The sequence below is a fragment of the Chamaea fasciata genome, unplaced genomic scaffold, assembly GCF_029207755.1.
Source record: "Chamaea fasciata isolate MVZ Bird 193981 ecotype frontalis unplaced genomic scaffold, bChaFas1.0.hap1 SCAF_3, whole genome shotgun sequence".
NCBI lineage: Eukaryota > Metazoa > Chordata > Aves > Passeriformes > Sylviidae > Chamaea > Chamaea fasciata.
This window is the reverse complement of record NW_027094088.1, coordinates 19558310-19702488: the sequence shown is the minus strand read 5'-3', so window position 1 is coordinate 19702488 and position 144179 is coordinate 19558310. Positions and strand designations below refer to the sequence as shown.

The window sequence follows — 144179 nt, the reverse complement described above, 5'->3', positions numbered from 1 at the left end:
TTTATAGAAAACAATTGATTTGCTTCATTTCATTGAAATGGCTAATGCTTTGATGGTTCATATTTACAATAGCTTGTCCTGTTCTTCAATGGAGTTGATATGTTGGAGTCTTTAACACCATAAACTTGATCAAAACTTCCTGGGTAATAAACAGAGCGGATTTAAGATGTGAGTCTTCCCCCCCCCCCCCCCCCCATCATACTACTGCAGCCCATCTGTGTGCCAATTTGTAACTAAAGACATCAAGAAATGTGCTCTTCATGCTCAGATGCCCTTGGTAGTTGAAAATAGTTCTGAGAGCTCAATATGCAAACTGGGTTCAGAGTCTGAAAGACTTCAGAGTGAAAGATTTGACCTTCTGTAGTAAAAGGCTATATCTGGCTAAATCTGTCACTGAAAGTGGAGATTTTACACACCTCACAATGAAATCTGGGTTTTTAATTATACCTGCCCTCAGAAAAAACCCAAACCTGAAACAAAACCAATCCCCAAACTTCTCCCTATCCTTCAGCTAAGCATATCTGTCTTCCCAGGATCCCAAAATTTCCATCAACAGGGAAAGTTGCCGTGAGCATACATAGCCATATTTATAGGTGAGGGGTGGAGGGTGGTTGAAGGTTTTGGCAGCAGAAAATGGAAACTTTGGACTTGTCTCTGTCACACATGAGAAGTGTCACTCCTGCACATTGTCAGCTCTGTGTCATGACCACTGTGTGCCAGTGATGGGACATTTTGGCAGGACTTCTAGGAAGTTCATCTCGTCTCATCTCATCTCATCTCATCTCATCTCATCTCATCTCATCTCATTGGTCTCTCCACATCCTGTCTGTTCAGTTAATTATTTATTTCTCAACAAGAGTAAACAAAGGGATACATAATAATACATAATCCTTTGTCTTGCAATGCTGCAGTAAGAGTGTGCCAACTGGATTTGAGAGCTTGGCAGCCACACTATGAGCAAGGTTACTTATCACACACTTTTATGCTGCACATATAACTGATCATGTTTTTTGTCATGCTAAATTACAAGTAACTTCGAAATTTTAAGTGTGTATTAGCAACCTTTTTTATGTCTGACTCTTGAAGCTTCCTCCTTGCTTTCCATTCCAAGGGTATTTCAGAGACTTAGCAACTACAGACTATGAATACTAGAGAAATATATTTGTAGTACTTGCTGCTCCCACATTTCACTTTGTCACTTGTTTGCTTGCAAATCACTGGAGGCACATCTCAAAGCCTATTTTCAAGTATGGAGGTATGCAGACAGGTGTCCTGTGTGATTTTCATACAGGCTTGGTGTCTGAGTCCCATAAAACCAGTAACTTTATAAACCTGGCTCAGCATCAGAGCCTCCATCACAGACACTTCAACAACTACACTTCTTTACGTGACTACAGACTTATTAAATTCTTTGAGCAAAACTTGGACACATTCAATAGAATGCCATTAATACCTATAAACAAAGATTGCCCTTTATTCTTATCTACTATGGTTGCATTAAAAAAAAGAAATTTTAAAAAAGGGGGAAAGAAAAAATATTATTGCATGCAACTTGAAAAGCTTTGTCAACAACAGAGAGGCCTTCTTGCATTAAGTTCTGCCTGATATGCTGCTCTGAAGCAGCTATATGGACTAGTGTTCCTAAGTATGAATCATTTTTTTCCCTATTTGTGTGGGTCTATCTGTCCTTTTGACACTCTAATTCCATGAATTCTTTCAGAAATACGACTGATTGGATCAAAGGACAGCTTTATTGTGCTGCTCTTTTTCTTAAAGCAAGTTATCTCCATTGCTGGAGATGAAAACAGATTTGTTTTCTAGCAACAGTAAGTCTATATGCCTGGTCTTCAAAAAGACCATATCTCTATCTGTTATGTTGCTCAAGACAACTAAATACATTGATGTTTAGTAGAGATTTTCATAGAACAATAAAATCTAGTAAGAAAAGCATGTATAAATACCAGAAAAAAATTATAACAAATTACAAATTGCAAATTACAGAAAATATCTAATCCAGGTGAGTAGAAAAAAGGGTTAAAAAATTGCAAGAATTCAAGAAGCTCAGATGACTTTGGAAACACAGATCAAAAACAAAGAGACTGGAAGTATAATTAACTCCATTACTGCTCAGTCAAATGAAAACAGCTGTGACACCCTGTCTTATTTATGACAGCAGCAAATAGCTCTATTCCCTTGCTGGTTATTGCTGTAGGACAGCAGTGGTTCTACAGCAGGTGAAATAGAAACAAGATGCTAATATTTATGTCACTAGATCAGGTTATGGATACAAGATTTATGCAAAAGTTCTATAAAAGTATCCAAGTAGCTTTTATATCTTCTGCAGCAATCCTTTTCCAATAGCAAACTAAATATCTCTTTATTAAATATGATCCTACACTCTAAGTCGTGCTGAGGCAAAAAGGCAGCTCCCCCACTGCTGAAGATAGGAATGTGTTTTCACTGCAAATCCAGATTTGTTCACTCTAAAGCATAAATAAAAAGCTTTTTAGCTCTCAAAACCACTCAGGTATTTGCAAAGCCAAGCTAGACTATGTCAATGTGGAGTGGGGTCTGTGGTAGCTTGGTAAGAGAACTGTTTGCTGTACTTGGAAAAGCCTATGCTTTTAACAGTATGGAAAGCAAAGAAGAAAAACAGTTTTCAGATTAAAACCCTTACTTTACTAGAAAATGTTATTACCTCCTTCGATATTAAAAAAAAAAAAAATGTTAGTGGGCAGATTTCCTAAAGCAGTTTTTTACCTCACTGCTTTAATCACTGTGCTTACCACACTTAATCGATCTTCTTACTCCAACTAACTGCCCATTAAATAATGACTGAAAATAAGATTGTCAATAACAGGACAGAAAATAAAGCAACTAGGATGTTGCATACTTCACTGCTAACCTTTTTACCCTCTTCCCTGCTCATCACCCTCCCTCCTCCCATTCCCCTCCAGCTCTGATGTTGCCTGCACTCCCCAGCTCCATGGTGCATTGACACTTGCACACTATCAAAGCCCCTACCTGCACCCCCACAGATCCAGCCCTCTTTATTTCTCCAGCCCTCTTCCATTATGCAACAGGAATTTGTTCTCTAAGCACGTCACTTTGGTCCCATGGGGCCTGGTTTCCTCTCAACAGCCCCTGCCTTCCAGGGGTTTTTGGCAACACTGACATTCCTGTCAGGAGAGGTAATCTCCTCTACTTACCCCATGGATCCCACACCATGGACCCAAGTGGCAAAGTAGGTCCTCATCCCTCTCCTAATACAGGCAATATCATAGGCCCAAATGCTCCTTCCCATCCCTTCCAACACCACGTTTTTCCCTTGCTTTCTTGTTATTTGACATAAGGAGTTACCATCAGGAACCAGCTTCTGGGGTGTGGCTGTGCTGGAACACCTTGACAGTGCTGTGTATCCATCCCCAAGCAACACAGGAATAATGGAACAGATGAATTTGGGAAACAGACAGATGCCATGTGTCTTTCTGTCCCTTTGTGCCTTTGTGTCCCCCATCTGCGCTTTTTTTTTTTGCCTTTTTTTTTTTTTTTTTTTTTTTTTTTTTTTTTTTTTTTTTTTGGTAATGTTTCTCCAAAATCAACAGTGTTGATAATGTTCCCTGGGATTTTTTGGGCCCACCTACTGCATATCCAAACAAAACGCCATCAAGATGACCATTAGGGTTTCAGAGGTAGGTAGAAACAAATCTGCCCTTTTTCTACTACACAGATATGTGGTTTAAAGGGTTTAGGAGTTCCTCCTGTTTCACTTTCATTGAAATTAATGTGCAGAAATGGCCTGAATAACTATGTGTGTATTTAGGGATTTAGTTATGCATGAGCACAGCATAGAATGAGGAGTTTTCCATGTGGTCTGATCATTGCACCTTTACTCGGCCTTTCTGCACCTGTCCATAAGAAACCATAGGCATCACCTCTCTTTGTGGTAGCTTTTAGCCTCTTGACTAGCCTTGAAGACATTTTTTGATCCTTACTTTTCCAATGATTCAGGGTAGAGAATACAGGAGTGAACCCCTGGATCTGACAAAGCTGTGAGCAAAACTCCAGCTGGCCTCAGCTGTACTGAGGTCAAGCTGCTGGCAGTCCTGTGGGCATGTGCACAACAGACACATTAAGACTACTTGGCACTTTAAGACTAACACTGAGCTACTGTTTCCAGCTCTTCCACAACCCAGATGTTTTTGCCTCAACCTGGCAAAAAAATTAACCAAGTTTTGAGTAGCAGTGATAATAGCCGCAGTTTTTAACTCATGAAGGGATGAATTCCCCTGTGTTTACTTCCTGCAGTATGGAGAAGCAGCTCTAGATGCCTGTAGGCTATAGGAATATGGTAAACATATTTTTTAGCCATTTTCTTAGTCAATAAAATTACTTATTCCTGCCTAGTACAAAGGCTTGGACCCACAAGGTAATTTGTGCAAGCAATGCAAATCATGGAAGTGGTAAATGCGTACTTGGATTTGGACCACAAATCAAACTCTCCCAAACCTCATTGAGATCCCAAACGATTTCCCTGCTTCCAGGAGAGACCCTGCATTTCTTGGCTTTCAGCCTCCCTGCAGCTGCAGCACCATCACAGCTGTGAAGGCAACACACAGTGGCCAGCTGTGCTGGCAGGGCTGTGCTTTTCATGGAGCCATCCCTGTGAACACTGCTCGGAGAGCTCTCGGACAAACGAGCTGAACATCCCTGGCAACCACAGCCAGCCAGGGCCTCTTGCCACATGGCATCACTGAGAGGGCTCAAAAGCGGGTTTTTTTCATTTCAGCTTGGTGGAGATGGTCAGATTCTAAAACTTGTAATGAAATTCCATTTTTGCTTCCTCTGGGTGAGTTATTTTGTTGGTAGGAAGTTGCTGCCAGCTCTGTAGCAGCGCTCAAGCACGGCAAAGCACAGAAGCACAGTGAAAACCAGACCTCATCAAAAGAAGGGCAGGGTATAAGAGATGCTTCACAGTGGCAAGCTGAATCCCTTCGAATCTTGGCTCAGGAATGGGTTGTAAGGGAGCTGAGGCCCCTGCACAGAGAGTGTTGGTATCCCTCAGAATTTAAGGAGTCTTGCACCCTGTTAGAAAAACAGATGTAGGAGCGCAGGACAGCCAAGAAACTCAAAGGATGCCACGAACCTAGGTTTGGGTTGCTGGATCAAGCTCTGAGAACTGACAGTGAGTCCTGGACCCTCGTACAGGAAAACATCCTTCTCTTGCCTTCTGCAAAAGGTTGTGCCAAACCCAAGAATATGGCTGACATGGTAATGTGAGTGCTGATACTGGAGACTTCATCGTGCATCTCTCTTTTTTTTTAGCTTGCCAAGAGCATGACTAAAAGCTTTCCCCTATTATAACAGCAAAATCAGATGATCCTGACATTTGCTGGTGAGGAAGCAAATGAGGCTAAACACAATCAGCACCAGAATAAACAAAAAATAATTTTTCAGCCTTAATGACAGATTCACTTATTTTGGCATGTCTTCCCAAATTTGGTCTATAACCTGAAGACAGGCAATGTTTTAAAATTCAAAACAAGAAGTGCAGGCTATCTGGCACAATTCTGCTGATCTTTCAGCAACATAATCAAGAGAAGAATGTAGTCTATGAGGTATTTATATTTTTAGAATTAAATAGTTGTTGACTTAAAAAAATATGATGCCATTTGATACTATTTATCCAGAGTAGAAATATAGTAGTACTCCAAATCAAAACAGAGGAACTAAGAATAAAATTTTAAAAAACACATTTAAAACATACCGTACTTAGTTAAAATAACAGCTAAATGTCAGTTTATCCTTCTGTATAGGAATATCTTCAACCTGCAAAACACTACAAAAATGTTTTTTCTTTAGTATAGGGAACCATATTACCCCTATTTTGTGAAAGGAGAAAAAAAAAGATTTTTAATTAACAGCTGGAAATTGCTTATTAACCTCAAAATAAATTAATTTCTTTATCTGTCCCTAGACCACATCACTGAGATGGCAATAGTAATTAAAAAACAGATAAACTGTTAAAAAAGTCCATAACTTGATGCACACAGGCAACCCGAGTTCTCAAGTGTGCAGCGATAGAGATATTAAAAACCATCACACTGATAAGATTCTGCCTTAAAGATGAGACCTCATAAGCCAACTTTCAACAGAGAGTGATTTCTTAAAGTCAAGCCATAAACCCTAAAACTGGGATTTCATGGCGACACTATAATTTATAATACTTCTGCAGTTTTCAATTATTCAGATGCTCATGGCCCAACAAATTGAATAATGAATGGAGTAATGAATTGAACCCTGACAAGATGATAACAGAAAATATTATGAGAAGTCAATACACAGTGGAAAACACTTACAGAAAGATCCCTCAAAGAAACAACTTGTTTGAAGGACACATTTTCTCTTGAAATACAAAAGACTTGCGGGAAAATGTGTGCAGGAGTTGCCATTAACAAATAACCACTGAAGGCATAAACCTGCAGAACTGTAGTATATTTCTAGTGACCGAACTGTGAATCATAATCATAAATAGACCAGTTATATTTTCTGTGGATGTAGGTTATGCATTTCATTATTGCTTTTTTTTTTTCTTCCTCCCTCTAATGCCACAGAGAGAGAAAAAGAATGGCCATATAAATTCTTAAACACTTTAGCTGCAGGCTTAGCCTTGGAGGTGTGATGATATTCCACAGATGCTAAAGCACACAGGTCTTAAGAGCATTTAATACATTTGCATCCACACTGCAAGCCAGAAACATAAATAATAAAAATGATAAATATACTGTTCAGAAATGGCGAAGGTAATGCACATTTGTATCTCCCAGCTAGCATTTAAAGGAGAAGTGCAAGCAGCCAGCAAATGCCATGTTAAAAAAAAATAACATAGTTTAAAAAAAAATAAAATGAAAGAAAATCAACACAACAAAACCCCCCAACCTAAAACCAGATTCAAACAAAGCACTGTTCAGCATTAACAAAGAGATAGGTAGCTTATCCCACATATTGAAATTTTATGAGATATTGAAGGTTTCAAACAAAGGCAAACATCACTGCCTTCCAAAAAGTGCCCCCAAACTTCATGCCAAAAATCAAAATAAGCCTTTTATGGAAGACTGGAAAATACTGGGCTAACTATAAGAGAAAAAAATACTAACTCCACTTAGAGTAAGTCCAAACACAAGGCCAGTTATTTGTGGCATGTTTTGCTTGAATCCACACTTGGTCTTCAGTGCTGGGTCAGTGCTTTTACTGGGTTCACCCCAAAGACCCAAATAGCTGTAAACAGTGTAAAAGCTGGAAATAAACTTATCAGCTCCAGAACCTTTGTGACTGTACTTGTGTACTACCTAAGTTGATTCAGCAAAGAAAACTAGGAGGTTTCAGAACCCTCTGAGTTCAGTTGATTTGAAAGGAAATTCAGAACTCTGGATGTTTTGTATTCAATACTCAAATATTATAGTGGGGAAAGAAATGTCCTTATTTCTGTCAAGTAGTGAAAGTGCCTATTCCCAGCATTCTGAAGAAAATCCCCAAAGCCCAGGAACCAGTAGTCAGGTGGCCCAGCCCACCTTTCAGCAACACCTCCAGCTGCTCTGTTCCCAGATGGACACCTCTAATGTGCAATGACAGTTCATCAAAAAGCTGCATCAGTTGGGAAAAGTAGATCTAGGCCTTGATCTCCAGTATGGGCAGAGCTCCCACCAGGTGCAGTTGCCAGCTCACAGCCCTTTCAGGAGCTCCCACGCTCTCACATTTGTATGAGCTCACCTCGGACCACCTTGGTAGTGAGTTATGGCTGGGTTACAGTGTACACTCAGCCCAGACCACACATGCAAACCCATCCCTGCTTATTGACTTAAAAGCAGGATTTAGTCAGCTCTCAGCACCTAGAAGATCCTGTTCTTAGGTCATGGAGAAATTCAGGTCTTTGCTGTACTACTGTAAATCCATAATTAACTACATGGATGGAAGAAACAAGCACATATAAATATGTAAACTGTGCGCATATGATTTTTCTATATTGTTTTCCTCTCATAATAGAGGGGGAATCAGTTAAATCTGGAAGTTTGGACTAGTGTGAACACTGAAAACGCAAGCCTGTATTAAGAATGAATGGGCTTTGAAAACAAGATGCTATGACAAAATTACTGCAATTACACTTAAAAATCACTTACATTTTTAATTCAGCATTTTCAGCTCCCTGCTGATACTAACTGACCTCCAATCACATTATAAATATTAAATTACACTCTTTGCCTTTCCATTTCTCTTCAAAAATTTGGTTTTCAACGGGTCTGTCGCTGTTCTTTTTCCATGAGCATTTTTTTTTTCTAGTATTTAACTCATCAGCTGTGGCAGCTTGCATTACTTATCAAATCCAATATCCCATTATTGAAATCATTATCTAGCCATAAAAACACATTGATTTGTGTTTACTGTTAATATTTTACAGCTTAAAGCACATTTTCCTCACCAGAAGCATGATTTGGTGGTCAATTCTGTCATCCTAACTCATCCTGAGCTGCTGCAATGAAGTCAATGTAATGGCAAGACTTAGTGTAGCGCAGAGGTATGATTCTTAACCAAAGACAGAAACTTTTGAAGAACTTTATTTGAATTATTGCTGTCATTCTTAAGCTCAACTGCTCCTGAAGGCAGTGGGAACTGCTCTAGACAAAACCTAGTAACTAGTTTTATACAGGCTCAAATTTTGTTCACCTTCCTTCATTTCCTTTCCTCGCAAAGCAGCTGTGAACTGGAGTGCTACAGGGGAAGACATGCAGAGCTCTTGCAAAGGATATGGGAAAGCTCTTTGCGAAAAGCCTGACCTGGAAATAGTCTGTCTCACTTGAAAATGAGCCTCCTTGAACAGATATGCAGCTGTTCTCAAAGGGATGCCTCAGTAAAGACATGTAAATTTCAGCCCGGTACCACCAGTATAATTTTGGTATGGTGGAGCCCTGCCCCCACAAGGTGGGGACTTTAAGGAAAGATTTAAAGGCAGGGACATAACATTTGGAAAATGTCAGCCAGCTACTAATAGAGAAAAATCACCTAAAATACGTATTTCTGAAGCAATTGCACTGCTAGAACTTTTTTACAGTGGCATTTTCTTCAGCTGGGGCCTGTGATATTCTTTAGAAACTTTGGCCTTTTTTTTATAGATCGCTTTTCTCCCATAGGAAAAGGACCTCTATGTCTTCATTAGTGGTGAGTATTCCTCACCCTTTGTCTGGTGTCTTTAAGAAGTTAATTTCTTGCATGGAAAAAATATCAGTCCTATGTGGAGGGTGAAGAGCCCTGGGCAAGGCTCTTGTCTTTATTTACTCTGGGACGCTGGAGTACCTCCCCTACAGGGACAGGCTGAGAATGTTGGGGCTGTTCAGCCTGGAGAAGAGAAGGTTGTGTGGAAACCTCATAGCAGCCTTCCAGTATCTGAAAGTGTCACCAGAGGACACAAAAAGAACCACGCTCACCCGTCAGGATGTGAAATGAGAAAGAAGGAGCTTTATTTTTGGGTTCAGGGTTTAAATAGGGTTTGGACTTTGACCAGCAATTGGGCCATGAGGTGGACACCTCTCTGACCCCACCGGTCAAACCAGGAGTCCATCACAGAGAGGAATGCGAAAACAATCTACTTTGTTTATGTTACAATGTGTGAGAAACTCCAGTCCAAGAATGAAAACATCAGAAGGCTGAAAAAGCAGGGCGACACTAAAGGGCTACAGGAAAGCTGGCGAGGGAATCTTCAAGTGTAGAGGCAGGACAAGAGGGAATGGCTTCAAACTGAGAGATGGGAAATTTAGTTTAGATTTACAGAAGAAATTCTTCACTGTGAGTATTGGTAAGATATTGGAACAAGTTGCCCAGGGAGGTTGTGGATGCCCCATCCCTGGTAGTGTTCAAGGCCAGGTTGGATGGGGCTCAGAGCAGTCTGGTCTAGTGGAAGGTGCCCATGGCAGCAGGCTTGGAACTAGGTGTTGTTTAGTCCCTCCCAACCCAGACCATTCTGTGATTCTATCTGTATAGCCTGTGGTGTTTGGGTCTCCACTAAACAGTTTGGGTTAGAAATAACTCAGAATTTTAATATAAAGGTTTTTGGTTTCTATGCCTTAGCCCACACATTAGCAGTAATAGGAAAGGCACTAAAACAGGGGTAATATTTAAATTCAGCTAAGATTAGTGCTGCAATATTCCTCAAACATGTTGGACTCTCCAGACAAAAGACATCTTGTAATTGTAAAATTGCTATCTTATTATAGCTACAGTTAGTTCTGTACAATAAATCTTCATCACGAAACCTCAGCTCCTCTCAGGCCCAGCACTGCCCGCTGCTGGTGTTTCAGGATACACATCCTGGAGCAACATCAGAGTGGTTCAGTGATTCTCACCCCCCTGCACACCACAGAGCAATATTTATGCTAGTAGCTTATGCAGATGCTAATATAGAGGTTATCAGCATAAATCCACTGCTCAGTATGAAGGGGAAAAAACTCCTCTAATTTACTTATCAGGCTTCTAAAAGCTCATAACTGAAAATATTCCTGAAATTGCTACCCTATCCAGCAGCTCTGGCTTCCTCAAGACCTAAAATATTAGATGAGCCCAACAAACCAGACAGGGGCAGCACCACTGCCAAATCCTAGCTATGTGAATTCCATGTTTCCCACTTAAAAGTGTTGCCTGAGTGCCTAATCCGGCTAGTTTAGGCATGCAGTGCACCTCTCTTCTCAGCTGGCCCCAGGATGCTGTACCATGGAGCTGGGCATGGCTGTGCTGATGAAACAAATACCTGCTTTGCTTGTTTGCAAAGCATGTAGGTATCATCACAAAATGAAAAGGCTTGTTAAAATCAGATGTTATTTAACATTAATCCCTTTCAACATGTTGATTTTTAAATTTCTGTGAGGAGAGGTAACAACAGCTATGCTGAGAAAGGAGGAGTTTGCTGCAAGTACTGAAGAAGGATACGTGTCCTTGCTCAGTGCCAAGCACTGAGGCAACACCAGTGGTGACCCCAGAGATGTGCAGGGGGACTCTAAGGAGCTCCCTTTCTTTGGTTGAGCTCACCCTTGCTTTGGTCACTGTTTAATCATCCCTATTAACAATTTTTCTTCTACTTCAAGAGCTCCTGAATATAATCCAAAGGGGATAGGTCATGTTTTTATCACTGAAAACACACACACATTGATACTTACACAAGAGAACCAACAAAATCAGTAACAGCAATGAACTTCTGGTGCAAAACAAATGGAAATACAGGGTGACAATTTGACATGAAGTAAAGATTCACTCTTTCTTCTACAGATCCACTCTCAATCCTAGTATGCTGCTTATCCAATGCCTCTCTCTTCCAACAGTTATCCACACTTACCGTGAATGACAGTTCCTGTAGCCTTCAAAAAAACAGTGCTTGTATGGCAAGCCAAATTCACTTATGCAAAAATACTGAGATTTTGGGGGCTGTTTTGGTATGGTTTTGCAGGATAGATACAAAAAGACACTTTCTGTAAATACTGAAAATGACTCTAAGTAGATTTTTTTAGCTGCCTACAGACTTAACATGATTCAGCACACCAAGAGTCCACTTCTTGGACAGACCAGACCCTGGGGTCCTTGCCGTCCAGTGGTGAGAAGATATGTCACTGTCCCAAAATCAGTCTACTCCCCTGGAAGTTCCCTAAACATCATTCAAGCTTAAATGTCAAATAAACCTGGTACTTGTATTTTGCACAACTATTAATATCATCAGCATCTAACTACCTGATTTATGTAATTTATCACAAATTCTAAACATTTGTGTAGGAAGTTCTGCTTTATATTATTGACACATCACTGGTAGAACTTGTTGCTTAAATGGTAGAATTAAAAAATGAAAACTCCAGAAACAGAAAGGCAAGCATTATTTAAAACTACAAAAATTATTATAAATATTGTGTTAACGCCTTTCTAATTGTTAAAGAAAAATGAAACATTAAATCATGTTTTATTATACCATAGCTTCTATAACTTCTCTTCCATGAGATTGTCTCACATTTTGTTTTACTAACTCTGAAAACACTGCTGGACTTAAATATGAAATAGGAAGCAGTTTGGGTTTTTAAATCATGCTTCACAGTTAAATTTACTAATCCAGTTAAAACTGCATCACTTCAAAGCCTGATGTGTAAAACATTTTAATCTCACATGCTAAGAAAGACCAGGTTGAAGAACTTAAGACTTAAAGAGCACACTGACTTGATCTATTAAACACACAGCTCCACTCAGTGACAGCCTAGTTTGGAACAGATTCCTTTATTTTTGGAAAGCCATAGTGTCACTCAAAAAATACTTTAAAAATGTGTACATATCAAGTCAAATGTGTATATACAGTCCTGCTTGACTCAGTGGGATTCAATGTATTTAAACCACTGCACCTATGAAGCATTTTGCTGGATGAGAGCTGTACAAAAATATCAACACCTGTATTAAAGAATAAGCATCCATAAAACTCATATCTAAATCAAAATTTTAGCATGGTTCTTACTGCTTTAAGCACTTAGATAATATTATGTACTTGGACAATCATGCATGGGGAACACATTCCTGGCATTTAGTAGTAAATGTGGTTGGAATCTGCCTCACTGGGAGGGGGACATGGAAATCTGATGGACAACAAGCAATGTTAGTTTTGGAGGAAGATCAAATGTATCCTTTTGTGAGTGCCTCCAGCTTCATGCTTCATGCAACGCCACATGCAGAATCTGAACACCACCCGCAGAATTCTCTTCTCTCTCTGCAAACAGACTATCAAGACAAGGAAAATATCCTTACTGGAGTCTTAAAAGTGACTCTGCTATAGCTGAGAGCACTCTGTGTGGCAGAGCAAGTATTTTGCCTTTTGCTCTTTACCTGTCATTTCATACACCTGTGCCCATCAGGGCCTTCTTTTGTCACGGAGACAAAGCCCAGTGCTGAAGGGCTCCAAATTAAAGAGACAAGACCATCATGATTTCTGTGGGACTCACTCCTGAACACTCAGCACCCTCCCTTGCTGCTCTCCAGGAGGTCAGGCTTCAGGACAAGTCAACACAACACACAGAAGTATTTGCACATTTGAGAGGTATTTTTTTTAATAGTAAAATAAACAAGGAAGGTGGGGGAAAGCAGAGGAAAAGCTTCCTCTCTGATCATTAGTGTAAACCTAGTTCTTGGCACACTATGGGAAATTAGTAGCTTTTAAGAAAGGGCTTTTAATTGCTTAATCTAAGTAATGTGGACAATGGCATACGTGTTTTATTTTAGGGTCTATCTAGCCCACTCAGAAAATGTAATGGACCTAATTTTCATTTAATATAGGTCTGTGCAGTTCCTAAAACATCTAAATGGCTATTAATTTAATCAGGTAATTTAACTATAGCTCTAGAAAAGGCCACCAGCTAGTTGTCACGCAATGATTATGAGGATGACATTTCTATCCCATGATGCCAGAGGCAGACTTTGATACATCATTTTCTTTTTGAAGGTTAAACTCAGATAACCTGCCTTTGGCATTTAATTAGCTACATATTAAACACTCTTTTAATAATAAAATGATTAAAAATTTTATTGCTTCTCAAATGAGGCCCTTTTAGATAGATTTAATGACTTGGTTAGAGCACTGTAGTTTGTGAACCAAACCTTAGTTAGACCAGTATATAGTATAATGATATGCTTTACAGCTTGCAAAATCTGTATTTTATTCAAATGACTGCCATAATCATTTTGGGTAAAACTTATAATGCATTCTTCTGTATTTTTAAGTCTAACTGTTAAATGTCATTGAAAAGTAACTGAGAACCAACTGATTTCAGGATTTAAAGAAATTATCAAATTCAAGTAGTTACATTCAGCTGCAGCAGGATTAATGTACTGTATTTTATACAGAAATTGTTTATCCTTTTAAAAATCATTTTTTCACAGTTCAGTATCTGTAAAAAAAAAAAACAAACCCTCATGTTCACCTAGAAATTATAAAAAAGCATGAAGTGGATGACAGTCTCCACTCTTTATTTGGTATAAAAATGTTAGCAATTCAATGAAAACTGACAGAAAAAAAAGGTAATATTTTTCCCCTTCCTGCATGGTAATAACAGTGTCATGACTGCAAAATAGCTGTAAAGATAATAATTCCATGGGCTGTGCCCACAGAGCAAATAGTACTAAAAGGCAAAGCAAGTACATGGCATTTAAGAATATATATGTGTATGGTTTATGTCTCTGTGCATGTATATTTCTCTCTATACTTAAACCAAAGAAGCACCTTATCTACAGATTAAGGTAATTATTAAAGCTCAAAATTTTGTGGCCAAAAGTTTGGCCTGCCAAAATCTCATCACCTTCACAGCCAGAACTAGGTCATCTCCTCACAGGCAGTTAGTTACTGGCAGAGACGCATAATGTAGGAATCAACCTACCATCCAGTCCCCTTAAAAGTGGTCCCTCAGGGAAGAAGAACATTGTCAGGACAGCTGGATAAAGAGGGAAGTTCATCTCCAAGTCTGTCAACCTAGCACTTTTCATGGGCATAAAAATGAAGGAGGGAAAACAAGAGTGAACCCAATGAAGAACTGAAAAGTGATATCTTTTAAGTTGTACTGCCTTGTTTCCAAGTCTTTGAAAGATTTCTCCTGGCTAAGACTCTGCTGGAAAAAACAGTCTGTCCTTAACATCTATTCAACCCAGTCGTGACAAAGCTGGAGCCTTTTTAAACCTGCCCTTCAGAAGCAGGAAGGACAGATTATTTCCTTTGCCAAGATCTATTTGAAAAAGGAAAAGTGGGAGGCCATCAGGATTGTGGTTATGCCCTTTTAATTTTCAAACTGCCTTCATCCCTATCCAGATGTAAATTAGGAAGATCTACAAGTTACTCTGCTTACAGACTTATTTGAGATGCCACGGGGAGTAGAGATCTACTTCTCTTCCCACGTCTCCCGTGCCACAGCAGGCATGCGCCAGTGTCCTCACCACTGACATCCACACAATTTAACACCTTGGATTGACACAAGACACCACAAACCTATAGATCAGGGCAAGTGTTTGTGCCAGGGCCACGAGCACGTCACCAGTGCCCTGAGCAGCCTCTCAGGCGGAGGGTACCTGCCTTTCTGCCTTGGTGGTACACTGGCCTGGCGTGTCCCTGGAATTTGTAACCACCAGCCTGCCTGGGCTGTTGGTTGACCCTGGTTGCTGTTGTTGGACTCGATCTGCTCCTCTTGTTCAGGTGCTGTGGGGCTGAAAAAATTCTGCCTGAGCTTTTCTCTCTCTGTTACTGGTGTCATCAGCCCTTGGGAAGCAGCCTGTTGCCTCTGTGCGGGGTGCTGGTCAGTACTGAATGTTGGGCTTTCGTTGTGTGGCTTGTTGGGGTTTTTTGGTAGGTTTTGGTGGTGGGTTTTGTTTTGGTTTGTTTTCTTTATGCCTGGCCAGTCTGACTCTTGGTAACTGTTGAGAGTTCCTGTCGATGGTTTCATACTGATGTATGGACATTCATAGCATGCATCCTTACAGCTTTTGTAGGCCAAATCTCATTTCAATGTTCAAGATGCCTGAATGCCTAGAGCATATGAAATCTGTAAAAGTGTAAGAGGTGCTCTGCGCCTCACTTGATGCTTGCAGCACCTAACCTGTGAGATGAGATAAAACTTGAGAAGTGTTGTCCTGATAACCCAAAAGTGGTACCATATAGTGCATTCACATTTTATAATGTAGACAAGTGATGCCACAGAGGACCACCACAGAAATGTTTCTAGTAGAAATTGTAGTAGATCAAAGGAAAATGACCAGATTATCTGTTCTTGGGCATCCCTAAAAAGGCCAATGGAGAACATGTAAAATACCACCATCTCACTTCACCCACAAGTTAGTAAAATGCTGTTAACCCACTGGGATGCAGAGCCACGTACCAAGAGGCAAAGGTTTTGGAAGCTGTTTCTTCTCATACATAGCAGACATGTTGCTTCAAGAGACAGTTTATGACTGGGGAGGTGACACTCATATTGTTGCCTTTGCACCACCCTTTGTGAAGGGTGGGAGAAGATAATCTCTCAGTTTGTCTTCAAGCAGGTACAGATTCCCACTCCAGAAGAATGATGGTGGGGAAGAAGACAGGGCAAGGATTTTCTGAAATACTAGATCTACAAGCATGTCAGGATAAAAAAAAAAAAAAAAAAAAAAAAAAAAAAAAAAAAAAAAAAAAAAAGGAAGAAGTAGTCTTTCTAGACTTTTTTTCAGCATAATCTGTTTTAAGCTTGCCTTCCAACACTGCTACTTTTTCTGAGACGACTTTAGTTTTCTTTGGTTTTTGTTACAGAAGTTGAACCTTCCTTTTTAAACCACCTAACTCTGCAAGCTGTTGTTACTTGAAAGCAGAGCAATAAAAAAAGCAGCAAATCTGCCTTAAAATGCGAATTCCTTCTTCCAGTCATGCATGTGCCTGTTCTGGGATCATGCTCGCCTTCTGCAAAAATTCCTAGGCGCATCAGCTTCCACATTCTCATTTTTCTTTGTGAATAATGGCTATCCCTTTTCTTATGTTACACTTCCATGCCCAGCTATTCAGTTTCTGCTTTTTCACAGGGGAAAAATATATGATCTTAACACCATGGGATGGTACTCCAGTGTATTATTTTGCTATGCATCTATGCTGCAGGTGAACTAGCGAGTGAAGGTTTAGGCAACCTCCTGAACTCTGTTTTGAAACTGTGCAGAGTTTTCACTCTTTGTGTTTTAGGAAAGGACTTTCTAATGTGGTGGATTACATGGCCAAGGACTAAATCTATGCTGAAATAAAAATTTTAGCCCTTCTGTGCCTCTTGCAGTGCCCATCAGAACTAGTCAATGTGAAAACAGGTCAGAAGCTGTCCTCTAGCAATGCCAGTAAGCAGGTACTGGGGTAAAAGCCTGAGTGCAGGAAACTGCCTCCCTGCAGCGATGGTCGTGTTTCACCCAATTTACTTAAATACATCATTTATAGCTAAGCCAAAGGATTGTATAAGGGTGCCATATTAATGGTTAAGCCCAGGTAGCTATTTTTTTGCAATGAAATAAACTTTCCACTTTCTCCTGGGCATGTGATCCCACTCTCCCCCGTATCCTACATAATCAGTTCATAACACCAATAAACATCTAACCTGGCAAGGAGGAAGTTATCTGATTGCACAATCAGCAGAGCTGGCTCACTCAGGGATCTGACAAACCCCAGAGCTGGCCTAAGGGAACAAAAACGTGACTGGGACCAGGATGGTCTCCTTCAACAACAGTGAGCTTTTTGCTGTCATCAAATTATGTCCTAAATAGGAAATGAAACATTAAAAACCCTTCCCCAGCACTCCTTCAATAGAAAGATAAAACACAGGTAGTAATTTGTAGACAAAAAGCAGTGATCCAACTTTGTAAAAACTATAGGGTAATCACATAACAAGACTATAAGCATTCCAGCATCATCACATGATATTTGATGACACAAAGAGATTTGGACCTGCACCTTACATTTTAACTCTAAGCTACCTGCAAAGTTGTGGGAAAATCAAAGTGGATCTGAAAACAAAGTATACTGCTCTCAGAAACTGAAGAATTTCAAAATTCAAAACCACATTTCTAACTATTATTTAAAACTACCCACAAAAACAAAATCCAAAGCTGTGTGTGTGAAGTTATAAGCTCATCCCATGGTTAAGAACTGGCAAACTAACTATTTTTAAGGGAAAAGACACTAATAGCACTGTACCAGAAATGATCAGAAGTACAATGCTGAAAAAAAAGGATGATGAGATGCTTCCATGCAAAAGCTGGATGCAAAATATCATGGGTTAAATGAATTTTTCCTTTGACTTCAATGGCCCTTTTGTGAGGAGTGAAGTGTCTGAATTTAAGAAGTAGGGGTTTTTTGCTAAGATAATTAGAAACAGAAAATAAAGCTGTTACTATTCCAAGTTTACCTCCAAAAGCCATATGAATTAAAAAAAAAAAAGTAATCTTTGAAATCCCAGGATTGGTACCCCATCATTTGCAGAAAAGTATCTGGTTTACTATCTCATTTTCTATGAATAGAGAAATATCCCCTTCCTACTCTTACAACACCTACCAGATTTATATTTGCTTACATTTTTTCTTTAGGAATTAGGTGGTGAAAGCCACTGTGAACTTGATATACTTACTTATGAAGGAGAAGTCCAGTGAAACTATACATACAGTTTTATTCTTCATTTAGAAGCTAAATAAATAGAAAACACACAGCTATAAAGAAAAATAGACAATTAAGAAGATATATATCCATATCTATCAGAAAGATACATGGTTTGACCAATAAAAGTTTGACATAATTGTTTTAAAAATATTTACTGTTTAAAAAGTTAGTCACACTATTAGTTTAGCATCACTTTTTGTGATTTGAAATACAAGAAGTCAAGAAAAGATAGTACAAATAGGTAACATTTTTACATTTCAATATTCTTTTGCTCTGAAACTAACAGTGAAGTTTAATGGTGTTCAATCTCTGGGCTTTTTTAGGTACATTTTGGCAAGCTGTTATGAAATTTGTATTGCTTTTCTTTTAGAGAATGGTTTTGTGGCCAGAGTTAGAAAGCAGCTGACTGATAGTTCTGGGCTCAGAAGACAAATACTGGTTTGGAGATCCACACATTTATTTGTTTATATTCTGGCAGAATGGAAACAAACCCAAGGAAGCATAAAGTTGTTAAGTTTTTGTCGTGTTTTAACCCCAACCAGCACTCAAGTCCCACACACCTGCTCACTCACTCCCCCACCAGTGGGATCAGGGAGAAAATCAGAAGTGTAAAAGCTGGAAAATCCATGGGTTGAGATAAAAACAGTTTAAGAGGGAAAGCACACAAGCAAAGAAAAAGCAAGAAATGAATTCACTGCTTCCCATGGGCAGGCAGGTCTTCAGCCATGTCCAGGAAAGCAGGGCACACCCCACCATACTCCAGTCACTGAAAAAGAGAGCATCCCTTTTATATGAAGTTCTGGTTCAGCCCCTGGTGGCCATAAGAGCTTCTGTGAGCTAAAGAATCACCATGAAAATTGGAATCAGGATATGCTTTCTTGGCACAACTCTATTTAACCCCAAAATTACTTTTTCTCTTCAAACTGGGCGGATAAATTCTACGAATACTACTTTATTTCCAAATGAAAAATAGTTTATCCATAAGGATTCATATTGAAATTCGTATTACTTTTTGTACTATTCTGTGTATGAACTCAGAATTATGTGTAGAATTCGTTTCTGAACCCAAAGCCTCATGACTAGAGACAATGGAGCAACATGTTCTTCCACCATATGCTTTGGTCTGTGCCAGAAAACACCTGACCCTTTTATTTTATGCCTGACTTAGTATTCAAAATAGTAAAGAAGTGATCACTTGTAAGTATTTTGAATTATTAGGCATACTTTGACCAGACATTTGTCTCATACAGAATGATGAAAGATCAAAGTTGACTGCCTTTGTGGCAATAATGACTCAGGAGCATCAAGGAAGTGATTCACTTTCTGCTGATAACCCCTGTTGACCAGTCTTAATAGGTCTTTAACTCCAACAGTAACTCCAAGGAGGAAAGCTTTCCACAGAGGTTACATGTTCTCAGTAGGAGTCTACTGAGCTCAGCTCAGCCACACATACAGGATGCAACACTTCACTTTCATTACTGAAAATTCTTTGCCTGTGGGAGTCCCTGACGCAGAAGAAAAGTTCAATGTTCCCAGTGGAAAGGGAGCATTTGCTCCACTGAGGAATAAATTATTGGTGCAGAAGGCCAAAACAGAAATTGCTGCATTTTCATATATATATACATAAACTTCCCACAGACATGTGCAGCTCTTCCTGTGTAGGGTAACATCAAGGATTCTTGCTTTTACAAAACCAGGTAAAATCCAGCTCTGCCTGACAACTACTGCCTGCAAAAGCACAGGAGCTTTCCTTTCCTTATGTGAGGTACATGAAACGTTCCTCCCTGCCCACACAACCCCAAACTCCAAAGCTGTTGTTTCTCTGCACACTTGCTGCTTTGCTGTCTCCCCTCAAGGGCAGAATCTTGGGGGTTTCATGTAATTTGTATGAAAATGTAATGCTTTCTGGCTCTTTCATTTATGTTATGCAAAGTCAGTATTCTCCTCTCCAGAATTTAAAGCATACCCAGTGGAACTTGACAGGTAAGGGAGGGTAGGTGGAGGAAGGTCTTAGAGGTCTGAGAAAGCGAATATAATTTACAACGCCTAAACCCATAAAACCTCATTAAATATGTAAAGGCAGCATTCCTACCAGGAGAGGAAACTGGGTAGGGCTGGCCCCAAGCACAGAGGACGTGCTCCACAGAGACTCCCCAGTGACCTTCAGTGGGGAGAGGACTGTGTGTCAGGGAGCTTTCCTGCACTGTGGCTCAAGTCTGGTGGGATGTTCTCCAGCAAGAAGAGCTGCTGGGAAAGCTCTCCATTCACCCTCCCCCTGCATCAGTCGTGGATGAATGTGGGGTCTGTGTGTATATTTGTCCATTGTGCCACTCCTTTGCTGGCAGGGATTGCTGGGGTGAATGAGAAATCATTACCCTGTTGCACTACATTTAAAAACCATTTTATGAAGTATCCATGATTTTTTTGCAGTTTCTGCTATAGATCTGGTTATCTAGTGTTTTGAGCATAGAGGTAGGGTGTACGAAATGTAGCTGTCCTGTGAGCTATGATCCACTACAGCCCAGGAAAGCCCATCATTAGGCAGAACTTACCCTTGTCGCTCCCCAAGAGAGACATTAAATCCTTCCCCAAGTCCTCTCAAACCTATTATAAGAAGAGCATTATTAAAATGATAAGTCTAGGAAATGTTTGATATTAACAAATAAATTTTTCAGACAAATGCTGGTCTGGGACTTTCCCACTCATGTAACACTCAGCCTGCAGATGGGGCCCATTTCTATGGTCCCAGTAGACCAGAGTGCCCTTTAAGACACAGACAGGTACAGAGCCAGATCCTATACTTCATGTGTTAAACCATATGTCCATTGGTGAAAAAACAAGAACCATTTCTAAAGATTTTTAAAATGCCCAGTGTTCTCTAAAAGGAGGGTTAAACACATATATAATTTACTATGACACCAACTGAAATCCATCCTTCTCCTTCTAGTTCCTTGCCTTCTTTTTTCCCCTCTCTCTCCTTTCTGTTTCAGTGAAAAAAAGAAATATTCTATCTTAAGCATGCCACTCAGCCTCTCAGCTTTACGATAATATGAAAAACAAATGCTCAAAAGAAATGTACCTGGCTCTATGCAGGTCTCTAAAGCACAAGATGCAGTGAAAGAGCTGTCACAAATCTTACTGCAAGTATGAAAAAACTCCGGGGTTTTTCCTTTGCATGCTTCACATCTAATCAATTTACAGCCTGACAGTATTCCTAGAAAACCTTCTTTCTCACTGTATAAAGGCCTGGTATTCAAACATTTTTGAGTGATAATTCAATAGGATTAAATTACACTCATGTGACAGCTCAAACTCACTAATGAGGTACATTTCAGTAAACTGTTGACAGAACTGTCTGGAAGGCTTCTTTAATTTACCAACATGTAACAACATGGGAAAAGCATTAGTCAACTAGATGAAGATGAATAAGCACTGGGGTCTGGGGGCATTTTGCATTAACACATGACAACCTAAAAGTGTTTTTGTCATTTGCTCTTTTTAGCCCAAGGCAGTCACTGAATAACTGGTACCTGTTAGTGTGATTGACTTACCAAAGCAGCAGAAGGGATTATATTTACAAATGCCTGTATGGAAAACAAGCCAGAGAAATGTCTTTCTTTTTTCTTAAAAGATAACAGTTGTTCTGTGGGAAGATGTCTTACAGCTACAGCCAGGCTGAAAGAACATTTAAATCTCCTCAGCCTGCCAGCATGCCACATCCATTATTTCATTTCAGAGGTTCTTTTAAGACTAGAATTTTTTAAAGTTTGTTTAAAATATATAATTCCATAGGGCTGCTGACTAGTAATAGTATATACAACTTTTACTAAGTAAAAGGAAGAGTAAAGGATGCAGAGACAAACTCTATGGCTTCAAGTGACACAAAACTCTTCATGTGCATCAGTTTCTGCACACATACTGCTCTTAGCAGGCTTAAATAGAAGCTGGGGGGTACTTAAACTGATGACATCATTAAACTAAGTCACTAGGAGAGACTTAGGGAGACCAAAATGCATGAAAGTGAAGACAAAGCAATGCCAGTAATTTTAAATGTGCAGCTTCCTGTAGCTGTAAATCAGTGCAGGTGATTTTAAAGGTGTGATGGAAAGTCTCGTGCCTGATGCACTCAGCTAAAGTATCTGCTGCATTTTTAAAACTAGGAAGGTTAAATACTTGCAAATATCATAAGATTTAAGCAAAACAGGTTGCACCAGACTGATGGGAGGTGGTCCACTGAAGGAAAAGTCTGCCTTTCTATTTAATCATATTGCATATTCAGTGTGTGTGTGTGTGCGTGTATGTATTTTATTCTATTCTTCCTTGGCATCACCTGGTGCAATGCTCACAGTTCTGTGAATTTATGTCCTCAACAGGGACTGTCTGTTTCAGAAGAATTAAAACTTTTCTTGATGGAGGGGGAAAAAAGGACAACTGAACCAGAACACAAGTTTTCCAGGGTAGTGGAGACAAGATAAGCATCCTAAAATAAGACTGTGTTAGAGAACAGAGGGGAAGCAGGAGATTTTGTAGGCTTACCAAAAGAGAAAAATTCAAAGGCTGAATTCCCTTGAACAGGAATCAGACCCCAAAACCACATAGCTGTCTGATTATATTGAATTTGAACAATATGAGAAGAAGAGAAACAAAGGAGGCATAAATGAATCTTGCCATGAGTGAAGTTGATGAGGTTAAGTGATAGATAACCACTGAGCCTTTTAAAAGATTCATCTTTTCCCATTTGGATTTGTGCTAGTCTGCAGCAGAGGGCTCCAGTCGCCTTAATTTTTTCCATCTGCACTGGCTGTACTACCTGAAGTCACCACTTCTTTCATCTGTTCCTTATTAAAACTAGACTTTATCTCACAAAGGCAAGCCTATTGTCTGTGACTACAAAATGAAAAATCCCAAGTTTTAACACCAGTGAACAGCCCTCCCCAGTCTCTTCAGCATTTCATACTGGTAAATATGACTGATGAGAACAAAAAGGGCTCCATGGGTTACACCTGGAGAGTGGCATAAGAGCTGTGGCCTCATGCTGAGTGTCCCTGTCACCTCCCTGTCACTGACACACCGACACCCCTGGCTCTATACAGCAGCAGGTATGCAGAACAACTCAGGCACAATATAAAGGAGAACCCTAAACGTGTAGAGTAACTCACATTTTGGTCCCTTCACACAAGTTACTCCCTACAAGAATAAAAATACTGAAGGTCTGGTGCTGGCAGGTGCTTCTGTCTTCCTCTGCCAGTAATCCTCTGCACTCCTTCCCCTGTGACCCCTCTCTTTCCAGCTGTGGTGCTGGTGTTTTGTATGGGCTGTGCTCTCCTTCACAGCAAGTTCTGAAGGAGAGCCAAGAACTTTTGACTGCATTTGCAAAACTGTTTTGAAAATGTATGGAGAAATGTCTCAAATGACAAATACCCAGAAGAAGGAAGAGGAGAGGGGACAGATGATTCTCATACATATAAGAACTTGCTTAAAATTGTTTCTGAAGAATCTTGCACCTTGAAATCCCGGTGATAGCTGATTGAAAGCACTGATGCCACAAAAGTAGTCTAGAAAAACAGATGCATGCTGTGCCCATAATGTATCTTTTTTAACTGTCTGAGTCTCTGGGGCTAAAAAGGGCTGGTGCATGACTTTATCTCTTCCTTTTTTTTCCTCAACTCAGATGTAAGTGCATTTATTATGCAGCAAGCTGAAACCTTTTTGTCACAAAAAGTTAACTTTTCTCCATTGAGTTTTACTATTTACTGGAAAGGGGAAATACTTACACGGTTTTCATGACTGCAGTGCCAGAGTAGCTCACAGTCCTGGTGCATTCATCGTCATAGAATTACTTGAAGGACACTATTACTTACTCTTTGTGTATGGCAAAACTTGAGCTCAGAAGCTGATGCATTCAAACTCAGTGACTTGCCCAACATTACATAAACTTCTCTGCCACAAAGAGGCCCTGAACTTGGGCCACCCAAGGTTGTCTATATGGAAAACTCTGCAATTCAAAGAGCCTTCTTTTAAGACAAACCAGCTTCTGAAAACGCCTAATTCCCTTCTTAATTGCTTCTAAGGTCTACCAAATGTCTACAGCTACCACATGACACCTCAAAAAAAACCTCAGGATGATATAATCAGGCATATTAATGTCTACTGATGGCTTTAAGTGTTTTTTACTGTTCTGCTATTTTATTATTAATCATTTTTAACTATGGTGTAATCAGTAAGACTGAAAAGGCTGGTATGTATTGGTGAGCCAGGGAGAGGCTAAGAGCCCTAACATCCAAAATACCAAGAGAAGTAACTGTCTAGCTTGTTCAAAACAGAGGGATTCTTTTTCTTTCTTTTTTTTTTTTTTTTTTTAAGCACAAAACTTTCCTAGCTAGTCACCAGTATCCTTAGGAATATTTTCAACTGGTTTCTGGGGGAAACAGGCAGGAATCTTGCAAATTTGTTCCTGTCCATGAATACCTGCCCCCTTACAGAAAGAGAACTACAATTATAAGGAGAGGTACTCTTTCAGAGACCAAAGGTCATAGGTTTCCTCCCTTTTCCCTTCTGGCAAAAATACTAGGAATTAGTAGGACTTAAGAAACTAGTCTGATCCTCTGTAATGAAAAGTAGCTTTTTTCAAGTCCATCTCAAGCATTGCCAAAAACACATAAAAAGAAGGGGAAGTTAAAACACTCACTGCACTCTTATTTACTTTTGGATGAGGGAAGGCAGCTGCAGAACATACATGAACCTAAACCACTACCCCTTGATAAGGCAGTATTTAGGGACATCCATGGATTATGAACTATGTTGTTTTCTCTCACACCCTACAACTTTCTCAAGCACAACAGATGATGCTAGGGAAGTGAGTGTAGCTGAATGAGCACAAAGATCTAAATCCATGGAGGCAAAGAGTACTCTGAACTGGAAGGGATCCACAAGAAACATCAAGTCCAACTCGTAAGAGAATGGCCCATACTAGGATCAAACCCACAACCTTAGCATTATTAGCTCTAAGCAACCACACCACAGACATTCAGCAGAGGATTCACCAGTGGGTCAAATTGACACTCCTCTGCCACATGAACAGAATGACTAAGTTTGTAGTCAACACAGGGGAAGAAACCAGTCAGTGCAGAACTTGAAATAGGACACTGGGGTGCCAGAAAATCTATTTTTGAGTGCTTCTTCCCCAACAGCACCAACAGGCACACAGCCTGATCTTGCTGGCACTGCTCAGCCTATCCAGCACCCTCAGCAAACTCCACAGGGCACACAGAGCAGAGCTTGGCAGCCTCCCTTGCTCCATCCCATAAGGGAAGGACAGTGAGGCCATCACATCTTCCTGACAGTTTTATTGTGCAGTTCCAGAGCTGCATCTTGGGGCTATTTTCTCCCTGTGTTGAAACATCCATGAGTTATTAATTTACTACATGTCCATCACTGTCTTGATTCTTTTGTTCAGTCAAGAGTGCCATCAGTCAGTGTCCTTTTTTCAGGACTGTAACAGAACATTTACCGGTGCCAATGCCTTCGGGCAGCAATATCTGCAAATCCTGCACTTTCCAGTCCACAGGCAGTGCAGCCAACTGTCAGAAATGGAAGTCAGCTCCATCCTGTCCTCCTTGGCTCCCAGTTTCTGGAACAGGAGTCCCATTCCTACCTCTGCTGACCAAGGGTAGCCTCTGGGGCAGAGGTGATGGCCTGGGCTGGAGATGCAGCACCTGCACATGCATCAGTGGCCCAGGGTGGCTCCTGCCTGCAGGTGTGGGCCTGAACAGCAGGGGAGAAATGACCACAGGTAACCCACCTGGAGGCACCTCACAGCCAAAAAACAACTGAGCAAACAACTCAGGTCCCACCTTGTCCTTCAAAACATGTCCTTATTCATGTTTGTGCAGCACCACATAACACAAGAGAGAGAAGAGGCACTGTCCCCAAAATTTGTAATTGTTCTAACAAGTACAGTACCTGTCCCAAAAAATCCACATTGCTTGTTTGCAATCCATAGGCTTTCATTGCCCCAAGAGAGTAGCTGGGTGGACAGAATGTGGACATCCTGCTCCATCTTACAGCTCAGGGAGAAAAGCACACCCTAAGCTCCTACTGCTGCTATCACTCTGCTCCTGCAGCTTGGAGCACTGACAATTCCAGGTCTGCTGCCCTTATCTGCTACAAGATCTGCCAGCCAAAAGATGACACACACGTCTTCTTATGACAAATTGCTTAATTACAAGTTTGGCAATATGTAATACTCTGTATTTGCTGCTATCGCTAAAGCTGGAGAAAATGAAAAAAACATCCATTACCCTGAGAAAAAAGTCTACTCTTACCATAAATTTCTGATAAAGAAATGAAGTAGGTTCAAGTTTAATCACACCAGCAATAAATCAAATATCAAATTTAAAACAACGAATTACAAAGAGCCTCCTCACAGTCACTTAGCATTGATAAATTAGTAATGTAATATTAAATTATTCATATCTTTTTTTTTTTCCTTAGGACTATAATGATATACTGTACACAGCACTGATAATTTACTTAGGCTGAGTCCATTCATTTAATTATGCTGCTAAACTTGGTAGGCCAATTGGTCATCATGAGAGTTTCCAGGCAAGCTAATCACAAATATATAGAACATGTCCCTTATTGTCCCCAGCGGCTAAGTGCTAAAATGCTATTTAGTGCTCAGAAGGTTAATGTCCTGCTTATGTAAATTGTCCAATTTAACATTCAGCAGCAGTATCATAAATTCTGGCTCCAGGATTTCATTAAACGTATGTTCAAACTAGTTGACCTTAAAGGTTAACAAGCACAAGTTAAACAGGACAATTATTTAACTCGCTTCTTATCAAGAGACTGAAGCGCTCTAGCCATTTAATAGTCATGCATACTTCACAATTAGAATTCTTAAAAGGTCTCTGATAAAGCGGCAGGTCATGAATTTTCATAAGGATGTCAGATAATAACTATTTATCTGCACTTGTTTTTCTTTCTTATAAACTTAAACTTTGATCTTAACATTCAATTAGAAATTATTCCACAGAGAAAGACTAGGTGACTCAAGGAGCTTGTCTTCACATTAATTTGAACCTAAATTAAGCTTTCAAAACATTGCATCCATATTGTCTCCTACAGAAATTAATTCAGAAGTTAGAGACCTATTCTTCATGCAAAAACCACTTCAGCCTTTCAGCGTTAGGCGATCGAAAACCACTGAATGCCAAATTATTACATCAGGTTAACAACCGCATTTTAATGCAAATCATAGGAAGAAAACTCTCCCTATACATCATGAAATAATTTGTATCATACACAATCAACTTGCCTCGTGCTATGTTAACCAAAGATGAAGACAGATTAGCTGAGATCATTCCTTTTTTATGCTGCCCTATTTCTCACACAGCCTCTTTTCCGGAGGCTTTGGTGAAATATGAACAGCAGCAGCCCCTGGAAGTGGCTGCCACAGCCACTGCTACCTATGGCAGTGGTGATGCATTGAGAGCAACTCGTCTGCTGGCATTTCAAATCCCAAACACGACTTCTAAATGCAACAGGATCAAGTCATAGCTTCAGGGGTACATTAAAACAGTAAACATACATGAGAAATCTCTGGAGCTGACAGTAACTATATTCCAAGGAAGTCATAAGAAACCCTTTTTATTTTTTTCCAAGCTCAAAGGCACAAGGTGATTTCACTTTCAGATAAAATAGCAACTACAGTTTTATATTTATAAATCATGAAATTGCCACAGTATTTTAGAAAGAAAGGAAATGCAAGAGAAATTGAATGGTTATTTGAGACAGAGAAAGTCTTTTCCTTTTTCAATATGATTATGCTTTCACCCAGCTCATGAGGATTGTTTTAGAACAAAATTTTGCTCCTGAGGGTGTCTGCTGAAAATAGGACCACAGGACATTTTAGAGCTAGGGCCCAATTTTTTTCCAGTGATACATATAAAAAAATGCAGGTCAGTTGGAGTAAGTCCATGAAGATGGCATGTTGGCCACCCATTTTTCCACTATTCTATTTTAAAAGTCTTCTATCCTAAAAGAGATCAGAAAGCTACACACTTTGGCAATCAGGACAAATAGTCAGGAATAAAGTTACGTCATTTAAGCCTTGAGGGGAAGGGACTAACACTCTGAGAGAGCTGCTACCTGCAGTACATTTAAACAGCCCAAGGATGTGTGATATATTCTAATTTTGTGAAATTAGCAGATTACTTTGGCTTGCTTTGCCAGAGTTTTGTTTCCTAAAAGCACTGTAATTTAATGATGGCAAAGCAGTACATGATGAATACTCATTTGTCTTTCTAAAGGTTATTGAAAACCTTGCAGAAAGAAAAGAATTTTCTAGCATCCTGAAACTGACAGCTTTTTATGACCTCATGTGTGGCTCCTTTTCCAAACTCCATCTTTTGAATTCTGGCTTCAAATTCTTCCTGAAAGAGGACATAAATAAAACTGAATGGCTAATGGACTAAAAACACTTATGATCAGGTTTTCATAACGAACATTATTAATAGCTTCCTTTGCACATGCACTGACATATAGTGCAATACTCATTTCTAAAGTAAGATTTAGAGCCCTATTTGCAATAAAAAGCTAACAGATGCAAATAAAAAATGAGAGATTCCATTACATAGCTACACACAATGGATTTCTATTAAAGATAAACAGAAACATTTTCTTCTAAATGCAGAAAGAGCTTCATTAGAAACTCACACATGTATGTAGGATTCACATTTATCTTCCATGTTTCTTTTATTGCTATCAACAGTGCTAAAACCTTGGGTCTGGTTTTGAGTAGCAAAGGACACACACATCTTATTTTGGCTCTTCCTAGAGTTGTGAATCTTCATACCTGAAAAATCAGCTTGACAGAACCCATATTATCTCCAAATAATGCAAAAAACCCCACCAAACTCAACAAAAAAACCTCCCAAACCAACCCCCAAAAAACCCCACAAAAATAACCCCAAATAAATGTATATCCTTCTGCCAGACTTCTAGTCTTTCTCCCACCTCACACCACCACCACCACCTTTTTTCTCTTAAAGGTTAATAACAAGACAGAAATAAAATCCAGAAATGAAGACAGGCAACTTGAAGAGTTACTATTATAAAAAACGCTGCAGCCAGTCCAATTATTAGTTAAGATTACCACAAATCCTCTGCTCTGGCTCTTCAGAAATCCAACGTTTAGGTAAATATTTTTGTCCCTATTTGGAAAGGCAACTAGTTTTTCCTGCTGCCACCATGGGGCCCCAGGCAGCCCCATTCCTGCAGAACAAATGAAGATCCTGCCAGCATGGGGAAGTTCACTCAGGGAAGGAGGCTGAACAGCCCCATGAGCCTGATTTACTCCACACAGGACTTACTCTCACAACAAACCTAAGGACATTTACGGAACTAAATGTTTTAGAATTTAAAAGTAAAGATTATTTCTCTGACTGCAAGTTCTTTCAATACTTTCTGGAGATATATTCCAAACATCCAAACTCATTGCATCAAAAGAAATTCAGGGATTTCGCTTGCAATAATTCTTTCTGTTGGGGCTGCAGTAAAAAAAAAGTGATTTGAGTTTAGTTAATGTCAACATTCAGATGAAAGCTGAAAGGGTACTTCTATAGCAGGTTTGTCCATTAGCAATTCCATCCTTAAGGTACATCACTAGAAGTGTATAGGCAAGAAAATGAACTTAACAAACCATGAGTAGTAATTATGTTTTTGCACAGGCAACAAAAATATGGTAATTCTATTTTCCCTGAACACAGTGAGGGATCTGCTACTGTATTTGGGGGAACCAGGAATTTATTCACTTGTCTTTTACTAAAGATGAAAGATTCCTAAAACACTTTAAAAAGTAAGCCCAATGTCAATTGGGAGGGTGCCTGCTGTTAGAACACAGGAAAACTTGATGAAGGCATATTGGATGATGATTCTCTCCAGCAAGTTTCTTCACAGAATGGGCTTCTGGCTTGATAGAGCCACCTCTTCATTTAACTTTAATTCAACATGTCTAAACACAAATTGACTGAAGAGTTTAGGTTCCTCTAAATATGTCCCAGGCCTGGTAAGACTCTTGATAGATCTCACCTCATTTAAATGAGTCTTAACTACTATTGTTGGTCAAGTTCTCATTCAGCTGAAGGAGTATTAACTGAATTCACTGATCTGTAGATGATTTTCACTGTGAGGAGAAGGGAGTTGAGGAGGGGCAGGAATTGATGTTTAGGAGTAAATTACTTTACAACAATACATCTGTCTTGGGTTTTGTAACCAAAAAAATTTTTATTCTATTCCATCTATTGAAACCAGATGGAGCAATGTTGCTTATCTCTGCCCAGGTGGGTCAGTGTTGCTTATCAGTTGGAGCAGTTTGCTTATCTCTGTTCATTGTTCCACTACTCCCATGGGGATTTCTTCTGTTAATGGACCCTTAAAGCTCACCAATGACATGACACATTACATCATACCATTGTAAGATGCTCTACCCAGGGAGGAGGAGCCAAACCATCTTCACTTAGATAAAAAGAGCCACAAGTGCCACCAGTCATCCAGTTTTTCCACCAGATTCCTGGAAGAAGACCAGATCTATCTCACCATTACTGGACCCTTTTTTTGATGGGACGATCTCTGCTCCAACAAAACCACATCTGCCACTCCAGGAGGATTTACTTTGGACAGCTTCCAATACCCTGACCAACAGGGTGTCAGGTTGTATTTCTGACTCCGTCAAAGTTTTCTAAGATTTCTTGTTTGTTTGTTTGCTTGCTTATTCTTCTGTACTACAGCATTTGTATTTTTTTTTATCCCTAGAAAAGAACTGCTACACCTATTCCCAAAATCTTTGCCTGACAGCCTTTTAATTGCAAATTTATAATAATTTGGAAAGGAGAGGAGGGGTTTACATTCAAAGGGAGACTCCAATCTTCCCTGGCAGATACCTGTCTATCTAAACCGAGACAACATCTGAATGCAAAGTTTAGTTTTGTATGTTTAAAGTGTTCTTGTGACCTTACTTCTAGGAAAGTTCAGGTTCCTAGAAACATACCATTACTTGAAAATCTGAGAGTATGACAGGAGACCAGTTGTAAACCAATTCCCATCGTGCTTCAGTTGTCAAGAGGAAAAAAAATAAAATTTAATAATTTTATAGAATATTTGCTGATATGAGAATTACGGCTTTTCATCAGCAATTGGGTACAAGTAGCACACCTCAGTAACAGCTCTTGTGTCTTCAACCTCGTGTATTCAGGCTTCATCAAGGTGATTACACATAGGCTTAGTAAGCACATTCTAAGAACTCATGGAGAGATTTTATATGGTGAGAGGTCACAGGTATAGAAGTCTTGCTGAAGAGGGGTTTAGAAGTTTTTTGAGGCTGGATTTTGTTTGTTTGGGGTTTTTTTATTGATTGGTGTAGGATAACTTATCTGTCAGGTGGTATTGAAGGGAATTGTATCAAAATCTGGCATTAAATGAAGTGCAAGAATTCATGCACTTGCTGATCTTTTGCAAACAAGTTTGAAGTAAAGGTCAAGTCCAGCTAAAACCCAGAATTTTCCTATCTTAGGGTTTAAAAAAATATATCATTAAAATTTTGAGCTAGTTTAACATAATTTTTCTTTGGATCTTATACCATTGCACAAGGGTATTATCTCATCCTCCTCAATTATCCCATTACAGATTTTGCTTTGTAGTTACAATAGTGTTTTTGGCTAACCCTTCTGCATCTCTATTTTATAATGACTTTTATGGCCAATGTATCAAATCACTGCAGTGAGGCTTCAAGTAGTTTTGTGAAGACTGTTTTAACAATGAACAAAGTAGATCTGGAAAATTTTACTATTTGAGGTAATAATTAAGCATAATACAAAAATATTTAGGTGACAAATATATAAACCTTTCAACTAAAAAGATATATAAGCTTCCCTGAGATTATTCTGTAGTAGGAAATGATTTCTAATTAGTCATCTCAGAGAATTATCTTTCTCTGCATTTCATTGCTTTATAACTTGTGTCCCTGCACAACCCTCAGTGCATACAAGCTAAGTCACTATTCTGGCACCCTCGTCCCACTTGGATGTTTAATTACAACTTGTACAACTACAACTACACTTGTTTAATTACAACTTAATTACAACAGGCATTTGGATTTTCTTCTACTACAGACAGGCTCAAGCCACAATCTCTTCTGTGATTCTCAGGGAGCAGGAGACAACTTTCTGAGCTTACCTAAGCCCTTCTGATTTTTCATACATGCAAGTTTGTTCTTCTCTCTACTAATGATTACGGAGAAATCTTAAAAATTATCAGCCATGATGAACATAGCTGACAATAATTTAAGTGTTAAAATCTCCACCCCTAAAGCCTTAAATATTGGATACAATATTCATTGATCATCTTGTTCTCCCATCTGCCCTCCTTGCCAAGTCCTTAAACCTTAAACCTACTCAGGACATAACCCTCATTTTTGGGGACAAGCTCTTTTTCTCAATTGCTCATTGTAGCTCCCGCCAACTCCTGTGATGCAGGTATTGACAAAATGAAAAAAATCTGACATGAATTCCTAAAATTCTAGTTGGTTTGTGTTCTGAACTTGATTATGTCAGGTAATTCATCACTACCATAATTTATTCCTGTGAATTATAGGAATAAGAATGATTATTGAGTACGAATAAATGAATGAATGGAGTTAGGGAAGAAGAAACACAGAAAAATTTAAGATTTAGGTACATATTAGGTGAATTAAGTCTTTTTATCTCTTTTTTCATTTTCTCATATTGATGAGGGAGAAAATAATCATTGCTCCTCAACATGGCACATAAACTTACATATCTCTTAAACTAGGAAGCTGTTTTTCAAATGGCACCATGGTATTGGTTGAAAGCTGATACATAATAATCAACAACCCCAGGCAGAATAAATTGTGTCAAATAATAGGGATAGTTTCAAATTCAAGCACTCACAGACTTAAGATTATCCAGCATCAGCTCATGCATACACAGGGTGCAAACCTGTTGCATTCATTGGGAAAGATTTCACAATTTCTTTTTAGAATAATTTTTCAGCCCATGATTCTGAGCTTGGGGGTTTTTTTATGTACAAAAGAGGTCTTGTCTTTCCTATGTTTTTCATTGCTGAGGTAGCTAGCAGTTACACAAGCATTCTGGTAAGTCCAGGAACATGCTTATGTTTAAAATTACAGGCTTAAAGGTTTGCAAATTTTGTATTTACCACTCCGTGTCTCCCTCCTAAAAACATAAAGATTTACTGCACAGGTGTGTGTGAAGCTCAGGGATCAAACGAATTCACATGGAAAGAAATAGAAAGTTTCCACCTGACCTTGCTGGGAACTGGACTAGAACTTTCATTAGGTAAAACATTTGCAGAGGACCAGGTAGTACTTTATTATGATTTATTAAATGTCAGTTTATATGAGTTTTATTGAATATGAGATTAGAGCAGTAGTTATTATATGACAGCACAGTATTCTGTGATTTACTCATGAACTGCTCTTTTTTTTCTTCATCTGCAAATAGCCTGCTGAGCTAAGGGGAAAACATGGCATCAGCTAAACCAAAGAAATGGAAATGAGAATAAACATGTTTAAATCTTGGGGCACAGGAGAGCTTTATCATGCTCATCTCCTATCTGGTGTTATTGATCTCTCTAAGTGCAGGAATCAGGCTATGAATATGACCTACAAAAGTGGCAAAGATTTTAAACTTTATTATACTGGCTTGGAATTCAGTCTTCATTGGAACAGAAAGGGCAATTATTCAGGGCATATGCGCGAGTCAAGGAATTTGTTCAGAAAGGGAAAAGGAAGAGAGTGGTAGCAGCCATAGGAGAAAGCTGGAAAACAAAAAACAGCTGGAAAGATCCAAAACACAGCATTCAGCTGGGACAATATGGGAAGCTGAGGATAATGGCACATGAACATGTGAGGGTTGTTACAATTCTCCATTTTCACAGTCAGAATATCTAGCACAGAACAAAGGGCTACATTTGTAATTATCATATTATTTTTTCATTTCTATTTTATTGAAATTTAAGCATGAAGAATTTGATCCAAAGGCTACTAGAGGCAGCAGGTATCTACATTTACTTCCACACCCCCCCCAGTTAAGCCAAAACTGGAGTCCTATATTAAGGGCTTTTGGTGGCCTGCACCCAGGGTATCGAGAGGCTCCACTCTGGGATGAAAATCACAGCTGAGAACTACAGCATGGCTGAGCTTTTTAAGGAAGGGTAATCCTGTCTGCCTAGGCAAGAGCTCCTCTGCACAGAATGAGACAAGTCTGTGGAGACTTTCTCACAAGAACTAAGGGTAGTGCAAAACTTTTACTGCCTTGCTTAAGCACAAGGTATGTTACTCTGACCTTGTTCTCCTTTATATAAACCCACTGCACATTTCCCTGTGAGCGTGTGCCTTCGTGCTGAAGAACATCCTGCAAACTTCTTCCCTAGAGACAAACTAACAACAGACTTATGGAGATGTTGGTCACTTTGTTGCTGGGATCTACAAATTCATTGTAACTCTAGAACACACAGAAATTGTACAACTCCAAAGAGAAGCCAAAGGGAAGTCTTGTCTTTGTTCTTGCTGTAAGAGACAGACCAAGAGAGCTGGGGTTATTCAGTCTGGAAAAGAGAAGGCTCTAGGGAAACCTTATAGGATCTCTCAGTACCTGAAACGGCTTAGAAGAAAGCTGGAGAGGGACTTTTCACATGGGTGTGTAGTGATAGGACAAGGGATAGTGGCTTCAAACTAACACAGGGCAGGTTTAGATGAGATATTAGGAAGAAATTCTCTACTTTGAGGGTGGTGAGGCACTGGCACAGGTTGCCCAGAGAAGCTGTGGTTGCCCCAGCCCTGGAAATGTTCAAGGCCAGGTTGGATGGAGCTCTCAGCAGCCTGGTCAAGTGGAAGGTGCCCCTGCCCATGGCAGCGAGCTGGAATTGGATGACCTTTAAGGTCCCTTCTGAACCAAACCATTCTATGATTCTATGAATTTGCTGCTGCTATTTTTGTAATGAGGAATACACAGTAACTGCTTCAACTGAATACTGTTATCCCAGTATTGTTGATGTTCAAACTTTCAGCCAATTACGTGGCTGAAATTTAAATTTTCAGCCAATCAAAAAAAATTAATTACCATATTTAAAATCTTAGCAAAAAATGTTAGGATTGCAAATTCCTTCGCCATATTTTCTACACTTTTCAGTTGGATTTTTTCCGGATGTTGGCCTTGGTGCACCCACAGATCAAAGTTTTGTGCACTGTTTGATTAGCCAAGGTTTAACTACAAACCCGTGCACACAAAATGCCAGCTTGTGCCTCTGCTGCTCTTCAGGCACAGTTCATCATGATAAACTGGGATGTAACTGCTGTTTCGTCTGGTTTGGAAAGATTCTGTAGTCTGGTTATATCCCCGGCATTTCTCAGACCACAATTTCAACACAGAAAACACTCAGACCAGAATAATGGGAGACAATGACAGTCATTTGAAATGAGGTTTGGCAACAAATTTTCTGACAAATGCTCTGGGATAATGCTCGCGGAGAGAATTGTGCTCTTGGAGATGTGACTCGTTAATTCAGTCTGAGGGAAGAAGATTCAAAGCCGTCATTTATTGGAACCTATTACAGGACTTAATCTGAAGATTTTGACATACTTCCAAGACAGATAGGCTACCACGAGTGAGACATGTTCAATAAGGTGTGTACAGTAGGAAATGAGGGCTGTAATTGCCATGCTGAGAGAGCTTGTTGTCTATGCAATTTAATGACCTTCTCCTCGCAGTGTCCCTCCCGACACAATGTGATTCAGAGATGAATCATGCCAAGCACATGGAAAGGGTCTTTATCACCACACAGCAGACTTGACCAAATGGTTACTGCTTATTATTGGCGGGCACCGTAGGATTTGAGCCCCACAGAGTAAAACATTAGGAATTACATCTCCTGTAATGCTTGGGCCTACTCATTAAACATCATGGGGGTGTTTATAGTTTCCTTGTTACTCTGCAAATCACAGCAGTGGCCCAAGTTTTTCAGCACAAATTTTCTCTTTGCTTGTAACAGTGAGTTAGGCTGAAATTTGTACCAGATAGCACCACTCAGCAGCACAGATCATGATAGAAACAAGTCCAATCCTGTTTGCCCTTAGCACTTAACCAAGACATACTTACTTAGTCTTTTTAACCTTTCCTTGTGAAACAGTTTCCTCAGCCATGTCAGAATATCTGTCACCATTTTCTGACCTTTCTCCAGCTTCTAATTTTCCCACCTGATACTGAGGCAGGAAAAGAAATTTGCTATCTTGGCTGCAATCCACATCATTGAAGAAAAAATGTGGAATGACATAAGTGCAAAGACATAGGTCACTTATTGTGCAGGGTTGCAACAACAAAATAAATACTTACAAGAATATAGGATGTATAAATACAACAACCCTTTTAAGATTTTAAAACCTGAAAAATACTGAAGACTACACCACATGCAAAACTTTCCCCCTGTACTACCTATATTCATATATATACTTGGCACTGTCTTGGTTATTTCTACTACACCACTTTGGGGCTCCAAGGAATCCTGGAGCTTCTGCCCCCCAGCACATTTTATTGCTACAAGAACAGCAGTTCTTGATAATTAATTTTCGTTTGCGTATTTCACAGCGCTTTTATGTAAGAAGTTGCCTAAGATTTGCTTCTTTTACAGTTCTGGTGTTCTAGGTGGTGCTGTTCTCAGGATGTGCTTCTTACAGAATGGAGTAATTGGATAACTGGCAGCGTTACGATCTGGCCCTAAAATTTGAATGCCCGTTTAGTGGTTGTGAAGTGACAGAAAATTAGTGTTACTAAGATTTCTTTCACCTAACATAGAAGAAATGCTGTTTTCCTACACGTGGTGGATGGCCCGCTCTTCCGACCAGTGCGAACAACAAACACCACCGCTAAGAGAAAGCGATTTCTGTACATCAACTGGAGTTTGCCAGTTTTCCCAGCCCATCCTTTTGGGCCTTAAAGCAATGTTTGAAAGTCTGGCTATGTTTTCTGGGGAAACCAGCACTGTGGTGGAGCCTTCAAATTCCTCTTCGCACCGGGCACCCTACATATTTACAGCGTTAATTTATTTTTTATCGTTGCCATGTCCATTCACGGCGGCTCCCCGGGGTGAAAGCGAACAATCCGCCTGAGCTTTGCGGTGCTGGAGCGTTTCCCAGGGTACTTTCCATGCTCCAGGCGGGCGCAGCTTTCCCGGCACAGGGAAGCCACGGTCCGGGCTGGGTGGGGGCGACCCCACGACGGCGAAGGCTCTGCCCAGGGTTGGAGGGAGCGGCAGCCGGGGGCTGGGGGGCAGAGGGGCCCGGGCAGCTCTCTTTGCTTTATTCACGGGCCCCTGTCTGCCCGGCCCTATCGCCCCGGGCCCGGAAGCGCCGCTCGCCTGCCCGGAACCTCTGGAGCCGGAACGCAGGTTGGCGGCGCGGGGGCCGGGCCGGAGCGCGGCACTGGGTGGACCGTGGGGAAGATGGCGGCGGCCGTGTCGGGCCCACGTGGGCGCGGGGCCGCGGACACGGACACGGACAGCGGTAACGGGAGCGGGAACGGGGTGGGCCCCGCTCTTCTCCTGAAGCATCGCCGGGCGCCGCTGTGGGCCGTCTCTGACCTTGGAGGCCTTTCCACTCTGCCCCGCCCGAGCCCGCCTGTGGGTTCGTGGCCCCTCATGCCCCCGGCTCCGGGCCGAGGGCCGGCGGCGCTCGGCGTGGGGAACGGGAGCTCAGGCCCCGGCCCGGCCACCGGCGGAGGCCGCTCCCCAGCGGCGTGTCCCGTGGGCGGCATTCCCGCGGTGCCCGGCGCTGTGGCTGCCCCTGCCCGCCCGGCGCTGACCCTTTGGGCTTTTCCCCCTCAGGCCGGGGAGTACCGCCAGCAGCTCCTTAATTCCCTAAGCCCACCAAAATAGCTTTCGCTGCCGCCTTTCCTGGGAGAGGGGGGAGCGGCTGTGCAGAGCTGCACGAGTTCTGCGTGCGGGGCCTGGATCCGCTTCTCTCCGGAGGAAACTCGGCTCTCCTTCCAGTGATGTGCCCTTAGCGCGCCGCTCTCCACTCGGTCTCGCCTCCTGCGCGCTGCGAGGGTGTTCCTAGCTAGATGTGATCACTTCTTAATTCTGTCCTGTAATTGGATTTCTTTTTTTCTTTATTCTGGGAGGAGTCAGGATTGTGGCCGTTTGGAGCTGCGTTAGTTCTGCTTGGTTCGAGCGTCCAAACTGGACCCAAAGGGCAGCGCTGTGTGGGAGCTTCTCTCAGGGCTCATTGCTGAATGTTTGCTGTGCTGGATATTTTAACTGTCCCTGTGCCTTGATCACTGAGCGAGATTAAAAGACTTAAGTAGAGAGATGCGTATGTGTATTTCACAACACACAGAGAAACAATATAGGACTTTTTATATTAAATCTACGCCAGATATCAGCCTTCTCAATTCAGAATAGGGCCCCAGGTCCTGCTTCTGAGTGAGTTAATCTGGTTTAAATTTTGAAATACCTCTTCTTTATCTCATGCTGTTGACTGATACTCTGATGTATTAAAGAATAAACTACGGCTGGTAGTGGAAACCTTGTTGATTTTTCTGTAATTGTTGGGAGCAAAATGGTGGTATTATTCTCCTATTTTATCGGCAGAAGATGTTGTGTAAAGGAGATATACATGCTTTTGCAAATTTCCTTTTTATAAGTCTGATCTGTTTTTTAAATTGGTCTTTGCACCGTTTTGCTGCTATCTTGTTTGTTAGGTTTTAATCTGGTTTAAATAGGTGCATGGAGAAGGCAGAATAATGAATTAGTGTGACAACAGAGTGTGTGTTTATGTTTGCTTAGTAATTAAATAAACAGTTGATTAATGGGGAATATCATTAGTAGCTGCCTGCATGGTTTTATGGAGAACAGATCTTGTGAAGCACTCCTGGCTTCATTCTCTTAATAGTTTGGTTGATACAGGTACTTCATGGGATATAGGAGTGCTTACAAAGTAAAGCACTTGGCTCAGAGTACTGTGATTTAAAATTAAAATTTTCTTTTTTCAGGAGTTTGAGAGTGGTAGATGGATCAAAGTGAGTCAGGTGGGGAATTGGTCCCTTGCTGGTGAGACTGGGTGGGATCAGAAACCAGCCTCCTTCTGTTCAGCACTTGATTTTGCAGCCTTGAAAGTTGTATGTAAGATAATTAATTTAAAGTTTAACGTGGCACAAATATTAGTGGAATAGTAGTTAATGGAGGCAGGACCTTTTGTATGCTCTGCTCTTGATTACGTGGTGAAGTGAAATAACCAAGCATATTTTAGCACACCCTAAACCTGCAGCCCATTTCATTCTAGTTAATAATCTGCACTGTTAAAGGCTTCTATTTTTGCAGTTTGACCCACTGAACAGAGCAATGAGGACTAATTCTTTATGTATTTGTTGTGCCATCAATTTGGCTGTTTCCAGCCATTTTAATGTTGCTTAATTCCAAACTTTGGTATTGTAACTTCAGTTCCTTCTTTTATTTTGAGGGGGGTAAGGAAACTTGACTTTGGGGGTGTTTTATTTGTGAAACTTGAACAGTTATTTATCCCAGAAAAGCTCAGTGCCTCTGGTTTCTTTTGAGCTGCCTCACTGTCTTGATGCTGCATTTAACCAAGCAGCCCCCCCGGGCTCATTATGCTTAGGTAATTGTATTTTTGCTGGTGGTGTTCTCTCTGAGCAGGTTTTGCTGTCTCGTTAGAAATGCCCTCAGCTTCGGTTTCATTCCTGTGGCTGTTTGCACTCAAACACCAGATGTCACTGTTGCAGTTTCTCTGTGTGTGTGCGTATATACACACATATTTGTGTGAAAAGGCATCTATAAGTTACACTTTTTAAACTGGAAGACAGACAGGTTTTCCCCCCACAATTATCAGCCCTAAACATAAAAATATTCAAAAATCTAATAATAAATATCCAAGGCTGCCCTTTTGCTGGCCTCTTTCAATCACTTTAAATCATCACTGAGGTGAGCAAGCACTTGCACTGCATAATTTCTAATAAATTCAGTGTAATGGTGTGTGCCTGCTTGAGGAATTAATTGTAACAGCACATGCACATTAATACCTCGCTCTGAACTTGGATAACATTTACATGTGAAGCAAATGGCTCTTATTAGTGAATGATTTTTACTAGAAACAATTCCTGACACTTTTTTTTGCTTCTTTTCTTTCTTCTTTCTTTCTTGTCCCCCCTAGGTTCTGAGTTAAGCTCAGAACTTCCAGAAGACAGCTACTCTTCAGGAGGTGAAGCCATGGATGGTGATGATGAAGATGAAGCAGCAGCCCCTGGCAATGTGGCTGAAGAGGCAACAAGCTCCAAAGATGGCCCAAGTTCAGGATGGGCAGATGCCATGGCAAAAGTGCTCAACAAAAAAATTCCACAGAATAAGTCCACCATCTTGGCCAAGAATAAAAGCCTGGAGAAGGAGAGAGAGAGAAAGAAACAAGAGAGGCAAGAAAAGAAGATGAGGGTGAGAAAAAGATGCAGTATTCCATGTGCAGTGACTGTCAGATGGGCTACTTGCAAGATAGTCTCAGAGCACTGTCCCAAATCTCTGCTGAGGCTGTGTCAGTTTTGGAGTCTCTCCTTCACAGTGATCTTGAGTAGCTTAATTTTTTTACTTTCCAGTCATGCTGTGTAAGGTTTTTTTCCCTTAGTGCTTCTTCTGGGTCATCAGGCAGGCTGAACTTTGGCAGCAGGAGTGTTCCAGTCTGTCAGCTTAAGGTGTTTTCTTTTTTTGAGGGGGTGATTTTCTAATTGGCACTGTTAATTTGGGGTGAAATTCACTTTGTTGGCATTACAAATTCAAACAGTTTTCTACCACAGAAAGTCAGAGGGAGAAAGAGAAGAATACTTCTTCCATTTACATTGTGCTGTGACTTCCAAAATCAAGGCCTCCAGGTTGAGATTGCAGTAATCATTGATGTGGTTGTGCATCATTGTTTGCTCCCCTCAACCATTTTTCTGACTGGAGTTTTCTGTTACCATGTCAGTGCCCTAAATTGCTTCTGGTTCTGAAACTGGTATGAAGAAAACAAAACAGTATTGCCAAATAAGTGATTTGTTTGTGCCTTCAGTGGAACTTTTAATTCCAGGCTCTGATTGATTTACCTTCAGGCTAGAAATACATTAATAGTTCTAATGTCTCATCCTACCAGTTCTGTTTCATTGGGATAACCAGGTTATTCACCTGACAGTTTGGGACATGCCGCAGTTGGGCCATGGCTTGCCTTTTTAATACAGAGAGCTTCAGTACAGCATCTGCACAGCCATGGTTGTCCTAAATACCTGCTCTCATCCAGTAAATGTGTGAGAATACTGCAAAACAGAGATGGGCCACCAGTCTCCAAAGTGACTTGTTTACTTTAGAAAAACTTGAAGGCAATTTGCCTTTCATTGATTTCTTGCTGATGAAAGGTAGGCTAGGACAGTTCTTTTGATCAAAGGCCAAAACACGGTCATAAACTCAGAAATTCATAGTAGTTGGCCTGGAATTATAAAGATAAGGACTCTGAAATTCCATTAGAGTCTTCTTGCATAAAACAGATTTAATGGAACATCAGCAGGCCTAAAACACTGTTAAATTGTTCAGAAGGGAAGAAAAAATGTCACTACCTTACTCTTAAAGCAGAGGTCATGAAATACAGTGGTCTGCTGTTGCAGCAGGAACAAAGCTGGTGGCATTGTGTCTGCTGGTAATGGAAAAGTGGATCGATTTGGTTTTGAAACAGAGAGCTTCCCAAAAAATAGGCAAAAAGCAATATTGTACACGTGACTTCTTGTCTGGTGGACACTTGGTGGTCTTCTGTGTTAGGGTTCTGCCTGTTGCACTCTTTGCTGAGTGTCACTTTGGTCACAAAGCCATACTGGGATCAATTCCGAGAGGAGAAGTCAGATTCCCAAGGCTCAAAGTGTGACATGCCTGTCGTGATGGACCCAGGATTTTATTATGTCGAAAATTTTCTGTGATCAGCTTGTGAAGTCTGGGATTTGAAGGCTGTCTTTGAACAATTTCCTTGCTCATGGCAGTCGGTATGAAAGCATCTTGCTCCTAGGCTTTTGTCATTGCAAGGACATGGTTCTCTGAGATTTGAGTGTGGCCCCTGTTGTGTCAATGCAAGAGACTTGCTCAGACCTGTTGTCCAGCCCTATATTGGAGCTCCTTTTACTTTCAACCAAACTGAACTTTGCAGATTCTTTTTTTCCTCCTGCTCCATACTCTGTCAGGTCATGTTGCATTCTCAAATGTCCATGTTGTTTCACATAACAATATTTATAATGCAGCTTGATAAAAAGCGGGAATGGGAAATGATGTGTCGAGTGAAGCCAGATGTTGTCAAAGACCGAGAGAAGGAAAGAAATCTTCAGAGAATTGCCACAAGGTAAAAGTTTTTCTGAGTGCTTTCCTTAAATATATGTATATCAAAAAGAGGAGGAAAAGGCCTGTGCAGGTAATCTGTTTCCAATCAGATTGAACTCTTAAGAAGTGACTAGCAGGAGCCAAGAGATTTATAGACAGGTCTGCATTGTACAGTATCAAGTTCAACAAAAGATTTCAGAAGCTTTACAAAAGAGTAAAAATTTAGATGGGAATCTAATGTTTGCTTAACAGAAGTGCTTTGTTGGATCTTCTCATTTTGTTAATTTAATGCCTTAAAAATGCAGAACAATTGTTTCTAGTGTTCTGGTTTTTTGCTTCTCCATAGAGGATTCACCAGATCCATGGCTGTGAAGTTCAGCTGCCTGTTCACATTGTGGTAGTTTGGTCTCACAGAACTAGCTGAACATTTTGATATGCTGCCTGTATGTGTGTCCTTACTCATTCCTCTGCCTTATCCCTCAGCTTCATCTGCTATTAAGAAATCTGCCTGAGAGATTTAATACCTGATTTTAGGGTAAATAACATGTTCCCAAGGATGAAATGTGCTAGAGGATGAAACTGATCTCAGTGCGGTGTTACCAGGCTTACTTCAGAGTGTGATTAGTTATTTGTACATTTGTTTGTTGCTGGTTCCTAGCAATAGGTATAAGGGAGGAGTAAAAATTGAAAGTCTTCTATGTTGCAGTAAATGTTACTTCTTAACTGAATTGACGTTCCAGGTAACCATTTTGGGGAGCTAGAAGCCATCCAGCATCTGCTGGATAATTAGCTTTAGTAGGGGGTTCATTTCTGTAAAAGGAACTTGAGTTTTTGTCTTTTTTGTCTTTTTCCCTGTCCCAGAGGTGTAGTACAGTTATTCAACGCCGTCAGGACACACCAGAAGAAGATGGAGGAGGAGGTGAAGAAAGCCGGGAACTCTGAGAGGAAGCGCGCAAAATTGATGTCTTCTGTTTCAAAGAGAGATTTCATCGATGTTTTAAGAAACATGGAGGGGGCCAAAGGAGGCAAGAATTCTGCTGGAAAGGCCACAAAAAGTAAACAGGTAAGCCTCACCTGTGAGAAAAAAATGCTTACGGGGTACCTGCTCAATGTAATGACTCTCTGTTCATGTGCCAGCTCTTCATAAACCTGTGACCCAAATGGCTGGGATGTTTTGACACTTCTGGAAGGGAACAAGCTCTTAGCCTATTTTCCCTGTCTTTTGGCTGTCAAAGTACAAAACGCTGGAAGATCTTCTGATAAGACATCAAGGCTTTTATGCAAATAACTTGGTTTAGCCATGTGTTTGAAAAAAGATTATGAAACACTGGATTTTATCTTTGATTTTGCACTAGGTGTGGAACAAACTGCTAGATTATTGTGACATTTGGAATTTGGCTATAAATAGCTAGCTCCGTGAATTGTTGAAGACCTGGAGGCTGTTCATCTTACACGGTGTATTAGACTGTACTACTTGTGTGTCCCCACAGTTTAGTTATGTCAAACTCGCTTCCTTTGGTTGATGATGGTGTCTGAAACTGAAGGATTTGCCATTCAAAATGAATATCATAACAGAAAGAAACAGAAACGTATTAAACCTTGTATGTAGCCTTTTCTTTCCCTGATTCTCTGTGTGCATTGGGCTGGTGTGGCTTCCTTGCTCTTGTGATGTCTTGGAAAGAAATACATTCCACTTTTTCCAAATATGTTTGAGACACAGTGTAGTTGGATTCGTCCAACTCTTCATCAGTTCTTTCAGCTCACCAAGTAGCTGAGGGTTGAAAACAAGTTTCTCAGACTCACTCTTTCTCGTATTTCAGAAGCTGCACGTTTTTGAAGCATGTTTGTGTTCAGGTTTGAACTCTGTGCTTGGTTGTGGGTGGAATACTGCAGTTAACTAAGTGCTTTTCTGTGCCAGGAAGAAATACTTTAATCAGTTGGGAGACAACAGTTTGTCATATGTTTTTTGTTTCTGTGCACTTGGGGAACATGCTGAAACACTGCCTGGCATGGAGTGCTCATACAAGTTTCATGCAAGTGCAATATATTTTTTAAATTCTTTGGATAATGAGAACAATTTAGCTTGGTGCTGACACTTTATTTCTCCTTAAATAATTCCAGCTTGGTTGTTTGGGTGGGGGGGCATGTGCATGTGTGTGGTTCTGGTTTTTTTGGTTTGTTTGTTTTTCCTCCCTTGGAATAGCGGAATATTGGAACAATGGCAGTGCCAACTACTGTTGCAGTCAGCATTGAATCAACAGCTGAGCAAGAACTAGGACCATTTTTTTGTGACACATTGTAACAGGGCAATTTTTAAATGACTAGGTCAGAAAACACTGATTGCAAATGTTTCTATACTTCAAAAAAAAAAAAGTTTTACTTTGGCAGCATCAGTAACAGTATATTTCCATTCAAGACCTGTAGAGATGCTTGTGATGCTGGCTGGTTACTGTTGGGTTTGACTGTTAATGTAGGTGCTGCTTTCACAAATTGTTTGTGCACAAAAGCTGGGGTAGGGATCAGGGTTTTTGGTTGGGTTTTTTAATTGCATGTGTGCCTAGACAGACCAACCCCCTTTCCTCTCTCCCTTGTTGCCTTTGCTTCAGTGACTCTCCATTCAATTTAATACTGAACCAAACTCTTCAATAACTCCCTTTCAAGCTGTTCCTAATCTGCCTTATTTTCTCTTGAGAACATATCTTACTCATTTAGCAAGCTCCCCTCCTGGTAGTTGTTGAGGCTTGAGGTTGAGGCCAAAATCTGCTGTTCATTCTCTTTCTCAGAATTACACAAATATTTAGCCACTGAACAGTTCTGCTGGCCTCCACTGTCATATCTCTGCTTCTCGGTCTCTGAGGGTGTTTCAGAGGGTAGGACGCCTGGATGAGGGGTTTTGGTAGTAAATTCCTTGCAGCAGGATTTCAGCAGATTGTGCCATCTGAAAGCTTTCGTTTGTTTGTTTTGTGGGTTTGATTTTAGCAGTCGAGAGTATAAAGTGTATTCATTTTTACAAAAGGGGGGAGGGGGGAAATACATTTATTTATCTCAGCAAAAACAATGGAAGAGATGCCAATCCCAAAATCCAGGCACTTTGCCATCAATTAAAAGGCAGTCCAGAACAATAAAAACACTACCCCACCCACATAAAACAAGCAGTCAGCAGGAAAAATAGCAGAAAAAAAGTTTTACCAGTGAAAGCAAACCTATTTTGACTCAAGCCTTGTGCTGTCACATGAGACTTGACTGTATTTTGAGGATGGGTGAAAAGCATTTTCTTGCTCTGCAGGAGTTTTTGAATGCAAAATTAGCTTTGTATTTTTGAAAGTATCAGGGGTTGTTGAAGAAACCACTTAAAAAGCTCTGTTGATTGACTATTTAGTCAAGTATATTTATGTGTGAAAAAAAGAAACTAAATGCTCTGTGAAGGCCCATCTGCAGCAGTATGATTTCAAAGTAGCATGACCACTTTTTAAATTTTGTTCTCTATTTCCATCAGCTTCATGCATTCCTGGGAAGGACAGGTAACCTGTGCCCCACTAGAACATTGTTCATAGTCTTGTTTACTTTTAGCCATTGGCCTAAATGTTACTTGGCATATACCTACCAACATAACTATGAAGGAAAGACTGTAAGGCTTGTATGTTTTCCTGTGCCCTTCTTGTGAAACTTTAGCCCTCCTTGGAGTTCTGTGTGCCCAGCTGGGAGTAATTACTCTTCTGAGCTGGAGCCAAAAGCTTTGCCTTTCATATCATTTGCTGTTTATCAAGGTATTTCTTAATCCTTGCTGAGCCAGCTGACTTGTGTAATATTTTTTCCTGTTGTTTTCCCAAGTTACTGTGCATGATGCTTGCCTCTGGGTAAGATTATCTAATTTCTCTCCCCTCACCACCTTGTCTGAAGCTTTGCAATGTGGGAGAAAAATGTAGTGATTAAAAAAAATATTAAAATCCCACTCATTTGTGTTCAGATGGGCTTTTTTAAAAGTTTTGGGGTGGGTTTATCTGAGGATCTTCTACTGTCAGATCGGAGAGCTTTCAGTTTTGTTCAACACAATCCTTACACACCAGCTTTTCATTTCAGGATGTATTGGTCATATCTTCCTGTAAGACACTACAAGAAACATTATTAAACTATAGGTTTAGAAAGGCTACTTATCAGAAATGCTGTTTTTTCAGGCCTGGAGGCTGATGTAATTTTTATGTCTACAGAATGAATACAAAAGTAGATAGTGGCAGTAAAAGATTCCTTGCATGAACCTTTTGTTTTCTTTAGGCCCTTAATAAATTTCAGGGTCCTCTTAGGCAGTACCTTTGCTTCCAGGGTTGGGTGAAGTTTCTGTTCTCTTAGAGTTGCACAGATATGTTGGCTAACGTAGTGAACTATGTGAGGTCTCAAAATAAGAAAAGAAGGAAATTCAGAGTTCTTCTCATCACTTGCTGTGTGTCAATGACAATTTCATTTTGACTTTTCTCTTGTCATTTGTGCTGCTCCGTGTAAAGCATTTTGCTGTGTGGTTAAACATTTTTTAGTGACACATAAACAACTGGCATGAAAGTTACAGATACTCTTTATGACAAGCATAACCTGCACTCGTGAACCTTTCATTTTTAATTAGGACTCTGTAGCATGATTTTGCTTTGACTTGTAAGCTTTCTTACACCAGATCTGTCTCAGGGTGTTTCAGGATTTCCTGGTCTACTTCAGCAACCATGACCCAAATTCTGCAAGGTAATCTTTCTGTAAGCTAGGCTGACTACATGACCCAGAGGTACAATTTGCTTCCTGTGTTGTGATGGCATCTGGAAAAAATTGCTGTGTTGGTCTCAAAATAGTACCTATTCTAAAATAATTTATTGGTGGGGAGGAAGATGAGTGGAGAAGAATACTAGTGCCATTTCGTAGCAGCTATTGCTCATATGGGACTTAAAGTGCTTTTCCAGAAAAGTTCCTTCTACCTCAAGCATATTTTATAAATGCTCCAAGTACCTGGTAAGTAATTTGTAAGGACAGTGATTAGAGTCAGGCTTACTATAGATTTTTCTTCTGTTCATAAGACTTTATTTTACGCAGTAGTTTGAAGATTGTTCAAGGGCAGGAGGAATACTGCGCTTCTGACTTTGGCCGCTGTTCTTGCTGAGATACGAGGAGTGGTATGGGAGCTTTCATTTTTTAAGCTAAATGAGGGTATTATTTGTGCTTTCCAGCTTAAAAGTCACATCAGTGTAAAAACTGAGAGTGACTGTCATCTTATCCTTGCAGCTTCTTGAGTACTGGCCATCAGTATGGTCTGTTTCTTTCCGCTGCTTCCACAGTGTAGAAATGGGGAGGGTGAAAAAAAATTGTTTTGTTCATTTACCTGTTCGGAGTGACAGTAATCTGAACAGTTGCTTCAACCTGTGTTAGGAAATTGTTTCTGAAGTGTGGATAAAGGCAGAGATGACTTCTGGAAATTTGGTAAGGTGTATCAACATCTCTTTTAATTTTATCAGGAAACTTCCTTAGGTGATAATGGCGTTGCAGAGTAGCAGAAGTTTATTACTACAGCTGTTGTGTGCTGGTTTTACAGACCTAATTGAAGGAGTAACCAGGCATGCATGTATTCCAGCAGATTTGAGGGGGCAGCCAAGTATTAATTTACTTCAGCTGCAGCCAGAGTAGATGTATTCTCCCAGTTTTAATAAATGTCTTCCCATCACATGCACAAAAATTTTTCATTTGGATTCCTTTGGATCGTGCATTTGTATCTGTTTTTCCCAACTGTGTGTACATTCTTTTGAAGGTGGCCCCATATATGTTTGGAGCTGATGCTTTTAATGAAGTTTTTTTTTGTTTTGTACCAGAAAGTTGCTGACAACTAATTGTATGCTGTTTTCTTAGGAATATCTTTAGAGATAAATGCAGTGCAGCCTGCCACCAGTTTGCTATATCCTCTATTCCATATGTTCTTTAAGGTAAAGCGTTGCTGTGTGGTATTAGAGGCTGTTTGATGGTGACGTTTTTAGTTTAAATCTGTTTAGAAGTTATATTAACTTACAGAGTTTGGGCTATCAACAGGATTGGGTTTTTAAGATGTCCAAGCTCAGTTCCCTGATTGTTGTCTTAGCAGGTAATGCACATGTGTGTTAACACGGGAATGTAGGACTTTGTCAATATTTAAATGTCAATTTAAATTTGTAAATGTTTCACTATTTAAATTTGATTGATTAGATGTTGAGAACTTAACACTGTAAATTCAACTCCACATAAGACAATTAAGGGTCATGTGGAGGGCAGTATTTTACTAGGTTTACCCTTTTTCCTGTGGTTTTATACTCAGATATCCCTTTCTGTCCTCTTTTTCAGATATTTGATCAGAAATCAGGAAGGGAAAAGGCTGTGATTTTGCACTTTGTTCCCATCTACATCTTTTTTTATCCTCTTCCTGTTCTGTGTTCCTGACAGGTTCTTTCCCCCTGCACCTGAGGGCCAAGGAAGTATCCTGTGCCTAATGCAGGAGCAGCCCTGACAGCTGTTCCCACAGAAAGGCCAGTTGCCTGTGTGTCATCATGAGTCACTCACAGTTCTGCTAAGATGCAGATAGTGTGTGATCAGTGAGGACAGATAACTTCAGAGAATTTGGATGCTAAATGCCTATTGCATCTACTGAGGTGATGACCTGAGGTTTGGGGAGGGCGATCTTCCAGATGTTTAGAGCTTGTCCAGATCCAGGCAAATGTTCATGGAGATAACGAAAGATATGTTGCCAGCTCCAAAACACATCCTTAACTGATTTTAAAGTTTAAAAAGAATGAATGATTCAATTAATGGGTTCCTGTAGAAAATGTCTCTTTCTTCCTTAGAGCTGAAGACAAAATATTTTAAGTTTGTCTTTCTGTGAAAAGGAATGAAGTGGTTTTATTTGAAACATTGCAAAATCCTTCAGCGTGAAGCAGTTGAAGTTTGGGAAATTTTTAAGTGAATATAAACAGGGACTTGTGATTGAAATGTCAGGCAATGCTGAGACAGCTCCATCTGTCATGTTTGAAAGTAACTTGCCTTGCTATTTGTTTATTAGTGCGCAGGATACTATGATGGTGTTCTGTTTTCCCAGAAGATGTTGCAAGGCTTTTTTTCAGTAAAACTGTCTAAAACAACCACATTTGAAAAACTTGTGGCATACGTCTTCTTTTGATCTTCCCGTGAGTATACAAAGCACAAAGAGTCAAATACTATTAGACTTTTTTCTGGTAAATCAAGTTGGAAGCCTTATAAAAGCAGCTCTCCACTTTTGGCTTTGTTCATAACTCTTATAGGCAGGGCAATGCACTTAGAGAAAAACACATCTAAACCTTTCATAAAGTTTTATAGAAAAAAATTCTCTGGAAGTAAGAAGGTTTGGGTGGAGCTTGTCTATCTGAGTAAGTTTGTTTCCCCCATCGGAGCAATTGCTATTGGAAATTATCATGAAAAGTAATTCCTTTACTTTGAAGTTTTATTAAGGTATAAAATGTTGTGATTTCCAGAGTGTGTGTGTTACAAATGACCTCTGTGGGTACCTACTCATCTGTTTATCTTGGTAGATAGACTTCAGGAGTGGTGGGTCAAACTGCTTCCAGCTTGCAACGGTTAGAGGATTGCTGAGTTCAGTAAATTTTTTTTCAGTACTGTGGGAAATCCCAGCCAGTTTTTAATGAGTGTTTCTGAAATTTACGGAAAGATTAGAAAATGTACTTTTTTTAATCTGGTAGTATTACAAATTGTAGTAAAACTGCCTCTTGGAAGGGTCTGACCTCTTTTCGGTTTGCTGCTGAACTTTGGACAGTGTTCTGCAGGTGGTCTGTGTCATTTCTTCTCCACCTGCAGCTGTTGGGAAAGCCTGTGTAGAAACATAGAAGGAGATGGAAAGGTCAGAAATGAAGGGAGAGGGTAGCTAGATGTTAAAGATAAGGGATTGGGATCCTGGGCAGTTTACATCTTCCTTCATCGGGTTTAAACTGCTTTTAGGAAGCAGCCTGGGAGTATTGAGGGGTGTGGTCTGTTCCTTAATGAGCTTGCCACTCACACGTGGCACCATGAGGGGAAATGACAGGAATATAAAATCAGAGAAATTTGGATTTGGAGACTTCTGGGATATGTCACAAAAACCATTTAGGTAAAAGCAGGGTGATGACTGTAAGGAGGTGAAATCTGACAAGCTGCTTAGCAGACATGAAAATGTCGTAATTTCATATTTAGTAATAAAATTGCACAAAGGTTAGTTCCTTGTAGGCTCTGTTTTGGGTGGTTTTTTTTTCCCTCACCCTCCTACCTCAAAGTTTTTTGGATCCTCATACTTCTTCTGGGACTCAGAAGTGGAAATCCTGAATCAGGAGGAGGAGGAGACTTTTTACTCGCCTCACTTCTTTCTCATCAGCTGTTCTGTGAGATGATTTCTGAAGTGCTGGAAGGGATGGGCATGGTCATTACTGTAGCCTTTATTGTTTGACACAACCTTTTGGGACTCACTCCATTATGCCTCTTGCTGCATCACAATGAAAAATGGGATGATTTTAGCATCATTTGTTGGAAATAAATTTGAGTGATATTCATATTATTCAAAAATTTCCAAGCTTCTAATTTATTCTTAAAAAAAAAAAAATCAGAAATACTCCATACAGCTGCAGGTCTGCATGTTTCCTTACTGGGCCAACAGACAAGCTTTTATAACAACTTGCAGAAAATTTTAGGTACCCAGCTGAGATAGTGCATAAGTGTCTTTCATAAATGGGTGACATCTGAGAAAAATCTGTTGCGACTGGAAAATGTTTGTCTACTTTAGACTGTTGAAAGACGTGAGGATGTGATTTCTGAGGGGTAGCACAGCAAAGGCCTTAATCCTGACTGCATGGTTTTTTACTAGGCACTCTTGCCATATCTGTGTACAGCTTGGTGGTTTAGGGACTGTGAAGCTTGTAACAATCATGTTTTGGATGTGAGATGATGTTTAGGTTCATCTTTGAACTCTGTCATGTCCTCATTACTGTGGGAAATAGACATTAGGAAATGAAGGACCAGCTGGTGGAGAGTATTTTTATTACTTTTGAGAAGCTGTGTGGCATTTATTTCAGGGTTGAAATGCTACACCTCTAGAAAAGTTCTTTATTCCTTCATTTTGAATCCCATCCAAACAGAAGAATTCTCAGTTCACTGTCGTCCTTTTAGTAATAATGATGGAAATGGGTATGGAGTTGTCCATATAAGATTGTTCTTGGTAATTTACCAGTATGATTTTAAAATAAAATGAACAATATTTTGCCTCAGACCTGAAGCTCATGACTAGCTAGCAAAAGTTGTTTTTTTCTCATGGACAGCACTATGTTTTCCAAGTCAGAACTATGATTCAACTAGTTTGGCTACATTAAGTGGCCATACAGATTATTGTCTGATAAGCAATGAAAGTGTAACACATTGCTTCAAGTACAAAGGTCTTGATCATGTTTTGTTTTCAACCACAGTACTCAGGGAGTCTTTGTATCAAGTATTAATTGATGCTGATGCTGTGCAGTGCCAAGTACATGAAGCATGAAAGCTGTGTGGAGATTCACAGGTGAATAAAGGGTAGGAGTAACAGGTGAGTGAGACAAGCATAGGAATGGCCAGACTGGGAGGCAGAAATTTCACTGTCAGTAGGGTGACTGCTGATAAGCAGGCATTCAGATGTGAAGGTATACACATATAGATGAGGGTCATGAAGAGTTTTGTTGTTACACGAGACAAAAACCAGCCGGACTGAAAATGAGTAGCAATAGAAATATAGACATAGAAAGAGTTCATAAACTTTCTGCTTTGAAGTGTTGCATGACAATCTCACACAGGGAAGGTATGAATCTATTTCTATCTTTCCAGATACCTTTTCTAAAATAACACTCTACTGTAATTGCAATCTGCTCTGAACTAATCTTTACTTGGTACCTACTTAAAACCACTTATTCTTCTTTATGTCAGTGAAGTGTTTTGGCCTGGCAATTGGAAAAACTGTTGTTACTTCATATTTGCAACATTGTCATTTTGCCTTGTGTTTTAAAGAATGTGAGTTACAAATTATGGAGTGTATTCCACAAGGGCAACTACCAGTATGGGTAAAGGTAACAGTTCGTGTCTGTGTTGTAACTTAACTATAGGATTGTTTCATTGGTTGAGTTCTTGTTTTCAGGTGAGTTTTTATTGCCTGTGAGCAGCTCCTGGTGTAGCATGCCCATGCTATACATCATGCTCATTAAAACCTGGGAAGGGAGTCTTGATGCCAGTATGGCCAAACATGTCTTGCAGCAACATGTGGTGGAATTCCTTGTGCAGCACAGGGGTTTCTGAGATGGCTGCTGTTGATGGCTGAGGAGTCCCAGAGCGTCCTGTGTGCAGAAGGGCCCTGTGTAGGCTTGAATTCTTAAAATGTTTTTGCTTTTCCTGACAGAAGTAATAATTTGGGATTTCTGGTGAACCAAGCCTGAGGAAATCTGTTCTCTCATAAGCTTTTTCTAAGATTTTTCTTTGCAACTGAGCATTTAATAACGATGCTTGTGAATTTTCTTCTTTGCTTAGGCCCAGATTAATACTTGTTTTTAGAAATTCTGTAATTGAGTTCCGACCCTTCTAAAGTTGGGCCATGTTTAAGCCTCTGTGTGCCAACCCAAAGCATTCCTTCTCATTCACACATCCCCAGTTGTAGTAAACCCTAGAGGAGGATGTGAGGATGGGGAGATTCCTTGTGCAGGTCGTTAAGCTCTGGGTGGTCTTCTGGCTGTGCTCAAAAGGAAAATCACTACTTGTTGTGCTTGTAGTAATAATTCCAGTGTGTTACTTTCAGAGAAGTTTGAGCAGGAACAGCAGGTCTCAAAACACACTGTAAAAAAAATTTCATTCTTAGATTTATTTACTGGAATTGCCAGACCAGATTCTGGTGTGTATGAGAGTTTGTGATCTGAGTAAATCCCTGTGCCACAGTTGATACCCACAGTGTGGTGTCACTTCGAGTAAACCAGGGCAGTTTAGTTCAGCTGCTCTTAATTTCTCATTGAGAGAGAGAATGCAAATGGGTATTGAATAACTCTCACCCTAAGGAATAAATGATTGTGCAGAATTATACTGCAGCAGAATAGATTTCTGTTGTGCAGCTCACATATTATGCAAGCTTGAAAATGCTTCTCAGAGTGAGTTGCTGTGAGAATTCAGTTCAGAAGTTCAAGATAATAGCGGTGCAGGTTGTATTCTCAGCTTGCAGGTTTGTGGGATTTTGGCTGTTTGGGATCAGGCTTACATAGGAACCTTTCTTCGAGTCGAGATCTTGCTGCAATTCAAATCAGGTAAAGTTGCAGGCAGCACTAATGATCAAACCCAAGTATCGTTTTCTTGTTAAAAAGCATTACAGTTTGTTTTCTGCTTATATTTCTGCTTCAGATACTTTGGCTGCAGTTTTTTTTTCATTTCTGCTCAGCCTGAAGGGAATTTATTTTCTTAGCCTGTGAGCTCGCATATTGCTTAAAATGAACTTAGGAGAAATGATTATGCTGGTGTTCTTTGTTTTTCATTCCTTCCCTCTCTTCTGCCAAGTTGGGGTATTATTATTATTGCTATTATTTTTATTATTATTATTTTACACTGAGATTTCGCACACCTCAGTGTATGCCTGTGCTGTTCATTTGGGGGTTTTTGAGCTCAGTTTACACTGGGAATGAGGACCAGAATAGCAGCAGTCATTCAGAGCAAGATGCAGGCTGACAGGGAAGGTAATTGTCAGATGTATGTGAGAATGTGTTCTGGCAGTTACACTTTTTAACTTCTTCCCCATGACAAAAGCTTCGCTGTGTCTCAAGGTCTTAAATGTTTGTGTTGAGCAAAACAGAGGAACCTGGGGAGGCAGTTCAGATTAATTAGACAAGTTAGAATTGTTTTCTTAGTGCTTAAAGTTGTTGCTTGAGAGATATTTATGTTAGAAATTCCTTCCCTGACAGTTACAAATAAACATTTATTGTAGGTGATGGTAAAGAGAGATGCCCCTGCAAGCTCTGGCATTTCATCTTATACACAGAGCAAAGGCATGGGAGTCCAGTGTGCTGATTGTAATCCCTAGGTCTGAAAAATGTTCCTTTGTTAATACCCTGGAGTTCCTGTCTTCTGGACACAGCTCTCGGGGAATCTCCACGGTGCTGTAGGTGCGTTTGCTGCTTTTCAGAAGCTGGAGTGTGCCCAAATGACACAAGCTGGTGGACAGTGGAGTGAAATGCTGTCTTCTGTCTGTTTTCAAGGCGCATCACTTACAATAACCACTACGGACTTTGGTCTGCTTGAGCATAAGGTTCTGAAAAGCTCTGGCAGGTACCCTGCTTCAGGAGGGGCAGAGAGGATTTATCCCACACCTCGGTGTCAGTGCTTTCTGCCACAGCTCCAGTGTTGAGTTTGGCAGGTTTCAGTTGAAGATACTGTCTTGCCATTTACCAAGAGCAAATTTTGTAGCTCCAGTTTTTTGTGGTGGTAAAGAAATGAACAAAACCAGGGAGATTTCTAACTTGATCAAATAGCTGCTGCTGCTACCATGAGGGTTTCATAGACCAATTCCTTTAAAAGCATCCAGGAGGCAGTTCCAGCCTGGATCCCACAAGGGTCAGCTGCTTGTTCTAAGTGACCGAACTAAACTTTGTTGGAGCTTAGTTTGGAGCTTTGTTTGGTGGTTCTATTAGGACCTGGCCAAGAATTTCAGTTCCTCTTGTCCTGGTGCAGATTTTAGAGAATATGTCTTCAAAACAGAATTACAGGAAGTATGTCCCCACTACAGAGCCCTACTTGTGTGAGACTTCAGCTAATGCTGAGATAGCCTAGTAAGTAGGCAAAGTTTGGGGTTTTTCTTCTTTTTTTTTTATTATTTTATTTATATGAACACTTTTCAACTGGACTGTGAGTCCATCAGAGCAAGTATCAGCACTAGAGAAACCACAGTGCATGCTTTGGTCTGCCTTATTTCAGCTCATGATAGCAAGTTCATCACCAGCAATTAGTAACACACTAGTGACTCTTGAGGTATTTTACTAATTGCTGCCTCTCAGACCTTTTGAAATAGGTTGCCACACCCTTCTGGCGAAGGAACCCAATTCCAATGCATAAAAGAGAAGAGGAAAAAAAGCAACAGGAGAATTTTTCACTCCTTGCCTTACTGAGGGATTCACATTATGTAGCATTACACTCTGTTGTTTATATAGCCTGCTTTGTTTTCATTTGGGGATGTTCAAAGGGGACTTCAGTGTTGTAGTGAGATATGCATGAACAGCTGACTGGGAGTTCAAAAGCATTTGTGTAGATTGAAAGCTGGTTTATTTTCCACGTGCCAAGAATCAGTTTTGTTTTATTTAGATGAAACTAGATTATGGCATTGAAAACCCAATGGTATTAACATTCTTACATAAAGCAAGTTGGGGAGAGATGTTACAGTTCAACTAATTGTTAATTATACAAATACTCTTGCTGCATATTTTCTTAAGACTTTGGGAATGTTTTGTGCTGCAGTAGATTTGGAGAGTTCTTATTTTATTTTGGAGGGGAAAATAGAATAGTAAATGAGTTAGGAATGAAGATACTAAACAAGGCATTTTCTTCACTTGGAAGCATGCTTAAAATTGATTAAATATTTGCTTTCAAGCATTAAATCTCCATCTTTGAGGCATGAACATGCTACCTCTGTCTTTCTCCTTCGGGCTTGTTGTAAGACTCTATTCAGGCCTTTGTGGTGCCTTTCATAATGGGTAATGCTATGGAGGATCAGCATCCCTCTTTTGTTGAAGTCCCGCTTTTGTCCTGTTGTCCCCTTGACATAGCCAGAAAGAAGGGCTAATGGTTGCTGAATAGTAGCTTGTGATGAATTTGAGGATTGAGCTTTTCAAACCCTGAGCCTGCAACTGTCATTGCTGATAATAATCTACTCCTTCTGTGCTGTTTAAAAACCAAAACAAAATAAGAAAAAAAAATCCCTGTTCTGCACATCTGGGAAAAAATGGAATTCTGTTGGGTTTGTTATTGTAAACAAAAAATGTAGATTGTTTTGTAAAAAATATGGGATATTTCCATTTAAGTATTTCAGATTCAACTCTCTTAAATTTCCCTGTTCAGATAGTGATTTATCAAAGATCTGGGATTAAAAACGGAAAGAACTTGGAGATTTTTGTGATTTTTTTTTTTAAACTATTCTTTACTCTGCAAAGGCAAACATGTACAACTGCAAGCCGTTAAAAAGGAGGAAAACAATAGTTACCCTCTCCTTGCATCCCAGGACAGACTACCCGTGTTTGCACTATCATAAAAATACAGATGATTCCCCTGTGAAAATTTTAAGGTCTTCCTAGGGACCTACCTTATCTGTAGCTCTTTAATTCCAGATAATCGATTTCCCTTTCTGAGATGATTTTAGGTTTACTGGGTGTAGCACTTGAAGCAAATTGCTGCAAGAGTGGAAAGTGGTTAGGAGGCACTACCCTTTGGAAAAGGGGAATTGTTGGATTGGAGTAGCCATTAATGAGAGCATCTGTGAAGGCACAAAAGCAAACCCTAAACCCAAACCCAGTGCAAACATCTTGAGGAATAGCTGTAGAGTTTCTCTTTATTGAGCAGGGCCCTGGGAAATTCCTTTTGGGAAGAAAAGTGTTAAGACTTGTTATCCTATTCTTGTGAGGGCAGTGTTTCATAAAGAACTGCAGAAGTCACATGTAATCTGCTTTGATTACCTGTTAAAAACACATACCTTGTTTGGCAGATTTTTTGCACTCATATAACTTGTGATGGTGTGATAGGATGTGTTTTATTTACAGTAATGAACCCTCATTCTTAATTTCTCTTCTGCTGTCAAATTCTATATGCTGCTCTATCCCAAACATTGATTCCCACAGGCTTCAGCTTTGCTGTGCAGTGGTATCACATTCCTAGCTGTATGACAGAGAAGAGGCACGGACAGATGTCTACAGTGATCATACATTTACTGCAGGTTTTGCATCCAGCAGGCAAATCTTGTCCGCAGAGGACACTGAAGTCCCCTCCTTTGGAGCAGGCGAGTGGGGAAAGCCTGCCCTGGGGTGTCAGTGTGAACTTTATTTTCAAAGACCCTGCAGAACTAAATGAAGTGTTTTCAGTCCCCCCACTTCCACATTGGTAGGACAAGTTTTTGCTTGCCTGCTGGACCCTGAGCCGTGTCGTTCCTCAGAAATGTTTTGCTGCTAAGACGTAAACACTGAAATAAATTCTTCGTGCGTTGAGCAGCTCTCGGTGTTTTCCTCCGGTGGGGTTGGAAGCATAGCTTCCAGCTGTTGTTGGAAAGCGTTGCCACAGGATGGGGCTGTTGCACTGCCCAAACGTGATCTGTCACCTCCGGGAGCCGCGGCCAAGCGCTGTGTTCAGTGCTAACCTGAAACTACACTCCCGGCCCTCTTCTTTATTATTCCCCACTCCGTGCACTTGGCCTCGAGTTTATCCACTTCCAAGAGGTAGGAAATTTGGAGTAAGGTGTTGTTGGCTTGCTAAGAGTAGATCAACTTTGTTTCTTTTAGAGGCAGCTTTGTACCATATGACAAGCCCAGGTAGTGAGGTAATAATTCACATAAAGGGGATTTGGTTCACGTATCACCGAATATGTTAAATATTAAATTTGGGGGGGTTATGCCTTTATTAAATCCATATTTGTGTTTTAGAAATGTGCCAAGAAGTGTTCTAATGAAGCAGCATCTGGGGGTTAATAAATGATATCATGAATCCATTCTGATTGCCAAGAAAGATTTTAATAAAGGAAGCCATGCCCAGGGTTGACTGTTTCATCCATGAGGAATAATTTGTTTTGTTTCCATATTTCTTTTACTGGTTGGTTAAAACAAGTTTGCATTTTAGCATCAAGTCATTTTTGGTTGTTCTGCTTGTTTCTGTATCATTTGCACAAAGAGCTGGCCCTCGGTCTGCTGATTTTAGGAGATGTTATTTTGATTGCATAGAGACCTTGCATCTTTTACTGCTTTTCACATTTATCTCATATTCCTCTGTTCTTTCTTCTCTTCCCCTCAAATATTCAGGGTGAAGTGAAGTCTGAAGAGGGGCCAGAATGGAATATATTGCGTGATGACTTCATGATGGGAGCATCAATGAAGGACTGGGACAAGGAAAGCGATGGAGAGGGCAACGGTGAAGAAGGAGGTGGTCTGAAACAAGAAGATGACAGTGACTGAATGAAACTGAAAACCATTCAAGATCATATTTTATCTTCTTAAGTTTGGATAAAAAGTCAGCATTCTATGAATGTACAACACTTGGAGGATACCTCTTTTAAAAGAAAAAAAAAAAAAGGACTTACACAACCTTGGAGTGTTTTCTCCTCCATGTCAAACTTTTATTTAATATAGCTCCATTTGCTATACTGAAATCCTGAAATATTTTCCAAAACAAGTATAATTTTCAACATATTTCCAAAACATTTTGTACAGTCAAAATAGTGGCACTTGCCCAATGAAAGATGGATTTTGCCAAGGTCATTAAAAGTTTATACATTAGTCATGGCAATTGATGTATTAGTGTGCCTGCATTTCCAAATCACTGCTGCACTTTGAAAAGTTGTTGCAATTTGCAATAGAAATGGCTTACAATAAACACAGAAATGCCATCACCTTGTAAAGTTATCAGACTCCTATAGAGTCTTTACTACTTTGGCCAGAAAAGGTTCTGTAGATAATAAAGGAAAGTAACCATTAATGTGATAGTTCTGGTCTTAGAGCATTAATTTGACTGGAGACAACTGAAAACAGAATTGTAAAGAGAGAGACTTGACCCTACTGATAGGTTTTAGTGTTTATATATGTATGTATATATGTTTTTTTCATTGCAAGTCTGAGATTATATAAGCTAGGAGTCTGGTAGGAGAGGAAAGGACAGTCATTGGTTTCACTGGGGAGGGAGAGCTTTCCTAGCAATACCACAGAAAATTGTGTTCCCTGTTGCTTCATTGGCAGTTGTGGTGTTCTGGCCTTTTTCAGTGAGGAGCCGGAGCTCCAAGATTCATCCTGTGGGTTTAGTCAGCTCTAATGCTAAGTCAGATTTAATTCCTCCGGTCTGCAAAGGGTCAAACCAGAGCCCTTCCTCTTAGGTGTGGGCCATAACAGTAACAAATTTGGAAGCCATCTGTCAGGATAACATGATTGCCTTTGTTTAAGCTACAGCAATTTCTCCTCAGTAGTTGTTGGCTGGAGAGGTGCAGAAGCTAGCACACGTAATAAGAATATATTTTATGTAAGCGTGTGCATACAGAAGGAATTGTGTGGTGTAAGGGTGTTCTGAACGAGAAGCTGGGGTTGAATTCTGCTGCCTTTGCTGTTCCAGACTTACTGACTGATACTGTGTCATTTGTTTAACTTTGCTATCACATTTCCCCATTTGCTATGTGAAAAAAAAGCTGTGGGGCCTATTAATTGATAGTTAAAATACATGGTACTGTTCTGTCCTTTTCTACAGATGCTTTTCAGACAAACCTTTCTTTGTACCTGCTTATAGGCAAGATATGATTAGGAGCAATTTTGAAATTTTCAGTCTTCAGCATTGAAACGTGCAGTAGGATTTAGATTTTCGTAACAAAGGCATTGTTTGAACTTTGTGTGTACTGGAGGATAAAAAATAGGGGTACAAAATGGCAGAGAAATCCATCCCAATAACTGGCAATCATTGTCTTATCCCTAGCCTATTCATATGGTATATATTGTAGCGCAATTCTTTCAGGAGAACTCAAAGCTAACGGGAGAAATGTTTAGATTTTCAAGCTGTTTTGAGTGTTAAACATATTAGAAATCTGAGGAGACATTAGTTTGTGGCTTGATATTTATTATCACAAATGAAGGCACACACCCAAAATACCAAGTGGCAAAACCACAGAATTTTGACATATGGTTATCCCAGCTTCTGAAGGCTCAACATCTGTACAGCTGTGCAGTGAGTGTCACCATGTCATTAGTGCAGTGTAAAAATGTGCTGCGATGGGGTTTGAGACCATGAAGCAGCACAACATTCTAACCTGACACTGCTTTCTCTCTACAGAGTTCTGCTGCTTTCTGTGGAAAAATTACATCAACACCTTTAAATCTACAGTTGTTCCCTAGTTTCATATCAACAGTTTCTTTCCATAATCAAACTTCTGGAAAATAATCTTAAGTTTTCCTTAGGAACTGCGACATCCTGAGGTGATTATTAAAAATTTCAGAATGCTTTCCAAATACTTTTGGAATACTTGGGTGTTTATTTGTGCATTTTTGGAGTAATGTTTTGATTAAAGCCTTGAAGTGTCTCTTGTGTGTTTTAAGAAAAATGTAGAACCTATCAATATTGCTAAAGGTATTTTGAGCTTCTATTTCATTTAGAGTGCATAGTCTAAATGTGGAGAGCATTTCTTGCCTTTTAAGAAGCATAATACTTAGATTTTTATGTATATTGAGTAGTTATTGAAATTTTATACTGTGCCTTGTCTTTGCCTTGTCCTTTTTTTGTGCCATATGACTAGAAGCTCTGAGAATTGCTAAAATTGCTAACTACATATTTTGATTTTAGGCTGCTTTATTTCACAAGTTTTGTTTTTGTTGACTAGCAGTTCAAAAGATCCAGGCACCTTCCAGTCTCTTCTCTGGGCTGCCCTACCCCCTTTTTCAGTAATGTTCTTCCTCTTCAACAGCTACCAAGAACAATCTTCAGCAGCTTTTCCCAGCAGTCAGAGTGCTCGCTCTGTTATTCCTGCTCCCATGAATATCTCTGCTCAAGCAAAGCTGTGCTGCTGCCCTTCATTCCAGAGAGCATGAATCATCTCAACTTTGTATATTTCTGTACCTATCTATATAAAGCCAATAAGGATGGGGTGGTTCCAGTTTTGTTAGGCTTCAAGCCAATTCCAGAGTATGTAAAGTTTAATATTCTATGGATTGCACGCAAAGCAAGGGTTTTGTTTAATAAGAGAAGGCACAGGGTCAGCTCTTCCCCATGTCTCTTGTCCCCTGGTCTAATTTCTCTTCACATTAATTGTGCTAACTTTTTTTCAGCAAGGAAAGCATGAGTTGGCCTATGGAAAAAAATAACTGTCTTGTCCCTGCTTTTCTTCAGCCTCCTGTTAGGGAAACAATTTGGGAGTGGTGATGGAATATCCTTGTTGTGCCTGTTGCCACTGTACCACAGCATCTTCTCTGCTAAGACCTGGAGGGAAGAGCTCCTACTTGTGCAGCTGTGAAGCAGTTTCTCCTGGGTTTCACAAGATGAGCAGAACAAAAGAGCTGGAAGCTGCTTCCTGGTGAAGATAGGTCTTTTTGTCTGATTTGTTTTAAAGAGAGAAATTAATTGTTTGGAGGCCATAAAAGTTTCTTGCCTATCTGATGCTTCCAGAAGAAGGTGGTCTGTAGGGCTGCATCTGTTTGGAGCTGGCTCAGTAGCGATCTCCGGGGAGGAAGGCAGAAGTCATCTGGCACAAAACACTCTGCACAACTGAAAATGACAAACTTCTCATTCTTATGAAATGAGTCCTGGCACAGTTAATATACACACAGAGCAGTCATCAGTGTTGTTCACTTCCAATCCCTGCAAATTGCTCAATGATTTCAAGACTTGCTGAGGTAAGGAGTGAGAGGGCCAGGAGAAGGTTTGAGGTAGTGGAGACTCAGGATCATGTTACACAGATTGGGTCCTTGTGCTAAATAAGATGTTAAACTCGGGAGTCTAAGACCTCAGACACTGGAGACTGAGCAAGTTCTTGATTAACAGATGGTGGAAGACTGTACATTTCATTTACTGCTGTTCTAAAGCAGTGGCTTCTAACCTCTTGCAGCATGTAAACTAATGTTTCACCTCTGTAAGTGTTCCAGCATATGAGGGCTTTTTCTTTATTACTCTTCAGACTTTTAGCAATGGCTGATACTTCTTAGATAAAGAATTGTTTTGAAATGCATCTTTTCAATTGCTTTTCTGTCTTCAGGACCACGTTACAAATGAAACTCCAGTCAAACTGAATACCTTCAACACGAAAGTTCCTTCTGTTTGTGTAATGCTCCATCCCTTGAAAAGACCAATTTTTGTTTAAATCCATGTGTTTAACCTGTTGGATACAAAATTGTTAAATGAATTAGGGCACTTTGATCAATATGAACCCATAAGCACAAGCAGTTTCCAAGAGGCACTTTGGAAGGTTTTTTTAGGAATACTCATAAAAAGCATTATTTCTTCACAGTGGCACAGTTGGTTCAATAGCCTATTCTCTCATACCAGTGCATGAACTTTTGGAGCATCATTTTACAACATTTTCTTAGTGTTTTCTTCACTATGTTTTCAGTAAATGTGGTGGTGTTAATTGTGAACTGATAACCAGGATCAGACTTGCATTAAGGTTTTCATACCACTAGGATTTCTTACATAGTATTCTCAGAAGTAGCTGAATAATTAATAGAAAGTGTTCACTTGCAAGATAAACCGGTTACACTTCTTATCAGAAACTTCATGCTGTAATTACGAAAAGGTTAAATATAAAACCTGCTGATGTTATGTTAATGGTTCTGTAAGTCATATACTGTAGGCGTGTGTGATCATAAGTAGAAAGTAACATGGTTGTTTGCCGTAGTTCTAAAATCTAATGTACTTAAAGACTCCACCAGCCATTTATGAGGCCTTTATAAAGTGCATTATGAATATTATCGTGATTGTGACTTAAGGCCCGTGGCTGTTTAGTCACCCTCTTGTTTTGAACTTTGCTTTTCTATCCTGATAAAGGACATTCTCAGTTCAGAACAGAAAAGCTTAAAAGTGCTTCTTCATGCAAGCAGCAAGATAGTAAAAAGCTTTCCTGATTATGTGGATTTTGCATTGACTTTCATGTTGAGTACAGTTTATCTCAAGAGGATTTTCTTTGGTTTTTAAGTGATCCATAAATTGCAAGTTTTGTGGGCAGTGAAGCAGCCTTTTTCTTAGGATACCCTATGTCCAGGGACAAGAACTGGCCTGTGTCCATTTCAGGAAGGGTGCCTGAGGTCAGGCACTGAATGAAAACTGTCACTGGAGAGCTGAGTCGCTGAGCTGTTGGTAATTGAGCCTTTGACATACCTGCCCATAGCACCTTCCCAGTCACACGTCACGGGGCTGCTTGGAGGAGAAGGGCAATCAAACACACGTTGCCAGTCTTTCCACCACGGGGTACTCTGCATCCTCACTTATAACCCCAATGAGCTTCAGAAGAGGTTCACATTGCACAGTAGTGTAATATTGCTGCAGTAGTGGAGTTTTGAACGAAAGGTAACAACAGTGTGGTTTTGTATATGGGGGTTTTTTAGTGGAGTGAAATATTTGACACTACCTGCTGAAATGTGATACATCCTTATGAAAGAAATACTTATTAATTAAGAAAAGACTTCATAAAATTCTGAAGTGTCTCTTCATGATTAACAGAAAAAGACTGAAGATTTTTCAGAACCTTCAGACAAGATCCTCAATTTAAGGATGCATTAGTCAGCCAAAACAATGTATTAGACCCAAGTATAAATATACTTCCAGTGTGAACATTGCTAAAACTGGGAGGATGACATATTGATATTCTTTCTTGTAGATTGTGTTAGAAAGGGATTGGTCAGGCCTTGCAAGATGCTGGACATCTTTCTGATGTTGTAGCACTGCAACCAGCAGGTCAGACCAGGATTGCCAGTGCCACTGCTGTTCTCTCCATCTGCTACGTTTTGCCTTTTTAAATTTTTTTTTTAACTGCTGGAGTGTTCTTTCATTTTAAATTTTGGTGTCATTGCCTAGAATGAAAGAAGTGGAACACGTTTTATGTGAAGAAAATGGTTCAAGTAAGAAGGGAAATGTGTTACTTTCTATGTCAATATTTTGTCTCCCAGACACAGGCTGTTGTCTTCGATTCTCATTCACCTCAGTTCCTGCTGAAGCATATTTCTGGACTATCTGTCCCATGATGAATTAATTGTTTTTAATTTCATAGGACTGCAGTGATGAGCTTGTGGACTCCTATGTGAGACACTACTCATCTGATGCACATTTGCAGCCAATTTGTAGGCATTTTTATACTCTGATTTAATTGTTGACAAGGTGGGTATTCACATGACACTGGAATTTGTGAGAGGAGGCATTTCAGCTATCAGTCTGTATCCATGATGATACAGTACCCATGACCGGTTTAGAGACTAGTCCATAGACCCCAGCTAAAACCAGGGGAGAAGGTTACTTTAATTGCAATCCCATCTAAAAGATCATTGATTTAGGAGAAGCAAATATTGAATATCTTTGCCACTCTGCAGAGGTGGCCTGTTCAAGATCCAGCTCTAAAATAATCTGGATATGGATCAAAATTACTAATACAGAAATAGATCTTTCTGTTCTCATTCTAGATGGAGTCACCAAGCTCAAACGATCATCTGTCTAGGAGGAAGTCGTCTAATCAGCCATTCAGGAATACTGCATTCATTGATTTCAGTATCCAGGCATAGAAAATGGGTTTAAAAATGTGTAAGGCTGAGAGGCAAAGACCTGTGCACTTACCTGGTGAGTGCAGCACAAAAGCCTAGTACTGCAGGAGGTCTGGTTTGGTTGTAGGTTTAGTTTTGTTTCATGAGGTAACACGAAACAATGCATTGCTTTCTGTAAGCTTTCTAGGATGTTCTTGATCACGTCTTGCTTAAAAACCATTAAGAAAAAAACATTTCTGAAATTGTGTTAGCTTATTAGAGCTTTTCATCTGTGCAGACTGCATAGGCAGCTTGTGAAGGAGTCAGGATGCCAGACCCAGAGCTATTTGTTTTTTGTAGCTGCAGAATATGATTTAAATATGGCATTACTGGCTGGCCCATTTTTGAAGTTGCTGCCAATTAATCTTGCTATACACGTAATTTTCTTAAACCTTAACAGCGCAATCTGGGTGCACATTCTGACTTGAGTTACATGGTTTTAATTTGTTGAATAAACTCCAGTGGATGCTCTGTTAGGAATCCAATATTTACAGATATCATTTGTGCGTTACTTAACGAGGTATAACCCAAATCATCACCATGCAGTTCAGAAATAGAAGGCAACAGCTGCAATACTGAGAAGGAGATGCAGGTCACGAGTTCAAACCTTGAGATTAAAGGGATGACTTTTACCCTACTGTCTTTACTTTGTCATGCTTGCTATAAGTAGATGTCAAGGCCCTCTGGTTTATAAACCACTGAGCTTATATTTCTCTGTCTTATTTTAATTATTTTTATTTTTAGTTAGTGAATCTGATCATTTTCCTCTGCTGATATTTAAGTCTTACTGACTTAAGTGGAAACAGGATTTCCTGTGGTGATTAAAACCACAGGTGCTAGGATTAAGGAAGGCCTCTTTTTCAGTGGCATATAGACTAAAACTGGAATGATACATAGAAGATTAGTGTGGCATCCTCAAGGTTGACAAGCAGATTTGGGAAAGCACATGAGGGGATCAAACTCCTGGAGGTGTAACCATGGGGAAACTTTTCTGGCAAAGTTTTTATGAAGACTTGAATCTTAACTGATTCAAAGCTGGAAATCAGCTGTTGGAAGCAGAAACCTCTTTGGATGCAGCACTGATGTGTGCAGCCTTTATGGAAAATGTGTATGTTTTTAGGATATGGGGTTTTGGCTGTTGATGATTCCCTAGACCCCTAATGTCTGGCTGTACTCTGTGGAGACAGGGTGCAACTTTACTGGAGAGAAGCTGTTTTAGGAGTTGTAAAATCCCAGCCATGTGAAGAATGACATACCACTGAAATACAGACTAATGGTGTTGCTCCTTTCTGTTCCCTTTTTCCTTTTATCCATAAGATTTTTTCCCCCTTTGCTTCAGATTTTAGTCATTCTGGCGTGAGGTGTCCTGTCTACAGTTCCAGTAGTTGTTGTTGTTTTGGGGTATTTTTGGTGGTCTTTGGTAACAGATTTTTTGGGGTTAACTGCATTCTAGATGTCTTTTTTTAAGGTGCAGTTTTAAACACAGACTATACACTGCTGTGTGGACATTACAGCTTTGTCTTCTTACTTGAAGGTGAGAGATGATGCCATTCCATAAGTTCTCAGGGATGACACCTGAATGGCTTTTTGGATCAGATCCTGTTGACTACCCTTGTGACTGTTTCCACTGAAATGATTAAATCTATTTGTAGGAATGAGAACTTTCTTTATGTATTTAGGTATGTATGTATGAATATCTATATTTGTAAGTACACAAAAATGTGTGTGTATCTATAAATATGTATAAAAATAAAAGTTCTTATTCCTGTTATATATTTTATATTTGTTCCATATATATTTAAAAGAAGTTCTGGTTCACACAAATCAATTATCTCTTTTTATATATATATATATTGGAAACATACCTTGGATTTGCAAGTTGACAAGTAGTTAGTTACATATGTATATGGGTAGCAGTCTTGCGTGTCAAACAGCATGTTCTATAAAATAGCCTTTATCTGCTGGAACATGAGTGCTGCAGGAATGGGCTGTGGTTGTGTGAAATGCAATCCTGGGGCTGCTTGTATTAGTAAGGTCAGCAGGGTTTGCTCTCAAATTCATCCAGGCGTTACAGCGCACACTAATGAAATGTGCAGCACAGAGGTATGGACTTCACTAAGGATAATAAACAGTAAAATCTAAGGTTTTATTATAGTATATATTACAATTTTCCATTATTTGTCATCTCCTCTTTGCCTCACCTTTATTAGGTGCCACCTTGGCTCTCCGAGTTGAACCTTTATACGTCTATTTTTATAAAAAGGAGAATTCAGAACTTTTTTTTTTTCCCTAGCACCCTGCATCAGAATGGCTGAGATTCTACACGACCACAGTTAGGGCTGCAAATTTCTCTGTGTGCCACAAAGAATTAATTGTGCAATCATCCTACACTCGTCATCAGTGTGAGAATTTACAAAAGTCACCTCTTAACTTTTAAAAGTTATTCCTCTTCCAACAATGTTCTTTAGTTTATGAAATATGACCAGCCACCTTACTTAATGACCTGGTCGTCAGCAGTTTTAGAAAGATTATTGCCTTTGTATTTTGCACAGTGCATTTGCGTATAACCAAAACAATCTAAAAAGAAACCACAAATTGTAAAATCCTGACCACATAATTTTTAACTTAATAGGAAACATGAAACCTTTACATTTAGTGAAGTAACTTTCCAGGTGTCTCTGTTTTTCTAATAAACAGTTAGTGTTTATTAAAAAAAAAATTAATATGTAAAAAAGACAGTATTGTATTGAATTAAAAGCCCCAAAACAGATAAGTTCTGTTCTTTTCCCATATGCATGCTAAGGGCCCATTCCCACTTTTTAACTTACAAAGCTTCTACTGACAGCAGCCCCACAGGACAAGGCCATTTCACAGAGGCACAGGGAAGAGATAAATGTAAGCTGAGTTAACCTTCAGTGCCTGATAGTCCCAGCAGCTTTTGAAACTAACAGGTAGTCATTGATAAAAGCTATTGTGGAATGAATAAAAACTAAAAAGCTTTGCAAGATAAAATACAAAACCGTAATTGGGATAATAGTCATGAAAATTCACAGTAGAATGTAGAAGCAGAATTACCTGTGTAAAGGGTCACGTTACAGTTGAATTCTGCGATATAAAACTTTATCCAGCTTTGTTGAGTGCCTGCAGTTTGGTTCTGCCATTTCTGACAATTTTTGATTGCCTCTTCTGTGTCTTCCTCACTTTAGCAAGGTAAAAGTGACACCTGTTCTGCAGGACTTTGGTGGCAAAAAAAAGCCTCCATAAATGTGCAAGGGGCAGATTTTAGAACTAAGACCAGATCTATCATGATGTATATGTTCCAGGTATTTTCCATTTAGGTTACATAATGGAAAGTCAATGTTTATGCATGTGGATGTGTATGTGAATGATTTGGCTAGCAGGTAGATGTCCCTTCCTGGAGCAAACCGGAGCAGCTCAGGCATGTGTGGTGGGCTTCTGCAGCTGTTGGGGATTTAGCCCAAGTGGCCAGGGCTTTTGGAATGGAGTGTACATGCCTGGGAAGTTCTGCAAGGCAAAAAAATCACCATGGTGACATCGGGAAGTTTTAGGGAATCCAGTTTCGTTGCAGTCATAAGGCAAAACGGAGACATGCACCTGGATAAGCCTGACAACACCCTATGTCACACTAAAAGGGTCAGAAGAGAAGCCAAGGGTTTTTTCTCAGATGAGAACAAACCCAAGATTTATCTTAATTTTTTTTTCTAGATGGTCTAAAAGGCACTGAGGAATCATTGCCAAATCAGAAGGAATCTCAGCAACTTTCAAAATCTGGTCAGACTGGTTTGCTGTCAGCCTGGCTGGATCTCTGGTGGCTTACACAGAGGGCTTCTCTGGAGCTTGGACCTCCAGCAGCTCCATGGGCAGTGTGGCCAGCTGGGCACTGAACACGGGGGTTGATGGCCTCCAGCAGGGCAAACCTAAGGCTTCAGGGTTTGTCAGACACTGCAAAATTTGGGTTGGATGGGTTTTTGTTTTTTTCCCCCACCAATAATAAACTTTCAGGGATCAAAATGCTTTGTAATCTGGCAGGTTGTGTCTGCAGAGGGATCCTGAGAGATGGAGGTAAGTTCCCTGCCTGAGGAGGGTGTCCAGCACTGTCCCAATCACTGCTCTGAAGCCCTCGAGGTGAGTGGCACGCAGAGCCAAGCATTACAGTGCTGTAGCTGCTGTATAAGGAATTCCTTCATGGTTTCAGCTGTAGCTTTTGGAGGAAATAATTTAATAACCCTTTTCTTTAGAAGTATTTGCGATTGAGGTACCTCGTGTAACAGAGCTGATTCCTCAGCTGGCTAGCAGTGGAGCTGTGAGATGTAACAGCTCAAGGAACTGTCCCCTTGGTTTTGTACAGGTGTGCTGCAGAAGTGAAACCAGCTGAGTCTACATGTTGAGCTTGCTTGTTTATTTGAGTAATTTTGGAAACGTTGCCATTCCTGACACTGCAGCTGTGTTTTTGAGGTCAGTAGGAGCAGGACATTGACATATGCAGCAGTAAAAGAGTGATGTTGTGGCAGTGAGGTTTAATCTGGCCTTGCAGGAGAATTCATGGATTTAAGTGGATTTAACTCTTGCATCATGAGGATGCAATCATGGTTGCGTGGAGGGCTGTACGTACCCACACGCTGGTAAAGAATGAAGTTTACTTTTAGAGTCTGTGTGTACACATACCTGTCAAAAATACATTTTCGTAGCTCCTCCATCTCTCAGAGAACGTCATCGTTGCTGGTACCCACAGCAGTCCGAGGTTAGCTGGTCGTGTTGGCACAAGATTCCCCCGCAGCAGAGCCGGGCCAAGGCAAACAGCGTGTGGCAGCTCCATGCTGCTGGGTGCTTCCAGCACCCCAGCACACAGCCACAGCTGCTCAGAGGAAGCACTTTTCCTCGCTGGGAAGGGAAAACTCGCATTTAATTTGGGGACTGGTGTTCTCCAGCTTTGGAAAACATTTGAAAATTTTGCAGAAAGAAGATGGTTCCTGAGGTGCGGTCAGCTGGAGGAAGCCTTAGTAGTGTTTGGCTGGTTTGTGTCTAACATGATTCTCAGTGTGCTTCCAGGTCCCAGTCATGCTACCTTTCTCTTGTGTTTACCCCTAATACCACTGGCAGTGGCTGAGCTGTTCTTGGGAACATCTATGGCCTGTCGAGAACCTCTTCTACATTTTTCTTCATCTCTGAAAATAGAGGGTTTTTTCCAAAAAAGCCTTGCCCCACTTAAGATAATGTTATTGGAAAGTTTTGGCAAGTAAAACCTATGATAACTTAATTCAGAAGGGATTGTAGAGCTAAAATGGGTGAGAGTAAAGAAAAAGCCTACTTGATCACTTTTTAAAGTTGACGTACAGTGGTGCGATAAATGAACTGTAAAGGAAAAGCTTTATGGCATTAAGTTGAGGGATGCCTAGTAAACTGTGGAGTGATTTCCCTGGGGCAGATTGGGTATGGATGGAGCCTGTGATGTTTGTTGTGGCCAAAAGAGGCAGCGGAAAAATTGAATTACAGGCATAGCCAAAGCATTTGGGGCTTGAGCGTTTCTGTCAAGTGCAGATGAGGATGTATTTGCACGCTTCTGACAGGAGAGGAGACCTCGGCGAAGGAGCAAATCCTCCTCATTTGTTGTCTCTCCCTCCTTGGCCGGTAGTACCGATTACCAAGGTATCCGCGGAACAGCGAGAATTGCCCGAAACACACTTGGAAGTGAAACTGAGGGGCAGTGCCGAGGAGCGTTCTGTGACAGAGCAGGGGGTAGAGCTGCCCCGCAACCTTGAACAGGAACGCGTCTGAGCGGTGTCCAAGAGGCGTGTTGTTCTTCCTCTAACGCCGGAGTGCTATTTGGCCCAATTACTTTAATAATAGGTGCGAGAAGCAGTAAAGCCTTTATTTTAAAAAGAAGTAAACTAAAAGCTTGGCAGGACTTGCTTTTTCTTCTCGGCTCCGGAGGCTTCTCTGCCTGCCCTCTCCTTGCCCCGGGGTGAGGCACCTCGGCAGCGGCCGGGCTGCGGCGAGTCCCTCGCCGGTGGCGCGGAGGGGAATAAATAGCCGGGCGGCGGCGCGGAGCCCTCCGCTCCCGCAGCCCCTCCACGTCACTTCGCAGCGAGCCGAGCACGTGGGGCGGGGAGATCGTATAAATCTCCCTCTCCCTGCGCGGCCGTGATGTTATCTGCTGGCACCCGTCCCCTCCGCGCAGGAGAGCCGAGGGGCCGGGGGCGGCAGGCGGGGGGCGCCGGGCGGAGCGCTAGAGCCGCCGGGGACGGGGCCAGCCCCAGCCCCGCGGGGGAGGCCGGCGGGGGGGGAGAGCGGCGCTGCGCTGCGGCCAGCCCCGGGCGGCCGGCTCCGCGCCTGCGACCCGCGGGAGGCTGCCGGGGCGCGGCGGCGCTGCCTCGCTGACTGCGGCGCGGGGTTGGCGTTTCGGAAGGAGGAAGAGGAGGGAGCAGGGAAGAGCTGTGCGGCGCGCAGCGGCCCAGGCGGGGGTGGGTCGGTGCATGCGGCGCGGGGCGCACGCAGCAGCCTGCGGGACGCGGCCGGACGCGGGATTGCCGCTCGCCGCGGGCGCCGGGCGCCGCCGCGGGGCCGAGGCCGCCGCCTGCCGCTGCCGCTGCGCCCGGGCCGGGTCTCGGCGCCGCCGGGCGCACACGTGCGCGGCTCTCGGTGCCCGCGCCGCCGCCGCGGGGGCTGAGCGCCGCCGGGCGCGGGGCGGTGCCGCTGCCGCTGCCCGCCGGGAGCCGTCGGGCGCCGCGGGCGCACGGCGGGGCTCAGCGCCGCGCCGGCACCCTCTCTCTGCCGGCTGCGGCAGCGCCCTGTGATACCCATCACTGCGCCTTCTCGCCCTCCTTTTTTTTTTGGCTTTTTTTTCCTTCCCCCTTTCCTCCCTCCCCCCTTCAGATTTTTGTTTTACAGCGCGCTGAGAGCAGCCTCTCTGCCGTTTACTTGATTTGCAGGTTTGTTGTATCTATTTGGGGGCTTTTTTCCTCCTCCTTTTTTGCTGTTCGGCTCACTCCACCCTCGAATTTTATCAAGTTGTAGCAACTTGCTTTTTCTTTTTTTTCCTTTTTTCTTTTTTTTTTTTTTTTAATTATTATTTTTATTACTGGTGGTTTTTTCCCCGGGCGCCTCCCGTGCTTTTTCCGATTGCGAGCCGCCCTCTCAGCCCGGTTTTTAAGAGCATTTTATCTGCAGATCTCCCCTTTGTTTGCACAGATTCCCTTTTTATTTTTTGAAATTTTTTTTTCTTGTCGTTCGTTGCTAAAGTCACTTTTTTTTTTTTTTTTTTTTTGTGGTGGGGGGGCGCTGTATTTAAACACTTAAAATGCACTGCTATCTCCTGAGCGTGCTCCTCACCGTGGATCTGGCCACCGTGGCTCTAAGCCTGTCTACCTGCAGCACCCTCGACATGGATCAGTTCATGCGCAAGAGGATCGAGGCAATCCGGGGGCAGATCTTGAGCAAACTGAAGCTCACCAGCCCCCCGGACGAGTACCCCGAGCCCGAGGAGGTGCCCCCGGAGGTCATCTCCATCTACAACAGCACCAGGGACCTGCTGCAGGAAAAAGCCAACCACAGAGCCGCCACTTGTGAGAGGGAGAGGAGCGACGAGGAGTATTACGCCAAAGAAGTTTACAAAATAGACATGCAGCCGTTTTACCCCGAAAGTAAGTCGTCTGTGTTTGTGCATGTGTGCGTAATTTCGCCCCCGAGGCTTAGCGGTGCTCAGCGCCTTTAAATAGCACCCCCCAAGCCTCCTTTGCTCGGCTCGTTTGTCATCCTCAGCATCGCTTAGGTGGAGGCTTCTAGGGTTTAATTTAGGTGACAGGGCACACATATGATTGAGTAGGTGTTTTTTTGGGGGGTCACCTGTTGCCCCAGGGTCGCGAGATGTCCAGACCCCTTTAAAGTCACCCAGGAATGCCTCGGGGTGCCTCTGCTGCCACCACCACGTACCTGAGCAGAGCTCCCCCCTCCCGGGATCCCGCTCCCTCCCCAGCGCCGGGTTTAGCTCCCCGGCAGCCCCGTGTACAGCCTTCAGAAAGAGCCAATATCTTTCCACTGCTCTTGTTTCCCTTGGAGTGTCTGGAACGGGCAGGTTTCCATCTCTCCATAACTGAAAAGAAAAGGAGGTCTTTAAAAGACAAAAAAAAAAAAAAAAAAAAAAAAAAAAAAAAAAAAAAAAAAGTCGCCAGCTCGTCTTGTCTGTGTCCCTCTAGAACGCTGTCCCGCAGACTGCTGATCACATTGGTGCTCAGAGGGGACAGAGGCGTCCTCCCTCCTCTTCCCACTTTAACTAGCCTCCCCATTCGGTTCGTGGGCACTTTTCATTTCAGGTACAGAAAAACTTTTCCCTTCTGGGTAGCCTCGGTTCTTGGAACCTGTCTCAGCCCGTCTGTATTTTGTTGTTTTTAACGACCTTCTGGTGATCCATGCCACGTTTTGAAAAAAAAAAGAAAAAAAAAGGTATAAATGCTCTGTGCTGACCAAATCCACTTAGAGTGATTAATAATCATAACGACGTGCCTTTTTGTTTTGGTAGTGAAGCTTAAGTGCATAGGAAAAAAAAAAAAAAAGAAAGAAAAAGCACCGCACTGCCTTAAAAGAATCTAGATCATCATCATACTGAGGAAAGTGAAATACCAGAGGCAGAAAATAACTTCACCGTTAACATAACTAAACCCTAGTCCCTAGTCATTTCATTTAGCTCTCTTCCCTCCCCCACCACTTGATGCCCTATATACTTGCTGTCTGTTTCTCAAAAGCACATAGCTCTTGCTTAAATAGATAATTCAGCCATCTTGGTAACTTTATCCTAGAGTTTCTAATTGCATTTTCCCCTTATTTATTTTTAGTTTAGCAAGTTGTAGCTTTGGGGCTTGCTCCGTCTTGCATGGGATAGTCCTAGGATGCCAGCCAAGGTATCTGAGCCCCACGCTCCATGCAGCTGCCTCCCTTTCTTTCTTTAGTCTTAAATGACTACATCAGGTACAGGACATCCTGGCAGTCAGAGCCATTTTATTATTGTAATTATGGTACCATCCTTAAAAGCCATGATAAATACACTCCGCCCTTATTACCCTTGGGGAAGAAATACTTCCTTTTTTTAAAAAAAAAAACCTGCATATTTGGAGCCAAGTGGGTATGAGCAGAGTGGTTCAGTATAATTCATAGCCTTAGCAAGAACACAGAAGTCGTGCTTGTTTTCCACATTGATATACGGTGTTATTTTGCTGGTGGTTTTGGTAGAAGTCAGCACTTCCTTTTTGAGACCTATTAGGTGACACCCAGGGCAGAGGAGCACCTATGGGCAAAGGTTGGGAAGACCTAGAGCAGTGCCTTGACTTGGGGAGTTGACCCTGTAGCAGAGTCTCTGAGAGTTGCAAAGTGCATCCGTCCTGAGCACATCTGTCCTCTCTCCTTGCTTCAGCAAATTTCAAGGAACCAATAGTCCAAAATGCAGCTGCATACTTCCCAGAAAATTAAAATATCTGTGGTGTGTGACTTGGATGGTATTGACAAAAGAGGATCTATTTTTAAAACGCTGTCAGGGGCCAGATTCGGTCTGAAGAATCGATAGAGGCTTTGGAGGAGCAGAGGAGATTGCAGGTATCTACCAACAGAGTGCATCAGACGTTTGGGATCCGAGGGCCAGCTAGCAGCACATCCAGCACTACTGTGCGAGGGCTGTCCTAACATCAGAGTAAGTAGGTTAACTGTTTTTCCACTGCTCTCTAGTTATGCTGGATGGAGCGAACCTTTCCAAAAAAGACAGTAAGGAAGAAATCACTCCACCATATTTTAAGGGAAGAAATTGAAAGCGCAGCTCTGGCGGCCACAGGCACTTTCTCCTCGGCGTTTCAGAGTGGATTTTTTTTAACTCTGCAGTGTCTGCTGTGTTGGAGAGAGGCAGGAGGGAGAAGGGGATCAGTGTGAATGCACTGGAGGTCAAAAGCTGCTGAAGTCAGGCATGGGAAAGATCAGTGGTTCAGGTTTTACCACGCGTTGTTAGCGTTCAGTAACTGACTACAACCCAAGTATTACAAATATGCTCTAATTATACTCATAGTCAGCAATATATCACTACAGATTGCTGATAGGTCTTGGTGGGGCATTTTGTAAAGTTCAGACTAAATATTTTTAGCAATGAGGAGATTTAAAAGGAAAACTATAAGAGATATTGTATATACCCTAAGGCATATTTTGTCTTAAATATTATCCTTGGCCAACTGTACTGTATAAATACAGTAAATATGAATAGAACTGGCAAGATGCCAATCTCCTGGGATGAATTTTAGTCAAGAAGGTATTTATGGGATATAAATAATACTGTGTCAACATTTAAAGAAGGGATCTGATTAGTTTTGAAATTATTCATATTAATCTTTTCACATGCTGTTAATTTAAGGCTCAAACTAAAGTTGTGCTAAGGTTTACTGATCGTTTGCACTGAGGAAGCGAGGGGGCATCTGGCTTGAGGGTCCACTTGAGGTTAAGGACACATCAGGATATAGGTGGAAACTCAGTGAGTCACAGACTGCCTGACCCAAAAGCAACAGATGCAAAAGAAGTGTCAGAAATAAATACTACAAAGATGTTTTGGAAGAAACAGAAAGCTTTTTTCTGTCAAGCATGCCTTGTGCTCAGGACAGTATGCATCTGTATGGGTCCTGAATCTCTCCTAAGTCCAGATGGCAGTCAGAATTTGAGGTTTTTCAGAGCAGCTTAAAGAGGAAGGTTGGATGTAGTGTTCCCTGAGCAGTACATCAGAGAGTGCTTGGGAATTTTGTGCCTAGACAGTTACCTGAGTTAATGCTTAAAACTGGTTACTGTGAATGCTGGAACACATTAGAATCTTATTACTTACCCCTTCTTCATTGAATATCTAGGGCCTGATAATTAAGTTGTGTGACGATTGCCATTGCACTGAGAGTAAATAGAAATTTAATGCCAACACAGTTAAGGATTGTGAATTTTAATGCTAATGAATAGTGGGCATACTTGAGACAAACAGGCAATACGTGTATCTGGAGGCAAAGGCCCATTCTATCATCTTCATTCAAAGCAATTTTTACCATACCAGTGAACTGGTTTGTAGTGATAGTTTAAGGCCAAATGCAGGTAAATTTTGAAGTTTTCTGCATTCTTCAAGATAGGTTTATAAGTACTCATTAGCCTAAGAAGGCACAGTTCTTGGTTTGGGCCTGTTTTTTCATGATTTTTAAGCTACCTGAGTGTGAAGGAGCCTCCATGGGTTCCATTCTGCACTGGTGGTTAGGGTGTCTTCTCAGGAGCTCTGGCCCATGAATATTGCTTTACATAGGCCATCGTTCTGCTGAATATTTGCCCCATGAAAAGCAACATTATAAGCTGGCAAGGCGCAATGACATGGTTCTACTTTATCAACAAGGACTCAGTTTACCAGCAATTACATGTATGTGTGTTCCTTGTCTTCGGGGTACCGGAACTGCTCCTGCAGACAGCTCCCAGCACTGACTGCATCATTACCACAATGTTAACTGCTCACCTGTGTTCGCTTTTAGCACAACAGAGTCTAATCTGTCGGGTTTTCCTGTGTTATTAATGGTATGGAAACAGACTCAGGAGGAGCAACTTATTTTAAAACTTTCTAGCTATGCTGGGCCTATGGTTGTGCTCTGGAGCACCTCTTGTAGGAGGAGGTGTTTGCCGGGAGTACGCTCTGCATTATGGAGAGCACGTGAAGCAATGTGAAGGCTTTCCCAAGGAGAGTCATGGGGAGAGCAGTTCCTTACTCCTTAAGGAATGACACTTAATGCAGTCTTTGTAGGTGGAAAACCCCAGGAAATTGCAAATGGCTTTAGAAAGGCACAGGGTAGTTCTCTAGACAGTAGTCCTCTACATACTGAGAGGGATAATAAAATAACATGCTCTGGTGCACTAATGAAGGGCAGCACTACATGTGCTTCCTGCCTGGCTTCTGAATCACCAGCCACTTTTACTGTAAGCAGGGTGCCAAGCTGGGAAGCGGCAGGGGAGGTCCAAGAGCCAGTCCGGAATGACACATGGTCCTTGAGTTTCTTCCAGAGGATGAAGCCTACAGAAAAGCTAAATACCCCCCTCTTTAACACTGCATGGTCAGATGAGCTACAAGACGGCTATATTCTCAAGTCCTTTTCATAACCCTCCTGGAATTTCTCTCTTGTGTCTGTTTTAAAGAGGTACTTTTCACTGTAGTTGGTGATTGAGGTTTGACAGAATCAAAGAATCGTTTAGGTTGGAAAAGACTTTTAACAACATCTGAGTACAACTGTTAACCTATCACTGTGAAGTTCACCACTAGGCCTTGTCCCTATGTGCCACATCTATATTTTTAAATACCTCTAGGGATGGTGACTCAACCACTTCCCTGGGCAGCCTGTTCCTGTGCTTAAAAGCCCTTTTTGGTGAGCATGCAGCAGTGCCCCTGCTGCTCCCCAGCCTCCAGCCATTGGCACTGTGAATGTTTTATAGTCCCAGAGACCTTTCTGGAAATGTGCTCTTGTCTTCTGCTCCTGGCTGGAGATGTGCAGGGAATGCCCAGAGCTTCTGCTACTCTTGCTGGCTCTACTTGCAGGACTAGTGTGCATAGGTGATTGAATGAGGAGAGCAGAGCGTCAGCTTCATTAGATGCTGGTTTCAGCCTTGCTCCTCTTTGGTACTCTGCATGAGAGCTGTAGTGGCTATCGGGATGGCTGTCTTGCCTCGATGTTACTACTTCCAGGATTTTGCTGTCAGCCTGAGATTCCTGTCTGCACCAGAGCTTAGCAGAAGGATGAATGAGAGAACTGGCTGTCATTCTCAGTGAGCTTCTTTAGCGCAGGCCTGAAACATGCACGGAGCTTCACACACATGAACAGACTCACTACCATCAAGGCTCTGTGTATGCCTAATTAGCTTCCTGAGTTGGGCCCCATTTTATGGTGCATTTGCAGGGATGAACAAAGGCAGACAGTTCAAATCCCTCTCACTGTGTTGAAATCTGACATTTGGGCATGGGAGCCCAGTGAGAGGGAAATGCTTTACAGCATGTTTTAGAGAGGAAAGAAGAAACTCTTCAGTGATTCTGAAGAAGGCTGACCCTTTTGGGCAGCTGGCTTCCTTTGCCTTTGCACTGATGTGCTAGACTGCTCCTGTATTACAGATAAAGAGAGGAACCCCAGGGTATGGTGACAAAATGAGTCATGAGTGAAGACACACGAATGTTTTCATTCCTGTTGGGAGACCACATGCAGCACGTTTTCAAGCAGGCAGTTTTTAGCTTGAGGATGATACGCTCCCCAGGTATTGTTTAATGTAATAATGGGTTGTGGATGTTTCTGCTGCTTTGTTTAGATTAAAAGGATTGGTTTGGATTGTTTAGGGAAAGCTTGCACCCTGCCTTCCACCACAGGCTGTTGCTTGCTTCCCCTTCAGTCTGTGCTGTGGATAGTCAGTGCCTAGCTCCAGCATCACTGTCAGTTGGCTTCCTGTAGTAGTCAGTCTGAAGCAGCAATGTTTCTTCTTAAAACATCTCCTCCGTGCTTGTCCTTGCTGTCTGTGCTTTATTAAGTGATTGCAGCTGGGCACCCGACTGTACAAGACCTACAGCGGCAAGGTATAGAGGAGAAACTCAAAGATTTGTCTGTAACATGACGATAAAATGTTGGGAAAAAAAACCCCCTAGTGTCAAGTGTTGTGTTTTATCTCCTTCCAGTGTGACTAGTTGTGTTTGGATTTATGAATTACTCATGAGGATGTTCACTGCTGTGGTTCTCTTAGCTCGAATGGCACAGGACTGGCTTTGCAGAAATGAAGTGCTACACCTGGCTTTGTTAGACTTGTCTGATCTTTATAATTTTTTATATGTCTTTGGTGCTCTGCAGGTTGGTCCACTGTAGAAAAGTTGCTTCTTTGGGTAAAACAGCATTCTTTAAAACGACCAGGTTTTCCAAAGGGAACATGGCAGTTCATGCCACTAGGAAAGCTTCTGGCTCCTTGTGTTAGAGGTTTTGTTGGATGAATTAAGGCAGCTGTGCAGAGAGACTTCTTGCTCACTGTGAAGGGACAGGCTCTGCTGAAATACATCTTGTGTTGTTGTTTGGGCTCTCGCATCCGTGTTTGGTTTCCAGGAGATGCTGTACCTCACAGGCATCCCTGCACCAGATTTTTGGGAGGGAGTGTGGAGAGCATCTTCAGAACATCTCTCCCTTGTTCAGGTTTTAATTTGGACAGTGAGTGAGGAATGCTTCTCATTTCAGGTGTGATGCTCATTGACATATTCAGGCACTTTGTCATAGCCCTGAGCTTTTCCCCTCTGAATTCCCCTTAGGGAGGGAGCCTCTTTTTGTTGTTATGTAATACTTAGTACAGTGCTGACTTCAGGTTATTAAAAACAACTGTATAAATTATAAAACATATAGCTCATAGCTGACCCTGCTTTGAGCTGAAGGTTGGACTTCCAATATGAATTAACCTGTAATCCTTGTAATACTACATTTTAATACAAGGAAAACAATGCATTGTATTTCACCTTCCACAGGGTGGTCTTGATTCGAGTATCACCACGTTTCTAAAGATGTGCTGTTTTCTGCCAGTCTTGGATTTGTCCCTCTGCTGTAGCTTTCTTGCACCAAAATGTTCCTGTTCTTCTCTCCCTCTGCACACGGTTTTATTTTGCTTTTCTTGCTTGAATGTTGCTTTTCAAATAAGCATGGTAAGTTGCATGAAAATAGACTACTGTATTGGACTTCAGCAAAAGCTGTGGCATAGTTGTGGGCAGACTGAGGAGGGGCGGGGAAGGAAAATGTTGTGATACTGACCTTTCACTTCGCTTGTTTGGCTCCTTCCCATCATATCTAACCCACACTGCGCTGACAAATACCACATCTGTCTTGACAGGCAAGTTCACAAATAACCATTCATTCATAACTTGGAGTTGCTGTAAGACTCCTTATGGATTGCTTAATCTGACAGTTGTGCATTTGAGCAGAGACTTTGAAGCAGAGACTTTGCAGGATGACCGTGAGTTCAGTGTGACTTTGTGAAAGCTAGGAGGGAGGTCTTCCGTGAAAGGGGATACTGTACTTGAGGGTGTGCTGCGTGTGTGCATGCCTGTGCACACGCGCGTGCATACATTTCAGAGTTCTAAAACATCTGTTGTTGCCAAAGCCCAAATTGGAATGTTCTGGGAGAGATAATTTAATTTTTAGCTTCTGGATTCATTTCAGTGATGGTAATTTCGACACTTCCTGGGGAGAGTCTATCGGTGGTTATGTGCATCAAATGCAGCAGTAAATCTGTCATTCTTTCCATTTCAGTTTTTCAGGCTTACAACTTCGTTATTTTTCCCTGTTTGGCTGGTGTTAGTATCGAATGTTTTCCCTGGCTTAATCTCTTTTAAACCCCTGCTTTGAATTTTAAAAGGCAAGCTAAGCCTGTTGAAGTTTTTTCTTTTACTTGTTTTTGTTTACTTATAGCATTTGCAGTTCAGCAGCTAGCTCAGGTGAAATAGTGATGGTAATATATCTTTACCATAGTGATGATTGAAAGATAGGAATCAGAACATGTTGGTTTTCATTCCTTGGGGTGGAAAATACAAGCAATCCACAAAATCCCCCAGCCCTGTGGGTGAACTTTGTACTCACAAGGCTGAAAAATTAATAGGTGTTAGCAGCACTGACCCTTTTGAAGTGCTCAGAGAGTACCTCACAATCACATATTTGATGAAGGCTTCTGCACAATAATACTTATTAACCCTGAGCCCACAGTTGTGTTTACAGCTGATCTCCAGTACCCCAAATTGAGAGAGCTGTCCTTGCTTATTGGAGTGGGTATTGTCCAGTATGTATAAAATTACTTCTTTTGGGCTTTGGGAAAACAGTCATAAAGATCTCTAGGGCTGCCAAGATGTACATTTGGAAGAACACCTGCAAAACTTTACATCTTCTAAACAGCGTGTGAAAAACAATGCTGCAAATTTCGACTGTCCTGATGCAGCAGTGGGTTGAAACAGTGGCACAAGTGGTGATCAGAGCCTGGTGTTCACCAGAGCCTAGGACAGGCTTCTGCTCCTTGTCCCATCTCTGCTTGGTCTCAGGGGTGACCCAGACTAGCAAAGCTGTGAGACATCTCTGCTCTCCCTGACAATGAAGGGGCAGCTCTGCCTCTACCCTTTGCATCACAGTTCCTGGCCTTTGTGCTTTGAGGCTTTGGTGCAGGGATTGATCCAGCTGGCTGGAGAATAGTTAAATAGAGCACTTAATGAATGCCTAGTAAGCAAGATGTATGGATGCCAAGGTTCAGGTCCATTGGCAGTTCATTTCTGCCTTCAAATGCCTGCGGGGGATATAAGGGATATTTTTCTGCAGGGAAGGATAAATGATATATTGTATTCTCCAACATGATAGGACATGTCAGGAGATGCGTTGGATCTATGCAGATCACTGATGTTCTCGTTCTCGCCCAATCTCGAAGAGATCCAACCCAGTTTTCTTGGCTGTTGCAGTTGGCTCTGGGCCTCCCTGGCAGAGCAAGGGCCTGTATGTCTTGTGCCAATCACTGCTTTATGCTCAGATTTTGCTTGATACACGCTTTGGAAGTGAAGTAGCCACATTTCAACATTGAGGTTTGCTGAAAGATGTCTGTACGTTTTGCCTGTTGTGTTCATTGCGTGTTTATCCAGCCTACGATGGCAGGCTATTGCTGCAGACACACATCTCCAGGTCTGAGTGGGGAACAAATTCCAGCTTTCTTGAAAATCAATCTGCTGTTCTGATCTGGTGGTGTGATAGGAACTGAGAGGCTCCCTGCCAGGATACACAGTTTGCAAAGCAAGGGAGCTAAGTGAGCAGCTTTGGTCCAGTTTGGATGGACTCAGTACAGATTGTTGGGGGCCTGACCTTTCTCTCCCTTCCAGCTTGCATTTCTCCCTTATGCTAGGAGCCACGTGTTTGGAAGTTTCACATTCCCGTTGCTAATCAGGGAAGAAAAGAGCCCCAAAAGAATCTAGTAAAAGAGATCTTTATGAAGATGGCCATAGTCTGAATTCCAACAAACCATATGTCTGAAGGAACTTGCCTTCTTCCGTGCTGCCGTCCCATTATTTACCACACTTTATTGGGAAACCTAATTTTCTCTGGCTGGAAGTGTGTTTGTTGAGGTAGAGTCTGGAAAGGAATCTGCCTCATGCACACTTGCCACCACTGGGCCAGCTATACATGTGATACAGTCAAACCCTTCCATTTCTCTGCCTTTTGAGAGTATGTTCCCCAGATGAAGAGGGGGGGTCCTGGTCCAAGGCCTGCTAAAAATGCTGGAAGTCTTTCCACTGGCTGCAGAAGTCTTTGGTCAGGTATTGTCATTCCTTTGTTTCAGGGAATGGCCACATCTCCAATATTTATTGGGGTGTATTACTGTAAGGTGGTGCTTTCCCCTTTATTGAGTTTCCACTGGAGACACTCTTCTGCATAAGGCCCTGAAAAACAAAGACCACGTTTGAAAATAAACACCTTAGTTAACTTTATTGATGGATTCATTTGTTGGCACATGTCATCTGGGATCAGCATATGGTGGCAATATGGCAAGAACTGCAGAACGCAGAGAAGGAGGAATGAGTTAACGCCCTGTACTTCTTAGGTATTCCACATCTTCTCTGGTCTAAAATAAATGACCATCTGACTGCAAAGGTCTTGGCAAATAAACATGCTATAATATATCTTTATCATCCTCCCTACAGTGAGTTTTTGTCTAGAAGTTCATCACTCCACATCCAGAGGCTTCTTAGAAACATGTGCAAAATCAGACCTCAGCGCCTGCAGCAGGGAAGAATCTAAAGGCTTTGACTAAGAATGTGGCAAATCTCTGTGCAGTGCACTGTAAAGAAGGGTCAGGGCTAAGCCAACAAGGTGTTTTTATGTTATTATTAAAATCTTAAAAGTCAGTTCTGCGTAGAGCTGGAGCCAGGAGGACCATTTCTGAGAGTCAGTTTGCTACATGATATATGCTGAGTTTACAAGCTGGAAAGCCAAGAGGTTCGGGAACAGGAGCTGTGCTTATAGCATGAAGGTGCATGTGATTTTACATAAAACCTCTCTGACTTGATGCGTCTCTAAGCTCACAGAATAATGAGTTGAGATGCATTTTTTAGCATGGATGAAGAGCTGGAGCAATTTAATTTGAGTCAGTAAAGTCATTCCAGATTTTTTCCTGTGGTGTTGAAACTGGATTCTGTGCAGCGATTGTTAAGGCAAGCAGAACAGTCATTGTGGCCAGGGCTTTAAGCAGCACCTAAAGGAGTGGTTTCTTTGTAGCTTTTGAGGACCCCAGTCTTTTGTTCAAATGAGGACTGAATTAAATCTGCTTTGCTGATAAGAAATGTCCTGAATGCTGTTTTGTATCATATTTGTATACTTCTCAAAGCCTGAAAGGTTTTGTGTGTTTGCTTTTTTTATAAAAAAGCAAAGCGAAAAGCTTGTTTTATTCTATCTATGTGGTACTTCCTGTGTTCTGGTGGGATGAGATTTCATTTGATTCAGGACACGAAACCAAATGGTTTGGTTCTTATTTAATATAAAGCACTATTTTAATGTCACAGGATATAAAGCGCCTTAATGTGAGGACAGCCAGACCTGCAGGGAGCTTTCCGATTGAGCCTGTATGTTGCCCTGCAGCTGAAGGAGATGCTCATCTCTGCAAGGGTGAGATGATCTTCTTAGGGTGTAATGTTTCCAGGTCTGTTCACACTCTGAGCTAATCAACAGTTGGTATCATACTTTAGAAAGGATGAGCTCTGAGAAGCTTTGAGTTATGACAGAATGGACAGGTTAAAAAAAGCTGGAAGTCCTCATTATGGTCTTCTGATCTCTCTACCTGCATATTCCAGGCCACTGAGTTTGAATTAATTCCTTTTTGAAAGGGAGTTCACAGCACAGTTGCTAAATTATTCCAGTGATTAATTACAGGGACTCAAAATGGGTATCTTTGTGGTTTAAATTGTTTAACTTCTAGCATCTGAATCTGGTTTAAACCTTCTTGTGCTATTTTGAAGAGCCATTGTCAGATCCGTGGGCTTTCTGTACTCACAGTAAATGGAAGTTTTGGAGAGGGGGTCTGGCTAGGAGTAAGCTGGTGTGGCTGCTGGAAGACTCTGCAATAAGCAGCCAGGAGCTTGGCGTGGGCTGCTTTATCCAATTTCAAGTGTCTTTCAGATCTGTGGACTGTGATCAAGCCACATTTCTTTAGTGTGCTGTAACCGATGAGATACTTCCTAGCCTTTTCAGTTATTCTCATGGTTCCCCTCTGAAACTCCTCTGCTTTGTTCATGTTCTGCTGAGGCTCTGGACAACAGTATTGGACACCGTATTTCAAGAGTGGCTGTGCCATTATTGACTTACATGCATGTTGCAAGCTCCTATAATTCAATACTACAGAGTTCATGCAGCTAACTTGGCCAGTAACTTTGCCAGGAGCTCTGTAAGGAGAAGTTAAAATTCATGCTTGGGTGACTGTCCACCAGGGTCTCTGCCAAGTTCTTTTCAGGGGTGCTGACTATCAGATGGAGTCTCCTACTTTTTAGGTATGGTCCAGTTTCTCTGTCCTACAGCCGTATTTCCATACTGAAAGGCATGTACATCTTGGTAATTCAGGATTCAAGTCAGTCTATTTTTGGTGCATATTCTTCATTATTTAACACATCCATATGATTATTGAATCTGCAGTTGATTAGTAATGGTTTGGTTTCCTTCCAGATGATGGATAAAAAATATTAGGTAGTAGAGCACAGTAAAATGGGACCTTTGTAGATGCTTTCCTCTCAATAATGGTTTGCTGTCTACCATTGTGTTTTAAGTCTCATAAAAACTCAAGGCTTTGATTCATTTACTGCCTGGCCCTATTTGTGTCCTGTTGTTCCTGTTTCGTAATGAAGCCATTATGTAGCACCAGCTTAAATGTCTTGGAGCTACCCAAGTGCATTATATTAAAATAGTTGTCTTACCTACCTACCCGTGTCACTCACTAAGGTACAGACCAGTGGGATCTCTTTTCCTGGTGCTGCTGTGGATTATACTCCCTTAGTTCCTCTGAGCCCATTCTCATTTCCAGACTTCACATATTTTTTTTCTGGGATCAACATAAGGCTGACTGTGTAGGTGTGATATCTCGGAGTGCCTGTTTAGGATTGTGTATGAACAATTATGTTCTGCCTCATATCTTTAAGGTGTTTTTCAGTGTTTGGGATTTATTGAAAGCTAGTTTTAATAATTTACATTCTTCCCTGGACAGCTCTTTAAAAAGTCCTTATGCAAGTTATCTGGTCTTACTTGTTTTACAATGTTGTTTTAAGACCATCTAAGTTACTGCTGGAATTAAAAAAAAAAACCCAAAAAAAACCCTGTTCATCTTATACTTGCCTGGCTTTTTTATTAACAGAAGTATGTTCCATATTTCTGTACTACTACTTCAACAGTTCTTATGCAGTGGAGGAATATCACTGTTAAGCTTCTTTAGTACTTAGGTAAATCTCATCTCTAAGTTTCTTGGCCGTGGGGCTGGTCTGCCTATTTGTTTTTTCTTGTCTGTTATCTGCAGTTCTTATTTTCTGATGTTGTAGTAGTTCTCAGCAGCTATTAGTTTTAGTTTTAGGGTTTTTTGGTAATATATAGTTGCATTTTTTTAACTTTATCTTCTTAGGCTGATATTCTTATGGTTTCATTATGGTTGACAGAGAGCTTTCTAACCTGAGTAGTCCTGTTTGTTGATTTTGTATCATTTCTACTTGTCCAGCAAGCTAAGTGTCAGTCCATTATCCTGTCTGGTTTTCTCTGTAAACACTTCTGTCCAGTTGATTCAGTTCATCATTTTTTTGTATCATCTTTGTATGACTGTCTCCTTCATAATACTAAACCCATGTGTTCAGTTCTTTGGGACTTCCTGATTTTGTGCAGAACACAAGGTAGTATCTTCTACCTGAGCTTTCAATCTTGCCTGTTAGGCACCTTGCTTCCGTCTTAAAAATAAATCAGTACTTACGTCTGGCTCTTTGAAGTTGCTTAGTTGGTGAAGTGCCAGCAACCTAAAATCAGGGTTCTGTGGAGACCAGCTGATCAGAGAGTCACCGTTTTTCCTCAGGAACCAGGTGTAAAGGCATGGCCTGGCAGAGTTTGGTGGCCCTTGTACTGGTGAAGGTGATGCTGCCCACTGCTCCAGACTGCAGAGTGGGTGGTGATGGGTTATCTGGGGCTTGTACCACTGGCAGCTCTTCCCTCAGAGAAGCAAGGGGCCAGACACTCCAGCTGTGAGGTTAGTTCTCTTGCCAGAAACCGTAATTTTGGAAGGCAAATAATATTTTTGGGTTTCTTTTCCATGTTCAATAGCACAAGACATGGGAGACCTCCAAGTCACTGACTCAGTTGGTGACTCCATGTGCAAAGTAGTTCGTGGATGTGTTCTTCCTACCCCACCCTGAGGTCTGAGGCCTTAACCTATAAAGAAATTTCACTTGTGCTTAAAATAGTGTAGAGGGCATAATGCATCATAAGTCATCCTAGTAATTGCAACTTAGTAAAAGAACCTTGGCATTAGGCTTATCTGTACTTAAATAATAGGAGTTGATGTGCTCATTAGCACTAAATTGGAGCTAACTCTAGCAAGTATCTTCATGGAGCAGTCTGTTTGGTTGTTTTTTTTTACAAGTTACTGTGTCAAAGAGAGTGACCAGTTACTCGCATTAATCCTCTCTGTGTTAGCCATGATTCCATGGTAGCAGGATTTGTGGCTGGCTGAACTTGAAGCTCTGAGATGAGTTTCTCCAAGTTTTGTTGTACTGTTCTGTCCTGTCTATGCTGCAACTTCTAATCCTTCCATGACCATCTCTGTAGCCATTTCTGGGCTCAGTGAGCAGACACATCTCCCGTGCAGTACATGCGGCATTTTAGGGATCTTCAGAAGTGGCCTGGCAGCATCCCGGGCCAGCTGCAGTGGAGAAGCAGAGGAAAGAGTTGAAAGCTGAGCACCTTTACATGGGTAGTCAGGTGTGTGTTCCCTGCATGCAGGCAGCTAGTGGCACTTCTGGTAGCTGCAGAGATTTCCTGAGAGAGGCTTAAAATCTCTGTGCTTTTCTGTTCCTGATTTGCACTGCACCAGGGTGTAAATCATTTTAATTGTAATTACTATTACAAAGCAGGAAAGATTGAACAATTTTAATGTGGTTTAAAACTTTCACTTCCCTCTGTCTCTAGCATTCATCTGTTGTCTGCTGTCTTTATCTTAATCATTTAAAGATGTGTTGCCTGTGCTTTGAGTCTGTGAATCTTGATTTCTCTGCAATGAAAAGAAAACCCAACGTAGTTTTCTTTTGCTTTTCCTTCTTCATTATACTTTTACTTCTTGTGTAATTCCTTTTTTTTTTTTTTTTTTTTTTTTTTTTTTTTCTCCCCAGAGTGAAAGAGTTGAACAATCCAATCTGCTTTTCTTGAAAATAACTTGCTTTCATTTCCTTCTGCAGCCAGGGAATAGTTTGGAAAGGCAGTTCTCTGGACCCTTGGCGGGGCAGGAGGAGGCAGCCAGCTGTGCTGCTTGCCAGGGGAACAGGAGCTCTTCCTGGCAGAGGTGGGGCGAGAGGAATGGGACTTGCTTTCATCTTTGTGCCGTGGGACTTGCTTTCATCTCCTCCACTCTCTGTAAGGCACTCCTGAAATTTCCTGACCACTCTTAGATCTTCCAGTTAGAGCAGCTAACTAGTGAGGCCCACTTGTATAGGAAGAAAGCTATAGAGGAAGAAAATGCAGCCTTGCTCTCATAAACAGGAAAAGATTAAAAATAGTAAGATGGGTGCTCTCACATGTCTGGTCACCATCACTGTTCACCTGGTGTGAATGCCCTTTTTGTATAATCATCCACATACGTTTCCTCTGTTAAAAATAAGTCTATGATTTATCCTATACCATTTTATTTAGCATATTTATGTTTGGATGTGCTGGAATGTTCTGATTCCCCCCCCCCCCTTTTTTTTTTTCTTTTCCAAATTTCTTGGTATATTTGGATTTGTGGGTTTGCTTTTGGGGGCCCTGAGTGTTGCAGAGTACATGAGCCCTGTTGGTGAGGTCAAGTCTTGGGCAGGAGGAGTGCATTGCCTTCTGGCTTCAGACTCCTGCAGACAAGTTGCTGTCAGCAATGCTGCAAATGCTTTACTTCTTGGAGTATTTTCTAAAGTGAAACCTTGCAGGTTTCCTGGTAAAATCTAATTAAACTTAATTCCTTGGTCTTCGTTGCTGAGGCCTTTATCAGAAATACACAGGCAAGAAGGCTTCTCTTTTAAGCCTGTGGGAAAAAGTTTGGAGTATCTGTCTGCTTTTATGGTTTCATCACAGACATGTTTCGGAAGAGGTCCCTGTGTGGAAATGACTCCCATTGAGAAGCCTTTCTTTTATTTGTCTCCAAGTCTGACTCGCCTAAATCTGTAACTGTTTGCTTGCCTTCTTCCTGAGGCACTTCAGTGATACCTGGAGATGCCATGGATTCTCATGCCACCTTTTAAAGTGATACATTCCTCTATATCTGTGCTGGTTCAGCTTTTACCATGGACCTTAAGTGAAGTCAGCAAACGGTGAGAGGTTCATGGCTTGGCTTGAAGTCACAGCTGACCTACCACTGGTGACAAAGCTCCTCACCTGAGGAGCTGATTCCTGCACTTGCACCAACAGTGATGTGAAATCTTCAAGCTGTACAAAACCTCAGCATCATGGACCAAAGTTTGCTCGTGCTCTCATGTGTTTTCAAAGGTGGAAGAGACAATTTGTTTGAGGCTTTGTTTTATCCACTTTTGTGAAAGTCTGGTTATGGTGGGGTGAACTTTACAAACTTCTAGTTTGGCTTGTTGCAATTCATAATCCTGCAGGTGGATGCAGAAACTGCTGATGGCTGACTTGACAAAGAGCAGCCAATGCCATCAGGAGCAAATACGTCATCTTGTGCATCTCTTGTGCAAATGGCGTTTGCTCCACCGAAATCTTTCTGGGAAAAATTGGTGTCTGTGACTGGAATTTGGACACCCCATGAGAGCTTGGGATCCTTCTGCCTTAGAGATTTTGATAACCTCAAGTAAATAAAAAAATATCCATCTTACTTTAAGCATTATGAAGTGGTGGTAGTGTTTCTGGGTACTGACAGCTAGTCAGATGGACATGAGCAGCCTTAGTTCAAGGGCATTGGCAGCTATTCTGTGTTGTTTTTAACCTTTTCATTGCTTTTGACAAGGAGCTTTAAACTTTTATTGATGCCACCAAACGAAAAAAATCTATGTGAAAGCAGTCTTGTTCTTCTATGCCGAAAAAAGTGAAAAATAGAGAAAGAAGTTCACTATGGACATCACTATTTTTTTTTTCCCTTTGGTGTTATTGAGAGGTGCTAAGTAAAACATCTATGGGTAGGAAGGGTCCAGCTGGGGAGGCTGTAACTGCCCATGTTTAGTGAGTCAGGGCTCTCCATGGCTCCTGTAACAGAGATCCTTTTCTTTGCTCCCATTCTGGTCCTTCTAGTGCATCAGCCAACTTTCACCCCATATTGCAGCTGCTGACAGAGAGGTTTTCTGATGTGTGGAGCCAAGGGCCAACCACAATTTGTCTATGTATTTACAGGGATCATTTCACTCTTCTAGAAGCGCAGCCAAGTATTTCTTGATAGAAACATGCTGCATCCATCTAACAACACTGTCCAATTGAGGCAAAGTGGAGAATGCTGTAATACTTGTATTACAGTAGTTGCTGAAGTCCCAGTGAGAGATCAGGGCCCTGGTGCGTGAGGCACTGTTGATCTCACAGTGCTTTTCCCAGCCCTACAGACCTTCCCATTTAAACTGACAAGTCAGATAATGATGCTCTGCGGTATTATCAGTTACACTGCAAAAGGCACGCGTGCTTGAAACCAGAGATTTTCATGTGATCTTAAATATTTCTTCATGTGAGAGTGTTCATCATCTCATCCAGATTGCTTATCTAGGAAATGATCACACATTAGAAATGGAGAAACTTCATGTGTTCATTCACTGCTACTGGTCGTTTTTTTGTTTTGGTTTGGAGTTGTTGTTTTTTTTTTTTTTTTTTTTTCCAGGGCCAGACATTAATCTTGGCCTTACAGCTCCAATAACTATTATTTCTCGTCAGCAGCATGGTGAGTCTGAAAAGAGAAATTAGAGTCAAGAGGATATTTTCCCAGAAGATTACAGCAGTTATAATGGAGGTCAAACTTTTGGCTTCAGCTATTGGACTGTTTCGCTTTAAACTTGAAATGCACATCGATGAAAGGAGCAAGTTCAAAGTTTAACATGAAATAATGCCAAAGACTAAGGGGGAGAAAAAGCGTATCATAGGAATTTTACAAAAATTCACCATCACTCTTCACAATGAATGTAACTTTTCAAGCAATATAAGGAGCAATCCCAAGATAATGAATCACCAGTGGAGGAAAGTGTCATACAATGTAGCGTCCTAGTTTGGGGAATTCACAATCAGGGATAGAGTTATCAGTTATAATTATATACTGTGGTGTTTCAAGCACAAACTTGGTTTTAATATCACAGAGAATTTACTCATTATACTTGCATTATTATACATGTCAAGTATCCTGGTATAAATTTCTTTAACATGAAGCTTATTTCTTTAACTTAAGGAGCTGTTATGATTTATTAGTTAGTTCCAGGATAGTTGCAGCCGGCTTCCAAGTGGACTACCCAGGAAACAGAATGCTTCAAAGAAACATTGTTAAATTTTTAAGCTAGCTGGTCTTCATGTGTGTAATTGGTATCCTGTAAAACCCATTTCCACAGGAAGTGTCTTAGAAGCCTGCCACTCACTCTGGATGCAGTGGGAGCTTTCTGTGCTTGGCCCTTGTTGTTAAAAGGCTTTCATGATACCTAGAACAAGGCTTTGGTGCTGCAGCTCAGAGCTGCTCAGGATTTATCCCTCATGAACAGGGAAAAGGATCATTCCCCTGCTTTCTGTGGTAGCTGTTTAGGTAGCTGGGGGCTGTTTTTACATAACACTCTCAGTGGTCTCTTTTTTGGCTGAGCAACCCAACTCATCAGTCTGTGTTTGATAGCTCAGTAATAATCTCATTCCTCTGCAACACCTTGGTGGGTAGTGCTTCTATTTTAACTAGGAACCACTGATAACTGCTGGCTCAGGGCAGTTTTCCAGTCCTGCAGCCTATCTACTGTCTGTTTTTGTCTAGACCCCATTTCCCCCATTTTCTAACAGGCTTGTCAGTGTCCAAGCTTACTAAAGATAAGTGTCATCTGTGGTTTCTCTTCTGTTTGTAAAGTTTGTTACCTAATCCTGAAGGCACTTCAGGTTGTTTGGACACTAATTGCTTCTGACAAGGCCATGTGAGCGGTTACTCAACTCCTTGTTTTCTTCCAGGTGCTTACAAATTGTTTGTTTGAATATTTTTCCACTCTCATTCTGTCTTTAATTTCTTACTACCCCTTATTTCTCTCACCTTCCCTTTTATTTTATTTTTTTAATAGATAGTATAGATTGCTCCATTCCAATCTTCTCGTGCTTAACAATGTATTTAAAATTATCTTTTTTATTTCTAAGAGTACTGTATTAATTTGTGGCAGGTATTTTCAGAAGATTAGGTAATTGTAGAAAAATGTGCAGGTGTCCATAGTCCCTTGCACGCAAGGCTGAGTGCTAGGGCTCGATTGCTTGTATAAGAAAGGTAGAAAAAAGAGGGATTGAGTCTGTGTGTCAGAGAGACTGTGCCTGGATCTCTGCCTCTGGTCATGATCTGTTTCTGGGGTTTTTTACCTTGTGCTGTGGCCTTGGTTCATCAACTGGTCTTTTAATTGGTTTGTAGCTTTCTGTGTACTTGAAGATGCAAAACAAAGTTTGGGAATCCTGTTGAAATATATTTTAAATAGCCAACTGAGTCGCTGGTTGTATGTTAAAGTCAGTGAGGAATGATGAGTAGTATCTGTAGTATGTACAGTAGTATTCTGTAGTATCTTTTACTCAAGTGCCTACAGGAGGCTATCAACTGAGAAGAACAGAGCTCAGCTGTGACTCTCCCCATCTCAGATCATTATTATTTTGATTCCTTTTTTTAGATGGAATTAGGATTTGATGCCCTTTCAAAAGAATGGAAGCTATGAAAAGAATGGAGAAAACAACTTCCAAGCATTTTCTCTCCAGCCTCTCTCTTGAAATAACTGAATGAATTAAGAAGTAACTTTTCCATACTCTTTTCAAGAAATCAAAATAAGGCTGTATCATCTTTCTGACTCAGTGTACAATGTTGGCTAGGTTTGCTATCCCAGAGCATACAATTGATATTTACGAGAAACACAATTTTCTGCATTCCTTGGGCTTTTGTTCTTTGGATAGGGACTACTCAAGTTTCATGCTAGCACAGTGCCCTGCCCTGGTCTCCCGGACAGTGGTATTTCATCTCTTCTGATTAACAGAGATTTTCAAACTTCTTTTTTTTTTTTTTTTTTTTTTTTTTTTTTTTTTTTTTTTTTTTTTTTTTCCCAGTGGCCTGTATTTGATGCCATGGAATTATGTTACTCTGCACATGAACTTATCCCTTTTTATATTTCCTTTCTTCTTTTTTGCTTCAAGTCTCAGTGGCTCCCTTGCTGTATCCAGGTGCCCTTCTCTCCACCCTTGGGGTAGCTGGCAAGGAAGAAGGAGGCATTATGTATTTGCAGTGCTTTAGGCACGTGGTGCCACACATTAACTGGAGATGTGTTTTATCATACATAGGTGCTATTCACCTAATCCTCAGATTAGCTCTTTCATAATTTATTTCCAAAATGAACTGTTCAGTCTTTGTTTTCTTTCATGACACTCTGGAGCTATTGGATCTCCTTGCTTAGCTCTGACTTCTCTCCATTTTGACACTATCCTGTTGGAAAGAGATGCGTGTGCAGCGCTGAAAGGAAATATTTTGTATGTAGGTGTGATCCCAGTTAATTTCTGTAGTAAAAGACCTTACTTTTCCTTGCAGTCTGAGAGCACATTACTTTTGCTGCAGTGGTGCACTTGAGAACTTGTTTGTCTGCAGTACACGATCAACCCTTGCCTTGCCGTGTCCTTGCAGTTGAATCATTTTTTAAACTTTTTTTGCAGTGATTTTAATATTTATGATTATTTTGTGCATTCTAGTAATACTTTTGTGTATGTAAAATAACCTATTGCTGTGTAAATTTGAAAATGGTAAAAAATTGGTTTTTGTTGGGTGGTATGACTGTGGGGTGGTTAGCTGTTGTCCCATACTTCTCATTTGTATCTGTGATCCTGAGGTGCTGGTAGTGCCTTTGTATCAAGAATAGAGACAGGACGAAAGTGTCACCTCATTATTGATGTAATTCATGTACATTTTGAAGACAAATTCCTTCTGAAGTTTCACCTGTGAAATGTGGAGCTTTTCCTTTTGATGAAGGGTCAGCCTTGGGTTGAGGAGAGCTAGAATAGTCCTGAAGCATTCTATGTTTTGTTTAAATAGGTGTGATATTTCACTGTCACCTGTTCTTTTGTATCAGTGTTGAGGAGGACTCTGCCTCCAGAGTATGCAGCCAGTACTTCAGACAAAACACCCAATTCAACAACAAGCTCTAGGGACAGTTCCCTGTGTCACAGCCACTGTCCAGTGCTTGTTCCTTCTGAATATGATCCTTAAACTTTAGTATCGTGTGTAATTTGTGCCAGTGTTGTGTGACTGGAGCAGTAAGACATTTCTGGAGCCCTGCTTCTGCAGGCACAGGTCAGCTGAGTACCTGCAGAGCCCCACTAGTAGGAAGTATGACTAATAATGCATGTAGAGCAGAAAATTTAAAACTTGCTGTGAAGAGCCACCGTGGTTTTCATGCTGCTTTGAACTAATGTGTTTTCAAATAATTCTTTAGCTTATTCCAAGAAGCTGCTGAGGCATTCCTAGTCTGTTTTGATCCTTAAGAAATGCAGACATTGACCCTGTAGTTGCTATCCATATTCATTATCGCAGTCATGGTGTTGTATGATGCAATTTGTGGAGCTCTTTCACTGAATGTGATCTCTGTCTGGAGTCTGCGTTAGTTTTGGATTCTTCTGAATCATAAATGGTCAGAACATCTTTTTCTAATATTTAGTTGGATGTCATTTGGTTAGTTTGAAACATATTCTTTTATATTTTTTGTTTCTTCATGTGCATATAAGTGTGTCTGTTTGTATGCACGCCTCTTTCTCTAGAGAATTTTGTCTCAAACATTTATGCGTGCCCAAAAAAGCAGAAAGTAAGTTGCTTGCCAATGTAAGGCAAATTTTGGGGAGTATTACTGTAAAAATTTAGAAGAAAATAGGTGAAACTTCAGGTGGAGGCAAAGAGTTGAAATTAATGGAGCAAAGCCTGTCATTAAAATAGGGGCAATAAGCAATCTGCTGTTGAGCCTGGGGTGTAGTTCCGTTGTCTTGGTGATACCACGGACCTGCTGGAGGTGTGTGTCCCTACCCCTGTCAGTCAGGTACCTCTGGTGCGCAGCTGTCCTGCACCACAGTTCTGTTACCATGGTGTCTCCTCCAGAGTGTGAGAAAGCTCACCAAGGGAGAAGGCACCAGGAACTCCTTTGTGGTGATGCCTGTCCAAAAGCCAGGTCTCTGCAGATGGATCTCAGGCAGGTGGCGGCGCTCGGCGTGATTGATATTTGCAGTGTTTCGGGGAAGGACGTTTATCTTGCCCTTTGGAAAATCCAACTGGATCAATCTAGCTGTTTTATTTGGACACAGGAAAGCCAGTCTAGCCTTGTAAACCTGAACACTCAGCTATGAATAGCACAGACAAGAACTGAGTGCCCACTATGATACAAACTTCTGCCATTTCCTCGTGTGTTAACCTGTCACAAGGAGGGGCCACACTATAAAATGACATTTTCATATCTGTAATACCCCGTGTTACCTTGTGCAATGCAAAAAGAGAGTCCATACCTGCAGCAGCCCTTGAGTGAACCATACCCTTCCCCATTCTCCTTATTCCTATCTCTCCTAATTCTCTTCCATCTCAGACACTAGACAGTTAAAATATAAAAACTGCATATATTGTAACAAAAAAAAAAAACCAAACACTTAATCCTTTTTCAATCTGTATATGATTTTACTCCAGACAAGGCAACTTTCCAGATTTACATAGACTAACATTTGAAATGGGATGGTTTTAAGACTCAGAAAAATGTCTAGGACATCTTACTATGTTAACTTGAAATTATTCGGAAAAACAACCTCTTTTTAAAATTTTTTTTTCCTCCTTATTTTTCCTTTTTTTATGTTTCCTTTTTTTCTTGCTTTTCTGGCAATATTTTTTTTTAAATTTTTTTAGATTTTTTAAATTGTATCACTGTTCCGGAGTTATCTGGGGAGGGTTCTCACTTGCTCAGAAAGGCCATTGTTTACTCACTCTTACTGTGCTTGGGCCAGTAGAGACTGGAGGCCACAGTTTAGGTCAGACTGGAAAGAGATGGATTTGTGTAAAAAGTAGACTGTTGGAATAAAACATTTTTAGTTGCAAGTATCTAGAACATTTCCAGCATTGTATTAAAAAAAATGTTCAAGTTGGAGCAAGAGGGTCGGAGAAGCTATGGTCTTCCCACACCTTGCTACTAGTCAGAGGTTCTTGCATAAATGTCTGTGATGAATATTGGTGTCTTTTCAGATTCAAAGGCATTTTGTTTGTTTCTACTTCATATTTTGAGAGGTACTTTGGTCCAAGACTTCTGAGGATTAGGTTAGCAAGGCATAACTTTCTGCCTCAGGGTCAAGCAGACCTATAGCCTGCCTGTAAATTAGTCAAATTATACTGTTCAGATTTTTATACCGTTGTGTTGACCAGCCATTGCATTCCCAAGGGAGAGGAGCTGGGAATGCTGTCTCTTTCTAACTGGTGCTGACACAAAGCATCTAATCCATACAGTTAATTAAGTTAATTAGTAGAAGCAAATGTTAAATTCAGAAGAGCTCTTCCAGCTTTAGGGGGTCCTGCAGTTCTGAACAGAGCACTTGGAAGTTAGCATTAGTCAAGACCGAGCCTGAATAGACACAGCCCTAGGTTAGAAGGTGAGAAATGCTTGGAGTTTATCCTTGCCAAGCTATGCTACATGGTGACAATCAATAAGGCTTGATTATAAAGAGAATTTGAACTTAGTTGATGCCTTATGACTGTTCTTGCTCTTCAATATCAGCTGGCTCTCAGTGCTATTCTGTAAACTCAGTTGTGGATTGACAGAAGTTTGTCCATGTTGGTCCTCTCTGTTGTGCAGTTCATAATGTGACAGGAAAGGACCCTGTAGGACAAAGCACCAAGATTCTGTGTTTGCAAACATGAATGGATTCTTGAAAGGGCACAAGGGTGGTTCTAGCACTTCTGCTCCTCTGCACCTTTGATTGATTCCCAGATGGTTATATCAACTCAGAGGACTTCTGTAGAGGGGCTCATGGTCCATGGTTCAGTTGATGCTTGAAATCTTGTTTAGAAACAGAGTTAGTAAATAAGCAAAGCTGAAAAACTGGAAGTCATCGATGTTTTTAATGGGTGGAAATCATAAAATCCAAAGCCTGAGAGTAAGTGAGGAAGCTTTGCAAAATCACCCTGTTATTACATGTTTCAGTCCCACAGGAGTGCTGCTAGAGAATTAGTTCAGTTTTTTGTCTACCAAACTATCAAGGAGAAATTGGAGGTAGTTCAGTTGGACTTTATTGGATTATGCCTTCATGGTATTGTAGCTAAAAAAAAGGCTGTGATTCCAAATATGATGCGTAACAATTGTGCAAATTCCTTAATCCTGTTTTCCATTCATTTATGTAGTAATTAAAACCATAAACCTGGAAACTATTTTCACAGGCAATTTTAATTTGCAGAGACCTGTTTAATTTCCTATGGTTTGTGGCTGTATATTCAATTTTACTCTCTTTCTCTTCCAGAAGAGGGTGAAACCTGATGGTGTTACCTTCATTATCAGTCTGTGCCTTGGCTTGGTTTCTTACAAGTTGTTCAGAACATGACAGTGTAATTTTGGGGGGAAAGGTTTATTTCGTTTTGTTCTGCTTAGAGGGCACCACAAAACGCACTAATGTAAGAATAATCATAAGCTTAAAGAGGAAGGAAAGTTTTAAGGGACTAATTGAAGAGGGAAAATGCCTGAGTGGTTTAAAGGAATGAAATGGTGGGAGAGCTCCAAGTGAGATGAGGCAGCAAAAGTAAAAGAGCTACCACCGACTGTGATGAATGACAGATGTGCACCTAAAAAGCCGTGGTCATGGGGCTGCATAAATATGCAGATAGAAGGAGGAAAAGGAGAGTTCACAGTTTCAAAGGCACATTGCCTTACGTGCAGTAACCTTCAGCCATAGGTAACAGGCAGGACTTGATGCTCTAGACCTTTGGCAGTAGGACACTACTCTTTCTAGGTCCATCCCAAAAGGAAAAGTAACTTAGGACAACTTGGTTTATGGTATACTCTTACTCAGTAGTCATTCATGACTGAGCAAAGACCACTGCCCTGCTGGGTTCTGTTGGATGCCCTGTTTAATTTAATGTCTGTGCAAGGGACCTGCCTTGACCAACTTCTGACGGTTGAAACTCTATTCTCTTCCCATGCTAAAACCAAAAAAAATCTGGGGAGACTGAATGACTCTATCCAGCCTGGAATGTAATCCAGGCTGGAGGGACCTGAAGAGTGTTAGTAGGAGGTGACTCTCTACAGGCCAGTTTGGGAAGAGTGGAATGAGCAATCTCTGCAAAAGGTTGACGCTCATTTTCATCTCTCACCAGGAGTGTGAACTGCAAGGCCGCCAACAGCATAGGCGGGAAAGCTGTTACCTACTCCTGCTCCTGCTCAGGGGAGGCCTTTCCAAAACACAGGTTGGGTAGGTTGGGAAAGCAGTTACAAAAATCACAATCCAAGTGTGAACTGCATGGTGGATTCAGTCCTGTAGGCTCTCCTCAGTCTGAGGAGCATCACAAGGGCTGGGTTCAACCTGTGCTCCCTCACTGCCACGGGCTCTGAGGCAGGAAATCGTTTAAGCACGTGGCTGCATAAAAAACAGGATGACTTTGAGAGGACTGTGTTCAAAGGGAAGCCTTTTTATCCTCTTTCTCTGAAGTAGAGTGTTAGGCTTCTTGCCATGTGCTAAATTTTCAGACTGGTTTTACCACTTATATCACATACATTGAATTCCAGCTGATTTAATTGTCCTGCAGATGTATAAGAGGAGATATAAAATATTGGCCTTGAGAACAAGAGAAGTGATATTTGAATTATTCGGTGCTAAGGTAGAGAGGCACATAAATACGGCAGCTTAAACTGAATTGTGAAACAGCCTGAGAATGTCTTTTTGCTGCCATTTCCTTGATTTCAACACCACTGAGTTTGTCATGTATGACGGCTTTGTGGTTGTTGTGACACTGTCGGAGAAAATTGGATTTGGGGAAAGTTTTCTTAGTTCTTTAAATAATTCAGAATGTTTTCCAGTTTGGTTTTTTTCTCTCCAGTCTAGCTTTGTTCTGCAGCAGTACATATTTTGTAAAGTAGATTTTTGTATAGTTGCATTGCCCTGGCATAATATAATCCTTAGGACATATCCAGGAGATTTCCAGCCATCCTTGTGGATTTCGTAACAAAGCTTGTGATTAAAAGCCCTTCTACACATAAGATTAAAATGGAGATGGCATTCATGGGCTTAAAAGGCAGCTCAAGTCATCCAGCACTAAAGGCACAGGTTGGAGCCTGTGAGGAGCGTGTTTGCTGTCAGAGTGCAGCAGCCTGATTGTACAAACAGACAGATGATGGGTAACCACAGCTCGCCTTAAAGAAAGTGCTGAGTCCATCTCCTTGGAAAGGTTGGTCTTGCAAACCCTGGTTTCTAGCACTGAGAGGATAAGCCTGTACTTCTGTCCAAGGATCTGGCTTAAACACGATCCTCCTCACCGGAACTGCTTTCAGGGCTCCCCAAAAGAGCACCCTGGTCCCCAGGTCTGGGGGCACCTGCCCGGGCTGGCCCTGTAGGACCAGTGTCCCGTGGCTCTTGTGAGCATCCTGACCCTGTGGGCTGGTTGACTTCTCTGCCTTGGTCACTGCTGAGAGAGTGCAGCTTTCTTACCTCACCTTACCTTACCTTACCTTACCTTACCTTACCTTACCTTACCTTACCTTACCTTACCTTACCTTACCTTACCTTACCTTACCTTACTTTACCTTACCCTTCCCAGGGCAGCGGGGTGCTGCTGCCTTGGCCTCCTGCCTGTGGAAACCCTGGAACTGAGAAGAGAGAGAGATGCAGAGTGTGCAGAGCTGCGTGCAGGCATGCCAAGCTCCTCTTGTAGACTGACAGGGGAGATAGATTTATAACGGAAGTAATTTTTTGTGTGAATCTGAGGGCTTCAATATAAGTATGTCCTAACAAAGCATATTTTTTAAATATAGTTGATCAGTAAAATGGCACTGTGGTAACATGGTGAAGCCAGTTTGAATCTTGCTGGCTGGACTGTGAGTGCAAGTGAAATTCATCAGAAAGGTGCCAGGAAGAGGAAGGATTTTAAAGAGAAAATAAACATATATAGACTTTCTCAAACACACACACATAAATCTAACCTTACACTAATTCTGCTGGGTTTGAGGCGGGGGAGGTTGGAGCATTGATGGCTGCTTAGGGGGTTCCAGGCACTGCAGTCAGCATCCCAATGTCTGGGTAAAGCAGTGGGATACACAGCAGTGCAGCTGGGCTTGTGATCATGTCTGCCTCTCCAGCCTGCCAGGAGAGAGGTCTCTTGTTACAGACGGTATCACTTCAGTAGCATGCAAGCAGAAGGAGATTGGGAAATGGGAGAGAATAAAGGTCTTTGTTACAGGGAAGACTGTTGGTCAGTCTTGTGAACGGCAGAAGGTTGGTTTGCTCTGTTTTTACTCACTGAGGTCATTGCAGCCATAAAAACCTCAGCTGAACTGTGCCAGCAAGTCAAGTCTTACTCTGCCTGTGAGAAAGGTTTGTGTTCCCTGATGAGCGTTTTCTTTTTGCCCCACCTTTTTTTTTTTTTTTTTTTTTTTTTTTTTTTTTTTTAAGATGAGATAGGCAATTATACTTGCAATTCTTCCTTATGATTCCTAGCTGAAAGAAGAGCAGCCTTTCATGGAGAGAGATGAAAGACACTAGGAGTATTTTTCTTACATTCCTGTGTAAGTAGAATAGCGAAGAACATACCTGAGACATTTCCAAACACAACACACATCTATTTACATATTTGATTTCAGTGGTGATACATGATAACCTGGGACTTCATTCAAAGGATCCTGATGGGGATTTGAAAGGAGTTCTTCTTCTCTGAATGTTCACAAAATAACTGCTGAAAGCTGAAGGGCCTTTTGTTGGCAGATAAATTCGGAGAGGCTGGAGACAGTTTCCTTGTTCTGAAAATCGTCTCTGCGCTTGCAGTTGTGGGGGTAAATTCCTGGCCCTTTTGGAAGTGTTGGGTATGTTTGGTCAGTGACTTCAATGGGACCAAAACTTTTCTCAGGTTTTGGAGAGACTTTAGCATCTTTATAATTTGTTCTAATGCCTGCTGACAGACACAGCAGCTTTCCTGTTAGCTTGTCATGCGCCTTCCCTGCAGAAAAGGATCAGCGTCTCTTGGGAGTGCGTTTGTCATGGGCTTGCTGTGCTGGCATCCAGTGCAAGACTGAGGGACATATCTGAAGATGTGTTTTTCTCTCTCAGTATTAAAATTGCAGTGTTGCATACACCACAGTGAGATTAGAGGGGGTTTATGTGTGAGAGAGTCAGGGGTTGTGCTGTACCTTTACCCCGTATGTTTTAACCTGCCACAAGATTAAGACTTCTTTGTTGAGAAACAAAGATAGCAGTGGAGTTTGTGTTTACCTTCCCTCTCTGGCTACTTTGCATGACAGGTGATGTGTAAAGAGGATTTTGAAAGAGGAGAACTGAGGTCAGACCTTTCAGACTTCCTAGAATGCCTGGAGATTTTTATGTGTGAAAGATGGTCTGGAATGGAAAACTCAGCATTTGCTGCTCTCCAGAATAATCCCAAGTAATTAAGTTACCCTGATTATGCCTTGCTCAAATGGCTCAAAATTGAGACCTGAGAACAGCTCTGATGCGATGTGTCAGTGTTGTTCACATTATCCAGCCTCAGTGTTTCAGCATGGACGAGGGAAAACAAGCCAACAGCCTGGAAAACTTTGAAGGCAGGCAGAGAGATGAGGGTCTGGTGAGTTCACATGGTGGAATTCTTCAGGAAATTCGCGTCCAAGCAGTCATAAAGGCAGAGGCAGAAAGGACCTGCTGAGCACCCTGCAGGTGTTGTCGTGTGAGGTGCTGGTTTACCCGTTTCCATTTGCTCCAGCTTTTTCAAATAGGGAAAAGAAGTATCAGGCATGGGGCAGTACTGTGTGTGCTACTTTGTCTCCAGGGAGTCTGTCCCCTAGGACGGATTCCATGCTCCTTTTTAAGAAATAGGAGTATTTGAGAGTGGTCACACCAAGTATGCCTGGGTTGGAGTTCTGGTTTTGTGTTCCTGAAAGGGACTGGAGAATTTCCCCTGTCATCTTAGCCAGAGGTTTCAGTGATTTCAACAAGCTTTTGATTCTTCTCCAGCTTCAGAAGTTTGGATCCAGGCAGTTGATCTGAGACGCTCAGTGTTTATTCAGATTCTTCTAGAAGTTAATACTCGAGAGTTTTGTTCTATAGCAGAAGTGGTCTTCTGGACAGCCTTTGCTTTCTTCAGAGTTGCAGAAGAAAAGTTCACTTTCCTAAAGGAATTCACTCACCAGAACACACTCTCAGAACAGGAGACTTTGTAAAGGACCAGGATTGTGTCTCCTAGTTGCCTCAGGACTGCCCTGTGGTGGTAAAGTGGTAACAAGTTTTTGCAATCTCTGTGCTGGTTTACCTTACCATACATCTGAATATGTAAACTCGTACATGCAGTCTGTAGTCCATAGTTCCAGGTGTCTTCCTGTGTGTTCCACAGGTGTTCCCTTTTTGCTCCAGACATTCCACGCAAACTGCTGATTTTCTCCGAAGTAAATTGTGTAGCTTGTCTGGAAGGACTATGTATGTTTTCCTTCAGTATTTTTCTCCCATTGCTGAAACAGACTCAGATTTTCTAATCTTCCTTGCAGTGAGCAGTGGTGGGGGACTGTTTTTTTTCTGTGGTAGGCTGCACCCACCTGAACTCTCCATCCCCTTGCAGCAGGAGTGTGTGAGGCAACAGTGCTTCCCTGTCATTCACAGGATCCTGGAGACTTGGATGCTTTTGGTCCTCTCAGATAAAGCAGAATGCTCCTGGCAGCTTTTCTCTTTAGTATTAAATTAGACTCTCCTTTGCCTTTTCAGTGATGGAATAGCTGAGAACCTTTTTCAAAAAGGGTCCATTTAGGGCATCTGCTGTAGCCCAGACTCTTAGTGTTGTACCTCATAGGAGGTGAGCAAATGTATCTGATTTTGGCCTGTTTTTTCATTTCTTTATGTAACCCATAAGAGAGGGAGGAGAGAAGAAGCCATCACTGATTGTTCAGGATAGATATTTTCCTTCTTTCTGGCTGGTGTGAGTAGTTTGGATTTTTTAATGCTAAATACTCTTTTGGACTGAGTGTACAAGGACTAGTAGATTGAAAATAATTGTGAAAGGGTGGCAGAGAGAGACAGTCCAGTGGAAAGAAGGATCTAAATGAGGGCTTTCTGACTGATAAGATTCACTTAAATCAGGCAATTCAGTGATACAGCAAAATTGCAGCTCTTACAGTGGTCTGCATACCAAGTTAACATCCAAAGCAGCCAGTTTCAGCTGCAGCATTTAAACAGAGTTGAGGTTACTTGCAACATGATTTGACTCAGCCCAGGGAGAACAACTCCAAAAACAAACAAAACAACAACAAAGGATTAAGATGTGTTGAATTGTTACAGCTGTAAAACAGCAATGGTAGCTTTTCTAGGCAAAGTTTGTTGCCCACTGTGAGCCTCACATCCAGCTCCAATGTGCTAATAGGGATGAAGTGACAGAAATTAAGGGAGCATGTAATCAGATGCCCTTCTGTTTGCATCTTTATGGTGACCCACAAAGCCAGGACTTAAACCTGTTTTGTACAAGAATCATATGCAGCAGCTTTGCTACACCACTAACAATTACATGAGTTTATTTTGCTACTTGTCTTTGTGAGAACTTTAAACCTAACTTAACCCAATCCTGTGATTCTCCAGGGGATAGTTACAATGTCTCAGAATCCTTAGTGTGCCAGTTGCATTTTGACCCAAAGACGACTGCAGGATGTTTTTCAGTATTACAGAATTTGAAAGTAGAAAAGACAATTGGGTAAAAGTGTTGCCAGAGTCCATCAAACTCCACAGCAATAGGAGTACCTTGAGGAAATGAATTATTTGGGTAACTGGAAACCTGACTACCAGATCTGTTTGCTGTTGAAGTCATTGCTTTGGCTAGTCATCTTTTGATTCAAGCTTGGTGAAGCAATGAGGAAGTAGCAGCAGAACCAGAAGGCCCTTGTCAGATTTTAAGTGAGGAACACATAATTTCATAAACGTGTCCTCCGAAAATTTCCTCTTTACCTCACTGTGCCTGTTTTTCAATCTGGAGTGTCCCAGAGTTGTTTACTTTTCATATATTGTCATAGATCTTAAATGTGTTTCAGAAGAGGAATGGCAAGTGGTTCAACAGTGAAAGATAGGTCACAAAATCTGGTAATTAGGTAGTTATTCTTTCTCAACCTACTGTGTTCCCAGTGGGTCTTTTCTGACTTTCAATGCACAGTCCCTCCTCAGTAGCAAACGGTTGATGACAGATAAAGGTAATACCTCAGAGGCAACTTTGTAGATAAAAACTGGAATATTAGAGTAAGTCTCTTACACTGCTTTTGTACTGTCTGATTTTGAAGCTGTGATGTAAGAGCCTGGAAGCGATGCCTGAGGAGGAATGGCACAAGTGTTCTGTCCAAGAGCACTGATCCCCTAATGGATGTGCTCATAGCTTAATGTCACAATGGGACAGAGTTTCAGAGCTCATGGGAAGGTGATGGATGACTGATTTACCCTTGAGGGCCAGTCCCAATTCCTGCATGTGACCTGTGGCTTCCATTATTTGGTCCCCTTTGATTGCAGAGAGGCAGTTTCCAGCAGGATTTTGCAGTCACATCAGGGTCAGGAGGGGTGAGCAAAGTGATTATTATGGGCTTTGGGAGCCCAGATGCATTAAACAAGCTTCTAATTTCTTGGAGAGACTTTCCCTGGAAAAGAGGAGAGGATTTGTGACCCAAGTGTGCCTGACAGGAAGGATGGGATCCTGCTGGAAAGATATGCTGTCACAGCTGACAAGATGTTCATCCTTCCAGTGCATGCTGCTTCACTTACCGTGTCTGCATGTCTTTGGAGGCAGCCTGACCCAGCTCCTGGCAGGGACCCCAAAGCTGAGCAGGGAGAGAAATTCACACAGAGGGAAAAACGATGTCATGTTATGCTGCTTGTTAGGAAAAAAAGCCCCATAGAATTTGCTATCAGTGAGCTGAAATCTAAACAGCATAAATGGTCCTAATAGTTAAAGAGGTTAGGGAAGCTTGCCAGAGCGTGGAAAGCATAACAACTGCATTTAATAACAATCAAGCTACTCTTATAAATATTTGCATGTGCTGCTTCAAAGCCTACTACATGGTCATTCATGTAGTGCAGTTAGAAAGATGAAGAGGACAAAAAAGAGAGCGAGAAGAAAAGGGCACTCCGTGTTTTGTAGCTGCCATAATAAAGAATGGGCAAAGCACCAGAAAGAAAAGAAAAAGGAAAAGAAACCCTCCAAAGTTTAATAAACACAAAAGGGAATAAAAATAAATCTTTGAAGCATTTATTACAAGCCCTTGATGGAAGGATTAGATTGAAGCTCTCAGCCTTTCCAGTGTGGGTGTATGTGTGAAGGCGGCCTGTCTGGCCACTTCCAATGAGAAAAGAAAAGTTGTTTACATTTCCTAACTTGGGCTGTGCATGTAATTGATTTCTTTTTGTTTCAATAGCAGAAATGAAAATTCAGAGGGGAAAAAAAAGCCTCATTTGGATACAATTGAATTTAGGTCTTTTTCCTCGCCAGAAGGAAAGCTCAACTCTCAGAAGAGCTGTGTCAAACAGAGTGTTTTGTTTCTCCTGAAATGTCAGTACATGCAGTACTTGTGAGGAAAGCTGTGGAAATGCAGGGATTAGTTCATCAAGCACAACTGCGCAAGGCAGAAGTGTCAACCTTTTATGCGGGTTATTCCTGATTTGGGGAATATCTCCAGCATGAAGCAAACTTCCTATCCCTGCTTTCAGTTTCAGGGTGCTTGACTACACCTTGCTCTGCTCCCAGGCACTCCTGGGTGCCTGTATGCTGTTTTGGATGGTTGTTCCGAGAGTGTGTTCAGTCTCTCCCATTGACACTGTTCTATCCTGGAGCAATACTGAGGACTAATTTGGGATGGGTCTCCTGCACCCCTCCCATTGGTGGTTTCCTGCTTTGTCAGAGCAGGGCAGCTTTCTGGCCAGGTGGCTGGCACAGAAGCCTGGGGGATGCTGGATATCGAACAAAGTCAATAGGAGGCATAGAAACCACACTGTCCTTATGCACTTAATCACTCACACACCAGAGAACATTTTCACCTGGCAGTTCAGACTGTCCCATGTAAAGCAGTTGATGAAGTTTCTGCTTGTTCAAGACATGAAAAAAAAAAACAAAAACCAAAACCAGAAAAAGAGTAAACTTGCGATGCTTGGTGTCTAGCAGCCTAAAGGGAGGAGGAGGATGGATGCTGCCTTTACCTTCTCCAACTATGTTGCACAGTTCATCTCAGCTGTGATGATTGTGATTGTGATTATTACAGCTGGAAGTCTTCAGGGTTTTTTGAGGGTTGATTTATTGAGTAATTTAAAAATGATAAAAATGGAACCATTCATTGCGTTTACTATTCTCTCTCCCACCAAAACAAAAGAAACCTGTGTTTTCCTAGCTACGGGAAACATACTGATTTAATTCCACTCATTAATGATAATAGTTCAAAGAATACTTCAGGAGTTAAGTCTGCAGCAGGGGAACTGTGTTTGCAGACTAGCTTGGTCAGAGTCATCCTGGTGTCTACTGGAGTCATGGGGCAAAAACCAGAGGGGAGTGCAGAGGAATCCACACGAATCTGAATTGATACAACTGCCAGGTTAAGGTGGAGTCACAAAGAGAGATAAATTGCAGCATCTGAGATCACTTAAAGGCTAATCCAAAACCTTGTAGACTCCATAGGGTTCTTACCATTCCTTTAAAGAGAGTTGCAAGTCTCATTTTTTAGTCTTCACATTGATTAATTTTCACATAAACCCCAATTGTGCAGTCAGCCATTCCTTCTTTTTTTCATCTGTCCATGAATAATACCTTTTCCTTGATTGGCTTCCTGGAGATACTGTCATGAATGATGATGAAACCAAATTTCTTATGTGAGGTTTTGCATATAAAGATGTAAAACTGTCTTACAAGAGGGATGAAATTTCTCTAAGACTAGGACTCCTGCTTACTCATAGAGTGTGTCCCATGCCTGCCTTCCAGTGGAAGGTAAATACTTGTTTGCAGTATACAAATGCACATATGCAAACACAAAAACCGGCACACTGGAAGAGTGCTCAGTCTCTGTCTTCCTTACATTTGAAAGAGAGAAAAAATGTAAATGCAGGAATGGCTGGGGAATATCCACTCAAGATACATATTCAGAGATTTCTAGTATACAGGATCTAAAAGAAGCTGGAAAGAAGGCCTACAAAGATAGCACAAGAAAGTTCTAGGAATAAGAAGCTAAATATAAACCAAACTGACAGTTAAATATGGCTTTTCAATCTAAAATAAAGTCAAGATGGACAGGGTTTATCTGTGCCAGGGCAAGTGAATGGCTGCTAGTTTGGCTTGTCCACAGTGAACAAAATGGTAGGTTGATGCCTCAAACAAATGACAGGGAAGGACAACTTACAACTCATCCTGGAGGCATCAATCTTATATATACATATTATTATGCCAAATTATATTCCTAGTAGGATTAGGTTTGGCTGAAGAACAAGTCGTAGTCTCGGAGTTTCCTTCAGCAGGAAAAATAAACTGAAGATACTATTTCTATGTTAAAGGAGGATGTAATCTCTGAACCAAGCAGCTTTTATAAGAATTTGCAGAATGTATCAAGATCATAGTTGCATACAGTTCAGCGTTTCTCAGAAGCCCTTCCCTTGGTACTTTGAGAGACTCTAGCTCTGATGTGTTGCTGATGGGAGAGAGGAGCAGCTTTGGTGTAGGTGTAATTTGCATCCGTTTGCCTTTGAGTTCTCACTGTGAGATTGTAGCAGTTTCCTGTCAATAAGCATGGTAGCCAAGAACAGTGATTATGATGCCTGGGGGGTTATTTTCAAACACTGCAGATGTGAAAATCTGAGAACCTTTTTTTTTTGTCGTTGTTTTTATAATTAAATGGAATCATCAGGAAGTCTGGGGCTTCCTGTTCATAGTTGTACCTGTTTGATCATACCGAGGATCTGCTTTGGGAAGTACTCTTTAAGAGGATTTTTTTGAAGTGTTTTGAGAACTCGTCATCTCCCACTTATAATATATCTACAGTTAAGGCTGAGATTATTTCTTCATCATCAAAGATTTTCTCATAGCTACGTTTATTGAGCAGTCAGTTTGAACTTACTCAAAGAGCTACAACAAATGAGCTATTAAATGTGTTACTGAGAGAACACCTGTGCTTCTTCAGCTGAAAATGCCTCCCCAGCCCCCAAAAACAATTTTCCTTTTTCTTTTTTTTTTTAATTTATTCACTTCAGTTTTCACACTGTAAGAGAAGAAGAAACTGTTCCCTCCATTTGAACAGAGGTTTTCATCAGGCCTTAAAGTAATTTCATCTCCTCTCTGAGGAGTGTGAGCTTATCTCCTCCCACTGTCTTCCCCTGTCTCCTCTCCAAGGAGTTTGGGTGTCAGGCAGGAGTGCTGCAGGCAAATTTCTCTTGGTGCTGCTGCTCTGGACAGTGTGGAAGGGCCTCAGATTATGACTGAACCCCCTTAGGGTTACCTGATTTGTGCAAAACTGCCTTGCTGCCTACCCTTAGTCAGGCTTTACCACTGGGAAGGACAAATATTGTTTTGAGACCTGAACTGAGATGTCTAACGCTGCTGTTGAAGACTTGAGGCCATTTTTCTGTTTTGTTTTTTTTTCCTGCTTTCCTCCAGTATATAGTAAGGCGTTATGTTTATGACTTTTACTGCTTCCAAGTGGTCAAAATTCATGTAATCCTGTTTATAGTGTCTACTGTCTGCTTGCCTTTCCCCTTTGTTTTTCCTTCCTCTTCTCTTCCAGTCCTCATCACTATAATCAGAATGACTATTTTGTTCCAAAAATATCCTTTAATAACTAGGTGTGGAATAAAATCTGAAGCTGGCTAATTCATGCTCCCTCTTCTGGGGGGAAGTGGGTTTCAGAGAACATATAGATCAGATGAGCTGCTGTTATTTATTGTCTTAGTAGATCCCTGTGAATTCTCTGTAAGCCTGAAGGCATTTACCGTGTATCAACTGCTGTGTTTTTTTCTCAGTTCATAAGTATTCAGGATTTTTCACCAGTAGGTTGAAAGAGGGAAGGTTTAAATGCATGACCTGAAATAAAGTTTAAAGTAGTTGTTAATCTCTGCTAATATGACAGTCTTATAAAAAACACGTGGGGTAGATTTTCTTAATTTCTATTAAATTGTTAATTGTACCTAATTGACCATTGGAAGCTGAACCGTGCTTCAGGTACTTCCCTGGCTAAGGCTGTCTTGCATTAAGATGTTTGAAGGAACAACATATTTTATCTTGAAGAAAGGTAATACAATCCCACTGCTTTGTTGCAGATGCCATCCCGCCGAACTATTACAGCCTTTACTTCCGGATTGTGCGGTTTGACGTCTCGGCCATGGAGAAGAACGCCTCCAACCTGGTGAAGGCCGAGTTCAGGGTCTTCCGCCTGCAGAACTCCAAGGCCCGCGTCTCGGAGCAGCGGATAGAGCTCTACCAGGTATGGAGGCTCCTCACGCCCCTCAGCTCCCCCCCCGGCTGCTGCAATCCCATCCAGCAGGGAGAACAGACCGTGAGGGGAAGCAGCTCCTCATGGTTTGTTCTCTCTCCAAAGCAGCCTCTTATTCAGTGCCTTCCCAAAAAGGACTTCACTCAAAATTCTACAAAGCTGAAATGGGCAAACTTTTTCTAGCAGTAGAGCCTCAGGACTCCAGAGTGTTGAGCCAACAGTGTGCCCAGTTGGCCCACAGGGCCAGTGACATCCTGGCTTGTATCAGCAATAGTGTGGCCAGCAGGACCAGGATGGTGATTTTCCCTCTCTGTTCAGCCCTAGTGAGGTAGCAAATCAAATCCTGTGTCCAGTTTTGGGCCCCTCACTGCAAGAAAGACATTGAGGTACTGGAACATATCCAGAGATGGGCAACAAAACTGGGCAAGGGTTTAGAGAGGGAGTCCTATGAGGAGTGGCTGAGGGATCTGGCAGTGTTTAGCCTGGAGAAAAGGAGGCTCAGGGGTGACCTTATCACTGTACAACTCCCTGAAAGGAGGGTGCAGCCAGGTGGGGCTTGGCTTTTCCTGTGCAGCCAGCAACAGGACAAGAGGAAATGGTCATGAGCTTCAGCACAGGAGGTTGCGGTTGGACATCAGGAAAAATTCCTTCACTGGAAGGGTTGTCAAGTATTGGAACAGGCTGCACAGGGAGGTGGTGGAGTCACCATCCCTGGAAGAGTTGAAGAAATTACTGGACATGGCACACTTAATGCCACGGTCCAGTTGACATGGTGGTGTTTGGTCAAAGGTTGGACTCCATGATCTTGGAGGTCTTTTCCAACCCTAGTGACTGTGTGATTTTGTGTTTCACAGCGTATAAAAAAAAGTGAGATAAGAAGAAGTCAAAAAAGTTATTCCCAGGATCTCTGTCTCCCAACAGCTGACCTGAACTGTAGTTTACGTAGAGGTCAGATTCCTCTCTCTGGCCTGTGTTCTGGAGAAGGTTTTTAAGCCTTCCTTGTAGAAATGGAATTAAAACTGAGTTGCAAAGCTGGCTTCTGTATAGTAGTCCAGGGGTTGAGACAAGGGAGGGGACAATCCAGGGTTTGTGGAGTAAGAAAATGCCTGTGACTCTTTCACTCCTGAGTGTTGACAAGATTCACATCATTTAATCTTTAAGAACTTTAGAGCCTTTAACCTCATTTAACATAGAGTCTGTCCATTTGTGCAAATACTGCCCAGAGCATATTTCATCTAAAGCATAGTTCTCCTCACTGAGTCAAACACAGCAACTGAAAGGGCCCAGCTCCCCAAAGTTTTATACTGAGTAAAACTCATGGTTGTTCCACGAGTGAACCTGCAACATGTTTTGCTGAAAATCCTGATGTATAGGATACTCTCTCCCTAGGGAACTCAGTAGGATACCACCTTGTAGAAGTGTATGGAGACCCTCTTTAGCTGTGTTCTTGCTGCCTGCATTAGTTGTGCCTGGGCACTGTCCAGGGCTTGCAGCACTGTAAAGTCCAGCTCAGATCCAGTGGGTGCAAATTTGAGTCTTCTCTGTCACTTTGGATGTTCACCTTTTCCTGCCTGGTCTGGTCAAGTGGAAGCCAAACTTGAAGCAGAGAGGGGGCAGGTTGGGTTCACAGGCTTGCTGAAGTGACAGTAAAGGCCAGTCATGGAGGCTGACAGCAGGAAAAGTGCATTGGTCTGTTTAGACGTTGTTTATGTTGTTTAACAAATGTTGGAAAAGCGTAATTCCCATTTGAATGTGGTTCAGGTCCACAGGTGGTCACTGGGGACTGCGACCTGACTGCCATCCTTTCCAAGAACAGGGTGGCAGAAAATTTGAGCAAATAATGTGTTATTTGTTAAAAGGGAAAGCTAAGAACATCTATTGAGAGTCACTGGTGTTGCCTGTATAGAACAGCCATCCCAGAGAAATACACTATGAGTCCCAGTGATGCTGCCCCAGCAGCCTGCTGAAACAATTGTATATTCTGGCTTGACCTCACCGTTCAGACATCCTAAAAGGAGCTGATGGCATCTCTGGGGTTTCTGTTGTTCTACTTTTGAGAGCTGTTAGTCAGCCACCTGAAAAGAATGCAGCTGTGGTTGCCTGAGCTCAGCTCATTGCCTTTCTGTGTTTGAGGAACATGGGACACAAAGAGTTCAGCAGAGGTATGGAAGAAAGGGCCTTTGCTTGGCTGGGATTTTGCCCTGTGATGAGAAACAGCTGGGGCTTACTTCAAAGAGCCTGACTCCAGCAAGCCTGTGCCCATGGAAATGACTGACACCTGCATCCAGGGCAGGTACTTGGGTCCCTGGATAAATATATGGCTGGTGAGTAAGGCAGTTTCTTTTTTGGGCTGGGTGGAGCAAACTAAGTGAAGTGTTAGGTGAGTAATGAGTGCAGGTTATTGTGGGATTAGATCTTTTCTCCACCAAGTAATAGGCAAGCCAAAGGCAGCATGCCCTGTGTGTTGGTGCCAGGCATATTTTAGGCATGCTACTTTGCTCCTTTGCTTGTAGAGAGGCAAGCTGTCTCTGGATAATTTCCCTTTGGTCATGTTTATTTCTTGCAACCTTGTATGCAGCTCTTCCCAAACCTTGTTATGGGGGTATTACAGCTCTATGGTGGGCAGTCTGAACTGCATGGGCTCCTTGCCAGGAGCTCATCTGCCAGGAGCATGGGAGTCCCTTAATGTTGCTGAAGCTGATCTCCATCACCACACGTGAGGTTAGGATGCAGTGTTTAACAGGAAAAGCAAAAGCAGGGAGAAATTGGAGACAAGAGACCCAAGATGCTTTTGGGTCCCTTCCAACTCGAGATAGTCTATGGTGTATTGTAGAACAGTGCTATAGAAAGCATTCCAAAACTTACTGTGTGGATTCTAGAGATTAGAAAGAAGAAAATCAATGCAGATGAAGGTGAAAAAGGATGGGTAGGAGGCATTGGTGCCCCAGTGGTGTAGGAGGAGCTTTGGGGCTGTGTATTAATGTATTGAGAATGCAGGTAGAGTTGTCTAGTGGTGAACATGGTGCAAACATGGGAGGTAGAAGGGGAGAGTGAGGAAGGTCCTCATTTCAGTGGAAGTGGCAGCTGTCTTCTGTAAGGGCTGAAGACTTAGTCAGATATCTGACTCCAGCATGAAAAGCCATGCATGGGGAGTGAGCCTTGCAGAGGAGATTGCCAGTGGAGTTGGCATGAGCATCTGCCGCTCCTCCTCTATGCATGAGCTTTGCTTCCTGTCTTGTGACATACATGCTGGGCTTGCCAGGGCTGTTGTGCCCAGAAGGAACAGTGTGGTTTTTCATCTTGCATAAGCAACATTTAATTATTAGGGGGTTTTTTTTCTCCTCCAACCAAGTTTCAGGTTGCCTGGTGCTTTGCTTTGTTGTGGAGTTCTTCTTGATGAGGGTTTTTGAAATTCCTCTCATACCTGCAGTTTCAAGGAATGGTTGTTCCTTTGTCCCCTTGTCTTTCTCAGTCAAGCAGGAGGAGAGGGGCAGAAGCCTTCTGGGAAGAATCAGAGCTCTCTTGTGGTTCACTGAGATAGTCCCTGAAAATGTGCACGTCTTCTGTTTCCCCTCCAGGGGCTTTCTGATTTAGTCCAGTGGCAGTTTAGTAGTAGCATATATACCACTGATGCAGAAGAGACAACATCATTCTAAAGGACTGTTTTAGGAACAGCTAGAGACAGATGTGCAGGGTAAATTGAAAAAATAAGCAAGCAGAATATAAATATTTTGTTTCTCTGCCTGATTCTTTCTTTGTGTGGTCCTTTGACCTTACAGATCTACCCCTTAAAATGAAAGAAGAAATGCAAAACTGCACCTTTTCAGCTAAGCTTTCCTCAGGCTGTACTTGGCTTCCTTTTCCAAACCACATCAGAAAGGGACTTTGTGTTTTCCTACAGCTCTTGTTTGCACTGACTCCGGGAAGGCAGTCTGGGGCTGCTTGGCATGGTGAGCCGGGGCTGTGGCCCCTTGTTCCCGGCCTCTGGCCCAGCGGCAGCAGCAGGACCCTGTTCCTACCTCAGAGGCTGAGCTGGAGCAGAGTGTGCCCCATCATGTTTATGCTGGGAGTGAGCAGTTATGAATCTGCTTGCCAGGTTTTCTGCCATCTGGATTTCTCCAGGCAGTGAATCCTAGAGATAAATTCTCGTGGAGGTGCCCTGGATGCATCCACAAAGCCAATGGGCAAGTAGTAATCCCTGTGTGCAGAAAATGTCTGTTTTCACCCAGAATACTTCTCTTGGTATTTAAGGATTAGTCAGTCACATCTGTGTGTTCCTGCACAGATGGGAAGTGCAATGCACATACTAAGTAGTCTTAGGATGGAAAATAATAAAACTCACAGAAGTAGGAATTAAGTTACTTTTATAAGGCTAGTATGAAAGCTTCTGTCTCTTCTTGGCTCTGGTTAAGTGAAGCCGCAGAGAATTAAATTCTTTTAAAGGCACTGCCTTTTCTGTTGTTTCTTCTTCCCCAAAGGGAGGCTTAATCTGATGGTTACACTGCTGATCATCAGCACGTTGGAGAGTGGGAAGCCAGAGGGAAGGAAGGAAGCAGCGTGACCTCGGACAAGGCACCCTTCTCCCATCCTTCCACTGCATTGTGCTCACTCAGTGCGCTTCCCAACGTACACCAAGACTTCAGAAAATATTAAGAGGATAAAGTGCTTTTGGGGAAGGGAGGAGGAATAATATTAAATAAACAAGTTTTAGCATCCTCCAGTGGCCCTTGCTATGTTTTTAAAGATTTATGCCAAATGCAGGCTTTATTGGAATTTGATCAGATAAAGCTCAGTTGTTATGGGAATGTCTTTGTTCATCAGTTTTCTTGCCTGCTTTGAAGACTTCATCACATCTTTCTTTTATTAAGGTGCTTCTGTATTTATGAATAAAGTCCCTGCACCCTTCAGAAAAAGCCTTGTCTTTTATGAATAAGCATTCCAGAAAACAGGCACCACTGCAAAGCAGAACTAGTGGAAACCCTTACAGGGTGAAAAGACATCCTTCAGAGAGTGCCGTGGTATTGGGTTTAAGGTATTTTTATTATGGACAGGCAGTCAAACAATAACAAGTAATAATTACTTCCTGTGGAAGCGGTGCCATGTTTTGTTAACACATCATCAAGCAAGCGTCTCAAAAAGTGCGGCTGAAGCACTGTGTTTTATTGTCATCCTTATCTGAGGCTGCTGTGGCTGGGATTACCTGAGAGGCTGTGGATGGGAAGGATGTCCCAGAGGATGTATCAGAGCAAGGGTTCGGGCAAATGAACAGTGCCAGGTTAAAGCTTGGAGGGGTCACATCAGATTGCAGTGAAGAATGTGAAGCAAGAAGGAGCAGACCTTTGGTGTTTCCATGGTGTGGAGGGCCCAGTCCATGTCAAGAGCTCCCGTGGAGCTTGCTCAGGGTCTAGGAAGACCTGTCTGTCCTCCAGGGGGTGGTACCCCCACTTCTTCCAGGGCCTCTCTCCCTCCTTGGAGGTATGAGGAGGAAGATGCTATGGAACATATTACCCCATTATGAGTCAGATTTAAATTTAAGCCACAGTCGGTTGTTCAAATACTTTCAATTCAGACAGTGTTTTGTCTTGTTTTTCGGTTGGGGAATATGTTTAGAGTGAGCTACTATAGATTTGGGCCAAATCTCCACGGTGTAAATCTGAGGCAATTTACACTGACTGCAACAGAGATCCTTCAGGCTGATCTCTGTATAATCAGGAGCAGAGGAGCCTTGCTCTCTTTCGTTGCCAAAAGGTGCTGTCTCTAATGCCATGTAAGAAAATATTGTGAAGCAGGATTTGTGGCTGTGAGCTGGTGCAGGATGTCTGTATTTCAGATATCACCTGGGGCACTTGGTTATAATTGACTGCCATCACTGTGACCCACATCTAAAGTAGTGCATTTGGTCTCACAATTTATGTATTGCTATCCTGAAACCAGACTCTTGCATTCTGAAAGGTTACGAGGTTATGTTGAATGGCAAATGTACAGTGTTCTTTGAAGTGCCAAACCCAATATAAAGTGTGGATGTAGTAACTTTCTACTCCACCAAACTCCTTCTCTTGCCCCCAGCAACAGCTCAGGACCAGAGGAAGTTAATTTGCAGTATATTTCAGTTGAATTGCTCTTTTCTCCTTGTTCCAGAATTCCCTTTTCCTGGTCCGAAATACTATATGCCCTACAAAAAGATGTCAGTGCACGGGAGGCCATGTCTAGAGTACCTTTGGCAAATACTCTGTGAGCATGAGGGGAAGTATTTATGGCTGCATCGTCTTCACTGTAATTTGAGAGCGTATCTCGGATGCACCCGCCTCTTGCCAGGAATAGAGCAGTTACTAAAGACAACTTGAAGAAATGTATAATATTTCCATCAGCTCCTGGCAAGGGCCAGCATGTGCTTCCCATCTGGACACTGCCATGTGTAGAAATGCAGGCTGTGCATGGCTGTGTTGCCATTTGTGGTGCCTGTACACTAGTGGAGGCGTGGGAGTGCAGGCCATGGGTCTGAAAACAGCAGCTGGGTTTGGGTTCCTGCTCTTTGGGCTAGGGTTTGTTGGGGTAGCCAAGCCTACATTACTCTGGGACACGAGCAGGTTTGAACCAAGCAGCTCAGAGTGGTGGTCACAGGGCTAAGGATCATCAGTTGGCTCGATGGCCATGTGTTCGAGAGAGCCTGTTGGAGGGTGGAAGGTGGTATTCCTGTTCTGAGGTGGTGTAGGAAACAATGTGAAGCTTTGTTGGAGAGAAGCCAAGGTGAAGCAGAGTAGATGATGGGAGAAAATGGAGGGATAGGAGTGGTTTAGATGGAAACCTGTAGGAGATGGGAAGAGAAAACCACAAGGAGAACTGTGAGTTACAGGGAACAAGGCAGGCAAGAGGAAGGGAATAAAGAGGAGGGACTTGTGGAAGAAGAGTACATCTTGGAGGAAGTACATGTCCAAATACTCATTTAGCCAAGAAAGCTGCATGCCAAAATGTTGTAGTAAAATGCACATGAAGATGAGATATGACTTTCAGAGACAGGACCAAGGAAGAGAAAATTGCTTAAACCTGTGCAGAAAGGGGAGATGAACACAGGAGTACCCTGCAGGATCTGGGAGATTTGGCTAGAAGACAGGAGAACCCACTCTGTTTCTGTTGACTTTGGCTCCTCTTTGTTGATATTTTAATAAAACATAATGTGCCTTTGGCAAGTTAAAGCTAAAGGCTAGATAAGTTTATGGGATTTTTTTGTTTTGCTTCATTTTATATAAAATCTTTCTTTGGAGCTATCTTAAAATCTCCCAAATGGCAGGAAATTGCCCTCAATATTTCAGAATCTTCCAAGAGAAGGACCCCAGACCCTCCGTTCTTGTTTATTGCTTATACAATACAGAGTCTTCCTGCCTGCTTAAAAATAAATCAGGCTGGAGGGCCTCGGGGCTCTGTCCCCAACTTACACTGCACATGTATCTTCAGTATCAGGAGGAAGGCCCTGCTTGGGAAACAAATGGAGAGGAAATCCCTTCCCAGGATCAGTTCTCTTCCCAGAGCTCATCCTGTCACTGCAGAGTGATGCAATGAGTCAGTCACAGTGATTCCATGCACACTTGACTTCCCCTCCCTTTCTGACCTGCTTAAGGGCTCATGTCTTTACCCTCCTCACACTTCACCTTCTTTTACCTTCAAGTGAGCATCAGCCAACAGTGTAAGAGAATCCTTCTGCAGCTGTGGCCCATCCAGATATAAAAGAGGTTGGGTTATGTGTGCAATATGTTCTTTTTATTTGCAAGTTTGCATGAAGAACGTGTCTGGCAAGTTCTGAGCAGATGGATCAGAGAGCTATGGGTTTTTTACAAACTTTGGCAAGTACTCCATACCTTTCTTTGTATTTTGGCAGGAACTCTGCATCTCATATACTAGTCTCCAAAGATTCTGCCCTCAGTTAGAGCCTGATTTGGAGACCATCGCAAGTAATGGAAAGACTTCATTGATAAGCAGGGGGACTGTAAAGCCCTTTTAACTCCACAGCACTGAAGGGAGAGTCTGCATTACTCCTTTGCAGGAGTGGCTACAAGAAGAGCTTGAAAACTCGCGCTGACAATTTTTTAAAAAATACAGAGCCAGTTTCTTGCGCTTAGGAGCAGCTGAGATTTTGATAGCCAGTAGATTCTGGATTATCTGGCAAAAGGTACTACATGGAGGCTTTGCTCTTTACACCATATGTTTTCACATATAATGAGTAAGAAACTGGAGAGGTTTGCAGCAGAATCAATGATTTGCCTTTCCATGTGTCCAAAATAGGATCAAAGGCCTCCGATTTAACCAGGGAATGAGAAAGGATTGATAATTAGCATGGCCATTTTTTAACTGTAAGTTTCACAAAGAGCTGTCTGAAGTCCCTGAGAGCTGTCTGTGGAGACCTTTGAAACCTGGAACCAGGCAGTGAGTGAATCTTTCAGTAAGGTGTAAGTGTGTAAGAATTTGGAAATGCCAAGCAGCTGTGTATGCAGACCTTGGGAATCTGGTCATTCCAGTGTGGAGAGTTAGGCTGGAGTCCCCTGCAGTCTCTTCTAGTTCGAAAAAGGTCATCCTAAATAGCAGTTTTCAGCCATGCTGTGCATAGCTGAACTTTGCTCTGTTCTCATGTTAACCAGCATAAGCACATTATTTACCACTGGATCTCATTGTTTGGGCTTATTTACTTTAAGCTTACAAGTACATGTCAGGTTATTTCCATTATTCTTAAAAGGGCCGTGAAGTTCCAATGGAAATCATGGATAATGACTGATAAGTAAGAGAAAGAGTAGTGAGCCTGCCAAGATGTTGTAATACACAAGAACATCACAGGAGTCTGAAATGACAGAGAAGGGAAGGGAAGGAAGGAAGTTATCAGGGGGCCAGCAGCATCTGGAGGGAGGAGATCAGACAGTCCAGAATGAATGGAGAGGAAAGACAGATTAATAGCAGGTTTTCACAAGATAATGCCATATTTACTGCTGTTCAGTGACTTCAGAACCCACACTGGCTGATAGCAGTGGCCATTTCAAGTTCCAAGGCAATGCAGGAAATAGGATAGATATTTTTAAGTGGCCATATGATCTTACTACTATGTTTGGAAAGTTCATCAACTGGTTTTAAGAAACTGTAAGTCACCAAAAATGTTTCCAAAGTGTTGGTGACCATAATTCTCAAACCCAGCTATAAATGCTCTTGGTTTTCTTGGCTGCAGCAGATATATGTCATTGATGCATCAGCTTGTGTATCATCACTGCTGAACCACATTCAGTTTTTTGGGTTTTTGGGGTTTTTGGTTTTTGGTTGGGTTTTTTTTTTGCTTGCTGAGGAGGTGGTGAATTTATTAGCCAAAACTGTTCCACTGTGAATTATACTTATTTGTATTTTCCTATTCTTCTGCATCTGATTGTGGTGACAGTAGAAGACTAGAAGTAGTTATTGGCCAGAATACCAAATCTGAAATGAACTAAACAAGTTGCTGTTCTGGAGCTCTAGTTATTTCAAAGAACCAGTGTATCTTCATGTCAAATTTTTTCCTTTTAGCTGTGTAATGAGTCACAAAGACAGGCTGTTCTGGCGTCTGCTGTCAGTGGTTATTGTCTAGAATACATACACTAATGTGTTGATTCAGTTGTCCCCTGCTTCTTCAGCTGCCTAAATATATGAGCGGGGGAGTCGGGGAAGGAAACTTTGAGCAAAGTAATTTTGTTTCTTTTAACAGAGTCTTGGGCTTAGGCGTTTTTTCAAGTTTGGTTTTGAACCAGTTTAAATACACTGGCATGAAGTGCTGCTACTCTGCTCATGTCAGCTTTTGTTATGCCCCATTCTTCAAGGAAGTCATGCATCTGCTAATTTTGCGAGCATTCTGCTTTGTTTGATATCATGAATTATGTAGTGTTCTCAGTGTACTTTACAGTTTATAAAATAGAGACTAAGATAATCCTTATTCCTTACTTTTATACTCAGAACTGTGTGATAGTTTCTTGAGGGTATAAACATGTGTGCCTATAAATAAACAGTTTCATCCTCCAGTACTTAAATGAAGATTTCAGCTACTTGATACTTAAATTTTTAAAAAATATATGTTAATGCTTTCCAGTTAGTCTGAAAAATAAGCATAGCAAGTGACAGAAGTCAGTATTTTCTGGAATCTCCTCATTCTTTTGAAACCAGTTTGTGACAAAACTAAAATTTTTCACTGCTGAATGCCCTGGTCATGGTGGTTTGGGATATGCTTTCAAGATGACATCATGGGTCAGCCTCTAATGGATGAAGGGGAGCACGGACAAGTCCCTGCCAGCCGAGCAGAGGTTTTCCCCAGAAGACTGAGCAGGAAGCAGAGTAGATTTCAACAGGGTTTGTAAAATGCCAGAAATCTGGCAGGCCTGATGAGGGTGGCATGTGAGTGCTGTCATCACCAGGATCCCCGATCCCCCGGCTGAGCTTCCTAAACATATGGAGCTGTACAAACAAGAGCAATGCTTTGTTTGCATCTGGCTTCTTCATGAGCCATTTCCTGAAATTAACTGCATTATTCATTTATTCATGTGTTTGTTTCATCTTGATCTGCTGGCAGTAGCTGCATGTATGTGATATCTAGAGACTCTTCATAGGTATTTTTACGATCATTTTTTCACCAGGTGTTTTCAAGAAGCCTCAGAATTGAAAAAAAAAGTGTATGAGAGGTAGGTTAGCAGTGGGCATAGAAGAAGATAGGTAGAAGGCAGTGTACGAGACATTGGTCAAGAGAAGATTAAGTTTTTTAGTTCGTGGTTTTCCTGTGAAAGGGAGGAATGACATACAAAAATGGGATAGAAAAAACCTGAAATTGTTCTTAGAATTTAGAGCAGTGCTGCTGAACGAAAATTACTCTGTATATTGGTCTAGAAGTCTGGTGGATCACCTTTTGGTAACACTTTTTCGAATACAGCTCATCCCCACATCTTGTGCATATGTTCGCTGTGTAATCATTTATTGTAACAGGCAGTGCTACATTATCACTCTGTTGGAAGCAAGACCAAGTAAGCAGATATCCCTGGACAGCCATCCCCATGTCCAGAATCCAGGTTTGTTGGCTTTGAGCCTTCTCTGAGGCATGTGTGGAGGTGTGTGTGCTCACAGCCATGGTGCATCACCGGCTGTTTGTACCTGTGGGTGTTGGGATGTCCCTCCTCAGCCAGGCAGGTGGGGCTGCCTGTGTGGAAACTCTGTCTCCTGCTCATGCAAATGATGGGATCTGTGTCTCTGCATGCAGTGGATTCCCCCACTGGAAAACATGAGCCTTCCACGTCATGGCCTGTAGTCAGACCAAACTCTCTCTGCCTCTTCAAGAGGGAGTGTTTGGGTAAGGTGCCAGAAGGAAGTAAGAAGAGATTAAACGGGAAGTTTAACTCAGTTGACTTTCTGTTCTGTGGATTTTCTTTTTTCCCCTTGCCTTCTGTTAATATTTTTAGTGCACTGAAGACTTTCACAAAGGCTTTCATTTAGCTCCTGCAGGTGCAAGCTGTGCAGCAGCAGTTCTGATAATGGTGTTTGATGTGGTTGTGATGGGCTAAGCATGAAGGTGAGGTGGTGTTTATAGGTAAGGCAAGGCAATGTTTACAGGGGAAGGTAATATCTCTTCTAAGACCAATCAGTGTGGTTTGAGGAAGTAGACAAGCTTTCAAGCACAAAAGCTGCAAGGCACAGAACAGGCTTTTATTCTTTTTTGAAACAAAATTAGTTGATCTAGTAGGAAGAAAGGATTGGAAACAATGAAAGAGAAGTTTTTTCATTGGGGATATAGGCTTGAGGGTGTATTGGGAAAAAAAAGGTGTGTTGCTGATTGGAAGGGTTAAAACCAGAAATGTAGGGCAAAGTAAAAGGAAGCAAACCAAAGCGGCCAGAACCCCAAATGCTTATTTCATGTAGTAATTTCTGGAAGACTCATTTGAAGAATATGTTGTAGCTATAAAAATTTCTGAGAGATTCCTACAAAAAGGCCCCTTTGTTTACCACCATATAGAGTGCAATTGCTTCAGTGTGGATGGAAATAGAAAGCAGTGCAGGAAAAGAAACTTAATCAGATTACTTTGTGGGAGAAAATGGACTCTGAAGATCCAGCCTAGGATTTTATCTTCATCAGCTTTCCACACTTGCAGCAATATAAGAGAAAAAGAAGGGAAAATGGAAATGGTGAGGCTAAAAGATCATTCTTGCTTAAAAGTACTCAGGTTTTTATGGCCATACATCACCCTAACACTACAAAGATACTTAACCCAAGAGAAGGAGATTGAAGTTAATTTCACTAAATGTAACACTTTTCTCACTTAACAGCCTTTTGCTTAAGAATTGCCAGTGCCTGTTCAACCCATGATGTCAGTTGTAGAAATTATCTCATGCTTAGTTTGTGACTTTTTACCTCATTCTTTACTTTTTTTTTTTTTTTTCCTGAACATGTTGCATGAACAACATGGAGAGAAACTTTACTTTCAGATATTGTAGGTACCATAGGATGGATAATATCCAGCTCTTTTAATCCATAATATCCATCCTGTCCCACAGTGCCATGCAGTTTAGAAACCTGCCAACACTTTCCTTGTCATTCAGCTCAACAGTGGGGATGGACTTCCCTTGTACCATTGGATATGTGCAGTGATGATTTCTTGTACTTTATAAATGCCTTTTATTCCAGGTATACACTGACAGCCCTTGACTCTGTCTTTTGGTAGCAGTTAGGATAAAGACTGGGATAGGTACATGTATTTTTGATACCAAGGCACAGCTGTGTCTTCAGAATATGTCTAAGACCAATTATAGTTAACATTAGGAGATTGCTTTTGGCACATTACTTACTTTTAGTCCTTACATCACTGCCAGAACTGAGGTATGCAGTTTCTGGAGTCTTTGGAAAGATATGACTGTGCAGAAAGGAAGAGAAATGAGCCAAGTTCTTGTGTCCCATTTGCCTCACACCCCACACCTCCCCCCCTAGTCCCAACACATCCTTGCAGAATGACAGCTGCATTACATCCTCAGAAACACTTGACCTGATAAAGACCAAAGGGAAGGAAAAGTTATATTTGTACTTCTCTGGGACTTTCCCAGCATTGATTACTGATTCTCTCATCCCTCTGGCACTTCTGAGCAGTGGTAGTCCCCTTGCTGCTGCCAGACTCTCTGTAAACAGTTGTTCAGACACTTTGTTTGAAGATTACCTCATAAAAAGGAGTCCCAATGTTCACTGTTTGAGTGCCCTTAGTTTTTACTGGGGAACTCAGCATTTCCTACCAGGGGCCCTTAGTAATCTTCTGGACGTGAACCAACATCTTCTCCTGGCTTTTTGCTAAATGTGTTGATCAGGAAGAAGACAAAGCACTTGTCATGTTGCTGTTGTTTTCATAAGACAAATGTTATTGTAGGAGCCATGCTGTTGGCCTGTGAGAGATCAAGCACTGCCTTGCAGTAAACAGAGAGACTCTACATTCTGACTCCACATGCAGGACAGAATCTGAGCTTTCCAAGCTTGTTTAATTGCTAAAAGTCTGATTTTATCACCATGACATAGTTTCACACCTCTTTTGAAATATTTTTCTTTACATGGTTTTATTACAGCAGTGCTTGCTAGATGTCAGGTCATTCCGGGCTGAGAAAATAGGAGGAAACAATGAGACGTTGTCAGTTACTCATTTGGAGATGGACTTGGGTGCTTAAAGAAAGGAAAAACCTGAAACAATATATGAAGTTTCACAGCTGGCATGCCAGAAGTTACAAAGTGATGTTATCGTGTGGTATCTTGATTGGAGTTGGCTTAATGTTGCATGGCATTCCAGCTCCCTGCATCACAAAACTATCAACAGAATAATAACCAGAAAACCAGAAACCTGTTAACAGCCAAAAGTCCAATTGTTTCTGTCCTAGTGTTAGGGTAAACAATAGCAGGTTATGCTTGTATATGGGAAGGCACCCACTGAGCTGTTTGCCTGGGATGAGGAGGGCTGTGGGCACTTGAAATTCTGGTCATGCGGGGCCTGGGTTTCTTTTGTTCAGGTATTTTTTATTGCTTCATCAGTAGAAGCTTTGCTGAAACATTTGACACAAATACAAATACAGCCTGCATCAAAGTGTGGATGGAAGCAGCCTCATCTGTTGCACAAATCCGTGCATGGCCATCTGTTTTATGTATGGTTAGTACCTGAAATAAGAGGGAAGGGTAAAAGCATGAATAAGGCAATAACCATAGGTTAGTTAACGGAGAACAATGTAGTATCTTCAGTGTACAGGCTACATTGTACAGCCTGGACTTTGGTATCTTGTGCTTTAGCCAGTGTAAGTATTACTAAAGAAGGTAAAATAGCTTCTTTTGATGATTACTGTGATCTCTTCAGCACTTGTATTACAGGATAAGTTTTCAGGTCAATTCTCTCTGTGGGATTTCTCTCATGAAGGGATATGTGATGGTGTGTTTTGCTTGGGAGCCTAAGCTGATTTCATTAGGGTGTTTTTTTATATTGTTCTTCTCCTTACACACCCTAAGAAGATTCTTTCTGAAAATGTGCACGAATGTTTATCTACTGCATAGAGGTTTTGACTGTAATAGTTTCTTGTGCTATTTTCTAATGTTACTGGTCCATTTTGAAAGCAACCAGATAAATGTTAACCTGTAGGCAATCTTATTTGTTGTTTCTTGCAGGTTTTAAAATCTAAAGAATTATCATCACCAGGACAGCGCTATATCGACAGCAAAGTAGTTAAAACAAGAGCTGAAGGAGAATGGTTGTCTTTTGATGTCACTGAGGCTGTACATGAGTGGCTCCATCACAGAGGTGACAAAAAGTGCTCTTTGCCCTACACTCCTGCCCCAGCTGCTCCTCCATTAACTCAGGAGTGTTTCAGAGTCATTCCGTGTGTAAAAACCAACTCCACTCACTTTTATTTTTTGCAGACAGGAATCTTGGATTTAAGATAAGCTTACATTGTCCATGCTGTACCTTCGTGCCTTCCAATAATTATATCATCCCAAATAAAAGTGAGGAGCTTGAAGCAAGATTTGCAGGTAATCAAAGAAAAAAAAACTCCAGCTTTTTAAGATGTTGTGGCATGCACTAATTGAGGAAGGAAACAAAAAGCTGTTTCTGCCTCCTAAACGGCATTCAGCTGATAGAAAACTTGCACATTTGAGAATCATGATTCTCAGCTGGTAGGAAACAATAGTAAAGTCACCAGGGTAAAACTATGTCACCTGAACAATTTTAAAATCAGGAGGCATGAAAAAGCTGTCCCATTCCATGCATGCAGCTTTGATGTCCTTAAGGGTCTGTGTTACAGTTTGCAGCATGCTCACAGGATATACATACAATTTTGGATTTAGTGAAGACTCTTGCACAGTTTGCCATTCACTATTGGATAGTAATGAAAAAATAGCTCAATATTTTCAAAATAAACCTTTTGCTGTCTATCCTAGTACTATAATGAGTCAGGCTTAGTTGAAAAGATCGGAATGAGTGGGCATTAAAAAATAAAAAACTGTGTAGTAAGGGTTATGAATATATGTGCTCTTTATGGACAGTGGGCAAGGTGACATGGATTAAATATACCAAGGTCATATAAGCTCTCTTGTGTTTTTAAGCCATTGAACTTTCGGTTTCATAAAGAGAAATTATATTTAATTGACTATACTACAGTTACCATCCACCAGCACATATGAATCTATAGCTATATTAGAACCAATTTTAACCTTAATTCTGTTCATGAAGTTCTCATTTATTGAAGTGTATCATGATTTGGTTCACTTGTGGTCCAAGTATTTGGCTGTATTCCTTGTCAAGTCTTAAGTTTTTCTAACCATTGTTTCACTGCATTGGAATTTTTTTCTTGTAAGTAAATACATGTACTGTACATATGATTACAGCCACTGTGTGCATTTAAAGAATTGTTAGTATGATATTTGGTCACTATAATTGCATATGTTAAGAAAAGAATAGTGTATCTTTTTCTGTTTAGATGGTAGTATTTGGTTGGGGAGGTTTATTTTCTATAGCATCTTAACAAAAGGCATAACGTGACTCCTCTGAAAGGCCAATACCTTGTGTCTCTTGTCTGTGCTATTGCCATGATAAGAAGCTAGTGAGGCAGTTAGTGTTAAAAGAGAATACAGAATGTGAGGCCATGGATTGCCATTTCAAGAAGAAATACTTTGATCAATGTCTTTGCCATGCCTGTATAAAAGAAGAGACTAGACTAACTGACTTTCTGGGGGAAATTAGCAGATTTAAATAAATTGGCAATGAAAGACAGGGAATTTACAAGTATCAGAAAGGAGTGAATGTGATGGAGGAAACTAATGGGATGGAAGTAAGAGTGGGTAATGAAGGTGAAGTATCTAGAGCAGCTTTAAGTGTGTTAAAAGGTTTTAAGAGGTACATGCCTGTTAAAGTTGGGAGTATGGCTCTAACTGAAGCAACAAAAGAATCACTGCTTGGGGCATTTGAAGCTAAGACACACAGATGCAGTGACTGAAATTACCTTCTCTGTTACTTATTTAAACTTTTCTGGTAAATGTACTGAAATGCCATTAAACAGATATGAATGTGGGAGGGTTGATACAATAGTATCATGAGAACTGTGAATATCTTAGGCAACTTGGGTTGAAATTTGCCCCCACTTCCCCAGTAAACATGCCCAGCTGACACCATCATGGCCCAGTTTCTGAGAGAAATTTTTTTAAGAGATGGTTTATTTAATTTGTGAAGAAAAAGCAACACAATGTTTATCACCAAAATGTATTTTTTGAAGGTATTGATGACTACACATATTCCAGTGGTGATGTGAAAGCTTTAAAGTCCAATAGGAAAAAATACAGTGGGAAGACCCCACATCTTCTGCTAATGTTGTTACCCTCCTACAGACTTGAGTCGCAACAGCCCAGTCGGCGGAAGAAGCGTGCTCTAGATGCTGCCTATTGTTTTAGGTAACTATGCCTGCACATCCAATATTCTTACACAGCCCTACCAGCCTGGGAGGTGTCATGCAGTTGTTTATCATGTTTCTTTACAGTTGGCATTTATACAGAATGCACATTCTCAGACCCAGGTTATGTGTGCAGCAGGTCTCTGCCTGGTGATCTCCAATCCCACAGAGGCAGGGACAGATTGTCGTGACCTTAGACAGCAGAAGCTCAGTTCCATCTGGGATGATTCCCAGATGCATTAGCCCCATAGTTAGAATCAGATTAGCACCTTCACTTTGTTAACCTACTCAGAGTCTCCTCTGTAGGACCTAGAAAAAAACACTTGAGTAGTCCTTCAGGGAAGCCATTAGCTTTGTCTGCATGAGCAAGTCCTGCCACGTCTAAGCATCCTGTAATAGCTGTCATTTCAGTTACAGCATAAGCTAGTTTGATTTGATTTAGTTGAGAATTTTTGTGACTCAGACTTGCCTGCCTGTAAAGGATCATTCAGGGAGCTGGCAATAGGATTATTTTTATTCCCGATGTTGTCTTTGTTATGACCAATGTGTTTGTATTTTATTTCCCAGGAATGTGCAGGATAATTGCTGTCTGCGTCCACTTTATATTGACTTCAAGAGGGATCTTGGCTGGAAATGGATTCATGAACCTAAAGGATACCATGCTAATTTCTGTGCAGGAGCCTGCCCATATTTATGGAGCTCAGATACTCAGCACAGCAGAGTAAGTAATGGATTTGCTAATTTTCAGCTTCTGTTTTATAATTGAAAGCTGAGCTATGTTTCTGGGACTGACATCGCACCAGTGTCCAGAGTTAGTCTCAGTTGCTAAGGATGATGAAATGTGGCCCTAAAGAGGAATTCACACGTGGCATCAAGCTAGTGTTGAAGCAGAAGAAATGTATTGGCCCAGAGATTTACTGGTTTTTTATATATATGTTCATTGATACGAACACATGGTTGGATTGCGTACTTCTTGTGAGTATGTCTCCTTTGGAGGTGGCTTGGAAAAAGCCTTTTATTACAGATGTGAGTGGAAGATGGCACAGTGAGTTTGGTCAGCAAAGACACTGAGGGAGGCACTTTCAGAGTAACTAAAGGGCTGAGTTGTACCACCTGGTCATCACCTACTTTTATGACCAGCCTTTTCAAGGTTAGCACCTCCCATGCTGAATTTCATGAAAATACACTGATAGCTGTCTTTCTTTTACTTCAAAAGACATATTCTTTCTTGCACTTCAAAAGTTTATATGGGGAGGAGGGACTTTGTGGATGGGATGTTGAAGAACCAAATCATAGCTGTCTGGGATGGGACTTCTTATTTTAGGGATTAGATGTGGTATTTTAGCCAACTGCCTTAGGATGAGTAGTGTTCTGCTGTGAAGTGCTAATTTCCTCTCAACTATCACTAAGGATGTCTAGACAGTAAATGTAAGAGACAGACATTTGCATCATAGTTGTCATAAAGTAAGAATTTCATCCTCAGGTCCATACTAAGAATGATGTCTCCCCTTTTTCAAGCCTCTCTTAAAATGGCAGATCAGTGTCAGCCAGCAGGGAGAACTCTCTGTCCCTAAGGGATGGCTTGAGTTCCTTTTGGTTGGGAAGACAATGATACCATGTTCTTCCTGAGCTTACAGAGCCCTTTGTAACTGTCACAGTCTCTGACATTGTACTGTTAGCAATCTCAGCAGGCAGAGGCATAAATAAGGTGAGTATGTTTTTGCTGCTGGTGTGGAGTAATGGTGTACACATTTTGGAACTGCACTTGTTTTTAAAGGAAAGAGGAAGAGTGACTGTCATGGTCACAAATATGTGGTTTGGAGAACTGCCCGAGGAGCCAGAAGTTGCCTAATAGAGTAGTTAGTGTTGCTGTCCTGAACAGATCTTCTGTCTCTCTAAGCGGCAAAAGTTGTGTGGAAGTTCTAGGAAAAGGTCACTTGGTGTTTGGCTAAGGCATTAATGGCATCCTCAGGAGCACCTATGCATCATCAGTGGCTAACCCTACATACTTCCCTTGCAGAGAACCATGCATAGGAATCCAGGGTGACATAGGTGGTAACTCCATGCATCTGGCTCTCTGCAGGAGTAAACGCACCTTGAGTCCTGGTGCTTGCAGGGTGGCTTTAATGGACTTAATTAACATAGTCAGAGGGTAAAAGAAGAGGAGTGCCTATGCTCTGAAGAGGTCTCTTTTCTCTTTGGTCACTTGTAAATTCAAAATCCTGTAAACAGCAAATGGCAAGTTGAAGAAACAGATTTAAAAACCTTTCCATTTCCTCTGCACTCATAAGTGTAGTGTGCCTGTTAGTTCAAAGAGCAGCACTTTAGAGGCTGACTCCAGGTATGTACCTGCTTTGAGGCTTAAGACTGTATGGACAAAACATTAGCAAATTCAGGCATATTGTGAACACCAGATTGAAGTGCAAAAGCATTAAAAAAACCCCTAAAATCCAGGAATCTTCATACTGCTTTCAGTGGGCATTCTCTCAGGTGCTGTGGGAAAAAGTGATGCAGAAAACACTTCGCTCATTAGAGGTGGCTGCCTTAATCTGTCTTTTTTGGCTTCTCCTTCTAGGTACTCAGCTTATATAACACCATAAATCCAGAAGCTTCAGCCTCTCCGTGCTGTGTGTCCCAGGATTTGGAACCCCTCACCATCCTCTACTACATTGGAAAAACACCTAAAATCGAACAGCTGTCCAACATGATTGTAAAGTCTTGCAAGTGCAGCTAAAGGATATCCCTGAAACAACATGACGTGTGTTTATTAAAAAAAAAAAAAAAAAAAAAGATAACCAAGGAAAAAAAAGAAAGAGAGAATGAGAAGGAAAGAAAGAAAAATAAAAACCCGGGTTCATCAGTGTTAAAAGAAAAAAAAAAGAAGAAAAAAAAAGCGGTACTAGTCTGAACTGTTTGAAAGTTTGTTCTGTTTTTTTTTTTTTTAAACTGGCATCTGAAGCAAAACATTGAAGGCTTTTTCCTACATTTCACCTACACATAGTGTGAGATAGACAAGAAGCAAAGTTAAAGAAAAAAAGAAACCTTTTAAAAATAAACACTGGAAGAAATTTGTTAGTGTTACTATGTGAAAGGAAAAAACCAGGAAAATCCCATGAAGTGGAGTTGCTGTATCTGTCCCGTGCCTTACTTGATCTCTCTGTATTGTCACGCAATAGGCATCCTACCCATTCCTCTTAGCTATAGAGTTAACAGTGCATTATTTATTTGTGTGTAAAAACTATCAGATGAACATTTCTGTATCACCATTGGAAAAACGAAAACCAGCCAATGTGGACAAAGTGGAGACCAAATAAGCTGCCAGAAATACATATAAAGCCTAAAGGAACACAAGCTCAAAAGAAGCAGAAAAGTAATGGTTAGTTTAGTTCGATTAAAATAGAAATCAGTTATTACATTACTGACAAACTCTGTCTTTAAAATACCTTATTTTCCATGCCAGCTGCCTAGAGAGACTTCTTGTAAGGTCTCAAACTCTTGTTTTTAAATACTGAATAATTTACTAATAAAGGACACTCTGTTTCAGTCTCAAAGACAAGTCTATAACATTTTTTTTTACTGTAAATGATTTGAATTGTCAGTTTAGTAAACCAGTGAAATATTTAACATGTACTGGTCTAATCTACAGACCTTAATATGTTGCTGTATAGCTATGCTATGGGAATTTTTTTTGTTCTTTTGATTTATGTAACCATACCTAGAGTATTACAATAGGTGGGTAGTAAAAGCCAGCTTAATTGGAAACATATCTGTAGATCTCTATTTGTAAACTATTAAAAAATTACGTACTTTATGTGTAATGTGTAAATTTTCACCATATTTTTGTACTCTGTAATACTGTCAGCTCTCATGACTTTGAATTTGAATTTGGGGCTCTTTTTGATCACTCAGAATCATGTGTTTCCCTCTAGCTGGCCAGTATGAGTAGAGTCCCTATATTTTGACTTGCACTACAAATACATGTTTTATAATAATTGCTATACATGTGCTTTGTATATTGTTCATCATTATGACATAAGCTACCTGACTCCATTTGTTTTTCTGTTTTATAAAAAAGGATGGATTAAAGCAGTCCCCCCCTCCTGCTCCTCCCCTGCTCCTCCAGTTGTCCCTGTTCGTAACTCTTGGATCACGATGCGGTTCGGATTTCTGGGCCTTCCCGTTTCCTTTTGGCATTCAAACAGATGGGCAGGGAGCGAGGTGTCCCCGGGAGCAGAGATGTCCCAGCCTGGCTGAGGGCAGGCAATGACAGGGACTGACAGAGAATGACATTCACCACTGTGCAGAGGCTGTAGGGAGCGGCTGCCGCGGCGATGCCCGGCGTGGATGCATCGGCCTGGCACACGGGAACTCCGTCCTCTGTGGGGCTGCTCCTGCTCCTCCTGCATCTAACAGAGGTTTGCCTTTGACTTCTGCAGAGGCACAGCAGGGCCCTGAAGGCTGTTGGGGTATGTGTAAGGATTGGCAGGATCAGACCATTTTTTTGCAAGTCTACCAGTTTTTTTCTCAATTGAGTTCACGTTAAAAAAAAATGAAAAAGGAACATTGGGGTTCCTAGGGTTTTGTTGTCGTTGCACATTTTTGTATTGTAGAGGAGTAAAAAGAAAAAAATCACATCGCATACTTCATTGTAAAAAAGCCCCAACCTAAATAAGAATAAAAAGAATTCTGAAGAAGGCACAATCATTTCATTTCACATGATGAATGCTTCTGCAGAGCAAAGCTGGAAACCTGCAAGGCAAGCATTCTGCTTGGATGAGAAGGACATTTTCTGCCATTGTCCTGAGCGGTGTTGGGATGACACTCCTGAGCTTGGTGTTGTCAGCTCCAGTTTTAAGAAGTGCAGTTTCTTTGGCTTCAGCAAAATACTGGTGTAAGACTGAGGTGCCATGGTGGTTTGCACAGGCAGCTCCTCAGGACTTCTGTGGAGCCTGTGCTTATTGCCTAGATGAGAACATAGCTCCAGAGATGATCTAATCCCACCCACTGGCTCAGGAGGAGAAGGTATCTTAGACTTCTGATTTATTTAGTGAGCTGAGGTGAACAGGTGAATAATCTGTCCTGCTAACACTTGCTTGAGCCAGACTAACTCCAGTGAGAAGATGCACTGAACTCAGTGAAACTCCTCAGGGTAATACATACTCTGGATTTTGCTGTATAACAACAGCAAAATTAGTTTTATCAGGTTCAGTATGAGAACTGTATTTTTGTTGGACAGGAGAGGAGGCAAGGGTGACCACATTTTACAAAACTTAAGAAAATGTTGCCATTCTCTGATACAGGAATGCAGCTCAAAACCAGTTTTGAAAAAACGGAATGGGAGATAACATAGTTTTCCAACTATACTCACTGTGTGCTGGATGCAGCTGAAAATTTGGACTTGGATTTGGAGTTTTTCTTTAAACATAAAACACTATTTCTGTAAGTCATTGCCCCAAGATCAATTTATTTTTAATTTCTAGTGTTCCTCAAAAGTGCACTGATAATATTTGAAATTCTCTATTTTAAAGCTCCTACATTTTTTTTTTCCTTGTTCATTAGGCATATATTTCCCTTTAATTACTAAGGGTGTTAGGCCTGATCCTACAATATGCAGAACTCATGTTTGAAATTCCCCTCTGCAGACTGGGGTAATGTGAGCCCTTAGCACCTCTCAGGTCTGATGTAAATACCCCTCCAGTGATCTTTAGGTGGGTCTGCAACTGCTCAAGGACTTTGTGCTATGGGGCCTTATTTTGGCGAGGTGATTGCTACTGTCTGAGCAAAGTCCCTGAGAACTGATGAAAAATGTTCAGCATCTTGAAAGATCAGACCCAAGGGGCTGACTGGGGCTGAGGGGGAATCATAGCACTTAGATGGGTGGGGTAGGACAGCACTTCTTGTGTGTTTAGCATCAATACAACTGTATGGTTGGCATGGTTTAAAGGGAGTTAAAAAAAAAAGGAACTTAAAGGACAGCTGTGTTGTACTTTGGTGATTGATTACTCTGTATTTTAACACATTGTATGTCTGTTTTTGTGGTGCTCTAGTGGTAAATAAATTATTTCAATTATATGCTGGTGTTGCTTTCGTATGGCAGTGTTCTTCTGGCACAGGCAATTCCTCAGCTCTGGAATGTTAAATCCCTGCAAAGCCTAATTTGGTGGGGGATTTTGGCATGTGTGACCTTGATGTGGTCCATTGCAGGCTGAGGTGAAGAACATCCATCCAGAGTGAGGGTGGATCATACCTGCTGTAGGGGTTGCTCTCCCCTCAGCCACTGTAGTGGATATCTTGGTCTGTAGACAACTGCTTCAGTTATATCAGTTTGCCAGGAGCAGCCGTGGGGCACATGGAAGTGTTTTTTAACAGAAAATAGGATTCCCTAGTTTGTTGTCTATTTCCATGCACTCTGCAATATGCAGTTGCATTATCTAAGCAAATAAGAATTATAGAGCCAGGAATTGCAGCTTTTCTTTATCAAGTTCTAGTCACTTAAATAAATAAAACTGATGGGAGGAAGGACTTCAGGATTGAATCTTCGCTCTTAAAATTGATAAAATTATATATGAAAATTCTCCCAGACTAGGGACTGCTCTTCCTGGTGCCTTCTCTGGCATCTAAGGAGTGCATAGCATTTCTTGGCTTGAATGAAAGAGCATGTTTATGCCAGATTGTTTAGGGTTATTGTGATAAATTATAACAAATGCACTCTGTGGTCTGTCAATATGTTTAAGAATGTAACTTGGGATGAGCGTTAAAAACAATCTTACGGACGAATCCACCACAGTTACGCTCCAGCCTTAATTGATTTCAGTGAGTTTGCACAGGCATAAAACTATATAGTTCTTCAAAATTTTCCAGATGTCAATTTTTATTGTCTATTTTTAGCTACCCAGCTATGTGCTTTGACATGAATATAACCCGCCAGCCTCATTCTTATCCAGAGAAGCCCTCACAATGCCTTGAGGTGAGAATACATTGCAGCCCTGTCTGCTGCATTCGTGAAGTCAGTGAAGAGCAGGAGGGTTTGAGGAGGAATGATTGCTGGAAATTGTAGGTGAGAAAGTGGTCATGGTGCCTCTAACTGAAGAGGAACAAAATGGAGGGAACACTGTGTGCTAAAAGAGATTTTATAGCATGGGGCTGAAAAGATGGAAGATCTCCCATGATAATGAGATTTATGCATAGTATTTTGATGCTGGGCTTGTCTTCCTTTTGTTAACACAGCCTCTCCAGACTGTATCACTGAAGCCCTTACTGTACTTGAATCAAATTGTGGTTAATAAATGTGGAATATTCAATAAAGAAAAAAACTCAAACCATGTAAATGTCTTGAAAACTGTTTTTTGGGCCAAAATCTGCCTCTTAGTTCAGACAGAACAGATTCTATGAGGAGCCATGAGTTCTGGAGGAAAATAAACCAAGAGGTTATGTAATTGTATGCGGTTATAAAGTAGATGTGAAGTAATGTAGTTGGCTTGTCAGTGGGTATGGGTGTAACAGTAATTTCTTCATCTGTATAAAAATAAAATTAAATGGAACAGAAAGCTGATGAGAACTTCCAATCAAATTTGATATGCTCATTTAATGAAGTAACCTGCTGGAATCTAATACAGAACCTCTGGGGTATAAACCTTTCTTCAACCATATGGTGGTCCAAGAAACAAATATTTCCTATAAATGGGTTGTTTTAGTGCCAAACTAAGATGATTGCAGGAAGAAGGGTCAGTGATCATTGATCTTTGGGTCTCAGCACTGTTTGTACATACTGTAGGCAGGTCCTGATTTAACGTTTCACAAACTCATTCCAAAAATATTTGCTACAAGAAAGGGAACAAGGAAGATAAAAATGGCAAAGGGGACCAGAGTCTCTTGTTCAGTAAAGTACACCATGAGCTCTCACATACTGTTTGATCCAGCCAATTAGAGATGAATGCAACCAAAATGTTAACATGTGAGTACACATTTGATCAAAAATTGAGTGGCTGGGGCTCTGAGGTAGCGTTCAAATCTGAATCACTTTTATGAAATTCAGTTAGGTCCAATCTCTGCCTGGTTTGTAACCAAACCTTAATCGCCAAAGCTGTTGGTGGGGTGTGTAAAGCTTTGAGCTCAGTGTGTCAGAAGTTCTTGCACTAGAGTTGCTCTGAGTGTGCCAGATGGAAGTCTCACAGCCCAGTCTTCTATTTTTTCTTCCAAGAACAATGGCACATAAATATAATTGATACTCATAGGAATGACATTGGAAACAGTCAAAATGCCCCTGTGCATCAAGGGGTTTCCCAGAGTGTTACAGGTCACCTCATTCTTCAGTGATTTAAAGATCAGCATTATGGGACTATGTGATGGTTTTTTGCCATCTGATGGAACCCACATGAAATTAATTGATGGCTTCATTCCAGTTCCTAGTGTAAATTTTTTGGCAGTCTCCAAGGATGTGCAGACTAATTTCATCCATCAAAAGCAGAAAATATCTTTATCTGGAAAAAAAAAGAAGTCTTTTTTTTTTTCCCTTTGGAAAAATGTAAATACAAGACAAAATATGCAGCAGTTCATGGGCAAGTTATGCATTCCTCTGCAGTGTGTAACCTGTTCTCAAAGAGGTGGTCTGGATCAATTTGTGAACAGTCGGGAGGGAAAGCTGCATTTGGAGATATTCTGAAATATGTTGTTTCCTTTGCTTCTTCTATGAAACCCTCAGTTACCATTAAAAAAAAAAAAAAAAAAAAAAAAAAAAAAAAAAAAAAAACCAAACAGAAGACTGTAAATAAGCAGATGAACTGACATTTTCCACCTTGATGCCCAGCTATGATGTATAACACAGAAGGTGAATCACTGCAAATCCTGAGTGTCAGATAGAGCCAACTGATGTACACAAGCTCGGGTCACAGTAAGAGGATCAGGAAAGATGAACACAACAGAAGGTTTTTGTCAGCATAAGTATAGGCCCTACATAACACCACAGGAAAACTGGACTAGTTTTTGTTGTACTTTTTGCTTTGGACTGCTTCCATAGCACAGCGGCCCATTCCCATTTCTCATGCTGTAAGAAAAGGGGTATCTTTAGGGTGGTAGGAATTTACCTAGGGATAACTGGAAGTCACTGATACATTTTAAGATCATTAGCAGTCAGGAGACATAGTTTAAATGAGCTGTTAACAAAACCTTAATTAACTTTTCCTGTAGCTAAGCACCCCTTGCTGTTCTCCTGGCCTCTATCTCTTATTTTAGTGTTAAAAGTTCCTCCACTGCTTTGTGGTAACAGATGGTGTCTATCAAACAGTCAAAAATCTCAGCAAGTATCCCAAGGACTGAGGAGGAGATCTCAAGCATTAAGCCCCTGGGTTTCTACAGTTCCTGGTCCCTTAAAGCAGTGCTGTAACACACCACATGATCTGCAGGCTGTGCACAAAACAGGACCTCAAATGCACTCTCAACAGTGAGCTATCCATGTAAATGCTAAGATACTCTGATTTGATCTCCACAAGATACTCATGGACTCATTCAAACAACTCCCTCACTTATCAGACCTCCTCCCCCACTGTAAGTACTGTGAGCAGTGTAGGAGGAACCCACGACTCTCTCCCATGCCAGGGGAAATTTATCCTCAGAAGCCAATAAATATGTATATGCAAAAATATGTGTCATGTGTTGCAGAGAGGAAAACCCCTATTGTCCTCGAGTAAATTTTGCTATATTTAGCTTGAGTAAATTTCTTCTCAGTAGCTGTTAAAGGGCTGTGTTTTGCCTTCAGAATGAGAATGGTGTTGATAACTCACTGATGCTTTGAGCTTTTTGCTAAGTCATGTTTATCCTAGGGCAAGGACTATTTTTTTTCCCTTGTCTCATGCTCTGCCAGTGAGGAGGTGAGCAAAAGAAACTAGGAGGGAGCACATCTAGGACAGGTGACCTGAACTGACCAAAGGGATATTCCGCACCATAGAACATCCTTCCCAGTATATAAACTGGGGAGCTACCTGGAAGGGCAGCCAGTCTGGGTTCAGGAAGGGGGTCTGGCATTGGTCAGCAGGTGGTGAACAATTGTATTGTGCATGATTTCTTTTTTTTCACTTTTAATCCCAGTATTATTTGCTATTATTATTATTATTGTATTTTACTTCATTTTCAATCATTAAACTGTTCTTATCTCAACATACAAGTATGACTTGGATTCTTCTCCCCATTCCACTGGGGTGAGGGGAGATGAGTGAGCAGTTGTGTGGTGCCTCATCTTCAGCTGGGTTTAAACTCACGACATGCTTGCAAGCAGGAATGTACATAATGAAAAAGGAAAGAATCAAGTTATGCTTGATCCATTTCTGTGGATACATAGATTAAAGTGGTGTATATAAAGACCTTTTAAAAATGAACATTGGGCTGCAATGTTTATATTTTTTTTCTGTATTCATAAGCCACTCCCTCTCTATTTGCTAACTTTGCACTTTCTGGCAAATTTCACTACATGTACTCTTAGCAGTGTTGCTGTATGGCCCCAGGGAGGAAAAAAGGAAATTTCAGAGACTGATTCTCTTCTGGGTTACTCCACGATAGCAGTTTGGGTTTGTAACTTGCATTGCTGGATGCAGGAAATTACTTTTGGAGGCAACAGAGTTGAACTGACTGGTCTTATTCCCAGCTCTCTTACTTCAGCTTTACTACAGCACGACTATTTCAAAAGGGGACAAACCAGGCTTTAAAGTAATTTGTCTAAGAATAGTCAGGCTCAGTTTGCATTTTTACTAGAGCCTTCACACAAAGCATATGTGTGTGTGAAGTGTTTGAACCCTGATTGCCACAGTAGCCTGCAAAGAGGCATTTCTATTGCATGTTTGAGCTTATATTTGAAACATAGAAAGATGATGAACATGGCAGTCTTCTGGAGAAGGAAATTGATCTTATTATCATTTAAATTGGTATATTTTGCAAGGTGTTGCTGCCATTTTTATCTCTTCCAGCAGCATTGAAAATAATATTCTCTAATGCTGGAATCAATTCTTGTGCTGTATTTATTGCGTGGGTGTAATATATAACTATAGCCTGGGGAAAACTACCCTTTTCAGTTGCCTATAGTGCTCTCAAATACTTTTCAGTCTGACCTTTTGATATTGGAATCCAGCCCAGAGATAAATTTGTCTACACAGTTTTATCAGGCTTTGCTGAGATATCTTTGACTTCTGAGAGTAACAGGTAAGTATGTTTGCCTTATACTTTTCAATCACACACATCTCAGCTTGAGAGCAGAATTCAGTCATTTGCACTCTAGTTTGTTGGGGTCACAGCCAGATGAGTATATCAGCCTTCATTTCAAAAATGAAAGCAGACTTCCAGTGTTCCTGACTGTAAAGAAATACATGAAACCATGAACTGGGTTGAATTAACACAGCAACATCTACCTGAGTCTGCAGAATTACTAAAGCAGACCATGGACTGAAGTTCTGTTCTTTGTAGCTTTTCAACTGAGAATATGTACTCTTCAGAGAAAAGGCCTTTCCCCCATGCCTCTGGCATACAGCAACAATGTCTCACTAGTGAAACAGCTGTCATCTTTTTTCTTTGGAATTAAGGAACGAAAATGTTAGGATTTCAGGTTCTTGTTGAGGAGGGAAATAAAAAAAAAAAAAAAAAAGAAACGAGGAAAAAGAAGTAGCTAATCATCTAAACTGCTTTCAGCCTCAACAATATACTTCTCAGAAAAAAAAAGAATTATAGCATGAACTGGTCCACCTGTGTAAGTGTCCTAGTGAGAAGCCTCTCCAGAAAGAGTCCTGCCCCTACCTATCTGTATTAAGAGGGCAAACACCTCACAGTGCCAATACTCTTCACTAGCTAGTGAAAAGGGATGACAGACGCCTCTTAAAACTGCTTTTAGCTGCACTTCTCTCTTGCAGTTGGGCCTTTATTCACTGCTGAGCAGTGGCAACTTGACAAGAGAATAAAGTTGTCGTGGCCCTTTGAAATAAGTTAGATGCAGAAGACAGACTGTGTTCAGACATGTCTTGATGTTCAACCACTGTCTGACCTAAGAGAAAATGTAAGCGTGAAGGAGTCTCATTGAGCAAAAAGTGACCACAAAGAATAAGAACTGTACCCTGCATCTCCAGAGACAAACAGGCAGAGGGAGAAGGTTTTTTTTACCAAAGACCTGCTTAAGAAAGTGCAAGAGCAGTGACTCTCTCTCTCAAAGCACTACAAAAAATGATGACACATCCCTAGGCTGGCCAGGCACCGCGTGGGAGTAGCTTCATCACAGTCTAGTTTCAGCTTCCTCATGCGCTTGGGTTGTTTGATGGTATGTGTCTGCCTCTGAATCTTGATTTATTCCTTTGAAATCTTTTCAAGGGTAATCTGCCACAGAATGTGTTTGTATAAAGGGATGAAAGTAGCAAATGTCCACATGAAAAATTAAGGTCAATCAGACACTTTTTATGTGAATCATCATTACACCCATACTTCCTGCTGGAATAATTAGGAGATTTGTTTAGAACACTGTGCTTCTTTTGATTTATTCCAAATCTGTTGTAAATTACTGATAGAGATTACATGCTGAGCATCTTTGTACTAAAATAATTCTTAACCCATACCAAAAATTTTCAATTTGCTTTAATGGAACTGCTTCCAGAGGCTAAAGGACAAATCTCTTTCTTTTATCTCTTCGTTCTGCAGCCTGTCTCCTGAAGTTTCTCTGTATCAGTGCCATGAGTTCGTGGTGTTGATTTTCTTGTATCTTATATTGACATCTCTGGAAAAAGTGTATGGCATTGAAGTTTGTCCATCAGTTTGCCACACAGACCATTGATAGCGAGGAGACACACTTTTGACTTTGAGTAAAATGGGTTGGCTTGAAGCTGAGTTCCTAAAAGTGAAAGAAACCTCCCAAATTCCTAATCTTGGAGCCTGTGCTCCGAAGTGCTTTTTGGGTTCCCAGTCACAATCATCCCTCTTCAAGTCTGCTTCCAGAAACTAAACAGAAGGTGCCTTTCATGATGGAAACAGAACAGGAAGGCCAGAAAGCTCTTTAGATCTCTTTCTAGGCTTCGAAACCTAAGTATATTCCTAGCTAAGGACTACAATCATGAATACAACTAACCATATGCCATGATCAAGTTCAGCCAAATTCTTCTTGTCTCAAAAAAGCAAAGGAGATTTCTCTGCAGAACCCATAGTGAAAAGGGTGGTTAAAATGCAGATGTCCTTAGAGGTGTTCAAGGCCAGGCTGGATGGGCCCAGGGCAGCCTGATCTAGTGGGTGGCATCCCTGCCCATGGTGGGGAGGTTGGAACTCCAAAATCTTTAAGGTTCCTGCCAAGCCAAACCATTTTGTGATTCTATGATTAGCTCCAAGTAAATCATGAAGTTGACACTGCTGAATAGCCATTGGATTTCTAGCATTGAATAAACATTTTATTTGTTTGATTGGTGTATTTTTTGGGGTTTAAGATAAAATTTGGTGCATTCACTCAGCCTTCAAATCCAGCATTATTTTACTGCTTAAATGAGAAATATAGTGTTTTTGTGTTGCTAGTTTAACACAGCAAGAAAACAGAGATCAAAGTATCTTGAGAACTACATTTAATTATAATCACCGCCACAAATGCCAGAGAAAGATGTGGCTCTGTCATAGAAGAAAACACAGTAAAACAATATTATGCAGTTTACAAATTCCATCAAACCACTGTGCAAATAAACAATGCTACTGAATCACACAACAAATCATCTTACAATTAGGCCACACAAGACCATCTGGTTTGCAAACCAGCCTACAAGCCAAAGAGGAAAACTTTGAAGATAAATATTGCCATATGTGGAAGCCCAGGAAAAATATTGCTTACTAGCACGGAGCATCATTTTGAAATGTAATTCCCCGTGGGAATTGAAGATTTCTTACTGAGGCTAATACGTTTTGCAAGAAACCTCACAAAATGGAAGCATAAGGTATTACAGATAGGCCCAGAGACTGCAAAGGAATGAAAACCCTCTTAAAGCAGCTGGATTTAGCTTGTCTGGTGCTTGAGTACCTAAGTTAAATTAGAAGTTGTAACATTTTGTCTGTCCAGTACATTTGTCTAGTTGCATAAGGGAAACATTCTGTTCTTTCTCAGTCAAAGTGTACTGATAATGGGAATAAGTAGAATTTAGTCTACATGAGCTTTAAATGGCTAAAGTAGCATTATTTTACCACTCCTTATTATACTGATAATCAGAGATTCTTAGCATTCTGATGGAACAGTTTTGTAAAACTCAAGGTCTAAGGATCAAGATTTACCAAAGCAAACAGTCTTCAAGTCACATAATGGTTGTGTAGTTCAGGAGACTGGAATTCAGCATTCTTTAAAAACCAAGGCACTGCAAGACACCTAAAAAGAGACACCAACAACCGGTAAAGATGCCTAAAATCTTCTCTCAAAGATGATGGCTAAGGAATGTGGTTTTTTCTGAAGTAAGAGGTAAGTTCCTCCTTAATATTGGTGATTCAGAGTCAGGTCCTGAAGCATAATGGTCAGTAAAGGAGACTATTAAAAAAAAAGGAAAGAAGCAAATCATAAAAAAACTCAAAATCAGCATCAGCCACTTATCCATCTGAACAAATTTTGGTTAAAATACAAAATGCAGAAGTGTTTCATTTGTTTGAAATTTACAATCTCTGCGCTGTTCTGCTGGTTTGTTCCCAATTTGTTTTGCCTTATATCATGAAAGACCATGAACATTTGAAAAGGGTTTATCTTTCATGCTTTGAAACAAATGAATGAAAAAAAAAAGTTGAAATATTAAAACAGATAGTTTAGGACATTTATAGAATGATAAAATTCACTTTAAACTGTATTGGTTTATATGCATTATATAGCATATAAAATTGCTTGAAAGCTTATAATTGACATCTCTAGCTCATTAAATGTTTTCTTTCTGCCACAGGTATTTCTCATAAAGTTGATCAAAGGTTTGGATTCTCCAGAAAATGGCTCATATGTTAAGAATAACTCAGAAGTGCTGAAGTCACATTTTTATTCTTGCAGGGTTACTAATGAAATCTATACTCTTGGTACTGAGGTTTGAGAGATGGGTTTAAGCAAAGTTTTTAAAAACTAAGAAAATACCTTTAAAAAGGCAGCCCCCACTCCCAGTTTTCAGATTCACAGCAAATGCAACATCCCTACAGTTGTCCTGATTTAAAATTTTTCCTATCTGTGGTGTCCAGTGCATCATCCTTCAAAGAGAGGTTATAAAACTAATTTGGCTTGTAGAGCTTTTTCTTCACTAAGATGTGAAGTTACACACAACTGTGTCACCTCTCAGGCTGTCCTGATGCACACTGAGCTGGGTCTCCATTTGCTGCCTTAGTTCAATCCAGTGATTTCAGGGGAGGTCTTATTTATGTCAGCACATGCCTTGATCAAACAGAAAGAGAAACAAAAGTGTTGTTGGCCTGACTTTGGGTGGTTGTAGGTCTGGGACACCAGAGTATTCAATCATGTGTTCAATGGATGCTGCATGTCACAGGGAGCACTGCTGTACTTTATATATTTTACCAGCTCATGAGAGTATTTCACCCTCTGAAGTCTCTCCTAAAGCTCCTTAGATCACAGGGTGGAAAAATCATGGCCTGCTCTAATCCAGCTATAACAATTGAGTCATTTCTCAGGTTTGCTGGCTGATGTCTCACATGGTTTGAGGTGCAGTCCCTGCATTTTCAGGCTGTTTGGACCACATGACCAGTGCAGAATGGAAGATCTCTGCTTTTGGCACCACGGGGAAGCAATTCTCATGGAGATTCAGAAGGTGAAATGCAAAGATCTGCCAGTTTACATCATATATAGATCCCAATTTCGTCAGAGATATCCTAGTGATTAAAATGGTGAGCAAGCAGGCTGTGCAGGTCTCAATTTATGATCTTTGTGTTACTTACTGCTTTTTTATTTCAGATAGCAGCAGTTGTACTGCCAGCATTGACAGCAGGCCTAGACCTACCCAGAACAAGAGGAAGAACTGATCTTTGCCCTTTCACTGAGGCATAGATAGCTAAATCTAAGTGGAGAAAACCAAGACAAGTCCTACCACTTAAAAGGATTTTCTACCCAAATGGCTGTAGTCTCAGGCTTTGACAGAGCAGCACCAACTTCTCCTGGCTGGGGATGTGCTCGTGGCTAGGCATCAGCACTACCCCAGAGATGGTTTAAAACATGTGTGAGTCACAGAAAGGAGGGTTTTGGATGGCAAATTTGGAAAGGATGTGCTGGGGTAGGGCAGGGAAGGGCAGGCAAGGGCAGGAAGGGTGCCCATGGCTGGGATTAAAGGGCACTTATGGTCACTTTATCTCTGTGTTTCTTGCTGTGTTGTCTGCCTGTCTTCTGGTACTTCCACCACAGCACAGGCTGCAGCCCATAGCGTGCAAACAAACAGTCAGAAAGAAATGCCTCCTCCCAAGTGCCTGGATTTTGTCTGAAATGTGAGCAGGGGACGCAGGAGATGAAATCTCCCTCATCCTTGCTGAGGCCTGTCTCTGCAGCTGATTTTGAACAGCACTGAGTCATGGCAAAAGACATCAGGAACTCCCTGGAGCCAAAGAAACCCTTGCCAGCATCCCAAAGGGGATTCCCAGCCACCTCACTCATGTGCAGCGCCTCTGGCATCCAGTGGCTTGCCAAGATTTATTTATTTATTTGTTTTATTCACCTCTGTTTTGTCTGGAAAAGACTTATCTGTTTCTCCTCCCGCGGCTCAGGCCTTCCTTTCAGCTCCTGCCAGTTCCAAGGGCCCTGGTTTTGCCAGCCTCCTTGGAGGAGGAGCCATCCCTCGTCCCTTGTCAGGTTGGCCAGCAGCCAGCTCCTGGGAGGTGACCAGGACCTGCGAGGAAAGGGATGCGGTGCCACAGCTGGAGGGAGAGACAGCAGGTAGGAGACGTGGTGTTTGGCACCCTGAAAAGGCTGTGGGGCTGAGGTATCGCCCTGGGACGTGGCTTTCGCCCTGGGCTGAGCTTCCAGTAGGGACACAGCCCCCTCTCACACAGGGGTGATGGGAAAGGCAAATCGGATGGAGAGAGGAGGAAAAGCGATGCTCAGCGGCATTGAGAAATTTTGCCGGGCTCTGAATATGGCCCTCAGCACCCGGCATGTGTAGGCTTAGCACTGCCACAGAAAGCCTCTTTCGCCCTTGCCAGCGGGTGCCCTTCTGGCTGGGACAAGACTCTCAGCTGCTGCCACGGCCAGGCCACTGTCATCCATGGAAATACACCAGTTTGATTCATCCCTGTATTTCCATCCATGCCTTGCTTGGGGAGCTGCTCGACTAGCGTCACCAAGGAGAGGGGCCCATAGGTGGCACACCCCTGGCAGTCAGACTGCACCAGGGTGAAGGAGTGGAGCCTTCCTCAATTTTTGGGGTGTCTCAGGTTGGCACGGGCCCGGCTGTGCTCCCACCACAGGCTCAGACCCACCGGGTGTGGGGGAGGGCATCGTCAGCACCGCCGGGATCCAACACCCTTCTCTGCGGCTGCACACACAGCACTGTCCTGACATTAAATAAATAGTGAAAAAAGAGAGATGGAGAGAGAGAGTGAAACGTACACCCTCCATTTCACACAGTGTCCAGAAAGGCTGGCTGTCAGCATCCCGCTGGACTCCCTCCAGACAGGTATTCATTACATAGATTTGACTTTTTACATACGATAGAAATGAGAACCGCAAACTTAATATGTTTTTCTTCTTGGGAGATGAGGGGGCAGGAGGGAGGGGAATAGCATTTACCTCATAATTTCCCTTTCTCTTCCCCCCTCTGTGTAAGCCACATTATTCTTTCTGCAAAGGTACTTGGGGAAACTTGCTAAAATTTTCCCTCATGCTTGAAATTTACTTACCCTGGGTAACAGGAAATGTGGTGTCTTGTGATGTAGATTGTTATACCAGATGGTAATCTTAGCACATGCTATTTGTGTAGATCTGCGGTGCAAGTGAGTCATCATTCGTAGCTGACCTTCACTGCTGTGAAAATACTTCTTTCAATAATAACAACAATGACAATAACAATAACAAACAACCTTT

At 41.4% G+C, this 144179-nt stretch overlaps 2 protein-coding genes across 3 annotated transcripts; both read left to right on the top strand.

Annotated features, from left to right (window-relative positions):
* Positions 1-37726: 37726 nt before the first annotated feature.
* Positions 37727-66898, top strand: RRP15 (ribosomal RNA processing 15 homolog). Its single transcript, XM_066178245.1, has 5 exons — positions 37727-37802; positions 40464-40738; positions 42553-42650; positions 43490-43691; positions 58681-66898. Exons 1-5 carry the CDS (start codon positions 37742-37744, stop codon positions 58831-58833), a joined length of 789 nt encoding a protein of 262 aa, XP_066034342.1. The 5' UTR covers positions 37727-37741; the 3' UTR covers positions 58834-66898.
* Positions 66899-71923: 5025 nt separating this feature from the next.
* TGFB2 (transforming growth factor beta 2) lies at positions 71924-132220 on the top strand. 2 transcript variants are annotated; one of them, XM_066178242.1, is made up of 7 exons: positions 71991-72788; positions 109038-109201; positions 123873-124005; positions 124125-124235; positions 125975-126149; positions 126716-126869; positions 128724-132220. In XM_066178242.1, the coding sequence occupies exons 1-7, from the start codon at positions 72446-72448 to the stop codon at positions 128880-128882; spliced, it is 1239 nt and encodes a 412-aa protein (XP_066034339.1). In that variant the 5' UTR covers positions 71991-72445; the 3' UTR covers positions 128883-132220. The 2 variants fall into 2 exon arrangements, with proteins under 2 accessions (XP_066034340.1, XP_066034339.1); XM_066178243.1 differs by lacking the exon at positions 128724-132220 and having other exon boundaries at positions 71924-72788; positions 126087-126149; positions 126716-126802.
* The last annotated feature ends 11959 nt before the right edge of the window (positions 132221-144179 follow it).

What these genes read in the sequence shown, in the direction of transcription:
- RRP15 (XM_066178245.1), top strand. Translation starts at nt 37,742, where the DNA reads ATGGCGGCGGCCGTGTCGGGCCCACGTGGGCGCGGGGCCGCGGACACG. An exon ending in GGCAAGAAAAGAAGATGAGG is followed by an intron (nt 40,739 to 42,552) that starts GTGAGAAAAAGA and finishes TTTATAATGCAG; the next exon opens with CTTGATAAAAAGCGGGAATG. An exon ending in CTTCAGAGAATTGCCACAAG is followed by an intron (nt 42,651 to 43,489) that starts GTAAAAGTTTTT and finishes TCCCTGTCCCAG; the next exon opens with AGGTGTAGTACAGTTATTCA.
- TGFB2 (XM_066178242.1), top strand. Translation starts at nt 72,446, where the DNA reads ATGCACTGCTATCTCCTGAGCGTGCTCCTCACCGTGGATCTGGCCACC. An exon ending in GCTTGAAGCAAGATTTGCAG is followed by an intron (nt 124,236 to 125,974) that starts GTAATCAAAGAA and finishes TATTTTTTGAAG; the next exon opens with GTATTGATGACTACACATAT. An exon ending in CAGATACTCAGCACAGCAGA is followed by an intron (nt 126,870 to 128,723) that starts GTAAGTAATGGA and finishes TTCTCCTTCTAG; the next exon opens with GTACTCAGCTTATATAACAC.